Here is a 144,179-nt window from a genome sequence, read left to right as displayed (position 1 = left end):
GTCCCCAGTACTTTATTGATAATGAAAAGAACATTAATAACGGGGAGGATGTTGTCAATAATTTTAATAGATTTTTTGTAAATGTTGGACCAGATTTAGCTGAAAAAATTCCTATTACACAGATAAATGATAATAAATTTAATGAAATTATTGAAAGAAATCAATGTTCAATGTTTCTTAAAGAAGTTGAAGAAAAAGAATTAATAGATATTGTTAAAAAATACAAAACTAAAGCATCCACTGATTGTAATGAAATAGATATGAAGATAGTAAAGAATGTAATTGTGGGGATTTCAAAACCATTAACTTACATCTTTAATTTGTCATTTCAAACAGGTCAATTTCCTACAAAAATGAAAATAGCAAAAGTAATACCTCTATACAAATCTGGAGACAAACACCACTTCACAAATTATAGGCCAGTTTCTTTATTACCACAATTCTCAAAAATTTTAGAAAAACTATTCAACAACAGATTAGATAATTTCATTGATAAATACCAATTACTCTCGGACAGTCAATATGGTTTCAGAAAAAGTAGGTCAACATCACTAGCATTAACTGAACTTATTGAAGAAATTACTAATTCTACAGACAAAAAGAAATATGGAGTTGGGGTATTCATTGATTTGAAAAAAGCATTTGATACAATTAATCATGTAATATTAATCAATAAACTGGAAAGGCTAGGGATTAGGGGGATAGTGTTGAACTGGTTAAGCAGTTATTTAAAAGATAGGAAACAATTTGTGAAGTTGGGAGAGTATGCATCTGATTGTTTGGACATTAAATGTGGTGTCCCCCAGGGGTCAGTACTAGGACCAAAATTATTCATTCTCTACATAAATGATATATGTAAGGTATCTGATCTACTGAAATTTGTACTATTCGCAGATGACACAAATATCTTTGGTTCTGGTCATAATTTGGAACAACTCCTGGACACAATCACTTTAGAATTAAACAAAATAAAACAGTGGTTTGATATAAATAAGTTATCACTAAACTTGAGCAAAACTAAATTTATGTTATTTGGAAATAGTAATTCAATCAAGCAATGTCAGCTAAAGATCGATAATGTGAACATCGAAAGGGTCCATGAAACAAAATTTCTTGGAGTGATTATTGATGACAAGGTTTGCTGGAAATCTCACATAAAATATATCCAAACTAAACTGTCTAGAAGTATTTCAATCTTGGCTAAAGCTAAGTACATTCTAAATTACAGATCACGCTACATTTTGTATTGTTCACTGGTGTTACCGTATTTAATGTATTGTGTAGAGGTTTGGGGAAACACATACCAAAATTCATTGCATAAATTATTTATACTACAAAAAAGAGCAATAAGAATAATTCATAACACAGGATATTTGGAGCATACCAACTCATTATTTTTACAGTCTAAAGCATTAAAACTAATTGATCTGGTTGAATTTCAAACAGCTGTATTTATGTTCAAGGCTAGAAAAAAGTTATTGCCGGGCAATATACAGATAAGGTTTTTTGAAAAAGAGGGGGGTTATGGGTTAAGGGGATTGTCACATTTTAAGACTCCTAGTTTTCGAACTACAAGGAAAAGTTTTTGTTTATCTGTCAGTGGTGTCAAACTGTGGAATAAATTAAATAATGAATTAAAACAATGTACAAACATATTACATTTTAAAAAGATGTGTAAAGAAATTATATTTCAGAGGTATAAAGACACAGGGTGTTAATAATAATTTGAGTGTATTTGTAATAACTAATATGTGTATAAATAATATTGTGTATGTGTAATATTTGTATGTGCACATAAAGATTTACAGATTATATATATTTAAAAAAAAGTAAAGTAGGGATTTAAAGGGGTAGGAGTATATAAGTTTTACTTCTTCCTACTCCCTTTTGGACATGTGAATTGAGTTGTTTTATATCTATAAGTTTTTATTTTTTTGTTACCATGTGTTTTGTTTTCTCTTTTTTTTCTTTTCTTTCAATTTTCTATTTTGTAATTGCATTTACATGTTCAAAAAAAAAAAAATAATAAAAAAAAAAATAAAAAAAAATAGGGAGCCAGTGTAACTTGACAAAGAGAGGAGTGATGTGTGCCCTCTTTGGCTCATTGCAGCCAATCAATCAATCAATCAAATTTTGTTTGTATAGCATTTTCAACATCATACCAATGGACTAAAGTGCTGTAAAATTACATAAAATTTTACAGAAATTACATAAAAAACAATAAAATAAAAACACAATTTATAACACAAAATCAGAAAGGCTTTAAGGTATATAATTCAATTACATTTGTGGACAAAAATATAGTCTCAACGTATACATTTATTTCAATTGAGAACTAAAATTTAATTTAAAACTTTTTTCAAATTACTTGGACAAAGTGATAAAATAAACAAGTAATTCAAGCCCATAATACATGCAAATTTCTTTAAAAAAAATCTCAGTGGTGAGATCTCAAAAAATTACTGAAAAAACCCAAGGGTATATATTTCAAATTCTAGGCAAAGGGTGGCTGCATTTGAAATGCTAAAATATAACAGTTTGGATTTCAGAAGCCGCAGCGCCGCACCGTTCTAAATCAACTGAACACATTGTTTTCTATGAGTATACACACACCGGCACCGGCAGGTGGCGCCTGTCCGCGCCGCCCAGCTGTGACTCAGGAAGTTGCTCAAATCCCTGTCGCGCCACACAGCGCCACTCACATAGTTTAACATTAAATAACATCATATTTGTCCCAAATCATTAACGATTAACATTGGCTGCTAACGTATATTTTGCATTTTGAAGTAGACGCTATCTGACGAAGCTCGCGCTATTTAATGTGCACTTCCGGTTTACAATACCTCCGAGTTGTCCTAGACGCGACGCGGTGCGACGCTGAGCTGCGCGGCCGGTGTGCGATCCCCTTTAGTCTCAAGATAATTCACATATGGGGCCCTATCTTGCACCCAGCGCAATTGACTTTGTCAGTGATGCATGTATCATTCGTATTTTGCACCGGCGCACAGCGGGTTTTTCCCTCCACAGCTGCACGTCGGCAAACTAGGCAGGGGCGGATCTAGAAAATTATTTTTGGGGTGGCAAGGGGGGGGCATGAGAACTAGGAAGGGTTGCAATGATGTAAGCATCCTTGCATGGTTGTCGTGGATACAAGAAATTATATACTGTATATACTATATTCTGTGTATACGCTGGACCTCAAATTTTTATAACATAAAAAAATGCAACAACAAATGTTCCTATAAGTACCCAAGCAGCTACCTTTAGCATCTCTACTGTAGCACCCTTTGTCTTAATACTAAGTTAATACATACATCTTACCATTATCTAAAAACACTGACTGTAACCATGATGAGCAAGGTTGAACATAATGGTATAAAGACTGTTATATAAATAAAATAGGTTTGCCTTGTTTATATTAATGTAAAACATATTTAAAAGGCACACATCTCTTTCTCTTATAACCCTCTTCTTTAATCCTTTCACTCACTTCATGGTGGATTGTTTCTGTTTTTTCACTTCTTTTAGCTCTTCACCATCCATTTCTATGTTTCTGACTTCATCTACTCCTCTCCCTTCCACAACATATTTTCTGTTTTATTTGTACCTTTCACTCCCATACCATTTGATTTTTCTATTCTTTTTGGTTAAAAAATGGATATCAGCCTTTCTTTTCATAGTATCCTGGAAAATGCAACATTAAGTTCTTTTAAGCTTTCTAAACATACACAACACTGAATAGTTTTGTCTCCTTAATGAAGACAAACAAAAACATTAGGCAATATCATAACAAGCGATTTCATATGCACGTATGGAATATTTTGATTGCTGCACAAGCTAACAAGACATGACGGGCTAACTCTAGAAAGAACTGCTTAAAAGATATTTACTGCTTACACAAACCTGCAGTTCAGTTATAAGTCAGGCAATATTAAACAATCAGTTTAATTTTTGTATTTTATCCTGAAGCAACATTTATCTTGAAAATATGACCGTATTCAGTACTCTGATTTGCTGATGTGATGCTCAACTTAATCACTTTAAGACACTAAAGGGGAACCACTAATGTTTTGGCAGCATGTGATGATGTGAGGTGCTTTATTAGATCAGAATTACTCGCTACAGACGTGAAGAGACTCTTTCTTCATGGGCATAAGTTGCACGTTCATAAACATTCTTGCCTTTCACCGCAACGATGGAAAAGTAACGTTTCTGCTTTTTATACTTTGTGCTTGCGTCCGCTACCTTTGTTTTGAGATCGTTGTACTTGTCATTTATTGTGTGGCTGCGTTAAAAAATTCTCTTGCAAATAAAGATTAAAATATTTTCATAAGAAACCTTAATGTATATGAACTTGATTTGTAAGTGTTCTTTGTGGTTGGACCTTGCTTGCGTTTTTTGGGTCCGATTTCAAAGCCCCCAAACCCTTTCAGTGGTGAGGGTGGACGCAGCGATGTCCTCTGCTGGCGTCAGGTCCTGAGGCAGATCCACCTCCCGTTACACGGCATGCCCGACTTATGCTGGCAAGTTTGGGATTATGGGGGTAATTTGATGCCAATATTATTGAAAATGGACAGATTAAAAGTCACAAATAGATATTACAACTTGTAAACACAAAACGCAATCTACAAATAGATTAAAAATCTACAAACACAGTCCTCGTGATCCGCAAATGTAAAACAAGATCTACGAATCGTCTTTGTGATCCACAAATATAAAGCATGATTTACAAAAAGAAATCAGTGACTTGTACTTGAAAACCAGAATTTGAATGAATGTAAAGAGACTTCTTTGCAGATGAATATCATTTTCTATTTGTAGATTGTGTCACATTTGTTTTCAGAATTCTGACACTATTGTTTCGCTTTGGTGACAAAATAATGCCATAATCGTTGAAAATGAAGAGACTACAATTTGAAAACACGAAACAAATCTGCAAATAGGTTCCAAATCTGCAAACAAACTCCTCATGATCCGCAAATGTAAAACGAGATCTACAAATATATAAAAATCCACGAACAGACTCTTCATGACATACAAATATAAAATGCGATTTACAAATAGATTTAAAATCCGCAAACCAACTCTTTATGATTCACAAATAGAAATCATCGACTTGTACTTGACAAACAGAATTTAAATGAATGCAAAGTGATTTGTCTGCGCATGAGGGTCATTATTTGTTTGTAGATTGTGTTGCATTTGTTTTCAGAATTTTGGCACAACTGTTTCGCTGTTTTCCATTAAAAAAATCTACAAATGCCCTCCTCACAATTTGCAAACAAACAGTCTAACTTGTATTTTCCAACCATTGTAAAAAGACATTCTTACACATTCTGTGCAAAGTTCAGCATGCAAGTGTTGAATCTGTGTTTGCAAATCACAGGGCATTCACGAATCCTTCTGCACAAGTCTACAGATCTTTTTGGCACTATCTTTCCGCAGAGTTTGTCACTACGATCCACGCGTGTAGTCAGCCAATCAGGGGTATTGCTTCAAAGTAATGCCACGCCCCCTCAATAAGCTCTTTTCAAAATAAAAGCTGGGCTCACTGCCATTTACCGTAGTCACCTTTTGAATGCGGTTGTGCGCGGTGAACGCAAACGCGCGCGGCCATGGATACGTCCGTGCACGCGTCAATGCGACTACTTCGTCGCTTTTAGAAGCCTAAATTGGGTAACTACTTTGCATAAAGATCCGTTATTGCTGCGATTGTCTTTGTAAAGGAATACACTAGTTAACTGCTAAAATTTAAACTTGAGATTTACACCGGGGCACAAAAGATTTACACTGGGGCACGTGCCCCAGTAAAAGGGGTCTAGCGACGCCCCTGATACCGTATATATATATACCGGAATGCACTTACAAATCGCGCTGTTATTAGAAACATTTAACTGTTTCCAGACTGAGCATGGAGACAAACAAGCACAAGCCGTTTATAGAAGCAGCTGCCTGTCAGCGTGTACGGAATGAAGTCAAAACGGTCTCGGTTTTTAGACCGGCAGTCTGCCTGTGCCATTCCACCCTAATCCGGACTGCAAATTACATGTTAATATTATATCCACCATTTACAATCCTTCCTTTAAGGTCTGTTCTGCTTTTAACAGCTCAAAGCTATTACTCTCTGTAGCTTTCGAGTCCGTTGTAGGCTACAGGTAAATTTTGCAGTTGTTTTAGTTGACTTTGCAGAGCATTTTATTGTCGGAAATGGTCCTGGGCTGGGTTTTCCTATAACGATTGAACTTAGCACTCAAGAGCGCTTTCTACAAGGTAAAACGATCGCTCGCAGCTGGGTTTTAAGTGCTACTAACGAGTCGCTATCCCTTTGTCAAGTGCTGAAATGTCACTTACTGAATGACTCGTAATTGTAGCAGAAGCTTGTTTAGGCTAATGATCTTCAGCCGATGTGCACTAATATTTTTTAAAATATTATTAATTATTTTTCAATGACTTATTAAATGTTTTAATAATTTGTGCATCATGAAATATTCTTTTTTCATATTTAGTTAGGACTCGTCCCACTGCGCAATGCCTTCTGCATTTTATAATATAGTTTAGATTTTTCTTTTTATTTGTTGTTTATTATCTATGTTTATTTATTATTAAGGATTATTGCATTGTACCATAAATATTTATTTGGTTTCTTTAATCAGATGCCATACCCTTCAAAAAAATATTTTTTTACTGTAGCCTAGATGAATTATAGCAGCAATTGGTAGGAACCATTTATCAATTTGCTAGTACCAACTTTTACCAAAATTGTACCAAATACGTTTTCCTTCTTAATTAATTTATGTTTAGTTATTTAAATTTCATTTCTCGTTTGAATTTTAAATATATTATATTAAAGTAATTTAAACAAATAAACAAAGAAAAAAAACCCAATAAATAAAGATAGCCTACATTTAAAACATTACATTATCGTTGTTGCAGGAGTGCAATTTGCTGGTTGTCCTGCAGGTGACCTTGTAACACTGCTGTCTTACGATGCACTTATAAATTAACGATTACTCCAGAGCACGCGTAGATCTACGATGATTTTCGAGTGCTACTTAAGCTACAAAGCTTTTGGGAAACGGCCCATAATTCTAAGATGAATTTTAAGATTGTTTTTACGATCTACTTAGCGATGCTTTTGGGAAACCCGGCCCTGCTCGTTTGGAATTTGCCTGGCGCACAGCTCTAGTCAGAAAGATTAAAAGGCGGGCTTTGTTTTTAAAAAATGTAATGCATTTCTTTATATTACAATAATGAACAAGTCACCCATTTATCAAGTATCGATTCATTATTTTCACTTAATCCTTTTTGCTTTTTACAAAAAGTAGAATAGGCACGCATATTCTGCATTTAGCCAAAATTATGACTGTGGCATGAAGAAACTTTCCTATTTTAGTGAAAAATAAATAAGTTATTTTGCTATTATTACGTAGCATATATTGATGATTTTTAATAACAAATATGACCGTTTTAAACAAACTAAGTACACTGATAAAAATAATATGAAAAAAATTATACGCTGGATTTACTAAAAAAAAAATACAGTGCATCATTTTTACATACACTTTTTTAAAGTAAGTTTTACATTGAATTTAAGCCTTTGCAATTTAAGCAATTGCAATGTTTAAGTAAGTTTTACATGGAGAAGCAATTAGGCCTACTAAAAATTCCATGTAAAATTTACTTTAAAAAGTGGATGCAAAAATGATGCACTATATTTTTAAGTTAATACAGCCTATTATTTTTTATAATTATTTAATTTCCTTCTTACAAATTTTACATGATAAAATTTAGGAATTAACTTAATAATGTGTTAATCTAGAATTACTCACATTTTTGCATTATTTGTACTCAAAAATAGTTTTTGTTTTAACCTATTTTTTATATAATTGACTAATTTTATTTAGTTAAATTTACTAAGCCACAAAACATTTTTTACAGTGTAAAATAAGAAAAACGAAGTAGGTAAAACCGCATACCCAGCTAGACACTCAAATCGAGCTAGGCACTCAAATCGAGTCAAAACAGTCTTGGCTTTTAGACCCGCAGTCTGCAATCCACCCTAACCCGGACTGCAGGTGACATGTTAAAATTATTCCACCCGTTACATCAAATCTGTAGTGGTTCAAGCATATGTGCCGAACCCCCCCCTCCCCTTCATTGTCCCCCAACCCTACCACCAGTGAATAAATAAATACATTAAATAAAAACAAGCACTTTAAACAAAAAGCACACAGAATTCTTTTTTTGGTTTTTAACTGAATTCTAAACACTAAAGTTAATTCCTTAAAGTTAATTAAGGGTTAATCCCTAGTCCTCCCCTCGCGAGTTGTTTTTTGTTCAGGGCCTAAATGTGCATTGAAATATAGTTGAATGTATTTCATAAAATTAATAAAAGATATACAATTATAAATTATTGTTGAATTATCCCTTTTTCCAAGTATGTCATTACGCACAATGTATCAAACTTTGAAAATGAAACAAAAACAATAACTTAAAAGTCCTTTTAAAAGCAGTAGTTATTAATGACATAACTGTATATACTGTACATTGTATATTTTGCACGTTTCTCATCCTCTTTTTAATCCTGCTTGACTGAAGGCTTCCGTTAGAACGTTTCTCGTTTGTCGTAAGGTTTTTGTACATTAAAGCTGTTGAGTTTCTCCCGCGGACTTTTCCCCCTCGCGCTCGGGCACGCTGTCTGCACGCTGTATATGAACTTGAACGCACCGCCTAAAGTCGAGGTGGCAGGGCGCACACTTCTAATTCTAAACAGGTTAACTGAAAGCACAATGACATTAAATGAGCTGACGCCTATTTCGTTTTTTTTTTTTTTCGCAGACGCGCACAGCTCCAGTCAGGACATATTAGCCAGTTTTGTATATCAGTAGGTTCCAAACTATTGCAACCGCATACGTATTTACAAGACCTACATTTTTTTATAGAAATATAGGGGAAAACACATTTGTTCCCTTTTAGTAGTTTTTTAACAAGTTTACTTAAATAATATTAAAATATAGGGCTGCACAATTATGGCAAAATCATAATTGTTTAGGCTACTGTATTTGCACTGAATTGGAAATGATATATTAGAAAAATACAATGAATTTTCAAGGCTGCAGAGAACAGTATAGCAGATATGGCTACTGAGGATTTAATTATATTATTTTAATAGTCAGCGAGTCCATATACACAAATACATATATCAAATACTGTCTGACGAAATTTTGTGACCGAGCCAGCATAAATTTGACAAGCATAAACAGTCCGCTTTCGGTTTAAATTTGTTTTTAAATTAAATACATTTTAAAATTACATTTAGCTTATGTTCCCCATGATTAATCTTTTCATCGCAAGGTAGAGGCGTGTCGCCTATGTTCTACATGTTCCTTGTTGTTCTGCATTTGCCAATAAATAAATAAATAGGCTACTTAGTTTGTTTAAAACAGTCATATTTGCTAGATAATAATAGCAAAAGAACTTATTTATTTATCACTAAAGGAAGGTTCCTTCAACGCCACAGTCATAATTTTGATTAAATTCAGAATATGCCTGCCTATTCTACTTTTTGTAAAATGCAAAAGGGATTAAGTGAAAATAATTAATCAATACTTGATAAATGGATAGCCTAATCAGTCCTGACTAGAGCTTTGTGCCAGTCACATTCCAAACGAACAGGGCTGGGTTTCCCGATAACGATTAAACTTAGCACTTAAGAGCGCTTTCTACGAGCTTAACGAACATTCGTTGTTCATTTACGTGCGTTTCCCAAAGATGCACGTATAACGATCGCTCGCAACTGGGTAATGCAATAATCCTTAATAATAAATAAACATAGATAATAAACAACAAATAAAAAGAAAAATCTAAACTATATTATAAAATGCAGAAGGCATTGCGCAGTGGGACGAGTCCTAACTAAATATGAAAAAAGAATATTTCATGATGCACAAATTATTAAAACATTTAATAAGTCATTGAAAAATAATTAATAATATTTTAAAAAATATTAGTGCACATCGGCTGAAGATCATTAGCCTAAACAAGCTTCTGCTACAATTACGAGTCATTCAGTAAGTGACATTTCAGCACTCGACAAAGGGATAGCGACTCGTTAGTAGCACTTAAAACCCAGCTGCGAGCGATCGTTTTACCTTGTAGAAAGCGCTCTTGAGTGCTAAGTTCAATTGTTATAGGAAAACCCAGCCCAGGACCATTTCCGACAATAAAATGCTCTGCAAAGTTAACTAAAACAACTGCAAAATTTACCTGTAGCCTACAACGGACTCGAAAGCTACAGAGAGTAATAGCTTTGAGCTGTTAAAAGCAGAACAGACCTTTAAGGAAGGATTGTAAATGGTGGATATAATATTAACATGTAATTTGCAGTCCGGATTAGGGTGGAATGGCACAGGCAGACTGCCGGTCTAAAAACGAGACCGTTTTGAGTTCATTCCGTACACGCTGACAGGCAGCTGCTTCTATAAACGGCTTGTGCTTGTTTGTCTCCATGCTCAGTCTGGAAACAGTTAAATGTTTCTAATAACAGCGCGATTTGTAAGTGCATTCCGGTCACGGTATGTATATCAAATGCATATGGTCAAATAGTTCAATTAGTGCTGCTGTCAAAAAAGGCTCATGTTTTTGTTAATTACGGCAAGTTACATCCAATATTATCGTTGCACCCGCTTGCTTTATTTTAGCTGCGTCACCTTAGCAGCTCCACTCCATCCAGCTGGCTCGCTGACGCTCGGCAAATGTTCGTTGAAGAGACACTGATGTTTTAATGATAAAACCGCTTCATGCAGTGTTTTTAACGATTTAACGACCTCGGCTGAATTGTCAGGCACTGATAATAACTTAAACGAGGGGTTGTTCTAGTTCACGTTAATGCTACATATTTGCCATGCTATACATAAATGCTTTAATATCATTAATATAATATCGATAACGCGGTCTGGCCGCCTTTCAGCGCTGTAACACCGGCAACGTAAATGGCAGTGAGCCCAGCTTTTATTTTGAAAAGAGCTTATTGAGGGGGTGTGGCATTACTTTGAAGCAATACCCCTGATTGGCTGACTACACGCGTGGATCGTATTGACAAACTCTGCGGAAAGATAGTGCCAAAAAGATCTGTAGACTTGTGCAGAAGGATTCGTGAATGCCCTGTGATTTGCAAACACAGATTCAACACTTGCATGCTGAACTTTGCACAGAATGTGTAAGAATGTCTTTTTACAATGGTTGGAAAATACAAGTTAGACTGTGTTTGTTTGCAAATTGTGAGGAGGGCATTTGTAGATTTTTTTAATGGAAAACAGCGAAACAGTTGTGCCAAAATTCTGAAAACAAATGCAACACAATCTACAAACAAATAATGACCCTCATGCGCAGACAAATCACTTTGCATTCATTTAAATTCTGTTTGTCAAGTACAAGTCGATGATTTCTATTTGTGAATCATAAAGAGTTGGTTTGCGGATTTTAAATCTATTTGTAAATCGCATTTTATATTTGTATGTCATGAAGAGTCTGTTCGTGGATTTTTATATATTTGTAGATCTCGTTTTACATTTGCGGATCATGAGGAGTTTGTTTGCAGATTTGGAACCTATTTGCAGATTTGTTTCGTGTTTACAAATTGTAGTCTCTTCATTTTCAACGATTATGGCATTATTTTGTCACAAAAGCGAAACAATAGTGTCAGAATTCTGAAAACAAATGTGACACAATCTACAAATAGAAAATGATATTCATCTGCAAAGAAGTCACTTTACATTCATTCAAATTCTGGTTTTCAAGTACAAGTCACTGATTTCTTTTTGTAAATCATGCTTTATATTTGTGGATCACAAAGACGATTCGTAGATTTTGTTTTACATTTGCGGATCACGAGGACTGTGTTTGTGGATTTTTAATCTATTTGTAGATTGCGTTTTGTGTTTACAGGTTGTAATATCCATTTGTGACTTTTAGTCTGTCCATTTTCAATAATATTGGCATCATATTACCCCCATATGGGATTCCCCGTCTCCTGACATCATTGTAGCGCTTGGCGCAATGATGGGGATGCCAGCTGATGAGACAATTGTGGCTAGTTCCTCTCACGCCTGTTTAACCTAGGATTTCATATACAAGGTCACATATTTATGTATCTTAGAAATATATTGTAAATAATAATGTGCATGTACATAACAAAAACATTTAATCATAAAACATTCTCGTCAGGTCTTCTGTCTTTGTTTCCTACACTTGTCTCTGCAAGCAGTGGCTTTAAACCTTAGAGGTTCCTCTTTGTTGCCTTTGTTTCCTGTCCCGAACACCGCCTTTTAACATCTGGACACCACTTCTTCCTCTCCATGGTTCCTCTTTGTTGCTTTAGGATCACCTAAATGGAAACATCCAAAAAAATTTATTAATCATACGATCACATTTTTATATTTAAATTTAGGTGCCTATGGCAAACATGAACAATCGTGTATATTGGATAGATAATCAAAAAGTGGACCCACAAAGCATACAGTACTTTACGTAAGCATATAAAACATCTGGTCTACTGTGTTGTTGCATTCCTGAGTGTCTGGCTGTGCATTATAAACAGTGTTAATTCTTCTTTGCATCCTCAGCTATACTTAAAATGAGTGCTATAGGAGGAATTAATGCAAATGTCTTGAAAATTATAAATTTTATTGTTAGAGATATCTAAAGATAACAGTCACCCACTTGCTTACCACCAAATTGTGTTGAACAAGTGCTTGCATCAGTGTTCGTGTAATCGAGTAAAGTATAACCTTATTCACACAGCACTGTGGTCCCAGAAAATATCCGTAAAATTGGCAGACAGGCATTTGTGTGAACGCAAACATGTGCTGTAGATGTTCTGGGATTGTTCCAGGAAAGAGGACCTAGTAACATTACCGTAAGATACCTGGAAAGCCCTCTTTGTGAATGAGACGCAGAAACAATGGCGAAGTTTTGAAGTTATGGTTCAGCTCTTTAAAACAAGGGTTTTACAAAGGTCGGCAAACTGGACTGAAGCAGAGATTAGGGAGCTTGTCACTATCCACGCTGAAGCAGAGATCATTTAGCAGCACAACAGTTCTAGCGCATCAGGCGCTCACATGAGCTTATATTAAACAAAATACATGTGCGTCATCGCAACAAGATATACCGTTCAGCTCTTTAAAACGGGGGTTTAAATGAACATTTACATTCACGATGAGAAATGTCTGCAAACTGGACTAGGACAGAGTTCAGGGAGTTTCAAATATCCACTTTGAAATTGGGTTAATTCATGTGCATACTAGAACAGCGCATCACGCATTCGCAGTCTTATCATAAACATAAATCCAGTCTTCTGCAGGGAGAAATAACCAATAATAACAAACCTTCAGACACTGTGGATAAAACCTATCAAGTGCAGGACTTTAAACCCATCATGTGTCTTTACGGCATAAACACAGATTCTGGAAAATCATTGGCAGTATGAATGAACCAAAAATCAAATGGTCCTGGACCAAGTTTAATATGAATGGGCCCTTCTTCAATGTATCGTGTCTAACAGATACCAAGTTGCAAAGTTTGTCTCACCTGTGGGCCACAACACTTAGTTATGTCCTAGTATACGCCTTAGTCCTCGGTCTAGATCTCACCCAAACGCTGTAAACGGAGCAGAACAGAAATGTTAATTTGTAAGTAGAAATGATAAGTGGACCCAGATTTGTTCCAGAATGTATTAAATGAAATTAACATGGTCTGCTTTGTCTAAGATAAAGGATAAAATGCACTGTTAAATAAAAGACATTTTAAAAGGGTTGAGTTGTCTGAACCAAGTCATCTTGTTGCTTTGACGTCTTTGTTTTAGTTTATCTTTACCCTTCTGCTTGTTAACAGCACACATCATCAGTAATGTTCAATTATCACTTTATGAATTACTTTATTATTTTATTAATGTTAAACAAACCTTCAGGATCGTCAGTGTACTCAAATAGATAAGACTGAGCAGTGTTGATTTACCACCAGGGATTTTGATCTGTAAATGAATTCAGTTAAAGCAACAAGATGACTGTCTGATGACTCGAATGAGTTAAAGGATTACTCCTCCCACCAAAATGAAAATTGACTGATTATTTACCATCATGTCATCTGTTACGAGAATGTATATTGGTTGTGTTGTCTTGTTTTTTTTTGTTGCGCTCTTTTTTTCTCTCTCTCTCCCTTTCTTACACTCGCAGATTGGGACTGACAGGCGAGTTGCCGCCCCGTCATCAAGTTTAGCTCCACCCCGCGACTGTGATTGGTGGTTGCTAATATGTTTCTTTTCAAAAGAGACGAGCTACGGTGAAATGGCAGCTTTCCACGACTACGGGCCGGTCGTGGTGCTCAGAGCTCCGTCAGCCGCCAGACCGAATATTTTGATAACGATTGTAATGGAATCACATTTGTAAACTATGTCATGGTAGGGGTGACCTGTCCTGTATTTATTTTTTCCTAACTATTTCTTTATATTTTGGGTAGCGTAGGAAGGTAAGATGTCTTGTAATTTCCTTTGTCCCATCTGCAAGGTTAGTTAGTTTCCCGTTTTCCTTTTTAGTATTGTTTTGTTTGTTATTTTGGGCATATTGTTCACTCTTAAGCTGTATTCGTTACTAAACAGTGACTGCTCGACCTTTTTATATAATAAATTAACCCACATATTTATAATTTTTTTTGGTGTTTTTCTTGTATTTTGGTCTGACGGCTGGGGGGAGCTTTAACTCCTATTTTATTTGTTGCAATTTTCCCCTAGAGGTTGTAACACATCCAAGAAGTTATCTATTACTTTTTTAACAGAACACAATCAGAGTTATATAAAAAAATTTCCTGGTTCTTTACATTTATATATTGTATTTATATTTTTGCTTTATAATGGCATTGACTGGGATCAATGTTTTTCAAAGCTCAAAAGTATATCCATCCCACATTAAAGTAATCCATATATAACCCAGTGGATTAATAAATGTCTTCCGAAGCGAAACAATACGTTTGTGAGAAGATAGAAACAAGACATTTACAAAGTTAAAAAGACAATTTAAATATGGCGGCACGTGTTATCTCATGACTAGTCGTAATATGAATTGTGATCATGGGCGTCGGAACCATTATACATGGGTGGGACAGGACCCACCCACTTTTTAAGACTAATGATAATGGAACCACCCACTTTTTCTCTAATTTAGCGCATTTGTCTGTTCACTTATCAAAGCGCTGTTTGTCCAAATCCATTCCACTAGAGCAGGGATCCCTAACCTTTGCTTTTTTTACACCGCGGACCCGTTTCAGCTTTTAAACATAATTCGCGGAGGTGAGTGGACGCCGAGTTGCTGTTCGAACAAAGTGCTGAAAAACCTCCTTTGCCAAATGTAACGTTTTAAACAGAAGTAAATCTCAAACAACCATACATTAGGAAAATTAATAACTGCTTTATTTATAGTATATTTTCTATAGACGTATAAAACCATATTAAAGCGGATTATTTTACTTTCATTGTTTCACGAGTTTGCCTGCCCATTTAGTCTTAATAATTAACGGTAAACGAACTTAGCTTGCTGTTCTTAAAGGCAGCTCAAACCTTAGGACTCGAGCCCCAAGTTCAAGACACAGAAGAAAAAAGGAGGAGATGATGAGGAGAGATGCCAGAAGAAGTGCATCTGTCGCGGAGGCACAGAGACTCCCATTTTGCTTTTAATGATAATTAACACAGCACTAAATGTGGTTCCTTTCAAACGTTAAAAGTGTAGGCTACTCGTTAAAATATTATTACTGCTGTAAAATAGTTTATTTTGATTATGGTGCCACGATCGCTGGATAATTTTCAAGTTTTTTTACAGAAGCCTGCAATTACTTTTCATTTGCGATATCACAGAGTTGAACGTCTTCACGTATTGGTATTATTTGCGGGGTACATTTGCAGATAATTCATAAAGTCATACCTCTGTTTAATCGATTGTGTTTTAGAAGTACACATGCTCAAACTCTTATGACAGCATTGTTTCCCGACGGATACCATAAAATAACGTGATCTCATTTCCAGAATCTCACATTTATATTTCTCTAAGAGAGAGAAAGAGAGATTGGGTATAACAAATAAAAAAGGTATACAAAAGTTGTATCAGTTTACCTTCATTCGTTTTTCTTACCTTTTATTTCCTTAAAATAAAAAATAAACATTGTAGCCTACTGTCAGCAGAGTAGAGAAAAAAAATGACACAGAGAAAGATAAATGAAACATGACATCTGTCATTATTTGCAAAATATTTAAAGGGCTATAACCAGAATTTCGACCGCAATAGGCTACTCTCTTTAATTTAATAAACGCAAATGTTCAGGCTAATTAAAAGGAAACATGAAAATGTCATCTATTGCAGTAAATGTATTTTTCGGGGGGGGGGGGGTGGGGGGTATGTGGGGACCCACCCACTTTTCATTTGCTTCCGACGCCCATGATTGTGATGAAACACAGTAGAGACACGTGAGAAACAATGCGATTGAGTTGTTGTAGTCTTTTTACATTACATATGCATCGTAACTCGCTTAAAGCTTAAAATATAAAGTTTTTCTCACAAACCTATCATTTTGCATCAGAAGACCCACTGGGTTATATATGGATCACTTTAATGATGGATGGATGGATGCACTTTTGGAACTTCAAAACATTGATGCCCAGTCAATGCCATTATTAAGCATTGAAGAACCAGGACCAGTGGCGGACAATGACTTATTTTTCGAGGGCGCACAATGCAATGCGAAGCTCATCCCAACATGTATGTAGCCCGTCATGTGTGTGGTTCATCATTTTAAAATATGTGTTAGGCGTATCGCATAAACCCATGTGAATTACATGTCATGTCAAAATAAGTGCCTGCTGCACACACGTCTGAAGGGTTTATGATAAAAGATACCTGCATTATCTCATGCGTAATCAGAGTTTAATGTTAAGTGAATGTGTTGCGTGTATTTTGTGAACGTGAGCATCTCTTTTATCATAAACGGGTTTGATGCGTGTGCAGCAGGCACTTCTTTTGACAAGACAAGTGATACACATGGTTTACATGACGCAACAAACACATATTTTTGAAAACACGAGCAACACACATGACACTCTGAACACTTATTTTGAATTCGCACCCCTCAGAAGAGTAGTCATGAGCCGCCACTGGCCAGGACAGTATTTAATATAACTCTAATTGTGTTTGGCTAAAGAAAGAAAGACAAACATCTTGGATGACATGGGGTTGAGTAATTAATCCTTCAAAGCTAAAAGTTTACCTAAAAATTATAATTGTATCATTTACTCACCTTCATGTTGTTATAAACTTGTCAAAAATTCTTTAATCTGATAAATGATGTCAATCATACAGTTGATGGTACCCATTGACTTCCATAATAGGAAAAATACATTTTATTGAAGTAAATGAGCAGCTGTGTACTTAACATCATTTATCAAAATATCTTGTTTTGTGTATCACAATAAATAAACTCATGCCGGTTAAGAACATAAACAGGACCTGTGTGATCACTAAAGCACAATGAAAGACATGTAAACCTATCTTACCTTGAAATAAAATTTGACACAGACTACTGAAATTCTAATGAATGAAAAAGACAAAAAATAATACATTACGCACAAATGTTAAAAACAACAATGCAGTATAGTGCTTAGTATAATGTGTTTTAAATAAGTAAATTCAACTTACATTATTTGTATAGTATATATCAGTACAGTGGCATGCAAAAGTTTGGGCACCCCTGGTAAAAAAAATACTGTTAATGTAAACATTTAAGCGAGGGGAAGATGAAATGATCTCCAAAAGGCATAAAGTTAAACATGGAACGCACATGATTACCACTGTATGTAGTCCAGTGCTGGCATCGTCTGAAGTCCTTGCAAGGGTCGATGTCATCTTTCCATTTGTGTTAGGTGATCTGACAGAGGCAGGATCCAGACTGCAGCTCACATAATTGCTAGTAGAAATAGAAAAACAAATTGAGAAAATTTGCATGACTGCTGTTCATAGCTTTTTAGGTAGTGGATAGTTGTGATTATTAAGTTATTTATAACCTGAGGCAAAGGTTAGTGAATGCAATTATGTATTTGCTAGACTTAGAGCTGCTGCGCTTGGTCGATAGAATCGGCGGTGTCAATTTCAACGTCGATAATTAGTCAACATAAATATTGTGTCATCATGAAAAAAATATAGCCTTTTCCCCTTTGACATGGCAGATTTAAATGCAGATTAACATTCACAATGAGAAATATCTGCAAACTGGACTGAAGAAGAAATCAGGTGGCTCGTCACTATCAGCTATGAACATTCACCAGCATAACAAAACAGCGTGTAACACAGTGCTTCCCAATCCTGGTCCTCGAGCACCCCCTCCCAAAAACTTATTTAAAACACCTGATTCAAGTTATCAGCCTCCTTCCAAAATGGTAAACATGTCTCCCTAACAAGCTGATGAGTTAAATAAGGAGACATCTAAAACTTTTTGGGAGGGGGTGCTCGAGGACCAGGATTGGGAAGCACTGGTGTAACGCACTCCTTTATGATCTTATCATAAACAAAAAAATACAAGTGTGGTTTCTCAAGAGAGAAATCACGGACAAGCAAAGTACAGATGCTACAAAAAAACCTACCAAGTGCAAGACTTTAAATATGTCATGTCTTTATGGCATGTGTGTGAAAGCACAAACAAATCCAGAAACCTATTGGCAGCGTGAATTAACCAAAATCAAATAATCCCGAACAACTCCCGGATGTGTACTCTGTATTTTTTCCATAATATGTGTGTGAAAAGGGCTACAGACATTAACCATTCATTGAAAGCAAGTTGTTCATTGAACCTTAAATGTCCTTGTCAGTATCGGGAAAGCGGTCCTGAAACAAATATCCTCGTCGTAAGAGATGTACGGCGTACTGTCCCGACTAAACATATGGAGTCCTTCTTTAGGATCTCTGACTGCCGCACTCTGATGTTGTTCACCTGGCGTGTAACATGACAACACAAATTGTCTTCATTATCCCAGGCACCTGCACAGAAACAATGAGAACACAAGCACCAGGGAAGCAGTGAGTGTGCGTCTTACCTACACCTAATGTAGCGTGTACATGCCGGGCGATGGAGGCCCCGGTGATCCCAACATAGGGGGGAGAAGCAGTTATAAGTGGGTATCTCAAAAGCCTGAGGCAATGTGGGGGGAGAAGTGCTAGCTCGTGTCTTCCACTGTCGGTTTGCTGGCATTGGAGAGAATCTCATCTGGATTGATCGCATCCTAGATGTACATGCCCTGCACAGAGAAACAGATGGCTTAGTACCTCTATGTCCTATCTCCGATAAAACTAATATGACAGTATGGTTAAGATCAAAAACACTTAGGGTTAAAGTCAAATAATAAAAATGTTTGTAACCGCTGGTTAAAAACAACTTACAGCAAATGATGTTGTGATCTGTTTTGCAAAGACATAAAACATAATAATTGAATATTACAGATTTACATAAATGATGTCCAGTTACACCCACTAAAATGTCTTGAGGTGTCTGTCAGTGAAATACTTACACAGCAGTGCCAATGACCTGTTAACACACAAGAAGAGAGGAAACATATTGAGGGAAATATTAGCTAAGGAAAAATGCAAGAAATATATTCAGTCATTTCCAGCCCTTGATGTGCTTAAAATCCACAGTATGGAAAATGACTACGATATGAAACACCTGTTCATTAAATCACTGTACATTTCATACATCTGATATACAATAACGTAAATCAGATTGCACTGTGCATAACAAAATGGTTGTCAAAGAATCTGAACTAACTTACATAATGTCAATGTAAACATCTTGTAATGTCAATGTAAATCTCTTTTTTTATGTTTTTTAAATTTGCTGCAATTGTAAGCACTCAAACTATCATACAGATCATAATAATACACTTTATACAGTAACTAAAACTGCCAGAGCATCATAAATATATATAGAGACAAAAATCATATTATTCACACTCACTAAATGTGTTAAAAATGACAATTTACCTCAGACAAGATATTTGCAAAACCTTTTCTAACAAACGGGACAGAACAATTAACCATAATATTATGTTGATCATTTAAACATCAAACAAACACTCAAAATGAAATGAAACAACCAAAATTACTATGTTATTGAACTCAATTATATAATCATCCTCATATTTTTCCTAAAATTTAAATGACCTCAGAAAACTTCCAACTGCTGTTCAGAAAAGTAATGGCCATCTGCCTATATTAAGTTCATTGTTTATACAGCAAAAAAACACAATACTGAACAAGTGAAAGGTATTTGGATTGATTTCAAGTACTATGTTTTTGTCATAGCATAAAAAAACTAGACAAGAAATGACCTTTCTGTCCTCAACTTTAACATTACCTCTAGTCGGTCAGACTATACATAACAACAAGCTGACACGTATTGTTTTACAAAAACATTTTAGAACAACAAAAAATAATGGAAATTATAATCTCTATTAAATAATACACAAACATTTTAGCAAAAATGCCTCAAATCTGAATAGCGCTGCTAGTACTACAAACGTTACTATGACTTTATTTGCTGTGCTGTAGTAGACGGAGTACCTTATACTAACTTTTAAGACTTTTAATACAAGATTTTTGTCGAAAACTTACTTGAACCACGTATGTCTGCAAAGTCAGCTCCCGCACTTTTTTCCTTGTTCATGGCAAGACGAGACTGGAGTGGCTTCTCTGGGTTAAGGAATATATCGCCATCTGTTGGTTTGGCATGCTCATGACAATGCTTCATACCGGGGTTTTGCGTGTTCGAGTTGACGTGGAATTGTCTGTTTTTTTACGAAGGAGGGGAAGACAAAACAATGATACTTGTAAAACAAGCCAATAATCCCTTATTTTTCCACACTTTTCCGAGTTGCCTTTTCTCTAACTTACTTGAGTATTAATGGCGGCTGGCAACCAGCGTATGTACATTACTGCCCCCTCCTGCTTCGGAATAATGGAACTTAGCAGCTGTGTGTCATTAAAAGCAAAGAAAGTGCTGCTATTTTATTTATTTTTACTTGTATATTATATTTTTAGCAAAAACCACGCAGTAGCCGAAATATACCCTTACTGTGGTAAAGCATGGTAAATGCGACGCCTATAGCGTTACCTTTATCCTAATATGACTATTATAAACTGATCGAATCTCCATCACGTCACATAAAAGCTGAAGATGGCATTTAATCGCTTAAGTTACGATGTGCTGATTTAAAATCATTTTAATATACAATACGCCTAAGCAGAACTGACAGATATAAAACGGCGATTGAATTGAACACTATTAACCTGATTTATAAAGAGTAATAAACTTTATATCAAATTAAAGACACTTAACTTACCAACATGCGTTGTTAAATCTCGCGATGTAATCGTAGTTCTTCTCTTTAGCGACCCCAGTGGACGTTTGCTTTTCAAAACTGTAGCAATACGTACCTAGTGGTACATATTTGTGGCGCTGCAGAGGTACGTATTTCCCATGAGACCAGGTTGGAAACACCTGATGTGACTTCTCCTTGTGACTCCTTTTCTCCAGCAAATTAAACATAGCATGGCTTGGCAAACAATATTTTTGAAAAATATGTTCCTCTGGCATTCCAAATAAACTGTGATACGTGTGGGAAAAAAACCCTTCTACCACGAGCTCTCTCATCCCTGTTATGCATCAACTGCCTCAGCAACAACTGCATACATTTCAAATGCCAAGTTGTTTAAGACATGGGTAACACTTTATTTCGATAGTCCACTTTAGACATTTTACTAATTATAAGTAACTTTGCAACTACTTATCAACTACCAATCTTTAAAGAATTAGTAGACTTTCTGCTTAATATCTACTAACACTATTGTGATGATATCTCAACAGATATTCAACTGACTATAAGTATCTTTGCAGGTGCATGTCAACTTATTCCACTAACCCAAACCTCTTCCCTAACCCCAACCCTTACAGTCTACTTATACTCTAATGAAAGTTAGTTGACATATAGTTGCAAATTATTGAAAGTTAGTTGACATGTAGTTGCAAAGTTGTTTATAGTAAGTAGAATGTCTAAAGTGGACTATCAAAATAAAGTGTAACCAAGACATGCTTTTTTGGTGTAAAAAAAATGGCACAAATACCAATAATTTCAAACTAAATTGTAACTCTTTCCCCACCATTGACGAGTTAACTTGTCAATTAAGAGAAAACGCTTCCCTGCCAATGACAAGTTTTTCCAAAAATCTGCTAAACCAGGGGTATTCAACGTTTATTGCGTCGGGGACCCCTTAGATGAGAGAGGCATGGAGCAGGGACCCCCTAATACTAAATGTGTAAAACAGAGATATTTAAGTAAGCAGTAAGGTACGAGAGGCTGCCTTTTTGTATTAGGCACAACGCAAAGTGGAGTAAAGTACAACTGATGTCCAATCAGAATCAAGAACTGTTTTATAAATAGAAACAAACCATATTGTCCCACACTATATATATATATATATGTATATAAAGTTAAAGTAGATTTTGTTTTTATATGAATATAATAATAATACATTTTATTTATTATTTTATTAAAATTAATAATAATAATAATAATATTTTAAGGTATTTGGAGTGTAATATATTTTCATTTTACTGTGAATTGGACAAGGGCTTTCAGTTTATAAAGATGACTGATCATGGTGAATGGCACAAAGACTTTCTATTCTGCTGGGGATACAGGTTGTGGTACTTTATAATTTTGAGGTCTGTTGCCTTGCTCGTGTATAATCATTGTCACGAGTTTAAGTAACGCAGGTTTATTTTCTGTATAGCTTCATATCAGACTCAGGAGAACAACATGCAACGAGTCCGAGCGCATCTCTTTGAGGAAACTATTTGAGAGGCGGATTTCAACCTGACTATGAATCTTGCTCAAAGCACCATCACGGCGCGCGTTTTATTCATTTTGTAAAATCGAGCGATAGTTTTGTCACAATTTAAAATGCAGACGCGGTGTGGTGTCATTTGCCTGTTGAATTAGCGCTTTAAATCTGAACCGCGTGAAACAGCCGTCCAAGTTCAGAAATTTAGATGAGACAACATGTCACAATGATTCTAAAATAACATTCTGAAAGAAAGACACACATAAGAGTTACCTGTATTATGATGACTTTTCTGTCGCTACTGCTGCTTCCTGAGTGGACAATTATAATTTTTAGATATTTTATTTTGGTCCGCTGGCTAAACTGAACGCGTCAAGCCCATTGCACTGAACGAGCAAAGCAATGTAAAGTCTGTCACCGGGACAGCAAGTAGACTTTTAAATCTGAAATACTGAGTGGATTAAGCTTTTTAAATCGGCAAGAGAGAAATAGAAAGATAGGCACTTTTACTGCTTCTGCTCTATCTAATAGAAATTATTACCATTATAACATCAGTCATAACATCAGTCACATTTATAATCTATAGACCTGCACTGTCTATTAATATACTATACATAGTATTGTATTATATTGAGTTTGATAAAAGGGGTCTAATTGCTTCATATATCAGTGCAAAAACAGTAAGTGTTTTCGTGGTGCTTTGACAAACAGTGTCAGCTTTGTTAATGGCAAAGAAAGTTTGGGGTGGTTAGATTAATGAAATATAATGTGAAATTAATATTCATTTTCAATAAATCAAAGTATTGTGTTGTGTCACACATTATTAGTTCTACGTCACATGTATAGTAGACCATTATTTGTCAGTGGGTAATGATTGCCCTTTTCACCGGCTACCACCACCAAGTAAATTTCAGATCTGTGGAAAACACTGCAACGTTTAAGAAAACAAGAAGGCATGTGGTTTAAAAGATGGCAAGTAAAATAAAAAGCATATCTGTATGCAATACAGTTTCATTATTGTTCATTATTATCCAGAGCGCCTTAATATAACTTGAAAAAAATATGTGCGACCAAATCATATTTTGCGCCAGTAACTGAAAAAGTTGGTAGCGCAAGTGCCACCAGTGGAAAAGGTTAGTGTAGTTCCCCTGCATGTGCACTAGTCCGACAGCAATAAATACAGTTTTAAGGTGAATTGAACTTCATGCGGCGCCGCAGCCGTAAGAACCGCAGGTGTTTGACATCAAAGTAACGTGAGAACGATTGATAAGCAAACTCCTTTGTAAGATTTATCGATTTACTCTCGCGGTGCTTTGATATCATCCACCTGTCGGTTCTTGCAGAACCTCATGAAGTTAAAGAAGCCTAGATGAACAGCATTCAAATCTCTGCAGCTGACCCACTTTGAGTGACGCTGAAAGCGCCTATCATGTCCTTTTCCTGCTTAGCAAAAGCGGCATGCAAAGACAGTTCAGCACATAATGCAGGTATTTTAAAATAATGCATTTAAAAAATAATCTTAGCTTTGTTTTGTTTATCAACATCATTTCAGGACAGACCAAACTTGAGCGCTGCTGACTCTGTTTAGACACTTTGAATGGGTGTGCACGATAGCATCACGTGGGGAGCTGACTATCAAAAAAGTAAAGTTAAAAAAGTTTGTATTTAAAGTCAAACAGCAAAAAAACCCTGGTGTTATTGTGGATATTTAAGGTATAAAAAGGTATTGAAATACATATGAATATATCCATAGTCTAATAGATAACTTTATACTGTATATTGGTTCAGCAAGGGGCTGATCACACCAAACGCGTTTATGACAGTTGTAGACGCCTTTTTTGAATGATATTCTATGGGCAGGGAGCGTTTGCACGCTGTTTATGCGAGCCGAATGCCTTGCGGTTTTTGCCGCCGGCCGCAGCACGTGCTTTTGAAGGAGCGCTGAGCGGAAAAGCGCCCAACGTCATTTGCGTCTTTCCATTGTCCAATCGAATGAGGGGAGAGGCGGGCCTTTCGTTGTGGTGACGGAGGTTTACAGTTGCTTTGATTTCTTACAGGGTAGGAAAACACTTTCTCAGATTATTCTGAAAATTAGAGGGGTGTGAGGGGCCTCCAACATAAATTTTGCCTAGGGCCTCCAAATATCTAGAACCGGCACTGACACTGCGTGTCTTAAGTAAGTCCCGTCAGTCGTTATTTTTAACGCCAAAATAATGATAAGTAAATTGGGCCCCTAATGTTTTTAAAGTGTGACAAGTTTAAGTGATAAAAGGTTTGCTTACAGTATTTGCAGATGTATATTATATTATACATTGTATATTAAAGGAAAACACAACCATTTTTCAATATTTTACTATGTTCTTACCTCAATTTAGACAAATTAATACTTCCCTATCTTTTTTAATGCATGCACTTAATCTTTGTACAGTGTGTCGTTAATGTGTTAGCATTTAGCCTAGCACCATTCTTTCCTTACGGTGCATTCACACGGGGCGTCAGCGTTGACGCTTCCCATTCACTTTTAATGGGTGACGTCAAGCTTTGCCGAACTGAATTGTGGATCCGTCGGTGCCGCGTCAGTGCTGTTGCTCGCGGAAGAAGTTGAACATTTCTCAACTTTTCAAGCGGCAAAGCGTGCGTCAGCCAATCATATCGCCTTATGCAAATAACCTAGGCAGAGCCAGCCAATTACGTTTATGGAAGACCGGAGCTTGTGTTGCGGCCACAGTGATTGGCTGTTGGCCACGCTTCAGACAAGCCTTCCGTTAAGCGTTAACACTTACGCCCCGTGTGAATGTAGCATTAGGATCCAAACAGGGATAAATTTAGAAGCCACAAAACACTTCCATGTTTTTCCTATTTAAAGACTGTTACACGAGTAAGTATGGTGGCACAAAATAAAACGATTTTTTAGCGGATAAAAATGAGAACTATATTGTATGGTGGAAGAGCACTTAGTTTGCAGAACTTCGACCTTGGACTTCAAGGTCGAAGTGCTGCAAACTAAGTGCTCTTCCGCATCTCCATCCTTCCGCAACATCGGAAGTTTCTGAAGTTGCTTTTATGGGCAAAGTGTACCAATATCAGATGCTTCCATACGGGCTAATTCTTTCCCTACGCACATTCACAAAATGCATGGATTCAGCCCTTGCTCCATTGAGACTTGAGACAGAGGATCTGTATATTAAATTACATAGACGACGGGCATGCCATATGAATATAATTTCATGGGTTTTATTTTTTTTAAATGCCAAAAGATCGCATAGCTCACGTTTACAAGCCAGTTGTAATGGTGGTCGCTTGGTTAAAGTTTATATAAAAAAATATTGCCTTAAAGGTGAATTGAACTCAGAACACCCGTGTTGTTGGTCCATGACGCCACCATGGCGCCACAATGTCATATGATATAAGTCTCTCTCTACACTCTCCAAGTAGCTTTCATTAAAATTTACATGAAAAAAAGAGTGTTCGGGCGCCAGACAGGACTTATATATGCAAGCAATATAACATTACTGTTACAAAAGCATGACGGTCAAGTCAGCATCGGCCAGGAACCCCTCCTTTAGTTCACACCAGCGAGCAAACGCTGGCCCAATATTTATCCGCGTCCTCCTTTTTATTCTGTCACTCTCCCCATTTCTCTTCCTGGTCTCCTCTGACAAAACCTTGGGTTTATTTTTCTTAGTTGCTGCTTCGGCTATGACAAAAACATAAGGAAAATAAATAGTTGCACTCTCATGTCCGAATTTGAGGAATCAGGGGAAGTGACGTATGCCGTAAAGTTCTTTTTGTGCTTGGGTTACTACCCGAAACCCCAAGTTTAAAAGTACAAGTAAAAGCAATACAGACCCCGTCAGGCTACGGTAGACATGTCATAAGAAGCAGGGGCGTCATGCACCAATTTTTTTTAAGGGGGCAGAGTGTGCACAGTTCACAGAAATTTGTGACTACACATACATCAAACGAATTATATTATATAGCTTTCAGTTTTTTCCATGGAACTTACATATCTAACAATATTTTTTTTTTTTTTTTCATATCTAACAATATGAGCGCCCCTGCCTTCATGCAAAAAACTCCAAAATAAAAGTGTTGACTCACTTTCATATCAAATACTATTCAATTGGAATAATGACATGATATTGGTATCATATTTAAAACAGAAACGACATGTTTTATTAATTTAAGTTTTGTTTAATGACTTGTTTAATTGTGTCATTAATGCATTTTGCACAACAACTGCATTATGAAATTAATGTCATTTTAAATCCATAAAGTATATAAACAACGAAAATGACATAAGCTATAGCAACGTGATTGATTTTAATGTTCAATAATGATTTATAAAATTTGTTTAGATAAAATGATTGGAGGAACGAATTTTTGCATAAAATTTTACCTCATATGTGAGCATGTGTGATCCCGCGCCCACGTGAACTCTGGCGAACTTTGGCGATGTGCCAAGAAGATGAATCTAGAAATTTCTACTAATATAACGTCGAGACGTTCACATTTTAAACCATACATTTTCTACACAGAGGAGGTTAACTGCACTTTACCGTACTGGGGTTTGAAAATGTTGTGAGTGTTTCTTGCACGTTTTAATTCCTGAGATAGCCAAATGCAGCAGCAACATGAAAGCTTGTGAGTGCGCTCACGCTGATGACGTCTGTGGCTGCTCTGACTGCAGCGCCTGCCGCCAGAAAGTAATGTAACATGTTCAAAACACTATCATAACGGCAAAAATCTCTGAAAAGTGACAAGGATGCAGCACAGAATTAATAATATTGTGCATATTAAACAGATTAAAAGACAAGTTACCGATTGATGGACGCTTGTTTGATTTTCAGGTTGCATGCAAAATCCATTTGGCTCAAAAAACCAAGGGGGCACATGCCCCCTCAGTTTGAATGGGCATGACGCCTCTGATAAGAAGTGTCACTTTAAGTGAAAATCCAGGTGCAAAGCAGAAATAAAAAATATAAAACAAGCCCATATGCATTTCATTATAAGTTTTTTCACAGTTTCAACAAAAAGCTATTCTTTATAAACTCAGACTGTCTTAGTAGGGAAGTCATTATTTTCATTCAGATAGAAGTGAAACCAATCTTAATAGAGCCATGGGGCAAAATACTTTGTTATCTCTGCACAGATCTGATAAACACATTCAGAAATAGTTTGAGGTTGAGATGATCAGAAAATGAGGTTTCAGTAGTCACTTCAATATAGTTTTATCTCTATGCTTACATTGTTCAACAGCACAATCAAAAGATTGCCCTGTTTAGAGTTGTGGTACATTGCAATACCATTTAAACCACAAACAATACCTTAAAATAGCTGACAAAACAAAAGCAGATGGCTCTGTTGAAAACGTAAACAGACATACATTTGCCTAAAGCAGGGGTCCCCAACCACCGGGTCGCGACCCAGTACTGGGTCGTGGACAAGTTGCCACCGGTTCGAAAGAATGTCCCGAAAAAATTTGTATAATAGCCACGTAATAGCTTAATCGGGTATTTTGTACTGTAAGAGCCGACTTCAAATAACATCAATCATTTCCACTTTTTAACAGAGCCGCGCTCTCTCTCTTTTTCTCCGCCTCTCTCTGTCTACCAGCGCATCAGCGATCACATTGCTGTCATTAGAGTTTGAGCATACAGTACTTCTAAAACACAATCGATCAAAGAATTGCGGAGGTATGACTTTATGAATCATTTGCAAATGTACGTCGCAATGATGTACATATGCGGAGACGTTCAAATGTGTGACAGCGCAAATGACTGAAAAGTAATAATTTTATTCTTCTTTAAAACAACTTCAGAATTATCCATCGATCGTAGCACCATGATCAAAATAAACTATTAGGCTAATAATATTTTAAGGGCTACACTTTTAACGTAGGTTTGAAAGGAACCTAAACTTGTCAATCATCATTAATCATGGTAAACGTGAGTCTCCGTGCCTCTGCGCCAGCCGCAATTCTTCTGGCATCTCTCCTCCTTCAATGCATTTTTCTTCTCTTCTGTTACTTGGAATTGGGTCTCGAGCCCCAACCAAGATTCGAGCTGCCTTCGAGAACAGCAAGCCAAGTTCGTTTAAGTTCCATTAATTATTAACTCTTTCACCGCCAGCATTTTTAAAGGGCCATTTCAACGATAGGAACATTAATCTTTATGGAAAGTGAGTCATATTTGTAGTCAAAATGTAACATAAATGTAGAATTGTGTGCCTATTTGACAGAGAAAAGACAAAAATGTGACTTTAGAGCACATTTGTATGAAAAACTACAACTCCCACTATGCACCACAATGCACAGCACTGCAAGCCACTCCCATTAATCGGAACACGCCTCAGATATGATATTGTGTACATAAATGCCACGTTAGTAAAACAAAGAAAATAGCCATCACCACTGTGTCTCACAGACACCAATCATGATTTACTTTAAAATGTGATGTTACATTGTGATACACACAATAACACTCTGGCCTGGTGTGTAGCAAAGTCTTATTCAAACAGTAACGTGCGGTTTCAGATCCGCAGTACAAATGTCTTTTCAAGTAGTTAAAAAAGGGTATGCATTTTAAATGTTTATTTAGTTTTACCAATTTTCTTTTTGTCTCTTGTTTACTGTAATTACATCTGTGTAATATCAGCCTCACTGCTCTCACAATATAGACATATAAAACACCGTTCAAATATGCTATTGTGTATATAAATGCCACCTTAGTATAACAAAGAAAATAGAAGCACTCACTTTAGTTAGACGTCCGTTTATCCCTGCATCCTGCACACAAACGCGTCCCCTGCATAATATCTCCACATACGCGCTGCCTCAGCTCTTGGAGCTTGTGCTCGTAAACCGAAACACGTCTTTGAAATAAGCACGCGCCCAGAAACATTAACAAAACAAACGTTCATATCCTTATCTGATCCAGAAATCTTAAACCGAAAGCACACAGCGCGAGTCTGTCCAAGCTCATATACTCCGCAGCGCGTTTGCTCGTCGAAGCAAATGCGTATGTGAAATAAACATGTCTCAACGCGCGCAAAGTTGCTCTCTTGCCTCAAAACCTTCACCAAACGAACGTCCATATCCTTATCTGATGCAGAAATGTTATAAAGAAGCCACACAGCGAGAGAACAGGCAAGCTTCTCTACGCAGCAGAGGCAGATGGTTGCGGTGTCTTCCCCCGGCTCCTCTACCCAGCGGACGCCCAGGCTCCGGCTTCTCCTCGGGCTTCTGTTCCTCCATCTGCCTGAGCGCTTTGCTGTATTGTGGCTCATAAAGGTGCAATGAACAGCGGATTAGAGCATCACGCTTGCGAAATCACCCTCTTCTATATTATATTGATTAACTTCCACTGTTATTGTAACATGAATTCTGGCTCGCTCTACAACTTCTGTTTAGCTTAGCTTAGCATAAAGATGGCGGCTGATCGTTTTTTCCCGTCTGTGTTCGTATATTTTCGTAAGTCCCACCCACTGATCTGTAATTGGTCTGAAGCGTGAGTGGGTCCCACCCATAGCCCCCACCTTGGAAAAATTAGGAATGAGTGTCTGTAGTCTTTCACACTCAATAGAGATACAGGATTTCCTTCTTTCAATGACGCAAAATGACGATTTTTACATCATTGAAAGAAGGAAGTTCCTCACTGAAATCAGTATTTCTCCCCTCTCAGGGGAAACTGAGGGAATGATGCACAACCATTCATAAACATGACTGGGGCTCTAACGGTACAAAGCTTAATGCAAATGGGTGAAGTTTCCCTTTAAAAAAAGTTGCCAGCCAGCGCCAGCGTTTTTCATGATTTTCACCAAAGTTTAATGCCTTCCAGAAAATTTTCTTCTTAAAATATATAAACATACAATATACCAAATGAAAGAACAGATCCTCTGCTTTCAAACAAAAAAAAACGTTTCATCCTACCTTTAGTGGTTCTTTTGTAATCAGCTTTTGAATATGGGTAGGTTTCTGCAAAAACACCACATTTTGAGCAAAAAGCAGAGATAATTCCATTTTTGTGACAGACTTTTTATACAGATCCCATTCAGAGCGATCTTTAAAACAGACACGGACATGCAGCAGCTTGCCATAGGGCAATACTTCCGGGTTTAAAAAGTTGCGGAAGGGCGCCACCTGGTGGATAATAGCGGTATTGCGGAAAGACGGAAAATCTTGTCATTGGCGGGGAAGCGGGGAAAGTCTCCACAGCAAATTTGGAGTCTATCTCAAACTCGCTGGCGCCAGCAACAGTCCAAAGTTGCACTTATGTTTTTGCTTATAACTTCTGACCCGTAAATCGTAGAAACGAAATTCTTGTTTCCTTTGATTCCTTGGCTTAAGACGATTCGATTGGACCCCATGACGACTTTTGCGAACTTGTCCTAGAGCTTTTGCCCAATTGCCACGAAAAACGGTATGTAGCATCTAGAGACACTCAGGGCAAAAAGTTATTAAAAGAACTTTGATAAACCATTCCATTTTCGTATAGCGCGTCAACAAATTTTACGTAGAGCGCAAAAAAACTGGTTTTAGTGTGTATCTTCGCCAATCTTATGTCTATTGACGCCACACTTGGTAGTTGTGATGCCAGTGAGGATCTGAGGGGGCATGCAGAGTTTCGTCACAGCGCCACCTAGTGGTCATACGAATGTTGTACATGCTTATAACTTTGGCTCTGATCTGTGTTTTTTCACGGGACTTATTTTGCTGAAGTCCAGAATAGTTGCCGAGTCCAACGTTACCAAACATGCCAGATTTCGCCTTACGGTTAGCCCTGCGCAGCAAAACAGCACTGTTTTTTACACATAAATGGTTATAACTTTGTAAAGCAAAGAGATTTTTTCACCATATTTGATACGCTGATGTACGACCACAGTCTGAGGCTACACAAAAAAAATTGTATGCTTGCACCACTAGTTGGCCTTATAATTGAACAAATCCTTTGAAATCAAGCCACCCTATGGTCATACAACTGTTTCTTCACTAAACTAAAGTGTATAGTCATAAAACCAGCTAGATGTAACACAGTTATGACCTGAGGTTGCATGCACAACTTTGTCATTGCGCCACCTAGTGGTTTTGAGATAGAAATATGGTATTTTTGCCTAAAACTTCTCCAACAATACATCTAAAGTCATCATGTATTATTCCTTTCATGGCTTGGAGATCATTGGTGCATGCCAATTAACTTCTTAGCAACCAATTAGGATACCTTATCAACCATTTTTGCAAGAGCTATATCTCTGCGTCAGAACATTGTAGAGACATGGGGGTGGTCTCTTTTGACTCATTAACACCACTGTAACATTTTGTGAGCTGAGTATTGCCACTGCAAGCACCACTCACATTTTCTTCAGTGTTCTAGTTGTCAATGCTCCTCGAGAAGAGAGGGAGAGATTACACTGAATGAAAACACAGTTTTTTTTGCTGATAACTGTTATATTATTTAGTCTGAAATCAAGAGATTTTCCTAGGTTCTTTAAACTGCTCATCCGAATTCAACTTTACTTTCTGCTGTGCCCTTTTTGGCTTGACCCCGGCATTGCTGCTTGCAGCTATATTTAAATTTCCTAATGCATGGTTGTTATCTTTACTTCTGTTTAAAACGTAAATTTTGAAAAGGAGGATTTTACGCACACACACACACACAGACAGACGCACGCACGTTCTGGTTTCCATGTTTTTTGGGGACATTCCATAGACATAATGCATTTTATTCTGTACAAACTGTATATTCTATTCCCCTTACCTGCCCCATTCCCTAACCCCAACCATCACAGGAAACTGTCTGATACCTTAGATTTTCAAGAAACATCATTCTGTTTGATTTATTAGCTTGTTTCCTCATGGGGACATCAAAATGTCCCCACAAGGTCACAAAAATACTGGTATTCCTATCTTTGTGGGGACAATTGGTCCCCCCAACGTGATAATTACCCGGCCGCACACACACACACACACACACACACGCATAGTTGTTTTAGGTGCAACTTTTATTTAGTTTGCCTGCAGTGCTCTATAATACAGCACAAGCTGAAATAAATGTGAACCAATATTTACTCCTTAGACTAAACATTGGAGAATGTTCAAAAGAAAGACAGTAGACACTTTGCATGATTTATGTTAAACCTCCTAAGACCCAAGCTTTGGTTTGTCTTTTTTCCAGATTTCTACCAGCTATTTTAGGGTTACACAGAAATTGGGGTATTTTCAGTTACGCAGAATTAAATATTATGGTGCACACGCATGTGGACATCCAGGTCTTAGGATGTTAAATGTCACAGATTTAAACTGGTAGTTTTAATGTTTTTCAATGTAGACATTTTTGTCCTTCAGCACCCGCGTTTAACAGATTTGTGTAACATTTATGAAAGCAAAAATGTAGGGAAATATACACCTTCAGCTAATTTTATTCAGTTTGTATTATCACAGCCAAAATTACCAAAAAAAGGAAAAATAAAAAAATGGGTTAAATGTGTTTATCAATGCGTACAGTAAAGTCTAACTACTCAGAGCTCAATTTACACCATAACCTGTCCCAGAATTCCTCCTGCTTCTCAGTGTCCATTGGCCAGTCCAGATAGGTCCTAGTTTTTACCTGCCGGGCCAACCTGTGATGGTAGGATAGCAAGCGAGAGGGGATTTTTTCTAAGAAGACCAGGATAAGAATGTCCCTCTGTTCTACCTGGAGCCGGTAGGTGCCCAGCTGCATCTCCAAAGTACACCAGGTGCTACGGAGGAAGTTACGGCTGACAAGACAAAGAGTTCGGCGGCTTGCATAGATGCTGTCTGTGATGTTTTCCACAATGTCTTGCCCCAACTGAAAGTCCCGACTGTGTAAACAGAGACTTAAGAACGGAGGGCCACGCTGTTCCAAGTTGGGAAGAAGTTTTTCCATGACCCAGCGCTCATCCTTACTGCTGTAGGAAATAAAAACATCGTAGCGGTACTGCCGTTTGGCATCCATACGCAACGCCTCTCTGAACCATCCGCTGGCAATGTAATAGAACGACATTATGTATTTCCCTGCAAACTGATATGACAACGTTATAAACATAAACAAATATAAAAAAGCAGAAGTTGAGGCGAAGAGCACAAATTCGATATCAAATGAACAGTTCTCCTGTGTGTAATGAACAAAGTTCAGATGGTCAACTTCATTATTAGTTAAACACTGAAGTTTATTCATGGTGGGGGCAACCACAGATACCTGAACCTGCCTGTTGTTCATCCATGAGATCAGCCAAGCATTATCACAACTGCAGTGCAATCGCAAACCCACAAGTTTGAGATATTTTAAACTAATAAGATGTTCAACAAAGGTTTGAAGAATTTTTACATCATTCCATGGACTAAACACCAGAGATGTCAGCGACTTTAGGTCCTTTGTCAAACTTCCATCCAAAAAGAAAATTCTACAGGTACCCAAGATCAGGGTTCGTAATTTTGTCAAGTTGTGAAACATTATTGGCACATTTGGTTGCTTTGACAAATCAATGTTTTCCAGCTTTAGGGTTTTTAAATGAACAAGCTGATTTATTACTGCTAAGTCACCAATGTTGTCTGAAAACATTGATGTGAATTCCAGATTAACAACTGATTTAACATATTTCCCAATAAACTCCTTTCCACAGATGACGTATTCTGCATTTATTTGAAGTTTGACTACAGATGTCAAGAGTGGACTGTCACAATCCTCAACTGTCACATATTGACCTTTGATTTGGAGGTCAAGACTCTGATTCAGTGTAATATTACCAATGATCAAGCGCATTGGTCTCAAGCCTGAACTAATAGACACCTGACTCAGATTATACGGGACGCTTCCGAATATATCAGATAAATGCAGCTTGACCTGTGACATGTTAGGTGAAAACTTTAAATCTCCCAGAAGAAATGTGCGAAGGTTAATAAGATGTCCAAATGAATTTGATTTAATTTGAATGATAGGGTTTTCTTGAAGATTTAGGACCATCAGTTCATACAGACCAATGAATGTGTCTTGATAAATGTAAGATAACTTGTTCTTAAAGAGGTCTAACTCTTTTAGTTTGTCTAATCCACTGAAAGCAAAATCTTCTATGCTGGAAATATTACATGAAGTTAATTCCAAATGCTCAAGATTTGTGAAACACATGAACTGGTGAGAAATGATCTTACCTATGTTATTTGCGTTTAGATTCATAATAGACAGCTGTTCGACTAACTGTGGATTGGATAAACAAAGAGATTTAAAATCATTTGATCTGAGAACATGTTCACTTAGATCAAATGTTGAGAGATTGCCGAAAAACTGAAAGATCAAATTTACATCTAAAGGTACAATTTTTAAAAAGCTGTTCACATTGAGAGTAATGTCTACAATTTCCTTACAGTCTTGAGTGATATTTGTTAACATTACTGGCAAGTTAATGGTCTGGTAATAAACATCTATAAATTTAATAGAATATAACTTTGCTGCGTAACACAACTCATCAATGTTAAGTACATCCACAGAAAAATGCAAGCCATAGATTTGATTTACTCCAGTCATAGAAAGATCTCTGAGAAAATCTGATCTGAAACCACACTGCAGTTCAAATACATTTCCAAAAACATTCAAAGCCCCTTCATCTATGTGCTCTATTGATCCTAAACTCAAACGGACGTTTTCAATATTGTGTACAGTAGATATGTAACTGTTAGAGATGTTGTAAATGGAGCAGTTTGGAAACCGAAGACTAGTTAAATGCTCTTGGAGATAAAACACTTTTAGTGATTTTAAATTTCCCATTCGACACAGAATCTCAGACAGATCTTTCAAACACACATTGACTATGCTTAATATCTCTAACTGAGGAATTGTATCAAAAACATTTGGTGCCATTAATGGCAAATTATATTGAGTAAGAGACAATATTTTAAGTGAAGGAAGACCACTGAAATCAACAGCTGCTAAACACATTTCTCCAGATGTGGACAACTTCAATGACTTTAAATTAAACAATCCTGTGAACATTTCTGGAGAGATCTTTGAATAACATCCAGAAATGGCAAGGTATTCCAAAGAAGAGTAGCGTGAAAATGAGCCTGGAGCCAAGACACCAACATACTTAATATCACGATCCATATAAATGCAGAGGTTCTGTAAATTTGATGGAAGTCCGCGGAGATCCTCTTTAATATCCGTGACCTTAGTGCAGGATGCAGTGTTTTTTCCAGTACATAATCTGTGAACAGGAAATTCTTCCACATCACCGTAAAATATACATTTCCCAGTAAGCCAAGAAAATACACATGAAGTCCTTAGAAACAATAGGAAGATTGTGAACAGATAAATCATCTTCAATTCCTGGGTGATTTCTATCCAGCTCAAGTTTAATCTTCTATTGTGATTCTGTTGTCTCGTCTCAGTGTCACTTCTTTGTTTCTGGAGTTGATTGTAAGAACATTTACATTGCCATAAAAAAGTAACTTCCTTTATTTGTGACAAGACAGCACAGATGTGAGATTTTTCTCAGTTGCCTTATTTGGCTTGGAAAATGTTAACCCTCTGCAGTCTCAAGGGGTTTTGGGGCCCAGGGGAAGTTTTGACCTGCCCTGACATTTGTGCTTTTTTCAGTTGCTTAAAAACATCATAATAGAAAAAGTCTCATTACACTGTATTCAGCACAAACTGGGCTACCTTAATATGTGAGCAACATTTATGTACATGTTTGTATTTTAAAAGAGCACCTATTATGCTAATAATTAGCACATATAGTAATATATTGGTCTCCGATAGTACATACATGTTATTAAAACTTGAACTTATGCATTACGATTCTTATAAATTGCTAACATACCTCAGAATTTTCCCTGTCTGTGAAACGCTCAGATTTAGTTCCTGTCTCCCGTCTCCCAAAATGTCTTGTGTACTCGGATTGGTCAGATGACCTACTCAACTGTTATTGGTCAACTGCGTTCAGCGTGTGTGTGTTTGAAAGGTTACGCCCCTGACTACGCGTGGGTTTTCCGGTCCTGAGAATCACAGGCATGAAAGTAAACAAGCAGTTACATTTCTCTATAAACAATGGTGTCTGTACTGCCTTACCACTTCGAGCTCAATCCAGAGAGTTCAGACGGCCGTTACGGTAAAAACACGATGTCCGTCAATAAAAGCGATTAGATTTAACTTCTTTAGGTGTCTTTTACTTTGCCAGAATGCTAAACAAAGACAAAAATGTGTTGCCAAGACATTCAAAAGGTAATTAAAATGTACTACATTACTATGGAAACACGAAATGTAGCACATAGAAAGTATTAATTGAAATGATGATAAAACTATTTCATTTGTTAGTTCTACATTATTTCACTATGGTAAACTTTATTATGAAAAACTGCTTATTTATAAGTGCTATGTTTTTACTTATTAGGTTTTAAGGAGAATGCAACAGGTTCCAGGGCCTCTTAATTGCGTGATTCATCATCCAGGTTTTGCACAAATTGTCTGAATCCCTATACACAGAACATTTATAGTATTGACTACAGGCCTTTGAGGCGCAGAACACTAGAGGAGTAAGTGTTCATAAGTTGTATTACATTTTTAAACTAATAACACTAAAGTAGTATTACAGTTACAAAGTACCCAAAATAACAAAAGATGTAACTTAAAGAAAATATTACTCAGTCAAAAGTTTAATATATATTTAAATGTTAAACAATATACAAATAAATACTTTAGTAACCATATTGTGCTCTTCTTTAAAAAAAAATTCAATTCACTTCTTACAGATATCTATACAGATAAATGGCATATCAAAGCTTTGTCAGCTGGTGCTATCTAAGACGACACTATAAGGTTATCATCCTGTCGTGTGTTGTTCTCCAGATACGCTTGGAGCTTCCTGATCAGACTGGTCAGTATGTTGGCTTCCGACGACCCCTACACTGAGTATGGCATGCAATCAGGGATGGGCAGTATTTCAAATACATGTATTTAAAATACGTATTTTAAATACAAAATAGTATTTTGTATTTTAAAGCCTTTGGAAAAAATCTAATGTAATTTGTATTTAAATACATTTAAGATGAGTAATGTTGTATTTTCAAAATACTCAAAATACTTTGAGACAGTCAACCTCTTTATCAGGGTGCTGTTTTCAAGCATCAACAACTAGCTTAGGCTTCAGACCAGACACGCCCCCAACATTCATGCCCGTGAGCCAGCTTGAGCCGCAGGCAGCTGTACCCGGCAGCGTTGGATCTGCACTTTTTGGAATAAGGTGAGTGGGGATGTGCTACTTGTTGATTCAAGTAGCTTGTCAATTGTGCTTGAAGCATTAACATTACTGCATGTTATGGATGGGTGATATCATATGACAATATGCAGATTCATATAGGCTAGTGATGATACAAATTGTGAATCGATGGAACTTTTTTCTAAATCGTTTACATGTCATAGATAAGCCTATCGAGGTAATCAAATATATCTGTGCAGCTTTTAGTAATAATTGGAATGTTGGAGTGGAAATAGAAGCAAGGGCGATTGAGTTATTGGGTGTGATGTGATTTGTGTTATTATAACTGCCGCGAAAGGAAATTCAAATTCACACGTGAAGCGGCAAGCGTGTAATCAGCACACAGTTGCCGCTTTCTCTTTAGCTTTGTGAAGGTTAAGCATTGTTTATACTTTCGCAATGTACATGACTCGAATTCTACTCTACGCCGTGAACCTGTTTTAATTTTATTGTTTACCAAAAAATAGTTCCAAAAAATTAGATAAACTTTATATTTTCTATATGTGTATAGAAACAAGTAAACTTCACATTAAATAAATATAAAAGTTACTATACTACTTGCGTAAAAAAGCATCAAAAGACTTTAAAATTCAGTTTTTGCTGTGGTATCAAAACTGAGTATGATAATTGTGAAACATGACATATATTGCTACTGTGAAGTAAAATTAAGATTTTGGCCATATCACCCATCCCTATTCCTATTCTTTGCTATATAGCAGATAAGTTTTACATACAGTATGTTTTTTAGTAGTGTTCACCATAAGTAATAGACTAAATTGTAACATCGTCAGAAGTAAGTATAATGGCTGCTATTTTGCACTACATAAGTTTATTTGTAATTGCCAGCAAGGAAGCAAGCACTTAAGAAAGAGAGAGAGAGAGAAAGGTTATGGTGACAGAATGACAGAGAGAGCAGAAATGAGGTAAGGAATTAAAAGTCAGTAGGCCTATGTAGTTTCTAATTCACTTTGACTATTTATAATTAGCTTAACCAATTATATATAACATTTAGTGTCTATATGAGATATTAGTGTTTTGTTCTTGTCCCATAACTTTTCTATGAACTGTTCTATTTAAAAATCTGAATGTTTTATGTATAATTTTATGCATACTATTAATAAACAATGTCCCATCCATTTTACAGTGTTGACCTGGCAGAAAACGATGATGATTCACCAGAAATTCCATCAACTAGTTCAACTGGGCAGGTTAGGTCGGCAATATTGGATGGCAGATACTTTGAGATTGTGAAACAAACTGGGCCAAGTTCAAGCCAAATGTAAATTGTGCACAAAAAAGAAGAACATCATATCTGGCTCTTTAGCTGCAACAACAAATTTCAAAGTTCATTTAAAGAGATTACACCCTGAAGCACTTCAGGACTATGAACAACACAAGCAGGATGTCACAGCCTCAGCAGCAAAGAAAAAGACTCCAGCCAACACCAAATTCAAGCAGAGCAAGTTGTTTGCAGGGTCCTCAGTGGTGTCACAAAAAAGATTAGATGAGCTGATTGTGTCCTATGTTGTTCAAGGTATGCATTCACTCTCAACAGTTGAGCAGAAGGAATTTATCAAATTGATTCAAGGACTTAGCCCACACTCATCTGTGATGTCAAGGAGAACACTCTGCAGAAGAATTGACTGTGACTTTGAATCAAAAGTTAGTAGTGTAAAAGACTTGTTGAAAACTACCAAACATCTTTGCACCACGGCTGACATATGGTCGACTAGTGTGTCTGGCTTCAAAGGAGTCACAGCACACTGGGTTCATAATGACACATTGGAACGCTAGTCTGTCACATTGGCTTGCAGACATTTTCCAAGTCCACACACATATAACCGAATTGCTGAACTGTTGGATGAAATACACTCTGAATTTGGGCTGTCACGCGAGCGCATTGTGGCTACAGTGACTGATAATGGGTCTAATTTTGTAAAGGCCTTTAAAGAGTTCAGCGTCACTGTAGAAGAGCAAGATGAGCAAGATGGCAATGAGGATCTGTCTTTCGTATACATTGATTCATCAGTTTCAGATGAAAATGAGAGTGAAATTGTTTTGCCAACCCACTTGTGGTGTGCATGCCACACCTTGAGTTTAGTGGCCACCACAGATGCGAAGAAAGCCATGAGAGACAGTCCCAGTCTCTCTCGTCTCAACAATGCTACAATGGGCAAATGTTCTGCCTTGTGGAATGCTTCAGGCAGACCAAAGAGTGCAGAGAAGCTCTCTGAGGTGTTACAGTGCAGATTGATCACACCATGTCCAACACGATGGAACTCTCTCTACGACAGTCTCAACCAGCTAAACACTCAAAGAGAAAAACTTGGAGATATCATGATGAAATTGAACCTACCTTTATTCAGGGATGCTGAACTGGATTACCTGGAGGAGTACTCCAAAATCCTAAAGCCCATTGCAGTCGCCATTGATAGACTAAAGGGCCAGTCATCCTGCTATTATGCTGAGCTTCTTCCCACCCTGTTTGCTGTGGAATCTAAACTTGAAACTTTACATTCCAGTAATTTCAGATACTGTTCTCACCTTTTGCAAGCCATTATGGATGGTTTCAGAAGCAGATTCAATAGCTTTCTGCAACTTAAACCAGAAGTCAATGAGGCAATCCTGGCAAGTGTAACCCATCCATACTTCAAAATGCGCTGGATACCTCAACAATTGTCAGAGAGAAAAAAAAGAATTCATGAACAACTGCTCCAGTCAGCAGCAGACCTTGGGCTTGTCACTGAAAGCGAGTCAAGTTTATCTGTCATGACACGGTAGGAGAGACAGGACGCAAACGCAAAGTTCGAAAATAAATAACATTTAATTATAAACCACGAGGGATAACACGGTGAATACAGTAAACACAGGAACATCCAGTACAGGGAAAAGACGGGGTAGCAATGACAATAATCCGGCACAGGCTGACAGAACAAAGGCATATAAATACAAAGACAATTAAACATATGACAGGTGTGGTGTGTTGGCGTAATGAGTCAATGAGAGTCCAGGTGAAACGGATAAGTGCAACACACAAAACATGTCACGGACTAGCCGTGACATTAACACCTGCTGATGGTGATGTGGAAGACTTTTTTGTCTTTACCGAAGATGTTGAGGTCTCTGGTAAGTCTACACACAGCAAAGCTGAACTGGAGACATTGCACTTCCTAGAAGATCAGGGGAAGGATTTGAACATCTTGAACCAGTATCCAATTATTAAACAGCTGTTTGTGAGGTTCAACACAATCATTCCCTCTTCAGCTCCTGTAAAGCGCTTGTTTTCCTTTGCGGGTTTAATCATTAGGCCACACAGGCGACGCCTTAAACCCAATCTTTTTGTAAAGCTGGTGGTGCTAAAGGGTAATGCCTAGATGTATCTCTGAGTGGCCACTAGGGGAAAAAATCACTTGAATCCGTGCTTGTGCCTTCATACGAGAGTTAGTTAGAGCTGTTTTATACTAGATGATGGTTATTTTTATCCTTATTTTTCTTTTACGTTTTTTTATGATGTCTGAAACACACAGGTACATCACCTGGAGGAGTACACCATCAGTTATTTAAAAAGTGTTATTGAGTTCTTGTTACAGAGTTCGAAGTAATTATGGTGATAAAACATAATAAATGTTAAAAATGTTTTTTTTTTGTTGTAGTTTTTTATATTTCCTACAGGGCAGGGGAAGGGAAGAGGTACAGTATATACAATTAAAACGAAAGTTTCTAAGCAGTTGCACACATCTAAAGGCTTTTTGACATTCAGATTAGGCCCAGATATATTTCAGCCTAATAGCAATACCTGCACTGAATCACCAATTGTACCAATGTATTTTTGTGTATTTTCAAAATACAAAATACTGTATTTGTATTTAAATAAATTTTTCCACACAGTATTTTGTATTTGTATTTGAAATACATTTCCATGTATTTATGCCCATCTCTGTCTGCAGAGTGGTGAATACAGAGAGGCTGCGCGGCAGCAGTATCAGAGCCAGCAAAAGTAGCGGATTTTAAAATAAAATTGACTTTAATCAAACCACGGATCCGTGATAAGTTTTGTGATCCATCTCGCCACTAGTGTAGTAGCACTGATCACTTTGAGGGGGGGGGGTAAATTTATCCCCACCGGGGATAAAAATAATTCAGCAGAGGCAGGGATACATTGACCAGAAAGGGGGAAATCCCACGCATCCCCCCGGCAAATCGCACCCTGGGCGTACCCAAGCAAAGCAGAGAGGGCTGAACTATGATAATGTTGGTATTCTCTACGTCACCAAATCCAGGAAGTAAACTGTTGCCTACAATCCGAGTGTTTTTTGTAGTCCTAGAACGTTGGAGACGATAACTCGAGTCATCATTTTCCTTGAGGTATGTACTTTTTAAATACGTGTATATAATAGGTGCTCTTTAAACAATGTGATCAGATGTTATATGTCATTCAGTTATATTAAACCTTTACAATGTGATCAGTTGTGATCATGTTACCTGTCAGGAATTTCTTAAACCATATGTGAGCTTTGTAGATTTAAGTCTCCTGATTTGAAGGAATAAGTCTTGGCAAGTTGCTTTAAAAAATACGAAATCATCCTCACTGTGTAACAGTACACGACCCACTATGTAAATATTGGTAGGCATTAGTACTTTAATAGTTGTCAGTGCTGCTCCATCAACTCCTTCTGACACGACGAGGTAATAAAACATATCCCATAGGTTACTTGCCGTGGCTGCTTCATATCTAACCACGTGACGATTGATGGGACAATATGAGACTATCTGAGCGTCGTATGAAGTTTTCTCCATGCTCTCAATTTAAACCATTTGCAGCAGTAGCTTTATTTGTCATTTCGCTAAAGTTATAGTGAACTACAAATAATCTTCTAACTACTAAACTAGCTTCCAGATGCGCTGTGCCATGTTAGCGGAAGTCGGTTGACAAAATGCGGAAGAGTGAAGAATTAAAAAGGGGCGTGGCGGAATAAGGTGAATAGGGAGCCAGTGTAACTTGACAAAGAGAGAGTGATGTGTGCCCTCTTTGGCTCATTGCAGCCAATCAATAAATCAATCAAATTTTGTTTGTATAGCATTTTCAACATCATAACAATGGACTAAAGTGCTGTAAAATGTAAGAAGTTACATAAAAAACAATAAAAATATAAACACAATTTATAACACAAAATCAGAAAATACCAAACACATTTACATTAACATACCGATAACACAGCAAAAGCCTTAGAATAAAGGTCTGTCTACAATTGTAAAACTAACCAATGGGGAAGCAAATTTCCATAACACAGGGGCTGCCACAGAGAATGCACAATCTCCACTCCGCCTCAACCGTGCCAGCAACATATTCTGATTTACTTTTGGAGAGAGAGAGACCCCTAAATGTGGCCTAACGCGCCCCTGAGCTGAAGTCTAACATCATCAAAGCAACACATTTTCCAGAATCTCTTCCCATTAGAATATAATTTGTAACTCTTAATAATGCTGTTTCAGTAAAGATTGCCAATGTACAGTATAATGACAGATCAGCTCTGATGCACTGATCAGAGCCATAAGATTCATATGTGCAGAGTAGCACAGCGAAGCACAACGCACGCACACAACATTACTCTGCAAATACATTTTTTTATATTTTATTCCGAGATGGCTATAGAGGGGTCAGAGTTAAAGACTGCAGCTTTAATTGTTGTATTGTATTTATATATATATATATATATATGTGTGTGTGTGTGTGTGTGTGTGTGTATGTGTGTGTATGTATGTATGTATGTATGATGTAAGAGCACTTAGTTTGCAGCACTTCGACCTTGGGCGCAATAACATTGACGGAGGTTTGAGCGAGAGGGGGAGTAGTCAGAAGTGTATCAATATCAGGTCCTTCCATACATGCTAGTTCTTTCCCCACGCACATTCACAAAATGCATGGTTTCGGCCCTTGCTCCGTTGATACTTGAGACAGAGGATTCGTATATTAAATTACATAGACGATGGGCTTATATTAGCTCAGTCTACCCTGGGGTTAGTGTAATGTAGGAGTTGTGGAGTGGTATTGTAGGGCTGTTTTACTTGTTCCTTTTTCTGTTTTAACGTGTTTTGTGTTTGCTATTTTACAAAATGCTTCATCATTTTTAACGTATGATCGCCAAAACTGTTTGATATTAAAAACACTACTGAAGAGCTATTCCATGATATCCAGTATGGGACCCAGTTTCATTCTACTTTGGTGACTATACCTGACTATTTGCGCTGCCTCCATTGTCCTCTGCCTGGAAGGAAGCGCCGGAAAAGACGGGGAAGACGCGGAGGTGTAGCAGTCAAGTTCAAGCTCCTCCTGATGTCTGAATTGGTTTCCCTGCGCATCACGGGCCTCCGCGCTTATGCGACAGCCTGTGGCCGCTCTGTGGTAAGGAGATCGCTGGAACGACTGCATGTTTGGAATACACCGATTGTAGGTGATCTTTTCGATCTACGTTCAAAGAGCCGATCACCCCGTTTGCGCCGCAGCTCAGGATGTCTTGACAAGACTATTATCCTCAATTACTTTTTTACTTCACGCAGCCTAGACTTTCTTTTTATCACAAAAACTTGGCTTAGCGCAGGGGATAGGAGCCCACTCTCTGAACTTGTACCAACTGACTGTACATGTTTTAATTACCCTCATTCTGTGGGCCGAGGGGGAGGACTGGCCTCTGTTTTTAAACAGAATTGTTGTCTGATGTTAGCGACTGATGTTTATTCGAGTTTTGAATCGCAAACATTTGTTTTGGAACTGGACAGTCCAGTGATGATTTTAGTTATTTATCGTCCACCTAAGCTTCATAAAGATTTTATCAATGACTTTTCAGACTTTTTAGGGGGAATTATCCCCAATTTTGATAGACTGTTAATTATTGGGGATTTTAATATACATGTGTGTTGTTCAGCTAATTTATTAGCAAAGGAATCTTTGAGTCTTGTCGAGTCCTTTTATTTGGTACAGTATGTTAATGCTCCTACTCATATTCAGGGTCACACTGTTGATCTGGTGCTTTCACACGGTCTGACATTGTGTGATGTGTTAATAGAAGATCATGCTATTTCTGATCATAAGCCTGTTACTTTTAGAATGCCTATTAGTGTTAATATCATAAAACCTACTAATGCTGTTCGACTGTCTCGTAAGATTACATCAACTACTTGTACAGAGTTCACAACTGTTTTTAAGGAAGTGTCTCAATCAGCGGACTTATTTTGTGATAATTGGAGTGGTGCAGATTTTCTTAATTACTTTAAAATCTTTGAGGTATTTTAATCAGGCTTTAAGAAAAATCACTCTACAGTTTTAAATTACATTTTATTGACTCTTGATTCTGGCCGGTCTGCTGTGTTGGTGCTGTTAGATTTGAGTGCGGCGTTTGACACCATTGACCACTCTGTTCTAATTTCGCATCTGGAGCACTGGGTGGACATTCAGGGAAATGCTCTTAAATTGTTTCAATCATATTTGAGTAACAGAAAGTTCTCTGTTAAAATTGGTGAGTTTACTTCAAATGCAGCACCTCTTACATGTGGGGTCCCTTAAGGCTCCATCCTTGCGCCGATTTTCTTTTCTTTTTATATGCTTCACTCTGGGTTCAATTTTTAGGAAATATGGAATCTCCTTTCATAGCTATGCAGATGATACCCAAGACTACTTACCCCTGGGATCTAACAACACGGGCTTAGATACTCTGTTGGCTTGTCTAGCAGAGAAAAAAAAGGCTTGAATGTCCCTAAATTTTCTCCACCTTAATGAAAGTAAAACTGAGATTATTGTTTTTTGTTCATTTTGCATCAATTTGGCATCTATTGGATTTTGATACTTCAGTGTTGGTTAAATTTACTTTATATATTTTCAAAACTTAAGCACAAAACCTGAGCAAAAAATATATAAAAATTTACATTGAAAACATATATTGAAATGTAGCGAAGCAATATTACTTCTTATATGAGACTACTTTCATTTTTTTATTGCATTTCATATTTTTTATTTCTTATTTAAGTGAAAATCCAAGTGCAAATCAGAAATAAAAAATACAAGCCCATATGCATTTAATTCTAAGTTTTTTCACAGTTTAAAAAAAGCTATTCTTTATAAACTGAGACTGTCACAATAGGGAAGTCGTTCTTTTCATCTAGATAGAAGTGAAACCAATCTTTATAGAGCCATGGGGCAAAACACCTTATCTCTGCACAGATCTGATAAACACATTTTAAAAATAGTTTGAGGTTGAGATGATCAGAAAATGTGGTTTCAGTAGTCACTTTATTATAGTTTTTTTCTCTGCTCGCATGTTAAAATATTAAGCACAAGGCTCTATGCTTGCAGACCACAGTCAAAAAAATGCCCTGTTTAGAGTTGTTGTACATTGCAATACCATATTAAAACTGCAAGCAGTGATGGAAGGGCCCTCGCACACCTGACACCGCCACGCCGTGGCATGAGAAGAATTAAAGGGAACAGTAGTAAATAGGCATTTAAGCATGTAAACATAGGTGAACCATTTAAAAGTGTAGTATAATGTGTCACATTTCCTGTTGCTAATTACAAATGACAGCGAGGTAGCATCGTGTAAGATAGCATGAGAGAGAGAGAGAGAGAGTGAGTGAGCGAGTGTGTGTGTGTGTATGAGTGACTACATGTAAATATTGGCACGTAGATGTGTTCTGTCCAGGACTCTTATCAATCATGTGAAGTTTGGGACAAATCTGACATTGCATTATCATTGTAAACATGTTACTTCCTGTTACCAACTGGTGGCGCTATGACCGTAACTGACTATTGGCATCATAAGTGACTATCAGTGATGGGAGTAACGCGTTACTGTAACTCCACTATTTTTTTAAATCAAGTAACGCAATTACAATTACTGAAATTTAAATGAGTTCGTTACGCGGGTTACTCTATTTTGTAAAAAATAGACAAGACATATCTGACGTCGCAGGACTGTAGTTGGCGGCGCAATGATTCATTACACTTCATCATAGCTGACAGTGCATATAGAATGAACATGAAAAATCTAAACGGGACAACATACCTTTGTTTAAAAATTGTACGCAAGTCATAATCCATCCGGTCTCATGTTTGTAAATTATCTTCACCAAGCAATCGCAGTATGACATCAACTTGCATTTGTAGTCCACAAAGGTAATAAATCTAAGAAATGATCATATATTCTTAGATGTTTACATCGGCTTCATGGAAGAGAACGATCCGCGATTGTTGTTTCCACTAAAATATTCACACTGCGGTGTACACCCGTGTTAAAACTCCATAGTATGTGTGAGCTCGCTTTTAGTTTTAGTTTCAGTCTCTCCGTATCCGAACAAAAAATCCACTCGCTCTGTGTCCGTCCGACAAAACAATCCACGTAGCCTACTCCGTTTTCTGAATAAATATCTTCCTTTAATCCTGTGTATCATTTAAATCCAACAGAAAACAAACAATATATGACCAAAGAGCGCAGTCCCTGTGGCAAGCTTCACAAGCTGTGTTCCAATTCAAGTGCTGCACCCTACTAAGCATGCAATAAAAGGTGAGCACTTGCCCATTCAAGGCGCTCAGAAGTTCGCGAAGAGAACTGAAATGAGACGGTCTAACCTTCGGAGGAACCATAATTTGCCTCATCTGCTGCACACGCATCGTGCCTGTCAGCAGGACACAGCGGAGACGTTTCTAACTTATTAAAATAAATATGAAATCAGAAAAATTATAATTTATTTTAGAAAATTTGACATGTTGACACAATTGTCTCCAAATTTTTAAAGAGACACTACACAATTTTAACACATTTTATATTTTTGTAAACATGCAGAATATTTGTCTAAATGGTCTAAATGATATACATAAATAAACTAAGTTTAAATATTAAGATAATTTCTAACAAAAATATTCAAAGGTTGAATCTAAAGCAAAATAGGCTCCTACAGTATGTGATATATTAGAGTCTTATGTGTAAAATAGCCCATCCATATCATTTTACTGTTTGACTGTTCAGTACTGTTCATATTTACATTTAAAAAGCAGACATAAAAGTAACTTAAAAGTTACTTTTCTAAGTAACTAATTACTTTTGATATACAGTAACCGGTAGAGTAATTCAGTTACTTTTAAAAGAAGTAATTAGTAACTGTAACTAATTACTAATTTTTTAGTAACTTGCCCAACACTGGTGACTATTGACATGTAGATGTGTTCAGTCCAGGACTCTTATTAATCATGTGAAGTTAGGGAAAGATCGGACATTGCATAATCAGTGTAAACATGTCACTTCCTGTTGTCAGCTGGTGGCGCTATAACCATAAGTGACTATTGACATGTAGATGTGTTCAGTCCAGGACTCTTATTAATCATGTGAAGTTTGGGACAGATCAGACATTGCATAATCAGTGTAAACATGTCACTTCCTGTTGTCAGCTGGTGGCGCTATAACCATAAGTGACTATTGACATGTAGATGTGTTCAGTCCAGGACTCTTATTAATCATGTGAAGTTAGGGAAAGATCGGACATTGCATAATCAGTGTAAACATGTCACTTCCTGTTGCCAGCTGGTGGCGCTATAACCATAAGTGACTATTGACATGTAGATGTGTTCACTCCAGGACTCTTATTAATCATGTGAAGTTTGGGACAGATCAGACATTGGATAATCATTGTAAACATGTCACTTCCTGTTGCCAGCTGGTGGCGCTATAACCATAAGTGACTAATGACTAGGGTTGGGTACCGAAACGCGGTGCCATTATGGCACCGAAGCCTATATGGGCGGTACCTACCGGACCGAATCAGAACACAGATTTCGGTGCCTCATTTCGGTGCCTCTTAATGCATGAACGGTTGACTGAAGTATTTTGCTCTCTGTAGCGCAAAAAGCATAAATCACACAAGCACAGCACACTCGCTAGTTAAATTATACTGCACTCATATGGTGTAAATAATTTCCTCACTTACAAAATTCACGTGAATGGGAAAGTTGGAAAGATTTGATAATACAGAGGATTCAAGTTTGATTTCTTCGCTTATGTGAGTTTGTTCATATTTTACATTATTGTAGTTTTATATTGGTTTCCATTTTTTTTAATCATTCATTTGTTTTGAAAAATCTAAGGATCTTAGATGTATTTATGTTATAGGGCGGATAAAATGTTTTCCGTCTATTCGTTTTTGTTAAACGTTTGGTTTAATATAAGCGAGTCATTTTACATTTTTATTGTTGTTCTGTTTTAATAAAAAAAAAGAACAAATAAGAATTCGTAGTAATGAAAATTATGTCAATTAAATCTTTCATTTATTTGTGTTTTAACGCAGATACCATCCCTCGAATTCGTTTTATTAATAAACAAGCAATAAAAGGAAGTTTGTCATTGGAGCTATTTTATTGGAGTTGAGTTTTTCGTTAAGAGTAATAATGAACAAACATTTTAAAAATTTATTTTATTAATAAATGGAAATATTAAATAATCTAATGTTAAAGATTAAATAGCCAACTTTTAAACTTCTTTGCCAAATATATTTTCATTTAAAATATGCGCTGTGTTTAATAAGTTTAAAATGTGAAAAAATCCTCATCTGCACATCCCTAATAAAACAAATCGAACAAATGTTGTATGAATATATGTCCAGGTTATTTTTATATTCTGACTTAAAAGAACAAAATTTTGGAAAATGAGATCCTCAGAGGAGCGCGTGAATGCCGCAATTGATCTGACGGCAGCTTATTTTATATTTTATATGGTTTATAAAAAAAGGGAATATCCCGCACATTATTAACTTGCAAAAAGCATAATTTTGCAACTTAATAGTGTGCGGGATATTCCCTTTTTTTATAAATGTTTGGTGGACTTCATTGTCTCTTCATCCAATGCACCTAACCGGAAATAACAGGTGTGCGACATTATTTTTCTATTAAATATTTTATATGGTAACATTCCTTCAGAGAATTTGCTAAAACGTATTACCTTCACTAATGTTTTTATAAGTACTTCGGCTGATATTGGCCTGAGATGGCCCGCGGCAGTCACGAGTGTCAAGTTAATCGGAGACAAGCAGAAAGCGTCAAAACGTGAATGGTTTTACAAGCCGAAAAGAAAATATTTTGGGTGAATTCCAAATGCCGTTTTGCGCCATTGAAGGGGACTTCACAAAGAGGATTTCGCATGAGCAGTCAATCCAAATAAAGAGAAAAAGACGCTGTATTTTATTGCTCTATTTGCCAAGTGTGTTTAATTAGCCACACTATGAGACACACAATTGCGCAACTTTCTCTAGAGTTCTCTAGCAGCCGCGCAGGCCTTAACCAATCATTGAACAGATTATTAACAACCAATCTTAGAACATTTTTCTGAGCTCAAAGTGGAGTGTTGAGAAGATTTTATTTAATTCACAAATCAAAAATTTCATAAAAAAGAAATCAAGAATGCAGGTCTTAAAAGATGATGGTGCTTTAGGCAAATCATTAATAAACAAATGACAAACAGAGAAGAATTTTCATTGTGTTTTATGCTGTACTTTCATCTACCATCTTTCTGTGACTCTTTTTTTAAAAGTACCGCTTTAGGCACCGTTTAGGCACCGGAACCGTTTAAAAAGTATCGATTTGGCACCGGTATCGAAAAAAACCCAAACAATACCCATCCCTACTAATGACATGTAGATGTGTTCACTCCAGGACTCTTATTAATCATGTGAAGTTTGGGACAGATCAGACATTGGATAATCATTGTAAACATGTCACTTCCTGTTGCCAGCTGGTGGCGCTATAACCATAAGTGACTATTGACATGTAGATGTGTTCAGTCCAGGACTCTTATTAATCATGTGAAGTTTGGGACAGATCAGACATTGGATAATCATTGTAAACATGTCACTTCCTGTTGCCAGCTGGTGGCGCTATAACCATAAGTGACTATTGACATGTAGATGTGTTCAGGTCATGACTCTTAGCAATCATGTGAAGTTTGGGACAGATCGGACATTGCATAATCAGTGTAAACATGTCACTTCCTGTTGCCAGCTGGTGGCGCTATAACCATAAGTGACTATTGACATGTAGATGTGTTCAGGTCATGACTCTTAGCAATCATGTGAAGTTTGGGACAGATCGGACATTGCATAATCAGTGTAAACATGTCACTTCCTGTTGCCAGCTGGTGGCGCTATAACCATAAGTGACTATTGACATGTAGATGTGTTCAGGTCATGACTCTTAGCAATCATGTGAAGTTTGGGACAGATCGGACACTGTATGCCTGAGTTCCAGCAACCTGTTTCATAGCGAAACATCAAACTTTGGCTGGCCGAAACAGACACAAATTTTAATATAGAATCAAATCCTTTGCAATTTAGCATCACAAAGGCCTTAAGATGACACTCGCCAAATATGATGATGATCCGACGAAAACTGTAGGAGGAGTTAGTTAAAGTATGACTGCTGGAAATGAGAAAAACTGAGCCAAAATCTGAGAAATAATTCAAAATAGCTGACTTCCTGTTTGGTTTAGGGTGTTGCTCCAAGAGACTTTTTTGTAGGGCTTGTAATAATACATGAGCATACCGAAATTCGTACATGTAAGTTAAACACAGTCCAAGGGCTGCTTCATTCAATATTTGAAAGTGGCGCTAAAACATTATCCTTCAGGTTGCCAGCTGGTGGCGCTATGGCTATAAATGAAAATTGTTATGTAGATGTGTTCAGGTCAGGACTCTTAGCAATCATGTGAAATTTGGGACAGATCGGACACTGTATGCATGAGTTCCAGCAACTTCCTGTTTCATTGGAAAACATCAAACTTTGTCGGGCCAGAACCGACACAAATTTTTACGTAGAGTCAAATCCTTCGCAATTTAGCATCACAAAGGCCTTAAGATGACACTCACCAAATATGAAGATGATCCGACGAAAACTGTAGGAGGAGTTAGTTAAAGTATGACGCCTGGAAATGACAAAAACTGCGCCCAAATCACAAAAATAACTCAGAATAGCTGACTTCCTGTTTGGTTTACGGCTTCGCTCCAAGAGACTTTTTTGTAGGTCTTGTCATGCTACAGACGCGTACCGAATTTCGTAATTGTACGTCAAACACAGTCCGAGGGCTGCTTCGTTGAAATTTGTAGATGGCGCTATAGAGCCATTTTCTCACGCCTAATTCTAAAGCATACACCACATGTAAATTTTCATCACTCTTGACATCTGTGCAAAATTTCATGAGTTTTCGAGTATGTTTAGGCCCTCTAAAGTCCCGCTGAAGTCGGAGAAAAAGAAAAAAAATAATAATAACTCCTTGAAGAACAATAGGGTCCTCACACCCCGGTGTGCTCGGGCCCTAATAAACCACATACAATACCATACAATAGATGACAAAACACAGCATTCTGACACAGCAGCGCACAGCCTCTGCATGGGTTGTACCCTGTGAGGGAGTTCTCCCCTCCCATAGAGCTGGTTGGGTCCATAGCCCATCTTTTCCAAAACTTTTCTCAGTTAGGCTACTGTGCTGGGCCTACCGATAGCTGGGCCGGCCCTACCGTAACAGTACGCGTTAGGGAGGATGGGTGGGAGGAAGAGGCCCGGAGGGGCTAAAAAGGCATTGGAGGAGGATGCTGCCAAATGTTCCAAGCTTAAAGATTTATTTTCAAGAGGACAAACACAAGTGGCAACAGGTAAAGAGAGATAGGCCTATGATTAGCATTAGCAACGTAATTATTCGGCTAATACTATTGTCAACCTATTCAAAAGCAAAATATAAATTTAATTAAAAGCATTTTGTGTATCAACCAATACATGACGATTCACAGCCTTTGCAAATATTATGTAATTTAATATTGATAACAAAATTTAAAGGAGCATTTCAGCCGTAGAAGTGCGTCATATTTGAAGTCGAAATGTAACATACATTTCGAATTTGGTGCCTATTTGACCGAGAAAAGGGGTGTTTGTAGTCTCACTCCCTCAACAAAGATATTAGACTTCCTGCTTTAAATGATGCAAAATGATGATTTTTACATCATTGAAAGAAGGAAGTGCAACACTGAAATCTGTATTTCTCCTGTCTCAGCGGCAACTGAGGAAATTATGCATGACCATTCAAAAACATGACTGGGGTTCTAACTATACAAAGCTTAATGCAAATGGGTGAAGTGTCCCTTAAAGCTTGATCTGTGTATGCAGTAAAATTACTTTGTATTATTATTACATTTTTATTACTAATTTTTTAATTAAGTATGGTCTCAAAAACCTCAATTTAAAGACCTTGATTCATAAACTGATCCCCTTCAAGGTGATTGGGGGAAACTTGCACAGACATCGCCTAGGCCAAAATGGAAGATAAATATGTTGCTGAAGTATCTTAGACATGTGCCATTGTCCCATAGCTATTCTAGAATATTTACAGAATATTACAGTCCTTACAGCAATGTTAATTTTGACACCCGATTTTGTATCAGTTTAGTCTAAATCCAATTTAGTTTTAGTCATATTTTAGTCATCTGAACTATTTTTATTCTAGTTTTAGTCAACTAAATATCATGAAGCACACTGCACACTGAATGTCAGTATCAGTTTTTTCAAATTTTCATTAAAGCTCTCATGGCCAATGAGGAACAAAATTCAATGAACGAGAAATATGAGGTAATGCATATTAAAAGCAAAAGTTGTTCACTTGAAAGATGAATAAAAACACATGTAGTATGTAAAACCACTAATGCATTCCTCTTTATGGTACATGCATAATTTATTTAATGTAAGGAGAGTGAACTTGTACACTTATTATCTGTATGTCAATCAATCTTAAAATGTACCATCTTACTCAGCGTACAGGTGTAATGTGGTCCCGTTTGCGACTGCCCGTGAGCACATGGGCATCTGCATTTTGGACTGGTTGAAGTCTATGAACAGACGAGGCGGGCAACCCGTGATACAGCGAAATGAAGTATTCAAGCCGTGAGGAAATAAAAACATGAATTACTATCTCAAAACTCTTCCTACTTGGGAAGGGTAAACTTTCGCTAATCTACGGAGGTGGTAGAGGCTGGAACTGATGACAGTTTTAATTTGTTTGTTCAATTTTAAACCACTGTCCAAAATAAAACCCAGATCTTTTGCAAAAAAAAAGATAAGGGGTGAGAGTTTTTATGGTTGGCCCAAACATGACAGAGTCAATAATTAAAAATAAATTTCTAGAACAAAACAAATTTTTGGCAATAATTTCAGAGAGATATTTAGTCTTCTTGACAGCCTTTTGAACATTGTGCAAGGTTTTTTTTTAGCATTCCATGAAATACTTGTAGTCCATCCTTCTTCCACTTATGCTCACATTGGCGACATTGCTGTCTAAGCACCAGGATCTCACCGCTCATCCAAGGTTCGGATTTGCGTTTTATTTTAAGAAGTTTATGGGGTGCAATAACATCTTAGATATTACAACATCTGTTACTGAAAGAGTGCATCTGATCTTCAGCATTCAAATTGTGAAAATTAGCATCTTATGTAAGTGGTTGGTATTCCTCCAGATACAATTAAGAAAATTTGATAGAACAATAAGCTGTTAGGGTACAAGGCCAACATGCTATAGTACAGCACAGGTTTATAATCAGAAAAAAATATTGCTGAAGGCAACATCCAGAGTTGATAAGCCATAAGTCAATATCAAATTTAATGTATGACCAAGAGTGAGTGGGCTTAAATCCCCCAGTTTTATCCAGGAGTCAGTCACAAAGAAATCCAAGTAATTTGAAACAATAAAAATAATTGTTTCAGAGATTCCAGTTGAACTTGACCTGATCTGCGAAATGAACGCTGATTACCAGGGTCCGCCTTCCTTCGATTTGATGGCTCTAGTGAATGCTACGAAACCTTTATCTGCAATGATTTTATTGTTTCAAATGACTTGGATTTCTTCTTTGAATTATGTTGGAAATAGCAGGCTGGTAATTTTTGCAAGTCTGGCTGACTACACATACTAGAATCCCACGATCGCTGTACCATCCATAATCTCCATTCCAGTTCTGGTGTGTAATAGTGGCAGAACGGGAAGGGCAGCGCTAAAGCCAACTCGTGGCGACACCTGCCCTTTTACCGCACCACCTTCTGCATCGTCTTCCTGAGACATTGAAGATTTACCAGCGCAGGTATCCAGAGAGGGATCATATCATGAACATCTGACTTTTTCCATGTTTAAGTGCTTTAATTGGGTCTCAAGTGCTTGTATCAACCTATCAAATGTGAAAAAGAACAACCCAGTAACTTTGTTTTGGTAAACCATTCTCTGCAAGCAAATATATCTCCCCTTGTGATGTCAGAAGGGGATAATACCGCCCCTTAATCTGCACTATCCAACCACGGCACTGTCATTTAGTGCAGAGATCAGCTCATTTGCATTTTAAAGGACACTCCCAAAACAGCACATTTTTGCTTACACCTCCAAAGTGGCTATTTTAACATGTTATAATAAATTATCTATATGGGATTTTGAGCTAAAACTTTACATGCATACTCTGGGAACACCAAAGATTTATTTGACATCTTAGAAAGTCTTGGACTGACATTTTTACACTTGCTAAGTGTGTCCCATTAGGTAAATAATTCTACATGCACGCATGGGATCCTCAAGTGATCAAGTGCAAAGACTGCAAGTGTGGGTATTTGGATGCAGCCTGGGGCTGTAACAGGTACAGTAAATTAAAAAATATATTAGGAGCACATAAAGCATGAAGGTCTGTGCCCCATAGTGGCTTGTATTCATGAAGTGGGATTTGTGATTTGCAGTACAGTATAATGTCTTTTTTTTTCAAAGTGTGTACACACTCAAAAACATAAATTTTTCAGTACACACATGTAAATCAAACTGACATCCATACAAACACACACACACATGCGCACGCACACACACACGCGCACGCACACACACACATGCACACACACACACACACACACACACACACACACACACACACACACACACACACACACACACACACACACACACACACACACACACACACACACACACACACACACACACACACACACACACATGCACACACCTTGCAAAGACACGGGCTCATAAACACGCCCACACATAAACAGACTGGATGCACACACACAGACACAAGCGCGATTTGTTGCTGCTCATGTGACCTTAGATATAAACTTACTCATACACACCTAGATGTTTAATTATGGATTGTGTATAAAAACGTTTGGATGTTAAAACAAAAAAAATTAAGATCGAATAGGTTTTGTCATAAAAGTCACATGACCGTTTCATTTTAAAACCCGCATGTTTAAATCAGAGGCGTTCTAAAACTAGAAATGCTGACAGAATTGCATTTGTTGTATAATAAACACATAGAGGTTGGGATCCACAACGGACACAAAACCAGGAAATGGGGTCAAAATGTCTTAAACATAAAAAGGTTCTTAACGCCATAAGAGCGCATCAGCGTACGTTCTCTGGCAACGGTGACTCGCGCATTCATGTGTTTTAATCAGAGACTTGATTAAAGAATTCCCTAAATCTAAAAATAACCCTTATTTTGTCAGAGCGGCCAGAATTACATTTTATTGTGTAATAAACACATATTCCCAGTTGGTTTTAAGATGTCATTAATTTAAAACAAACCCCAGAAGATGATTTGATAATGTCTTTAATCGTTTAAAAAAAGTTTCTTAACGGTGTATATGAACACGCATCCGCGTATGTTCTTTATTGTAAACGCTGGAACACAATCTAATGGCGTGATCAGTATTGTGCATGAAAAGATTAAGATTTTATTTATATTAAAATAAATACCCTTTAGTCTAAAGACTATGGTATTGATGGGACCCCGGTGATTTTGACACCGTTCATCGCTATACACATACTGAATATTTCATTAAATAATTTGTTACAACCAAATGCTTTATTTTTGTCAGTGTGCTATTACATTTTTACCACTACAGTTTTAAAAAGACCCTAGTTTACAACCCGCCACCTGCTGTGAACAGCCATCATCATCTCCCACACACTGTTATAAGACCAGCATCAGAAACAGAAAAATATCTGATCAGAAAAATATAGCTTATAGTTAAATAGATAATAACAGATTTAAGTTTAACCAGTTACAACTAAAATATTTTATTCTTGCGTGACTTTAAAGAAGTCTATTGACAAAACAAACGTATATATCATACTATATTTGTCATACACGCAGTCAATTGACCTAAATCTAAAATAATACTTTATTTTTGTCAGAGCAGACAATATAAGACTCTTTGTATAATATACACATATTCACACATGTTTTAAGAAGCGTTTAATTAAAAATAAACCCCTAAAATGAGTTGAAGACGTCTTAAAAACATTTTAAAAAGTTTATTAACGTCAGATATAAGTTCTCTGTCACCATCGGTGCATGTCTTAATAAAAGCCTTGGTTAAAGAATCCCCTAAATCTAAAATAAACCCCCTATTTTGCCATAGTGGACAGAATTACATTTATTAAGGTTATTTTAAAACGGCATATATGAACACTCACCCGGCGCTTTGTCAGGCACCGCCGAATCTTTAATACGCGTGAAACTATAGAGTATGTTATGAAAAGATTCACGGAATTCCTGAACCGTTTAAAAATTTATTTAGTTTATACTATCGTCTAAAGATTGTAGTAATGGCTCAGGTCATTGCTTAAACTATACCCGTATACGGAATATTTAATTAAATAACTTGTGATGTTACAAACAAAAGTTTTAGTCATAGCATTGTTTACTTTTTTGACCCCCGTAATGGGGAATTATTTTACCCACGTTGGGTTTTAGAAATCTTTACTCGCTTTACAACACGCACCCCTGTGAAAGAATGCATGGCTTGTGAGACAGTAGGGAGGAAGGGTGAGAGCTGACATCGAATGCCAAAACAGGAGCTGTCACACACGAGCCGTCATTAAACATAACAGCATACGCTTGACATAAAACACACGCAGTCAATTGACCAAAAATCTAAAATAATAATTTATTTTTGTCAGAGCAGACAATATAAGACTCATTGTATAATATACACATTTTCATACATGTTTTAAGAAGCCTTTAATTAAAAATAAACCCTAAAATGAGGTGAAAACGTCTTAAACAAGCTCTGTGGACAAATCAAACACATGTATCCAGTATCCGAAATGTTTTAAATCCAATTTGCCACAAAATGTTTAAAATGTCCCCAGACAAATCCAAAAAGTCTCTGATTTTTCTCTTTTTTAAAGATACGTACAAAGCATTGTGGTCTGTATCCTAACCTGTAAACAGATAAAAACAAGTTATTAGGACAAATATCTAAATAAAACAATTAAAACTTTTTTCTTATACAATATAAACATACCGTGGAGATCCTCTATATATTTTGCAACAGTACACACAACGTTCGCTTTGCCGCTGATATCCAAACCTTTAAAACAGATAACACATGTTATTAGAAAATATTAAAACAAACCAGGTTGTTTAAATCTATTGTAACAGGATTAAATAAATACACACCGGACAACACGATCCAATCGACGTCTCTTTGTTCCAAGATTTCCTTGTTACGCTGCTGGTGGTTCTAGTCACGGTCTGACTTTTTTGTTCATTCCACTCTTCTCCGCGATTTACCAGGAATAGTTAATACCAGTTTAGACAATTTCGCTGCAATACCAGAGATCGAATTTTTAGTTTTTAAATAAATCAGACAAAATACTGGAACGAACACAGCGAAACACATACATACCAATAGACTTGAGTATAACAGCTCTGCTCCATCCAAACTGATGCCGGAGATCTCTTGTCGCTCCCCAATAAAAGTTCGGTCATAAACTTTCAAAGATTACATCACCCGACCCCCACACAAACACACACTGACATAATATCCACATCAGAAAACTTTGTGTCTGAACAGAAAATAGACTAGTTCGATAGAACATATTGGCTTTAAGTTTAACCAGCTACATCTAATTATGTGTATACTGTATATATATATATATATACACGCCCGCCGACAGGGGGGGACAAACGGGTCTGTTGTCCCGGGCCCAGGGTGGGGGGGGGCCCAGAGTGGGGGCCCAGAACTGGAACCTATGGAATAATTGATAAAAAATAAAGAAAATATTTGATTTGAAGTTCAGTACGCTCAAAATGTCCGGTCAGAATCAGGACAAGTCCGGTGCTCAGAAAATAAAAGAAAAGAAGAAAATATAGGCCTTATAGAGGAAAATTGAATTCCTAATTATCCCCATTAGGAATCTGTGACCGCAGATATAGTCACTGCATCGCGTGTGTTTAGAAGTCTGTGCTGTTTGCTGTGAGGTTTTTATGAGAGAAAGCACAAACTATTTAATATTTAATATGTAAAACTTGAATTTGAAATAAAACTTTCCGCGGAGAAGATAATGAATTCGCTATCGTCTCTATTGCTAAGTGACGCGACAATTATTTATTATTTCAAATCCGTTTACAAGATAAATATACATGGTGTTGTTAAACAGATGAAATTATCTTGATATAGGCTACATTCATTATGAGAAGCCTTTTCTTTTTACTGTTACACTGTAGACAGTAATATATGTAATTTATATAAAACTCTATGGTCGTGACAGCACATTGTTCATTATCTGTTGGTTCATGTTGGTCCAGTTTAATTCAGGTTTAATAAAATGTAATTATAAAATATTTTATTGTTTTATAATATTCACAGCGCACATTCTCTCAGATAGTTTTAAAACATTTTTAATTATTCTGCAAAATTCCGCATAGATTTTGCAAAAGAAATCCGCAGAAATAGCAAAAAATAACTCCTTACACAGATTCCTTACACAGCTGTACTACTCTTGCAGCAATTAAAGCAGTTCAGATTTATTTTAAATGGCAAAATAGTTATATTTCTTTTTTTATTTACATTTTAGAGTATTTTTGTTTGTTCCAACAAGCGGTTCGCAGCCGACAGCAAGTTGACGACATGTTTGATGCATTGAACTCTCAAATCAACACTTCACTTGTCTATAATAACAACTATATAAAATATATTTTTTTCAGCATATCACAATGTTAGTTTAAACATTTATTATCAACACACACTATTTTTAAAAAGCGGAGGCAGATTGCTCTGCTGCTCGCAGCTGCAACGGGTGCAGAAATAAAAAAATGAAAAGGGCTATAGCTACAAAACGAAACGAAATAAACATGATACGAATAAACATGCAACCTGCCTTATCTTACAACTTCGCTATGCATTAATATATGTGTTATAGATTATGTCTTGGATGCTGTTTGCATAGATTATGCGCAGTATCCAAGGTTTTAATCTAGTCCTCCATTAATATTTTTTCCCGGTACGGTGAAGGTCCTGCTGTATACGCAACAGCTGCATTGTAAATGTGTGGCTGGCTGTGCTTATAGCGGACTCGTGCTATAGGTTAAAAGTCTTACTACGTTTGTTTTGCAATCATCGTCTGTCAAAATGTTATTTTAATTAAATTGAAAAATATAAAAAGATGGAGAAGCCTAAATAAGCCCGAGGTCCGCCCGCGTATCAGCAGCTGTGACGTTAAAATTGGCCGAAACCCGACCTGAGGGGTGTAAAAAGGTCGGGTCGGGCTTGGGCTGAAATGCAGGGCTCTACTCTCAGTTGCATTCATTGAGAAAAATGTAATGCATGCTCATCATGAAAGCTCTTTACAAAATAATATCCCTCTGGGCTTTTGGTTCAAAGGCGTGCATGTTTGGAGAAATATTGATTGAGTTATATGTTTACTTCAAATTTCTAAAAAGAGGAGTAATATTTATTCAATTTTTAGTCCAAACACGGCATAATATTAGCTGAAGTTGTTTTACTGATATTTCCAATAGTCTGTTCATAATTTACGTGATTATGATATTTTGTGTTAGTATACAGCGTCAGTACACTGAAAAAAATGATTCATTGAATTTAATCCGTTTTTTTAAGGTAAGTGGTTGCAATCAATTTATTTAAGCTACATTTAAACAAAAGTTTTATATTTTATTTTACTTTACTAATCTTTTTGTTTAAATGTAGCTTAAATAAATTGATTGCAACCACTTACCTTAAAAAAATTATTAAATTCAATGAATCATTTTTTTCAGTGTACTACATTTAAAGGTGCAGTGTGTACATTTTAGAAGCATCTAGTGGTGAGGTTGCAAATTGCAACCAACGGCTCAATCCACTGCTCACCCCTCGCTTTTGAAACGCATAGAGAAGCTACAGTAAAACATGTCATCGTCAGAGACAACTTAATTAAAAAAGTTTGTCCGTTAAAGGTTTCTGTAGAAACATGGCGGCACAAAATGGCGACCTCCACGTAAGGGGACCCTCTGTGTATGTAGATAAAAACGTCTCATTCTAATGTAATAAAAACATAACGGTTCATTATAAAAAGGTCTTTATACACCCCTGATAATATAGTTTTGTATATTATTTTGCATTTCTGTCAAGAGATCCTTTTAAAAATTACGAATGGCACCTTTAACTAAATGTTTTATACAATCTATAATATGCAATATTCGTGGGTCCTGAATCTGATAACGCCAAATGTCTTGTTACCTGTAAAAAGTAAGGGGTGGGGGGCCCTCTAAGATTATCTTGTCCCGGGCCCAGGCAAGACTGTCAGCTGGCCTGTATATATATATATATATATATATATATATATATATATATATATATATATATATATATATATATATATATATATATATATATGATTTGTGATTGACTTTAAATAAACTTTTGATGTTGCAAAACTTTAGATTCAACAACACACACCCGCAGTGTGACAGGCAGTATTGAGACGCGCACGGGTCGAAAAGGGAGGGGTGTTAGATAGAGACAGCAAATGTCACAAACACAACCTGTCATTAAACATGACAGCATAGGCTTGACATAAAACACACTCAGGAATAAACAAACCCGCTAAATGACCGGTCATAAAACCATTAAATACTCTCTGTCTAAAGTTGACAACTTGTACAGATTTTGATTGATGGTCCCGCCCCCTGTCAAATACGAGCTGTCAGACAGCAACTGTCACCGGGTGGGGGAGGGGGTCATAAAAGTTTGACGAATGCTGGTCCGTTACAACTACTCACATGACTCCAGTGGGGTTCAGCATAATTCTGTTCATCAAAAAATACCCCTAAAATTTAACTGGTACAAAATTGTTCCTTAAGGTACACAATTGGTCCTTAGGGTATAATATTGTACCCCATAAGGTACAACATTTCAATGTGTTTTATACCCATAAAGATTCAAAAAGGTACCTTTTAGGGTACTACCCCAGCGACAGAAAAAATAACACTTTGTAACTTTTTTCTGACAGTGTAGACCAACACGTTCTCACTCTCAACACGTCACATATTGGGGTGGTTTCCCGCACAGGGATTAGTTTAAGCCAATACTAGGCCTTAGTTTAATTATGAAATTTAACTAGTTTTAACAAACATGCCTTACATTAAACATTGCTTGTGTGCATTTTGAGGCAAAACAAAGGGCAATGATGTATTTTAACATATGTCATTGCAAGTTGTTTTCAGTTTGGACAGCTTTTACATTTATTTTAGTTTAGGACTAGTCTAATCCCTGTCCGGGAAACTGCCCCATTGACTTTTAGTCATTGCCCATCAGCATAATTTTAATGCTAAGGATAAGGGAGAGCAGGGGCGAAAGTAAAATTTTTCAGAAAACGTAATTTAAAAACTACACAGACATGGGCACTATTTCAATTCAGCAGCGTGATTCTACTATGGAAAAGGCAGTACTAAGGTCAGGGCAGTAGAGTCTTGTGTGTAAAACAAACCCAAACATATTATGATTAATATAATTAATCATATATATTATGATTAAAATGGAATTTTGATTTTGTGACAAATTCTCGGTCTGTTATTTTTCCCCTTGAATTAGCCTATCTCCAACATTTTCTGCAGTAACGTTATAAAAAAGATTTAAGATTATTGTGGGAGTATTTTTGTATTTTCAAAATACTTATTACTTGTATTTTATTTAAATACAGTTTTCACATCAGTATTTTGTATTTTATTTTGTTACATTTCATGAGCCAGTATTTGTAGTTTGTAACAAAATAGTTTTTGATGAATTTGTACCCACCTCTGTACTACATACAAAATATGGTTACTACAATAAATCACACTCTTAATATTTATATTTTAAGTAGTGAAAACTGACTTCTTTATTTCAAAAATCCATATCATGTGAATGTATAAAATCTAAAATGGCTTGCCATACCGTATAACTGTTTATAGTATGCATAAGAGCAATACTTGATCCCTGATGGTTATTATTTACTGAGGGATGTGCATTCATTTTGACCTTATCATTGGTATTATACTCATTTCAATGTAAATCCATTGGTTTCCATATTGCATTAACGTTGTCATTTAGGAGTGTTATCACACTATTTTTGTTATGGTCTCCACACAGATGTTACTGCTGGAAAGCGCGCATATCATTTCGTGCACGATTGCACGCGCATATGAACGCAAATTCACGCGTGGCGGGTTTATCGCGCTGTCGTTTATAAACACAGTTGCCCTTTGGCATTTATTCACGCGAATATTCACGCAATAAATTGTTGTGTAACAGACAGGCTAAGAGATGCACTGGCAACACTACAAAGCTAATTTAGCAAGTCAGATAGAGAGAGACAGAATCACATCAACTTAACTTTACTGTTTGCTCTTGCTGACATGACATCAAACTTGAAGAGAACACAAGTTTACCTGATTGCCGTTCTCGCGTTTAACTCTCATTTTATTTCCTTTTTCTTTTTTAATGGCCAGATGGATAGCTCCGGTTCATATTGTCATCTCAGTAAACATTAACACGCGCTGTAAAACAGGAGGAGGCGGGGCCTTACGTAATTTGCGGGGCCCTATGCAGTCTGCGTAGTACGCTTATAGGGCCGATCGGCTCTGAGTGCAAGAACAATACCCCCACTGTTACAATTAGCCTTGTTTAGGTAACATTTACTTTACTTTTTGGTTTGTTTTACTTAGGCATAAAACACTAGCATTCGAACACGTATATTACCATAACTTATAAGTCTAGCTTCTTTGGAGCAGCACTCTGTGGATATCTACGAACTGCCTTAGCAGAGGGTGTTTCAAAGGCTCTGGGTTTTCAGATATCTCAGGCTCATTGATTTGCATAGAACTGTCTCTGACTATAGGAAAGTTCATAGGTACCCTATTGTCATCAGTGACACTTGGATTTGGGTTCTCTGGCTTCTCATGCACAGGAAATCCTTCTGCAAAGTTTCTTGGCAACATCTGGTCCACATGTACAATACGCCTTCTCTCACCCTCCTGCACACAATAACCCACAGGGCCCTTCCGCTCAATCACCGTTGCACTGTTACATTTTTCCTGTCCTCGTACCAGTTCTTCCTCCACAAAAGATCTTAAAACCTTTTTTCCTCCGTCATGCTGTTTCTTTTGTTTCTGTTGTTTTTGTTTCTCTTGAACATGCTTAGCAAGATCAGGCTTCAAAAGTGAAAACCGTGTTCTTTTTCTAAGTGATTGTTTCAGTATTTGAACAGACCATTCCACAGCACCGTTTGAGGCTGGATGATAGGCAGGCACTCTGGTATGCTTTATACCATTTCTCTTTAGGAACTCAGTGAACTCAAAATAAATGATTTGTGGTCCATTATCAGACACCACCTCCTCAGGTAACCCGTAAGCTGCGAAGAACCCTCGGAGTGCATCAGTGGTCAGTGAAGAGGTGATTGATGACATTGGAACCACCTCAAACCATTTAGAATCCCTGTCAATCAAAACTAAGCAAAAACTGCTTATCTTTCTCGGCAAAATCAATGTGGATCCTTTGCCATGGGCGTTCCGGCCATCGCAATGGATAAAGAGGGGTCACGGCAGGTGATTTCTGAACTGCCAGACAGCAACGACAGCTCTGCACCTTCTCTTCAATGCAGCCATCTAATCCTCCTGGCCACCACAGGAAGCTACGAGCCAGGGCTTTCATACGACAGATTCCCGTGTGCTCATTATGAAGTTTGTCCAATAGTCTTAATCTGTATTTGGGTGGAATTACGACACGCATTCCTCACAGGACACAGCCCTGTTCCTCCGACAGTTCATGCCTGCGTATGAAGTATGGTTTTAAACACTCCTCTGACACATAATTGGGCCATCCATTTACTGTATAGTTCCACACTTTACACAATGTTGAATCTTTTCGAGTTGCTTGTGCTATGTCATGTGCAGACACAGGGAGCTCATCTAACTGGGAAAAGTAGAAAACATTCCCTTCCTCTCCTATACAGTCTTTGCCCACGGTTGGTAGTCTGGACATTGCATCTGCATTCATATGGTCAGCCAACTTGCGGTACTCAATGTCATAATTATAAGCCATTAGCACCAAAGCCCAACGCTGCATTCGAAGGGCTGCCAGAGTTGGTATCGCTACCTTTGGACCCATTATTGCCAGTGGAGGCTTGTGGTCAGTAATGAGAGTGAGTTTACGCCCATAGATATACTTATGAAACTTTTTTACTCCATATATGATGGACAGGGCTTCCCGTTCTATCTGAGTATATTTCTTTTCTGTCTCGGTCAATGTCCGGGATGCAAAACCTATGGGGCGCTTTTCCTCATTTTCCATAATGTGGGAAATTACAGCACTGACCCCTTAAGGTGAGGCGTCACATGCTAGCTTCAAAGGTCGGCTGCCATCATAATGCACCAGTAGTGTATTACTGAGCAGAAGCTGTTTAGCTCCCTCAAAAGAGTTCTCACAAGCAGCTGTCCATTTCCATGGTAATGTAATAAGCCCAGAAAAGAACGAAGCTCCGTCATATTGTTTGGTTTTGGGGCATTAACAATTGCTGCCACTTTTTCCTCAGTTGGATGCAGACCCTCTTTGTCAATGCAGTGCCCCAAATACTCAAGGCTGCTTTGCATGAACCGACACTTTGAAAGTTTTACTCTGATTCCATATCTCTCCAGTCTAGAAAGAACTTCGTCCAGTATTTTTATATGCTCGTCTTTTGAGCTGGCAGTGATAAGAATGTCATCAAGGAAACAGGTGATCTGATCTAGCCCTTGTATAATTTGGTCCATGACAACCTGAAAGATTGAAGGAGCACTGGCCACTCCGTAAGTCCGAGACGATGATATCTGTACAGGCCTCGGATGGGTATTAATGGTCAGGTATTTTTCTGAGTGCGGAATCCTCTGTGTTCGGGAGTGGATATGTTTCCTCTTCCAGGTTCTGGTTTATTGTGACTTTATAGTCACTGCAGATTCAGATGGACTTATCACTCTTAGGCACGACCACAATAGGCGCTCCCCACTCACTTCTTTCTGTCTTGGATATTATACCTGCTTTTTCCAGTCTTTTAAGTTCCTCTTTCACTGCTTCTCGTAATGCATAAGGGACCGGTCTGTCTCTCCGAAAAATTAAAGTTGCATCAGGACGGACTCGTATAGTAGCTTCAAAATCCTTAATTGCACTTGGCTTATCAGAAAACACCTCTGAGTGTTGTCTCAGCACTGCTTTTACTCTGGATCCGAGATCGCTTCAGCTTTCTCCACCATGAAAATGCTTTGCCAATCTAACTGAATCTTCTCCAGCCAATTTTGGCCCAGCAGGGCTGGTCTTTCTCCCTTGACAATAACCAATGGCAGAGTCTCATTTTGGCTTCCATATTGCACTGGTACATTTATGGATCCCAGTAATGGAATTTTCTCACCTGAATATGCAGTTAGCTGTATGATTGTTTTGTTTATAGGTATGTACGACAGGGACTCTTTGTATGTCAGTTCCGATATCAGTGACACTGCTGCTCCGGTGTCAACCTGCATATCCATGCCCTTTCCATCCAATTTCACATTCACCACAATTCTTTTCTGTCCAATAGAGGTTGTGTAGACTGTATATATGCCAAATAACTCAAATTCATCATCTTTTCCTTCATTACCACTTTCTGCTTCCACATATTGTGTCCGTCCAGCTGATCTCTTTTTTCTACAGTCTCTTGCAATGTGTCGTATTTTGTTACACACATGACATTTTTCATTCTTACACCCGCAGTCTCGAGCTGAATGCTTTCCAGCACATCTGTAACATTTATAACTTTCTTCTTTTCTTTGTTCTTTCTTTTGGTATTTTCCTTTGTCTGAATCATCTCTTCTCTTAAACTTCCCTTTTTCTCTTTTATGAAAAAGTTTTGCTTCATTCACTGCATTCACTGACTATAATTCCTTGGTCTTACTCGCGATTTCCAGTGTGTTCTTTGATGTCAGGTCTATGGATGACGCTATTTCGCAAGCCTGGTTGAAAGTCAGATCCTTTTGACTCAGTAATTTGCGTTGCATCGAATCTGAATTTAGTCCGCTCACAAATCTGTGAGCGCATCATTCAAATACTGCCCGAATTCGCAGTTCACTATCAGTTGTTTCAAAGCCACGATATAGTCAGCCACTGATTCCCCTTCCTTTTGGTTACATTTTTGTAACCTAAAACGCTCCGCGATCAGTAATGTTTGGGGTCTGTAATGCGCTAACAGCGCGTCTTTCAGCTCCTTGTATGTTAATTCGCTTTCTTGGCGTGACTAAGTTTTTTAACAGTTCATATGTCTCTGCCCCGATCACTGAGAGAAACACACTGACCTTTTTTATGATTCAAAATCCTCCTTTGATTCCTTATATTCATACACATGGCCAAACTGCATCGTTGCCATGGTTATTAGCACCTTTTCACTCGTGCCTTGTTCCTTCTCTTAAGATTTCTTTACGACAAGTGCAACAAAGTGTTTCTTGGCAGCTAACAGTTCTTACAAGTATCCCATCCTCGTTGCCACTGTGATATACTGTGATATTTTAAAGAAGAAAGTAGACAGACATTGCTTATTGCAATGTTACTAAGTTCTTTACTGAAAGCTTCCGGGTGTGCGGGGAAACCCCGTATAAAACAAATGGGAGTGGCTAAACGTGTCAATCACTCAGCACATCTATTACAAAAACGCTGACCACTTTAGGAATTTACTTATCATGGTCAAAAACATCTTTCACAACACAGTTGCGAAATAATGTGATATTTGTCAGTTCCGTCAAGGGTGCTAAAGATGCTGTCATAGTTTAGAATGTAAATGTAATCAGGGCCCGGAGAAAATCACTTTGTTACTTTCGTCCTGCGTTACTTTGGCCCAGTTCCCCCCTACTACTTTACTATTATTTTAGACATTCTTGGTACTGGTTTTATATATTTTTAATTAATAAACAATGTGAAAAATTATCCACTGTCACTGTGAGAAAAAAGCATTCATTCATTAATCAGTCTTGTAAGGTCATGATCAAAAATCAACATGTGAACAAAAACAATAAGTATCATTAAAACATAAAATGACGGATAGTAATTGACAATTAATAATATTCAGACAACACAGCCATTTAAAGTTTACTCCTCAGGGATGATCATATTAGCACCATTTATCAGGTAGAAATAAGCATGTTTGTTGAGTGGTGTGATAAAAATGAGTTAGTAATTAACACAAAAAAGACAAAGGGGATTGTATTTAATCCAAAATGTATTGGTGACCATCAACCAGTGGTTATACACAACCATTATATTACTCAGTCACAGACCTACAAGTATCTGGGTGTGTATATAGAGAGTTCACTTACATGGAATACACATATTAAATTGGTTTGTATTCGTCTAGAGCAACGACTGTACTTCTTACATAGATTACATCTATATGTCATAATGCTGTTTTACAAAGCTGTTTTAGAAAGTATTGTTAAGCTCTGGCCTGCCATCTCCTTTTCTGACTCAAACTGTTCCCGCTCAGGTGCGCAAACATAGAGTGTGTAATTCTACGTGACTATGTTCAGTTTAATTCAGTATACATGTATTTTTTATTGAATTAATTAAACTGAAAAGTAACTTGCATTACTTAAAAAACATATAAAAATATGAATGTGTACATTTATAAAATCATGTGTTACTTTACTTGTTATTTCAGAAAAGTATTAATATTACGTAATGCACATAACCCCATAACACTGCACAGGTCACAGCGCTTCACTTAAATCTCTCCCTCTTCGCTCACATACATTGGTCGCTTAAAGACCTAATGCATGCATGCATTATACTGTTCTACATGTGTTTTTTTCTTAGCTGTTGACATTCACTTAAGACATAACAGGGCAAATGTATGATGTTACTCATTTTGACATCATTTTATAGGAAATGCAACACGTGAACAAGAATTAAGTTAATTAATTGCGCATAGCCTGAAATACATATTTCTGAGTGTGCAATCTGGATGTGTGGCATCCAAACAATGACTGCAAACTGTCCGAGCGTCGTTTACACTGTCTATGGTCCATCAATCAGCCATTTATCAAAGTTTCTGTGATTTTTATGTTAAAAACGAGGTCAATGTGCATGTAGCAGTTGCTGTTAACTTGCTGATGAGTTGAGAGTAAGAACGTGCTGCCAGCAGTTTTCTATTTACACCTCTGGTTAAGAATCCCGTCTACACTGAAATCCTGTGGTGTTCAATGTTAATTTCAATATAAAAATCCATAAAAATTATTGCTGTTTCATGGCCTTGAATACCATTTCATGTACTTGTATTTCTATTGAGGGTTTTAGTAAATAAAACATACCTTTTTCTGGTTGCTACCAGAGCACATACAAGGAGAATGAGTAGAACAGCCAAAATTACAAGTAAAATGACCAGCCAATCTGTAATATAAAAAATGACATTATATTTTCAGATCAAGTAGTAATTAATGCAGTTGTGGAAGTAGTGAGTACAACCAAATGTTCTGTAAAATGTAAAGTAAAAGAAGTAAGCCACTAAAATAAATGTGACTTGATTCATTCCCAGCAAACAGGGGACGTCCTCCGAACGTTGCGAACGTCCTCTTAGGTCCGCATAAGGTCCGCATTGTAACGTTCGCTGGCGGACCTTCCGGGGACGTCCGCATATGGTCCGCTAAATAACGTTCGCTGGCGGACCTTCCGGGGACGTCCGCATATGGTCCGCTAAATAACGTTCGCTGGCGGACCTTCCGGGGACGTCCGCATATGGTCCGCTAAATAACGTTCGCTGGCGGATCTTCCGAGGACGTTAGCATATGGTCCGTTAGACAACGTTCGCAGGCGGACCTTCCAGGGACGTGAAACCACTCAGTTTTAATATAAACCCATACTACACATTTAACCATAAGGCAGGGTTACCCTTTCATGCAGACATCAAAGTAAAAATGCTGTTTTTGCTATTCCTTTACTAATGAAAATCGTAGTTTATAGGGAATGTGGAGTTGACGTCACGCCGTGTGGCATTATGAGTAATCCGCCATATTTGCAGGATCGCCTCCTATCCCGCTGTATTTGAGTTAGTGTGTTGGAGGTTGTTTTTCTATTTTCTGTCGAGATTTTAATAAAGTTGGATATGTTTGGTCAGTACTGCTCGATCAAGAACTGCCACAGCAGGTCACACGATCGTTCAGGGAGGAAACTGAACAACGGAATACGTTTTTTCAGCTTTTATTTGGGGGAAGCCGGTGGAGGAGCTGACGAAAAGACGCCGGATCGCGTGGTTTGCCTGCCGCAATCAGGAGAAAAAACTTTTACTTTTCAAAAAAATCCCTGCATCAGCTATAGAGTGTGTTTGCTGCATTTTCAGTCATTCAGTAATTTGTGATTAATAAAAGCAGAACCACTTAAATTGTCTTGTTTTTATGCTAACACTGTCAAACTAACTTGTAAATGTAAATTATGTAACGTTATTCATTCATTTCTGATCAACATAACCACAAGATTTATAAAAATAAATCTTTAGACAATTTTGACGATTATAACAAATATTTTTTATTAAATGCAACTGCTCAAACCCACTGCTTGTGACTCTTTGAAATAACATAACGTTAGCTGAATATTTAGCATTTTGTTTGTTTTAATAACTTGGCCAAGAACAGAAGAGCCATCTTATATACATGTGTTGATTCATTGCACCGAATAAAACGGATATTTTTTTTATAGATTCATTAAGATACGTATACATTGTAAGTAAATGGCATATATCTTTTAGCTGGTTTGCCAACCGTCATAAAACTCCGAAAGAAGAATGTCATCTTACTATGAGCTTGAAGGGATTTATAGCTCTTAAACTCCTGCAAAGTGTATGCACTCAATCCAAAAACAAGGTAATAATAACAGATATGTGAGCGGAGGTAGTGGGACCGTAATCCAGTCATGGGCTGCTAAATCATATGGATCTGTTGTTTATTTGTCCAAATAAAGTTTTTTGGCAGTAGCACTTAGTTTCTCCCGATAGGGTCCCTTCTCTTTTTCTTTCAAACTCCTAAATTTCTTCGGTTCTTCTTCAAGTTTACCTAGTTTTAGCTTAACACACCCACAATTAAATGGCATAGCGGTCGGCGGTGCCTCTAAACATGGCGCCCACGTCCCATAATGCAACACTGCGGTGACGTACATTAACAATCCCTATAGTATCTAATATTATTTTATAATTATTATTTTTTTTTCTTAATTTTTAAACTAGTATGCTAAAACATGGCCTTTATATCAACCCTTTACTGATTTTATTACATAGATCCCATTAAAGCAACTTACAATTTTACAATAATTTTACATTTAACGTGAATAAAAAGATCTGGCACAATGTCTTTTTTAGTTAATGATTTTCCATACTATTCCTAAGACATAACTATTGTCAATAAATCGAAATCACAATGCACATATTCATGTAATAGTTAAAGAATCCACCATTGTGAAGTTACACATCACCCAATTAAATATAAATGAAGTGCAAGTACTTGTTTATTCTGATTAATATGATACGGTGTTGTGTGGTTCAAGCGTTGTCTTTCTCATATATGAAGCACTGCATGATATATAATTGTCACACAGCAAAAATCTATACAAATACTTTATATCAAGGAAAAACCAACTTGAATCTACAACTACAGCTCAAATGTAAAACTTTTATTATTGCAAAGGATTCAAATGCAAGCAAAGCAATGCAAACAGAAATGCAGAATGACATTCACTCAATCTGTTGCAAGCAATGACTTTCAAACAGCAAGTGCTAAAGAGGCCAAACACGCGGAACACAAGTCCAACGCTGAAAATTCTGGAAAAGAACAATTGAAAAAAGATACAGGTAAGACATACATCCTCATATAAACTTGAACTATACCTCAAATTCTACACCCATCATTTAAATTGTCAGAAAGTGTTGATTAGACTGCAAAATAAGGTGTACTTTGTAATTTCATAATTTTCCTTTTTTTCTATTATTTTTCTTTATTCTATACGGTTTCTTACTAAAATGTCTTTAGTGTTGCCAGCTCTCGTGAGACAAAAAAGCAACCGCAGCTTCAAAAACAAGCCCAATATTATTATATTGTTTACTGTCAACAAATGAGCTCAAAACATTTTAACCTTCAACCCCTCTGAAATTACACATTTTTAAGTTTAGTATTAAATTGCAAAGATAACACTTTACAATAAGCTTGTATTTGTTAGCATTTGCCACCATGAACTAACAATAAACAATACTTCTACAATATTTATTGAAATTACACATTTTTAAGTTTAGTATTAAATTGCAAAGATAACACTTTACAATAAGCTTGTATTTGTTAGCATTTGCCACCATGAACTAACAATAAACAATACTTCTACAATATTTATTAATCTTAGTTCATGTTAATTTCAGCATTTGGTAAACCATATTTCAAAGTTATATCTGTTACAGGTGTATTATATTTTGTTGTGGCATCTAGCAGTGAAATTGCGAATAGCAATCAACCTAAATTTCGAAGCGCAATGTGATTCTATGGTAGCTGCCACAGGACAAAAATGTCATTGTCACTCTGAAGCCCATGTTATAGTTGTGCGTAAGGTCTACACCGTAGGTTATCCATAGCCTGAGCGTAGCCTGATTTTTAACAGCACGTCAGTTCTACGCGGACCACAAGCGCTGTTATTGGTTCACTAGAACCCCTCCCATCAGGTAAAAAACTGCGTCATAGCCATTTCCATTTGCGACGGTGAGAACAAAAATAGGCCAAGTTGAGGAATGACTTAACTCAAACTGCTGCAACGAGTCGCTGTTTATTTACTTCGATCACTGCTGGTCAGTGGCGCTCGTGACTCCTCATTCGAAGGGGCGCTAATTCAAAATAAGTGTTCGGAGTATCATGTGTGTGGTCCCCTTTTCCAAAATATGTGTCCTGCGTGTCGAGAGATCCTATGTGCATCACATATTTTGTCAAAATAAGTGCCTGCTGCACATGCGTCAAAACCGTTTATGATAAAAGAGACGCTCACGTTCACAAAATACACACAAGACACTCCCTTAACACTAAACTCTGATTACACATGGGATTATGCGAGTATCTGGCAAAAGCGAGCGTCTCTTTTATCATAAACCCTTTAGACGCATCTGCAGCAGGCACTTACAGGATCTCTCATAGCGCAGAACACATATTTTGAAAAAAGGAACCACACACATGACAAGCTACATACATGTTGTGATGAACTTTGCATCGAGCGCCCTCAAAAAAAGAAGTCACCGGCCGCCACTGCTGCTGGTCTTCTCAAAACATACGCAACAATCTGCTGTTTCTTCATTTGTGAGTTAAACTGACCAAGCTGCTTCTGTGGTTACATGCGTGGATACTGCCTATCAGCGGTCTACATGTATGTTTGCTATATTGAGCCCTTGAGACAACGTATGGACGAAAAACGCTCTGTAGAACAGTTTGTCCATTTAGGGCTACTGTAGAAACATGATGGTGACTTTCATGTATGCTGGCCCGCAGTGTATGGACATAAAAACGGCTCACTTAAATGTATGTCTTCATCTGTAAAAGATAAAAATCTCCATATCTCATTAAATGTGAATAAATATCAAGATCAAAATGCCGTGTTAACACTGCAAGAAAGAATTAAAACGTTTTAGGTTTTGGTGTATCAGATAAATTTGCTTACCTAAATCATTCAAGCCAGGAAGTAGGACACTTTTGGCGCTTTTCCATTGCATAGTATGACCCAGTTCAGCACAGCTCACTTTTGGGGAAGGGGTAATGGGTTTCGGATGCGAAGCCATGTGCAAAGTTACAAAAATGCAGAGCACACCACCGCACCCATGTCTGGATGGCAGTTTTGTAACTTTGCGCATGGCTCCGCATTCAAAACGCACCAAAAGTATAGGCGTAAATGTTCTGTCAGCGGAGTACAGGTACTGATGACACGGGTGTTTGTACAGAACCTGTCATGTGAGAGAGGTAGTGGAAAATCTACTTGTGGCTGTCAATTTTGATTTTGTGGCTGCATTCCATTAATATGCTCTGTTGCTCCATGTTGTGTGTGTGTGTGTGTTTGTATCACATTTACGATGATGTTACGGCAGTAGAGAGGACGCAACTTTAACAATAAGGCTATAATCAGGGGTGCACATAACTTTTTTTGTCCTGGTTCTCAAAGAAGTACCTGGAGATGTTACTTGGTACTCACACTATTCATAGCACAGACATCCTACATGCTGACATCATCACTTTTCTCCTGACTACTCTCTTCGCCATATCGCTTTTGTTTAAACATGGTAGACAATGATGTACATAAAATAACCCTGGTTATTGTTTTTTACTTATCTAATCTTTATAAATAACTACTAGCCTAACTCATATAAATGTATACTTGTACTAGCAAGCTGTCTGAAGCATTGAGATGCGGATCACTGCTAACAACACACATTAATTATCTTACCACTGATGCACGAAGAAATCTCTTATGTCAAAGTAAATTAGCTAACTATGTAACAAAATTCCAGCAACGTTGGTACGCTAGAATTTTTTCTATTTGAGCATACGCACGCACCAGTTATGTGCACCCCTGCCTATAATCTCACCCACTCTGAAGCGACACTAAACTGTACTGGAAAAGCAACGAAAGCGAGCTGAGCTGCATCGTGCCGAGCCAAGTTGTACCCTACATTGGAAAAGCGCCATATCATGACATCGGACCCTGGAACACAGAAAAGCATGAGACAGTAAAAAGCATCAGATGTTAGGTTATGTTTGAATGCTTTCTATGAACAATTTCCCCCTGAACTATGCATGTAAATGAAATTAAACTACCTATTCTTTCTTTCCCCTTCTTAAACATCCTTTAAAACCATAGCCAAAAAACTCAAGATCTTAGCTTGTTATTAACAATATCCTTATTTGTTCCAACAAATATAACTATATAACTTGCTATACAAGTTAATTATACAAATATAACTCATTAATAATCTTATTAACAAATATTACCAAATTCAATTATTTTAGCCAGGAAAACTTAAATGTCACTACATTGAAATGTCATATATGGTTATAAAAGTATATATTTTGACTCACATCTCAATATGGTGGCCTGCAGGTCTTCATTCTTGATGGGATTCAGAAACTGTGAACTCACAGACAAATAATACAAAGTCAGCCTAAGAGTGTGAAGTAAACAGCATCAAGCCTTTCTTTAATAAGGAACTCATCTACAAAAAAACAAACAAATACTTGTTATACTTTTATGAATTGTCAAGTTGTACAACACACAGCAATTAAGATTAAGACAAACAAAAAATCACTGATTTTATTAATTCCATTGTTGTGTCTAATATATAGAAACAACTTGTGTTGTAAAAGGAAAGATGACAGCCAGATGACGTCAAAGTATCGCGAGAGCGAGACGAAATTTGATTTCTTGAATCCTTCTCGCGGTACTCTGACGTCATCCGGCTGTCAGTCTTGCGGCGCCGCATGAAGTCAAAGAAGCCTCCTGACTGCGTGCGAGAACATTTTGAATTATCTGGCACGAGGCATCACACGTCAAACTTCAACTGACACAACGGTCTCGGTGAAGGGAATAAGCAAAAGCTCCTTTAAATTTCGTCATTTTTTATACACATCCCGTTTATTTTGTAGTTAATTGTTAGATAAGTAATTTCGTCAAGTTTTCGTTACAGAGTAAGATTTCGTTATCATCGTTACCATATACAGTATTTATATTGGTTCAAGAGCGCAGTTTGATAACTCATTCAAGGTTTGTAGCCATATTTAAGTTACTCGCTTACTTTGTTTAAGTGTTAGAGTAAATGTATATGGTTTTAAAGTAGTATTAATATAAGTAACTGCGCCTCAATCCGAAGGCTAACCACTGGAAGTAGCATTTGTAGGCTGTATACCTTTTACGTCATCAAGACTGTCATATTTAAGAATATTAACAATTATAAAGTTAACTATTATTCTCAGTTAATCGTAAATTGTTGTAATATGCTTATGACTTGCGAATGTAATGTTTATTTAACTGAAATAAACCAGGCTTGATGACGTATGCAGCCTGCATATTCGACCTCCGGAGGATGTAGCCTTCCGTTTGAGAAACGGCCTACAAGTTGAGCGTGCGCGAGATTCTGCCGAATTAATTCTTCAATAATAGCAAAGCAAAAAGTAACTGTCGTGATGATAACCCACATTTTAAGGTTTAAATTAAAACTCCTACCTTACCTTTCCAGGGGGTTCTGTTCCTGCAGTCTTCCAGCAATACTGGCGCGTATGACGATGCGGACACGAACTGCACAGTACAGTATACCGCCGCCTACTGTACTGTAGTAAAATAACGTGTAGGATTGAATACTGTGGCAAACGCAGTAAAAAAAAGCCATTTAATTCATTGTAAAAACAATGGGCATGCCAGTTTAAGTAACTTGTGGGCTAAATCACCAAAATAAGTTTGTAGATGTGGTTCAATTATTTTTAAAATGTGTAGCATAATGGACCAGCCTGAATGTATGTAGCCTATAAATATATTGTTTAGACTTTATTTTTAAACCTTTATTTGGTGGTATATGGTTAAACCTTTTTAATGGTAGCAATAGGCTTTATACCCAGCTGCACTACTTCCTGAACTTCAGCCAGCTCCTTGTTTCCTGTCTTCCATTATTGGACAAACTGATTAATCCAGGTGTGCCTGACCTCAGTAGTCACAACAACAATAATCAGACAGACCTGGATTTATCAGTTTGTCCAATAATGGCAGACAGGAAACAATGGGCTGGCTGAAGTTCAGGAAGTAGTGCAGCTGGGCATAAAGCCTATTAAATAAAAATCTTAAATTGAATCAAATCTCTTATAATAATACATAAAAGCTCTGGGAGGGTTGGGGGTACATCTGGGTAACATTTTAACATTTAATATATTTTGATGTGTGTGTATATATATTAACTTTCTTTATTTTGTTTTCTCAGCCTTTAAACATCTAAACATGTCCTCCAAAAAGGTAAGTTCAGCAGATCAGCTTATCTTATTCTGTAATATTGATACTGGTTTGAGAAAAACTAAGATTAAACAACGTACATGTTTCCAGGAAAAAGGGAAAAACACTGGAAAACAATTTCAGCCTCAGGTTTGAGATGGCTAACTGTGTACATTGCCTTTGTGTACTGCAAGCTGAACTTACAGATTTATATGGACTTTACTTACAGGTTTCCTGTGCTGTTTTGCTCCATTTTACAGAACAAAATAAGGCTGAGGTAGCACCATCCTTGTGGTTAGAGTGAAAGAATGTGGTAAGATTTGGTTAATGATTTATAAAATACAAATGATAAACATGAAGGTCAGCTACATATAAAAAATAATCAAACATGCTTGTTTCCATCTGAAGGGTATTGAGACCAAAATAAATAATGTGCCATTCTGGACAAACAGCTGTGGACAATATAAGCAGTCAGAGTAGCCCATTTTCTCACACAGGTAAAGTATGCAAAGTAATACCAAACTTTTTTTAACCTTAACAAATACTGGCAATCCAAATATACAATGTTTATGTGAGGTACTGTGCAAATGTCTTAGGCCACCATGCTACCATTAGATTTGTTATTTTTGCAATTGTATAGTGATCATATATAATTATTTCTCAGTCTCTTTATTAGAATACAACCAGAAAATACAGGAAATGTGTATGTAGTATTAAAAACAATATACCGGTAAACGTATAAGCTGAGGTGTCAAGTATTTAGGGTAAACTCTCCTTCCACTTGAGCAATAGCAGGCAACTGCAGGATCTCTTAAACCTAAATGAAATTAAATCCTAATTTCTAATTCTAATCGAATGACTTCAGGACTTCAGTCTCCTCAAAAAAGCTCAAGATGTGTTTAGTGCCAAGAGAGGTCACACTATACACTGACTGATGTCTGAAGAAGACATTTAGTTCTGAAAATGGATTTGTTTTTAATTTTGTGTACATTTTTCCTGTATTTACAGTTGGTATCTTAATAAAAAGAGTGAAAAATAAATATGGATTGACATTAAAACTTTGCTAAAACAACAAAGCTGGTGATAGTGTCCCAAGACTTTTGCACAGTAATGTATATTGACCAAGAGTTGTAATGATCAAAACAAATGCATGTCGTCTATTATTTTCTTTAAATGCACATTTATTCACAGTTCAGTAGGACAGTAAATTACCTGAAAGTGAAATCATTATTGAAGGTGATATCATTGTCACTGCATTCATTGTTACATGATTTTAAACAGTGGGAATCATCGTGTAAGTTTCTTAATAATATCAAATACTACTTTTTTGTCTTGTTGTTTCTAGACCTGAGGATAAGATTTCCAGTTTGAAAGTGAAGAAAATGAATCATTATTAACAGCAATTAGTAGTTTTTCAGCTGAGAAGCCAGGTGAAACTATAAGGACACCATGATTTACTTTCATATTATCATTCTTTTATAGATGAGGAGCAACCAGTAAGAAAAAGCAAAAAGATGTTTTGATGTTGCCTGAGGCACCTTATTGTGAGTACATTTTAATGCCATGTACAGTATTTGTAGTATAATGATGATTACTTGATTTATATTTATTAATTTAGCATATGCCTTGAGTGACTTACAAATGATAGAGCATTCAACATTTTACAACAGTTACTACAATACTTACATCATTAATTTTTAAATCTAATTAATTGTTTTTTATCACAAATGCAGCACATCAGTCAATTTCTTCCAATAATGAATCAAGGTACAGTATTTTGTTATTTTTTATCTTAAATTATTGATATTGATAGGCATTTTCTTCCACACAGACTTATTGTTCATTTATTTTACTGGTGTAGTTAGTAATGTTATTAATGTTTCAAAACTCATTCTTGAAAGAAATCCTGGAGTGGAGAATCATTCTGAAAGTAGACCAAATACAGGACAACACCACAGCAGTGGTTGGAAAAATGCAGCAGACAATGAGCAAATCAAGCTGACTTTCAAAAGATGGTATGTGCCATAACACATGCAACACTTCTAGTCACTGCTGACGTTTTACCCATGTTTATTACGGATTGTTTTTGTTTGTAGATTCGTTATCTGTTTCTTCAAAGGGGAGGCAGTTTGGGAGATGGGAAATAGGAGGATGCTACAGCTACACAGGGCGAATTTCAGCAGCTCAGTTTCACACTTGCAACTAACAATGAATTATAGTGAGTCTGTGTGAATCCCAAACATTTCAAAATTATTTTTGTATATATATTGTATGTAAATTGTAATGTTGTAAATAAGAATGTACATTGTAAATGTTAATAGCACATAAACATTAATAGCAATTAATAGTCTATTTTTAAAACAAAAATAATGTTTGATGCTTTGGATACATATAGTATCATATACTCTACATAGTATACTTCTAGATGCCTTTAACACAAAAACCTACAATAATATCAAAGATCAATGTATAAGACAACTTACATTATTTTATGTCATAGTAAACTATTTTTATACTCTGTGTGACCTATGCTCTCTCTGAGATGTGTATGTTCATTTTGTAGCTGGTCAGGGTAGAAGCATGCTACCATTAGATTAGTTGTTTTTGCAATTGTGTAGTGATCATATATAATTATTTCTCAGTGTCTTTATTAGAATACAACCAGCAAATACAGGAAATGTGTATGTGGTATTAAAAACAGTATAAAGTATAAGCTGAGGTGTCAAGTATTTAGGGTAAACTCCCCTTAAACTTGAGCAATAGCAGGCAACTGCAGGATCTCTTAAACCTAAATAAAATGAAATTCTAATTCTAATCATCAAATGACTTACCGGTAAGGCTTTTTTGAGGAGAATGAAGTCCTGAAGATGTGTTTCGTGCCAAGAGAGGTCACACTAAATACTGACTGATGCCTGAAAAAGACATTTACTTCTGAAAATTGTTTTGTTTTTAATTGTGTGTAAATTTTTCCTGTATTTTCTGTTTGTATCTTAAAAAAAGAGTGAAAAATAAATATGGATGGACATTAAAACTTTGCTAAAACAACAAAGCTAATGATGGTGGCCTTAGACTTTTGCACAGTAATGTTTGTTACCCATTTTATGTGTAAATGCTAATCAATATGAATATGAATTCTCCCAGTATGGTTTCCGCTGGTCAGGCTGGTGTAGCAGGATTGTTTTAGAGGGACTTTTGCACAGTAATGTATGTCCACATTTACCCACCTTTACTTTGAGTGAACTGTAACAGCAACAATAATGCCATAAGCATGAAATACTAGGTAAAAGTGAGTTGTGCATGCTTTCTAGTTTTAGCACAGAATTCTGTCTTCCTTATCTTTTAAATGTTTGCTACAGATATTTTGCAAGACATTTTAAACACATCGGGGCGGTTTCCCAGACAGGGAAATCTTAAATACATCAGTGCCCTTTGTTTAACATCATAATGCACACAAGTAATGTTTTTAGTAAGGCATGTTTGTTAAAACTAGTTATATTTCATAATTAAACTGAGGCATAGTCCTGGTTTAAGATAATCCTTGTCTGGGAAACCACCCCAATAAATAATAACTACTTATCTTTTAAATGTGTTCATTTCGTTGTTTTAGGTTTGAAGACAACGGAAATATTTGACATGGGAGTCCAGCAGACAGCCAGAGACACGCACACACACGGAGCTGAAGCGCGTTTGACTGACGCGTACGGGAGATCAGGCACGCGCACGGGAGCTCGCTCGCGCACGCACACACAAACACGGAGCACAGGAAAATTACAACTGTTCAATTAAAATAAAAGAACTTTGTGGTAAACAATGTTTAGCGTGTCTGATTTCATTGGTTGTAATGAAATTAAACGATGTGCTGAGGACTTTAGGCGAATGTCCCCTAAAAGTCCCGAAAGTCCGCTGACCGTCCTGCAAACGTCCTTGTGAAAGTCCGGAGGACGTCTTCGCGGACGTCCGCTCAACGTAACAGGGGACCCTACACGATAACGTCCAGGGGATGTTCGCAGAGGACATTTAGGGGACGTCCAGGGGACCTTTTTTTGTTAGCTGGGTTGCCTTCACCTAAGTTATTTTTGATGGGTGCCTGATGCACATTCGGCGCCCTGTAAAGTAAAGTAAAGTAAAGTAAAGTAAAGTAGTAAAGTAAAGTAAAATGTAAAGAAAAATGTAAAGTACAAGAAGTAAGCCACTAAAATAAATGTGACTTGATTCATTGCCTTCACCTGAGTTATTTTTGTTGTCCGACTGAGGCCCATTCGGTCTTGTGGCATCTGTATCAGGCTTTACAGGTGTAGACTGTGGATGTTTTGTGTAATCTGTTTCATCAGTCACATCATTCTTTGCAAAACCCTGTGAGGTGTTTACAGACGCAGAACCATTAGTGGGCCAATGGACTGCAGTAGTCGGCTCAGAAGTTGTTGCGTTCTCCAGATGTGTAACTTCAGTTGCATTTTCATGGTCTGTCCTTTCAACACTCGAATGGTCTTCTGTGAAATGAGAGGAAAAAAAGCCTTAAGTGTAACCTATTTTGCTCATAAAAATCTGTAAGGGTGCCATTAATTGTGTCCAGTGTGTTTTAGATAAAAACATTTATTTTATAGTGTAATCTCCACCTCAATGAAACATATTATTGTGTTTTTTATTCCTATTAAAGCTTAAAAGAAGAAATGTATTAATTGATTATTTAAACATTAAATATGTTTTAGCTTTCTGTCAGTAAAAAATTAGTTGCTTGTAGTTCATGGTGCTATAGCAAGGTTTAATTCCCAGTGAATGTAAGTACTGCATAATGCATAGCTTGATGGTAATATGAGTCCCTTTGTATAAATCTTTCGACCACATACGTAATCAAAAATCAAATACCAATGCTGTTATCTATTTATATACTATATTTCCAGTGGCGTGCCGTGGGGTTTCAGTCAGGGCCTTCAGTAAGCATGTAAACCACATACACTGTAAAAAATAATATGCCCCATCTACTCAATAAAATTGTGGCAACAGATTACAAGCAATATCATTAATTACATTAAACAAATCAAAATTGATTTAGATTTACTCTATAAACTCCTTAATATTTACATATTCAAAAAGCCAAACTGCAATTTGCAATTAAAATTTTTATTAAAATTTAAACAAAAATATTGGGTATACTAGACAAAGATCTAGCACTATACAATAAAAAATATTATGCCATATCTACTCAATAAAAGTGTGGCAACAGATTACAAGCAATATCATTAATTAAATTCAACAAATAAAAATTGTGTTAGAATCACTCCATAAACTCTTTAATAGTAACCCATTCAAAAAGGTAATCTGCAATTTGCAATTAGAAATTAATTTAAATTTAAACAAAATATTGGGTATACAGGACAAAGACCTAGCACTATACAATAAATTCTATTCAATTATACTATTTTTATTTAACATCATCCATTAATATTTTTATTAGTAATGCGTATTATATCTGATTTCAGAATGACAGACAAAGATGAATCAATTCTTATTTTATTGCAGTCAAAAGAACAGGAAAGCATCTCATTTTAATGATGTATTTGTAACAGTGTAAACTTCAAAAAGTATTTTACAGTCTTTAAAGAAAACCGTCCACATTTCCCGACGAAAGGTTCCATGTTTGTGTTCTGTTACATTGATTCACACCCAGAACATCAGACAGCAGTTTAGACTTACTGTACTGTAATCAGTTCATAAACTTTGAAGAATCCAGCTCCAAGAAAAGTTTCTGAAACACCTGAAAAGATGCCTGGGATACTGGAGATTCAATGCATAGATCCAAGGATAAAGCATGCCCTGTGAACACCTTTAAGGCCTCAATAACAATTCCAGCATCCTTTGGGCTTCCACTCCTAGAAGATCCATTCTTTACAATTACAGCCATCACAAGCTGCTCAAGTCCCGCCTCTTCATCTTTATCCTGCAACATTAAACAGCAAATATGTCTTAAAACCTTTATAAATGTATACAGCTTGAATATTGAAATAATCCACACATTAAACTTGTATATTAAAATGTTTTAAAGAAAACTGGAAGATATGTGCAATGGAGTTCATCTGAGTTTGTGGCTTATTAGGTATGTTTGAAATGTGCAATAATATTGAAAACTGATAAAAAAAACTTCTCATTGGAATCACAAATAATATCAAAAAATGTTTGAAAAGACATATAATCTATATTTATAATTAGGGCAAATCTTTTCCCTACATTTTTTTCTGTCACACGACAGTCACATATTTATTTGTTAACCAAGTAACTCACATGTGTATATACACACACATACACTATATACACAATATAATATGTACAATATATTTATTTAATAATATTCCTCACCTTTTGTTGTGAATAAAGTTCTCCCTCAGCAATGTTTCACGTTGCCTGCAGGAAGCTGCAGTACGTTACAGGCCTTCATGAACACACAATTTAGATAATAGGTCGCGAAATCAATAGTGAATGTTCAATTTACATTATGTAGAAAGCTTAAACATTTTAAAAAGACAACTTATACATTTAATATCTTACTCACCTTTTGTGGAATTAAATGAATAATGTTATATTTCCCCTCAGTAATGATACTGTACTCGCGGGAAAATTCAACACATGGCGTCGCAATTGAGCATAATTTACAGCGAAGATTAGTTTTACATTACCAATTTATTCGAATACTTTGTGGATATAGTTAACACAAAACTAAATAAACCGAAAAAGACCGCAGTAAAGTCACATTTATTTTTATAACACGAACCAAGCGAGAGAGCGAGCAGAATTTGTCATAATAGATACATACATGATACATATCTATGAGAGTTAGTGATAAGAGAACCCACCCATTCAGAGGAACAGTATGATTGGTCAGTTTTTCTGTCACTCAAAATGAGTTGCATCTGGACCACCAATCGCAGCATGCGAATCGACGAATGCATCCTAGATATGCGACCTCCTGGGTCCTAAAGCTGAAGTTACGTCCAAACCCAGTTCATATTAATCCTTATTGTAATTAATATTTACAAATCACAAACAAATTATACAAAGAAACCCTGCTTATAGACTTATAAGACTTAAGATTGCCCGTTAAATTTACCCGAAATGAATTTTATCCACAGTTTAAACACTACATTGACGTCACAGCCAGCGGAGATTTTCAACGACACTGGCCGAGGTGAGGCGACGTTGTCCGGTATATTTACGCGCGGAGCGCCGGCTGATTATCTGGAGCTCCCATCGCCAAAAACTCGAAGGAAATGTTTAAATAGGCGATATCTTTATGAACCTACTGCAGATTCTTGTTTAAAAAACATACATTCTCGACTGAAATGCTTTCAAAACTTTGAATTTTGGCACAATAACAGAAATATTTCCTAAATCCGTCTGCTCAGCGCTCACGACCTGCAATACAACCCGGAATGGTTTTTGATTTAAAACAGCTGATTAATATTACGTTGGATTTATTCAGTATTCGCTACATGCGCAGATACACAATAAGAATAGCTAAATCCTTCACAAAAACAATAAGTTGTTTTTATTCCAGTCATTTTTAAAGAATTTTAACACAAAAAAAATAACAAACTACATGAAATTAATTTTATTAAATAAAGTTTACATATTCAATTTCATAAAATCTACAAGCCTGCAGAATGACTTTTTACAGTGTATATACTCATCTGTTACAGCTAACACACCCATATGCAAATAATGCATATATTCGGCCGCACATACAGGCACTCAGCAACATGACAGCTGATCAACAATAAGCCTAAAACAGTATGCTAGGTAAGGGTGGGTTGAACTCAGACTACATTTCACTGCATGTATCATGTAATCCCCTGCACACTGTGTGCATAGTGTCACATCCACATGCTACAGGCTACTATCAGTGCAACACGAACCACTCAATAACAATGTGCATAAGCCCTTAATAATGCTTATTATGAGATACAAACCACAATCTGCATGATACAATACTCGACAAGTAGTAAAGCACTCACCCGTCACTTTTCAGTCACATACCCGAGGACATAAGAGCTGCGCTGTGTTACTGAACTCAGTCGTCTCATCCACCATAACTGCCACAGAATTATTTTATTTTTTTTCTTTGATGTGATAATTTAACACTTCTGACACTGCATTTATTATATGGTTTTGATTTTTCCTGACGGTCCTGTAAAAACTGTGGCCGTGGCAAGATGATCGCAAGTCAGCATCATGCTCCGCTATAGCGTTAACAATTCCAAGTAATTACCCCTGTTCAGCGAATCTTCATCGTCTCCCAAAAAGAGAACACAGTCACTCACTAAGACGCTTCAGAATGTCCCGGTTCTTTCTGACCCTCTCATTGTGGACGCTGATCTCCCGTTTTCTCTACTCGTTAAGTTCCAAATCCACAAGACTTTCACCAAAAGTTTTTAAATGCATGACTGACATTATTATGGCGCTCGGAGCCTTGGTGTTTAAGAGCTGCCTTCGTGAAGCTGTTCAGACTGTCAAAGCCAGAATCATTCCATGTACCTTTACTCGTATTAAAAAGTAAACACGGCCAACAAAATAACTTCTTGTGCTGGGGCAAAAAGATCGCGTGTATCTGCAACAGCGGATGTCATTTTCTTTAATAACTGAATTTCGCGCTCACGTTGGAAATTGACGACAGACGTCAGGGGTAGCGCTGGGCACGTCGCTAGACCCGGAGGACGTGCTGTCAATAAACGTCAAAATTTGATTGGTTGATGTTTCTGTCACTAATGATTGTAACAAATCAGATGTGTTGTCCTTCAACACAAGCCTAGCAGTATCTGTAGAGCTGGCCCCAGCTGAATAAGCTGCTTTTCATGTGAATTTTTGAGGGTACTCCGGTTCAACCTCAACAAAACTAACGAATTTTGCGGACATTACACCAATGAAAAAAATAGCATACTAAAGAAAAACATTTAACACTTTGTTGTTGGGGAAAAAATTATTTTTGATTTTATTTTAGGGCCAGCAGAGAAGGCCCTGCTGGTCCTGACGGCCCACCACTGTATATTTCTATATGCCCCTATCAACACCTGCACCTGAAGAGATAAATATTGAATTATAAATTATATTTTAAAAAACAACAACAATACACTCATAATAACAAACCATCCATGACATGGCTCGATTTTCAAAAGCTTGCTAGATGTGAACTTTAAATGTTATTGTGAAATAACCAGAGCCGGCGCCAGACCATAACTAACAGGGGGGCACTCGGCTTCCAACAGGGGGCACGCAATAGCAACAATAACTTGCAAAAACAAGACATTAAAACAACAAATACAGCAAGCACACACTCATACAACTGGTACAGACTGTCAGCTCATTTCCCGTATAAAGTGCAAAAGACCACAAACTATGCGCAAAACTATTGAACTTCGACCACGGCGTGAGCGCAAGCTGAGCTCCGCTGCGCTCACTTGACGCAACAACAAACCGCCCTCGCGCGGCGCAAGCCATTGAAATGAATGAGTTTCATAGTGCAGCGCGTCCTAGCTTTAAAAAAGCTGCTTTACCATAATCACGTCGTAATGCAGTTAACGGTCTATAGCCACACTTCACATTAAGCTTACGTAATTTAAAACAACGCTAACTTACCTTTGAAATAGCTGAAAACGGCGTGTAAGAACAATACTTCCTTAAAAAAGTGTCCTGTAGATTTGTAAATTCCACCTCAACCTCTAATCTCTGAGTTTGAGCCAGTCTGTGTTTGCATGAAGATGGAGCAGGCGGTGCTGGTTCATTCTAAATGTTCTAATATCCATATTTTACACGATCCATAAAATGCCGCGAAAAAACACGTTGCTAGTATCAAGTCACAAATATGCTACAGACAACCTGATTGGCTACAGACGTAAGATGGGTGAGACGCGGCAACACATCCAATCAGAGAAACTGGTCTATTTTAATTAAAGAAAACATATATCAACTATATTTTCCTCATTTGATTACATTACAAGTCATGAAACATTCAATGTTTAATTTATTTTAATTATTCTATATATATTTTAAAGTAATTAAAAACTTTGTAGGGGGGGCACAACAACCTGTTCGGGGGGGCACTGCCCGCGAATGCCCCCCCATGACGCCGGCCCTGGAAATAACATACCTGCAGATGCAGAGTCACCATCTAATGTATTTAAACTCGCAGATCCAGGTAAATAAATCCCAGACCTAGCTGAACAGTCTTTCACTGATGAATCTGTAAATAAAACTGGTTTCATTAATAAAATGTTAACTGAACATTTACAAGGTTCATCACATGGTTAGTAACACAAATCAGACCGTTTTTATCGTAACAGAAGGCGTCAGCACGACGAGTGTTTTCCCAAGTCACAATGCCGGTTTGGTGGCCGGCGCAGAATTTATATGGCCTGTGACGGAGGATCACCGGCTGACTGTTACTTATCCAGCCGTACCTACAGAGAAAAGTTTTCAAATATGACAATAAAATCAATGCTCACAGTATAATGTAGATGATAATACTAAATAAAAAGGCTCTAGATATGATTGGATGGACTTGTAGATGAATAACTAATGTCTAACCTGCACGTCTGCAGTCCTGCATTATAAGCTCTCTCCAGCTGGTCCTTTGGTGCTATTGTAGCTGACAGGTGTTCACACAACCTCTTGGCATCTTCATACGTCAGATTGTAGCGAGCTCTTCCCTCCACATGAAACACTCCCATATAACTGCAGCTACGTGACGTCACTACCGGCAGACAAACATATTAAAAATAATGCTTTTCTATTATATAATAATAATAATAATAATAATAATAATAATATAATTATAACCTTTGTTTTTTATAGCGCCTTTAAATGTACATCTCAAAGTGCTGTACAGAAACAATTAAAACAACAAAGATACAGCACACAAACAGATTAAAATTAAAGAGACACACTGTAAAATAAACAGAAAAAGACCATAAATCAATTAAAAGCTAACCTAAAGAAATCATTTTTAAGCTAAGATTTTAAAATACCAAGAGATATAGCTTGCCTAATGTCAATCGGTAAAGAAATCCAAAGTTTTGGAGCTTATGAAGAAAAAGCCCAGTCTCCCATCAATCTTAAACAAGTTGAGGGAACAATTAGAAGACCAGAAGATTTCAGAAGATCACCGTTTGAAGTATATGGAATTAAAAGCTTGGTTAAATATTGAGGTCCCAGCCCATGACTTGTAACAATAAACCACATATAACCATAAAACAGTGAGAGAAACTGTTGATTTGTTAACAAAGTGGGCAACACTGGCGAGTTTACTGGGACTGTCCAGCCCCTTCAGATCAGGATGAATGTGAGTAGAGATTGTAATCATAAAATATGCTATTTAGAAATTACATCTGCCAAGGTCTGGTTTCACAGTCAAGGCCTAGATAAAACCAGGACTATGCCTTAGTTACAGTACATTAAGATGTTTAAGCATTAACATACCTTAGATAAAAACATTACTAATGTGTATCTTGAGACAAATCAATGCCGCTGTCATATTTTAAGATCTGTCAGTGCAAGTTATTTTCAGTTGAGACAGCTCAAACATGTGTTTTAGTCTTTAGGCGTAAAGTGTATTATCTTACTACTGTAAAATGTTAACTATTTTATTTGTAAGAGGAGTCTGCAATGTTACATTTTGATTGCGGTTTTGTTGATAAAGCAGGTTTGTCTTTTTGTATTGTTACTGCTATATGTTTAGACTATCGCATAGCATTATTTATACCATAATATTCTGTTTTACTTATATAATATTCAAATTTTATTGGCCTTTTCTAAATACATATCGCAGGCAATTGGGACTCACAAGAACGAACCCTTAGTGTCATTACTCACCACAGTGTTTTTATCAGGGAAGGAGGTTACATATGAGGAACTCAGATGCAAAAGCTTCTAGAAGCCACAGAATATTAACCGAATGCTCTCGTCACAATTCTCTTGATGGTAGATACTATACGTTCATAAAAAACTTTTGCTGCAAAGTTCAGTTCGCTTAATCCCAGCCTTAGTCCATTCAAAAACATGTTGGCAGAATCAATCAGGTCATGTTCTTCATGATCCCATTTTTTAAACCCTAGTTAGTGTGTAATGTAGCTATAGTAGCATAAATAATACCTGTAAAATGATAAAGCTCAAAGTTCACTGCCAGGCAATATATTTTCTTTAAAAGAATTCGCCTTTCAAAGCCTACAGCGAATGGCCGGTTTGGACTACAGAACTCTACTTCCTGCATTAATGACGTCAGGCAAACAGTTTTTTGACTAAACTCCGCCCACAGAAATCCGTCAGTCACCAGCTAAGCTAACGGCACGCTAAGATGCTCACAACACACTAAACAAACTACACAATCAGAACTCGATACGTATTTCTGAAGGAGGGATTTCATCGAACAAGGAAGACATCAGCCCGTTTTGAGGACAGTGAAAACAGCGCTATACAATATAGCGTTTTTTACATGTGAACCATGAACACATGTTATATTGCGCACTGTAAACACAATCAAAGCTTCAAAAACACAAAAAGAACGGGACCTTTAAGAGTCTGATAAAAACTGCTCATTTACAAGAAAACATGTTAGACGCACTTACATGGCTTTTGGTTCTGAGCTGTTCATATGTAACTGGAACATTTTAGATAGATATTCTCATATTGATGGTTATCCACTCAATAGTTGTTTATAATAAGAATATGGCTTTCAACTGCAATTAAACTTATATTTTAGTCATGCAATGACAAAAGACAAAAAAACTATTTTCTATTAAAAGAGAACAAATGTGAATATTAACCGTATACTCTATTTTCATTTAAAAAATTCTGGTTCTTGAAAAGACTGTGACTGTAATAAAAAAGTTAATCTTAATCTGGTTCATTCTAACCACACAGCATATAATAAATGTTGTTCTCAGTGTCCTTCTCGTTTAGCTCTATAATGTATTAACTTAAATAACTATAGCAGCAAGCTAACAAATCTCTCATGATGTGGTGATGTGGAGCACGTCAAAATAACACACGAGCCAGAAAAAAATCAGACAACCCGGCAGTGTTAAAACTTCAAATACTTAAATTAGTCTGCAATCTAAATTGCCAACATTTTCATGCATATTTTACATTACACTCTGTAAAAGACGAAGTGAAAAAGCATTAATGAGCACTCTACAGAAGTACTGTATTTGTCACAGGAAGGCAAGACAAGGTGGCGAATCCAAATGCAGCTTAGAGTTTTATTTAAAATCCAAATAGGGCACAGGTACACGGGCAGGTATACGGGCAGGAACACAAGACAGGAACACAAAACAGCAAGCATTAACAACAACTGATAAACATGCAATGAATAGACAGGGTATTTACAAGAACCAATCACAAAGCAGAGACAATGAATAACTATGAAAGAAAACAAGGAGGGAGTAGAGAATCAGTGAATGGTCGTTTCTCAATGTCAAGGATACTTCCTTGGCAGGACTAGTCCTTACAGGTCACTTCCTACAGCAGCTAGGTGAGGCTCCTCTTAAGCATTAGAAGAACATGTTAAATGAAACAGGCTAGCAAGTGCACTTCATTACGTCATTGCGTCAATGATAGGTGTGCTTTCGGTGCTGCGCGCATAGGATTGTGGGTGATTTCACCCCCGGAAGAGCACGAAGGATACACATATGCATCCTTTCCTGTACATGGGATATTTCTCGAACAAAGGACTCAGTCCTTGGCTGAAATTTCAAGGATCCTCGACATTGGAACAGTCCTCCGACGGACGTCGATGATGTAGCATCCTCGAAATTCTGGCTTCCGAGGATCCTTCCTTGACATTGAGAAATGGCTAATGTCCATGGCAACAAACAAGGGGGCAGAGCAACAAAGGAACAAGGCACACTGAGGGCGGTTTCACATTTGGTGCAATTGCCTGGTCCGAACCCAAGTTCGATTGCTCCCCCCTCCCCATGCCCCCCATGGACTGTGTTTACATATTATTTTTGCATCTGAACCGCAGGACGCTTGCAAGCTGCAGACGGCGTGGACTCATGTTGCTTGGCAACCGCTGTAAACGAGAAGACGACAAGCGTGATTGATGAACTGCAAGCAGAGAGATGATTTCTTAATGCCTCCGCAAAAATTGACGTCGGCGGACAGCCCGTTGTCGTCGAAACGACTTTAGTATATTTGCAGCAGACAGACACAAGTGTGTTTCTGTATTATTTCTTTGAAAACAAAACCAAACGTTTAAAAAATAAGAACAAAAGTCAAGCAGTGGCTCAGTGGTTCATGTAGGTTGTCTACAAACCGAAAGGTTGGTGGTTCAATCCCCGGCTCCACCGGACCAAGTGTCGAGGTGTCCTTGAGCAAGACACCTAACCCCAGCTGCTCCCGACGAGCTGGATGGCGCCTTGCATGGCTGACACCGCCGTCGGTGTATGAATGTGTGCGTGAATGGGTGAATGTGAGGCAAAAACTTGTAAAGCGCTTTGGATGGCCATAGGTCTGTTAAAAGCGCTATATAAATGCAGTCCATTTACCATTTACCAAGCAAGCATTCTATGCATTTTGTTGTCAAGGTAAGTGCACGCACAAACACACGTCTGTTTTGGTATCTTGGGGACATTCCACATAATACGTAATTAACAGCGGTTCACTTCCGCAATTTGGTACGATTGCGCTCACATCAGCAGCTAAATGTTCTGGAGTTCACATGAACCGGACCCCAGACCACCCTTTTTAAGCGGACTCGAGTACGTTTCGCGGGTACGCACCCGAATTCGGAAGACAGCATTCACATCATCCAAATGTACCGAACTCTGACGTCAATCGAACCCGGGTGCGCACCAAAAGTGCTAATGTGAAAACGCCCTAAAAGGGCAGACTTAGACAGGACTTGTGACAGTATTCCTAAACCCTTCGGTGACGCATAAAAACCTGAACATTCAAATGAACAAATGAACACATCATGTCAATAGCATTTTTTCTTTTAGAATAATTATTGCAGATCGAATTTTTGAATATTTCACTATTTTTGCATATCATTAATACAGTTCTTTTATAAGATGATTTTAAAGCATTGTGATAGTCCATAGTCCTGATCTTTAGGATTTGAAAGCCTTTTTAGTGTTTCAAAATAAATTTAAATTTATTTAAATCTCAAAACTGGTAATATTGGACTTAATCTGAGACCACTTTCATTAATCAACTGGAAACTTAATATATAAAATAATATGATTTAAAAGGAAAATATGACTTTTCAGTAAGCAATTTTCTCCATAAAAGAAAAGAACATCTTTTTTTCTGTTTTCTAATTCCCTCCTACAAAATAACTTATAAATGTTCAACATCGATTCAAAAGGGCGACAGTATGTTGCTTCAGCTATTTATCTTCACATAACATAAACCCATGCTCTCATTGGCTGCCACTCAGGATGTCAAGTCAGAAAACAGCTCCAGATATTTAGCATGCTAGATATTTGTCTTGGGTCGGTGAGGCATCTGTGAGCCTCTTTGATGTATCCTGGGCTTTTTCACAACTACAGATTTGGTGAGCTCTGATCGAATGCTGATCTCACACTGGTTTGCACACGATCACACCAGGGTTGTAGATTACGCGGGGGACATGTCCCACTCACATTTATAAAAAAAGTACATTTGTCCCCCACACTTTTTTTTATTGGAAAGTTGTGTTCACGACATGTTGAGGTTTTAATGGAGCAATGTATATAAATGCAAAATGATTTAAAATTAAGATAGTCTATACATGAAGTTCAAGCACTAGGAAACATGAGAGGTGTTTCTCAATGTCAAGGAAGGATCCTCGGAAGCCAGAATTTCGAGGATGCTATGTCATCGGCATCTGAAGAAGGACTGATCCAATGTTTAGGATCCTCAGAATGTAAATCAAGGACTGAGTCCTTTGTTCGGAAAAATATCCCATATACAGGAAAGGATGCATATGTGTATCCTTCCCGCTCTTCGCACTCTCAAATCACCCACAATCCTATGCGCGCAGCACTGAAAGCAGACCTTTTCACTGACGTAATGACGCAATGACGTGCACTTGCTACCCTGTTCCTAGCCTCTGAAGGAAGTGACATGGAAAGACCAGTCCTGCCAAGAAAGTATCCTTGACATTGAGAAACACCTGAGGTTTTTCTCAATGTCATGGAGGATGCTCAGGAGCCAGAATTTTAAGGACGTTACGTCATCAACGCTCCAATTAGCAAGTAGAATTTAGTTTTTTATTTTTAAATTTATTATTATTATTATTATTATTATTCCCATCCCAATGATGGCGGTCATCTCTGTCCAGTAGATGGTGGTAATGCACATTTATTGCATGCAAACTGCCAGTAAAACTCATCGAAGAAGAAGAAGATCACATGCCATAGCTAGCATCCGTGGTCCGCACTGTATTCAACATTTATAGAGGTTGCGATGAGTTCAAAGCAGCAAAAAACTCTTCACTCCTTTTTTTACGAAAAAGTCAAGCAGCGTAAGCATGTGGTATCTGAATTGTGTTGCCCAGTGTTAAGTAACTTCCCCTTTTGCTCTTGTTTACTAATTAGCAAGTTTTGATGTAAAATATAGGGAAACAAAAGCTTCTTGGACAAACATTCACCGATTTTCTGTGTATTTTCCTTAACAGCGTTTACAGCATGTTTAACTCTGCCAATTCTACATAATATAATTCAATCAAGTATGCTGATAGGTATGATCTTAATTTATGGGGTGTTCTTTCATTATTCCACTAATTTTACGTTTTTATATGTTGTCAAGAATGAGCAAGAAACAGACACCCTAGGTTTGTCAGATGTGGCTTTTAACACCTGTCTGCTATTGCATTTTTATACCTTGTATAAAATCTACTAATACATAAGTGTTTGTAGGATTTTATAAAACGGTTAGTTCCGATCCTTGATTCTGATTGGTCAATAGCTGTGCTTTATTCACGATAAAACACTTAGACCGCTTCACCCAACGGTTCTATTTATCACTGCACCATTAGCAAAGTTTGTGAATGGTTTGTTGTTTTTATTTGAGATTTCATGCATATTACACATAAGAACGTTGTTGTTCACGGTCAGGGACTATTTCTTTCTAGTTAGTTACATTTATATAGCGCTTTTCCAGTGCTCAAAGCGCTTTACATATGAATGGGGGAATCTCCTCAACCACCACCAATGTGCAGCATCCACCTGGATGATGCGACAGCAGCCATATTGCGCCAGAACGCCCACCACACACCAGCTTATTAGTGGAGAGGAGACCGAGTGATATAGCCAATTAGTATGAGGGATGATTAGTAGGCCAATGGGCAAGTTTGGCCAGGATGCCGGGGCACACCCCTACTCTTTTTCGAAGGACATCCTGGGATTTTTAATGACCACAGAGAGTCAGGACCTCAGTTTAACGTCTCATCCGAAGGACGGTGCTTTTTTTTGACAGTATCCCCGTCACTATACTGGGGCAGCAACCTGGTTTTCCCAGGTGGTCTCCCATCCAAGTACTAACCAGGCTCAGCCCTGCTTAGCTTTAGTGGGCAAGCTGTCTTGGGCTACAGGGTGATATGGCTGCTGACAAGCAAAAGGAATGCTTTTATTGATTTAACTTCATGAAAGTTGCACTAATACATTTTTTTACTTTAATACTGTGTGGTAACCGTTTAATAAAAGCAATAAGGTACTCGAGGCAAGTGCTGTATTGTGAATAAAGCCCTTCAGCCGTTACTTGGGCCAATCATAAAAAGGTGTAATTAGTAATATATAGAAAAAATATGTAACAAATTAGTATGAAGAACAACTTCTTAGCTATCGTTTATTAGCTTGTATATTGGCTGTTTAATAGTAGGCTACTTAGAAAGCACATTATTAATTCCTTATTCTTCATGACCATATTCTGCATCCCATACTCCTACCTAATACCTAATCTTAACTACAGGGTACTGTCCCAGTGGCAAGCTGTTGTATTTTTAAAGCAAAAAAAAAAAATTAAGATTTACACAAGGGTAAAAAACAGATATAACACTAGCCATTTCATCCTCCCCAAACTTTTGAAATGATACCTACGCATCCCCAAGTAGTCTTTAGAGGACATTGCTCTTCATCGCCCCCTGTTGTTTTAAAGACAGTGGTACAATGGGGAGCACGTCAAGTATAAATGACTAAAGCTCATATGAGGATATTGTAGTAGAGTCTAAAATGGAGGTGACATCAGATTTATTCACTACTAACAATTTGACTTAATTTTCCTCAAAAAATAGACGTTTTACACTTTTTCCATTTTTAAATATTTCTCAATAGCAGGAAAATATTTATAATTATATTGATCTTCATACAGTCACTACAGCATGATAAATCTGTGGAGCAGCTTTCATTGCCATAATGCAAAAAACATCCAGTGACCACAATCTTCCCTTATTCACATTCAACTTTTCGCCAGAAAGTATTTTATTCTATTTTTATAACACTTTGACTTTTAAAATTGTTTTCTTTCTTTTCTCTCCTACTGTATGATGGAAGAATTTAATGTAAGAGTCTCTATAGAGAAACTGTTCAGTGGAGCACAACTTTCTGTGTTTCTGTGAGTCTGTAGGGATGTGTGTGAGGAAATATGAGGATGTTATGAGTAAGTTTAGTTAAAACTCATGGGCAGTAAACCAACCAAGCATTTAACATCATCCCCTCAAAACATGCATACATCTCTTACATTCACTTTCATTTTCTGGAAATTACCTCAAAATCCCCCACAGAGGTAAATCAATGTAAAAGAGAAAAGTGTTAGTGGGTTAAAAAGAAACAATTTGATACAAGTTTCATTTCATTGCTGCAATCTCTCCTATCACTTTATTTTAAAATGTAGTTTAGCCACATGTAAACCGTGATGGTGAACCTCAACTGGCGGGTTGCGACTGTGGTGCCCCTGAGCAAGGTACCATAACACCATTTTTAGTAATAGCTGCCAACTGGTCCGGGTACATAACTGTAAAATCAACCTGTACTGTATTTATACATCATACAGTGACACAGATAAGTACCACTGCAACACTCTATTAACTTCTAACACAAGTCTACACACAGTCTACACTTTATATTTTCAATCAAAATATTTTTCTTACCTGTTAGATTGTCTGAACTGGAGAGGGACAGCAACCCAAAGACGATTCCCAAAAATATCATACACATCCTGATTGTGTGTGTTTGAATGTAGAGTTCACGACAGGCTTGAAACTTCAGAGCATTAATAGAGAGAGAATGAATGTAGATCAGTGGAGATGATGGTATGTATGGTCCCACCCTTCTAAACCTCCCTTCCTTCTTCATAATCCACTTCAATTTAACCTACAGTACACTTCCCCTTTTTCACTCTCGATGTTGTGTTTATAGAGCGACTCTGTATATTATAATTACATTAATCCGTATCAGAGGTATTTTTACTCTAATCAAGTACAGTACAGTAAATAGATACTTGAAAACTTTATAATATCACACTTTTTTTATTTCGCTACATTTTTACACTACAATTTCATTTAATACTCTCTAAAAAATCTAGTGCCCTTTTACTTTATCTCAAGTAAAATAAGTAAAAGTTTTATTTCAGTAAGGAAGTACTAGATTTTTAATATATTAAACTATTAAATATAAAACAAAAAAAACTTGTATTTATAAGCTTTTTTATTATAAGCTTTTTTAGTTTATTATTATTTATTATTAGTGGAGTTAAAAGTATGATAATATGCTTTGTAGTGAAGTACACGTTTTCATAGATAAAGTACGGATATTTAAAAAATTTACTTAAGTAGAAAGTAAAAACACTTCACTGCTGTCCACCTCTGGTCAGTATATCACTGACCCTTGGATGTGATTGATAGGTACTCTTTGCTTGTACTGATAGAGTATCTCAGAATTGTTTGTATACTAAAATACAAAATCGTGTTTGAACACTTTAAACATGACTACATTAAAAAAGATGCACAGATGACTCATGATTTAAATGAGACATACTAAAGTTTGTTTTTCTCTCGCAGCGATGGGTCATCAGTTTGGGATGTATTCTGTCTACTGAGGTAAACATCAGCCCTCCCTCACCCCTGCAGAGGATAATTTGGTTTTTGGAGAATGAATAGATGTATTTGGATGAGTATTAGTCAAAACATTTTTAGACTATTATTTTCTTAAATGTCTTTATAGTTGTACTGTAATATATTGAGATTAAAGGTCACCTAATATGAGAAATTCACCTTAAGGTTTCCCCTAATATGAAACCTCAACAGTGTCATGGGACAAACTGTGGGTGTTTTCTGAGCAAACAGATTGTACAGGACCTTTGCAATAGGTAATAATTTCTTTTTTTAAATCTTTACATAATTCATTACCGCACGTTTTTAATTAACAATAAAGTAAAGTGATTACATTTGCATTTTGCATTTAAAATGACTCAGGCTGGGGGCACCTGAGATGTAATATTACATTTTGGAAAAAAATACATGTTAGGTGACCTTTGATGGTGGGGTGCATGATCTCTGAAAGCCAATGTTGATATTTGAAAACACCTAATCAAACAGCCCCCTATCCCCATGAGAATATGGACCTTCTTTTGATAGACCTGCCCCACACAAACGCAACGCAGGCAACGATGTCGGTTAGTAGACAAGCCCCTTACTGCTGATTGGCTACAAGTGGGTTTTGGTAGTCGGCCGGACTCCCTTTTCCAAAGTGTTTTTTAAAAAAATCACACATCCCGCCTTTAAGTAATATACAGTACATTAATTACCTTGATATTATTTACTTGATTTGGAATCATTCACTTGCACGCTTAATTAACTGTATATTTATATATACTGTATATTGTTCTAGCATGTTTTTTATATATTTTGTTAACATGATATTAACATAAGCTTCACTATCATTCTTCCTTTTTGGTGTTAATTAGTTTGGCAAAACACAAAATTTCAGATGTGACGTAACGCATTTCAAAATTTCACACCTTTATATCTTTACACCCCTTTCTTCCTGTTTAGTGCTCTGTTGCTATTGCGTCAGTGTTGTTTGTTATGACAACAGGACTATAAACATCAAAGACGAGTCAAGGAAAATTCTTATACTCCAACATAAACTTTTTACCCTATTTCCTCTCTTCTATGAAGTTATACTTACTGGAATAAGTCGTTATTTTTGTCTTTGCATATAAAGCATTATAATGGGTCATGACCAATACATCAGCTGAGTTTCCTGGAAATAAAATTTGGTTCAGTCTGAAGGGTTTCGTGTATAAAATAGGTTGCATAGGTTTTATCCTTATAATGTGCGAATGGAGAGGGTGTACACATATTTACAATATGTTTATTCTTATGTTTATTTTATAGTATAAGTAAAACAATACAGCAGGCCTCATGTCACTTAAATGTGTTTTTCCATTGGGCATTTCATTTTATTCTGAAGCAATTAAACAGAAACCCTTGGTAACCCCAGGTAAACCTGCAGAACCAAGGGTAAACACTTTCATAAAATCATCAAAACAAAGAAGAAAAGACACCGCTGGTTGCTGAGCCTCATACAAGACACAATGACAGAGGAGTCTGGAAAAAGCAGGACAAGAGCAATATACGATGAAACTAGGCAAGTCTGACAAAACAAACACAAACAACAAAAAATAGAGACAGAGATGTGTGGACTAAAGGGGTAAATACTGCTGAATCTGACATTATTATGTCTTAATTAATGACACTGCATGTCTTTTAATACTTTAAAACAGTTGAAGATAATTTGTATAAGTATTTTATGAAGGATTATTGTATTATTTGTACAAAATGGCACTGAACTAAAACAAAACATTTTGAAGAAGGATTGTGAATGTTGGGTAATACATGTTATATGAACACACACTGTGAGAGGAAGTGGTTAAAGGTTTCCTGCTGAACACCATGGTAACATAAAAACAACCAACTGACAAAATAATAAAGATGACTTAAAGTCAAAGGATTGTTTTTCTCCAACAATAAGAATTCAATTCAAACCATACTTAATTTGATTTTATATAGCACTTTTTTAAATATGCATTGTTGCAACAAAGTACAAAAACATTTTGCAAAATAGTTTTGTTGTGGTCCTGCCATCCTTGTAGCTGATTTTCTAGTTTATTGCGACAGGATTATGGCAGTCTCAGGGGTCTGTACTATTTAAACGGATGCAGGCGAGGCAAATACAGTGTAAGATTTATTAAACTATAAACGTGTAACCACGAATTAACAGAAAACCACAATAGAAACAAGAAACATCCACATTACATAAGCCAACGATTGACACAACACAGCTGAAACACAAAGGCTGAAAAACACAGAGAGAGAGGCGGAGAATCAATGAATTGTCATAGAACCTAACAAGGTGGGTGTGGTTACAATTAATGTCCATGGAAACTAACAACGGGATGAAGCAACACAGAGAACATTAGGGTGAACAAGGCATGCCAAAAAACAGGGGAAACACAGACAGGATCTTCTCCTTATTGCATGTTGAGCTCAAAACACACATATTACTTATTAAGAGAATATGTACGACCCTTTCAGACCATGCGCCGGGCACGCCAACCATTTTCCTGTCTTATACTAACTAGCAAAAGTGGATTTAGATATACTGTAAGTGCGCTTACGGCATACGCCTTAGGTCATGCACATGTTAAAATAGCGCCAATTGAGTTAAGAGCAGGTTTCAGTTAGTCAATGGCGCAATCATTTTTAGTCACCTCAAAATAACAACGTAACAACAATGTGCCTGAACACACCTCGGTTTCAGACCAGCACACCCATGGGCGCATAAATTTGTTATTCAAACAACGTGGCCTTAGACGTGAAAATTATAACAACGTCAGGCTGAAGCTAGCAAAAAACACTTGCGTCTCTTCTGACGTCGCATTGTACAAGGTGTATGATAGGGCCCGCCATGTGTTTTAAAACTTATTGCAACCCTTCATTTTAGTTGTGAACTGGACTTTGCATTGCTACAAATTCACATCTTTCTGGTTACTACTGTCTCACTATAATATACACTGCATTTCTTATAGTATTCGAAAAACAGTATGCTAAAAGTACCCGGATGACTTTTAGATTTTGCAGTGTGCATATGATGGACACTTCACTATCCCATGATGCCCCGGGAGAGGAGTTATCAAACAAAGAAGAAGAGGCATGGGGCTCTTTTCGCGCTGGAATGACATGAGGTGATTACGACGTATGTCACGTGATGTAGCAACTTGGCAAGTAAGTAGGTACTTCATCTTATTCAGTATCTACTGTACAGTATGCGGTTTCGGACGCAGCTTATGGGTCGAACAGTCACAGACAAATGTGCAGTTAAGAGAGCAGAGAGCGGCGACACCAATACAACTTTCGATGACTGAAAAACAACAACATTCTCATTAATTAGGAAAGTTGGTGCTCACTCACCACCCACCAACGAGCCTAAGAGTGTTCATTGAAAATACAGTTGATTTTAGGAGAGCATAACAAGCCTGTTACATATAGGGAAATGGATATTGCATGTGAAACATTTTTAGATGGAAAAGAAAGACATGAACTAAGGAAAAAAATTATTAAAGGGTTAGCTGGAAAGGACAAAGCCATTCCTCCCACTAAAGTTCTCGGTCAGATTACTGTATGCAAGGTAACATAAATCTAATGTGATTTTTTTTAACTAGGAAGATTATGCTTCCATCAAGTTAAACTCAGTTTAACCAGTTTTATTTCATTTGAGCTTATTTACATTTTTATGGACTTATGGACTTAAAGGAACAGTACAAATTAAAAGAGAAAATACATATGAAGAGACATTATTCAGTATACATAACAACATTAAATTTTGTTCAATAAAAGCAAAGATTTACATTAATTTCTTTAGTCTGGCGAAAGCCTTCAATTTATGTTTTTTACGTGCAGTACATAATTGTCCGGACCTCGGCTTGGAGGAGGGTTCATTTACTGGATCTCATGCAATTTTAATTGAAGATCCCTGTTCTACAGCAATGACAATAAATGATTATTATTATTAGTTAGCTGGGATTTTACAGTCCACATTTTCACTTGCATTGTCCCAGGGACCAAGTCACTAATAAAAATACTACATAAGCATACATATTGCCAAATTGCCTGGAAGCTCTCAAAAAAAAAATAAAAGAGGGTTTTCATGTTAAGTCTCCCAAATGTGCTTGGAGAAAAACACACACATCTAGCAGCCTTTATTTACTTGTTCGTCAGGTTACTGCTATAGACTGTAAAAATATAGATGTATTGTTCGTGACGTCACCATCTTGGCAGCGCGTCACCGCACATCACTCGTGGATAACCGAAAATGGCACGTGGGTAAGGGTGAAATGGCTGGTTGCTGGAATTATGCACGCCTAGGTCAACGGTAGTGACAGCAGTGGAAGGTCCCTTGTCATTTAAAGCGTAACTAAACCCCTGGTCAGAGCCTGACTCCACCCACTGGCAATATTTGAAAAATGCAAGAAAAGTGGGCAGATCCCAACGGAGATATAGGGGACGAACTAAGCTCATACCAAGTGTGTGGTGAGATCGTAACAAGGGCGTGGTGAGCTTGAACCTGCTTAGGTCACAAGTTATTTTTTGGACCCAACATCCAATAGGAAAATTCAACTGCAGTAGCCACCATTCAACCTGAAGAGGGCAGCACTCAGACGTTTTTACCCTATATATTGTAGTATTGAAACACTTTATATCCAAATGTCAAAAAACTTACTAAAATCAATGAACAGCACTAAAAAGGAAAATTCTTACAGATCATTAACTAAAAAAAAAGTTGGTTTAAGGTTTAGTTACTCTTTAAGTGGCCACTCCCTTATTTATGCAGAACTTTATGGCTTAATATAATTGAAACGGAGTTACAAAAAAATTTGTCATGAAGGCCAAAATTAGGCCAAAATTAGCAAAGTTGGGCATTTAACTTGGGGGGGGGGGGGTCTATGGGAATTGACTCTGACTGGCCGCTAGAGGCTGGCTCCAAATAAATTAATTACTTAAATTAATGTTTAAGTCATTTCTGTGTTGGTTTTCACGATTGAGATAGGAAGGTTGCCCCTTCCAACGCTGCTCCAGAAGCTTTAGTAGATCATCAACACCTGAGGAGCATGCAACCCTGCACTTATTTTGCGCTGCTCTTAGCAAATTGCATTGGTCATGGAAACTAACTGTTGCAGCTGTGTTATTTAATTTGTGCCATTTTAGTAAAATACCTGCAATATTTCCACTTCTATCTGTGCTTTTTTTGGAATTGCGCTCCCACACTGACTATTAAATCTGGCCTATAGTCTACTTGTTTGTTTTCAACATCTAATACTGACACATAGGAGAGGGCAGATGCGTATAAAAAGATTGTATTGTCATCACATGAAGCTTTGCACACTTCTGGCATCTAGAATGATTTTCATCACCATTTTATTGTTCATATGGCTCCCTCAACTTATAACTTATATTTTACAGTTACACATGCACGCATGGGGGCAATTCCATAGATGCATAGATGTTTTCTGCTGAGGTGAACTTAAGCCTAGATGATTTAGAAAGTGCTTTTTTAGAAACCCATGTTTTAAGATTTAGTTTTTAATGTGCATTAGCTAGGGGGTATTGCACAAAAGTAGAAATGAGAAAGCCAGGATAACAGAAAAGGTTTAATTAGTGCATCCTGGCTTAGTCCATTGCCAATTGCTGAGCCAGGATGAGAACGTACAGTTATGTCAAGCCAGGGGTGCTTCTCAATTCTTATTTGTGCATCCTCGTTTCCTTTCCTTGCTTCCTTTCCTCGCGTCTTAGCTCTACCTTCCTAGGATGCAAGCATATGAAAGGAATCCTGTCTTCTGAAATGTATTTACTTAATTTTTTTATTTCTTATCTATTAATTTTTTAATCATGGATGGGCATATAATTATATGTTTTTCTTTCTTTTTTCTTTCATTTCTATAATTGTAACATAAAAGCAATTTTCCCCTGGGATTAATAAAGTTCTTTTAATTGAATTAATCATTACGATTAATCTTAGCCTGTTAGCTGCATAGAGTAAATCTTCATAGTAACTGTAGTGATTTTGACACGGGCACAAATTAATTTAGTGATTTTCACATGGGCAACCATTGGTTAGTATGCCATACACAGGACACTAAAGGTTTCACCTCAAGTGTGTGTGTGTGTGTGTGTGTGTGTGTGTGTGTGTGTGTGTGTGTGTGTGTGTGTGTGTGTGTGTGTGTGTGTGTGTGTGTGTGTGTGTGTGTGTGTGTGTGCGTGTGTGTCAGATGACCCCTCCTCCCTCTACTTCGGGGCACCAGCTAAGGAATTTCACTTTAACAATAAGAATGATCTACATAGATCATTTAACAAATAAGAAAATATGTAAATTAGAGGGAGTTTGTCATCTAATTTATCTGAAGAATTTTGTGAGATTCGGACCAGCTTGTAGAACCCTTTAACTGTATTATCAACACAAGGAAGACACAGTGGTAATAAAATGGAATTTATTAACAAAAGATAAACAAGAAAACTAAAAACACTACTAAATGATACTAAAATACTAAAGAATAGAAAAAGATAGGAACTAAAATGGAAAGAATAGAAAATTGAAGTTACTGAGTTGTATTTATGCCAGAATGTTTTCTGTTCTTATTTCTAATAACCCAGATAATCAAAGAATTATCTGATAAACATTAAAGAAATCAGTTATGCAATATTAAAAATCATATATGGTAACAGTTCCTGATAGAATACACCAATGCCCTGGTTTCAGGAAAGATTTGGTTTATATTTTGTTATATTTACGTTCTGTGCAGTTGAATAAGCTGTCCTTTGGTGGCCCGTCGGCCAAGTGTCAGGATTTTCTCGACCTGCCCTGTTTCGGTCTCTTAGCACGCAGGCAGGAGACTCAGAACTTGAAGTTTTGGTATACTCTGTTAATGTCTCTAGCACGCAGGTGGGAGACTCAGAGCGATGGTTTTCTCTTTGTCCTGTTTCAGTCTCTAGCACACAGCCAGGAGACTCAAAACGATAGGGTTTGTACTTTGTACTCTGTGTCTCTTTTTCGGGATGAGACTCAGAGCAAGGAATGTCTGTAAAAAATGTACTTTTATAACATTTAAGATGAGGAGTTTGCATTTTGGCGCTTTCCTGATGCAGAACCATGATTGGCTGTTGATGTCAGAGGAAGCCCACAGAAGGTGGTCCACCTCTCTTCATTGTGAGGAACTAATTTGCATTGCATAAAGTACAGAGTTTAACTTTTTAAATTTATGCATTTCCACTTACCAAACCATTTCCAAAATACCATTGGCATTGTCCTTAGTGTGTAAAAAGTATAAACATGACAGCAAAATGTTACCATATCAAACATGCATTCATTCATTTGTTAATAACTGTGATTATTTAAACAGTTTCATAACATAAAGATTTAATTCAGAATGCAGTGTCTTAAAACAAGTATAAAGTCAATAGGTGATGGTTTTAAGTCCATGCAACCGAGTCAGGGCTAAATTCAGCCAGGATAACTGGAAAATCCCATTTTAATCCTTTATCTTGCTTTTGTGCAATACCCCTCTGGAAAACCCCAGCTTAATCCCTTATCTTGCTTTTGGGCAATACCCATCTGGTTGCTAGGGTGTGATAGGCACCAACAACGACTATGAGTAATAAAAGTGATGTCTTGGTTCCATCCACTACTGATCGTTTATTTTACAGGCTATGTTTCCCTTTTCTCACTTCTTCTATGTACAGTAGATGTTGCTAGTGATGTGTTTTTTTTTACTTTCTTTGCTATGACAACATAGCTTACACATGAAAACAAACAAACAAATAAAAAAACATAAGTCTTAAAAATTCACCATGAACTATAGCCATTGGGTTTAAAAAGCAGCTTCACATAAACCCACAAAGCAGGGGCGGAGCCAGACATTGTAGACATTGGGGGCTTAGCCCAAATCTAGTGGTTTCAAAGCTTGTTCCCCTGCTAATATTTTTCTCCATTTACGGCAGCTTTATAAAGTAAAATTTTTGAATCCTATTACTATTTTTGAATCCTATATTATCCTATTTTTGGATAAGAGAAGTTAAAGTGTCATTGTCAAAATTTGTTATGTAACAGTTTTAAAATGACAATACAGAGAACAAAGCAAGGTTCTCTGTAACATCATAAATTTTGACAATGACACTTTAACTTCTCTTATTCAAAAATAGGCAAAATATGTTTGATGTAGGCTAATCTAGTAACTATGAAGCTACTTAAGAAAGAAGAAAAATTTTGACTTCACTAGAAGAACAATTTCTGCTTATGGAAGCACTCTCTCTCTCCCTCTCTGCCTGTGACCTTTCTCCACCCTCATCTCTTTCCCTATTTGCACTGCAGTTATCACACATAAGGACATTTAATTGTAAGAGATTGAGGATTCACATTTTATAACTGTCTATCAATGTATTTCTAAGGTGAAATCATTGCGAATTTCAAAGAAATGCATATGGACAAAACATAAGCTGCCTAAGTAACTATTCTCGCCTTCTTACTTCTGACGTCTTAAAAAATAAAATTAATAAAATTAAATTTTATTTATATAGCACTATTCACAATTGTCCATTGTTCCAAAGCAGCACTGCATGAAATAGAAACACAGAAAAGCAGGGAACAACAACCTTTTAAATATAGTTTTGGATGGAGTACATGGAGTTATTAAAATTTATTTCCTTGTTAAATTGTTTTGCACAGTGCAGTTGCACAAATACCGGCTTATTTTCACTTCATAAAGACTCTGATGTGTTACATTGTCATTTGTATGGAGGCTCTGTAAATTTACACTAAATAACAATAATAAACTATTTTATTTATTTTCACTTGATAATTTATTTTTAACTTAAGATGGCTAGGCTTAATCCTTTTTATAAGGAGGAAAAGGCGTTTAGCCTACCTTGTGTTTTTATTGCACCTGTGCAAACAGGTGCTCGTACACTACTGAGGCACACTGAAAACCAGTCACTTCAGAACAAACATTCATCGAACATCTGAAAAAAATCACATCTTATAACGGACGAGTGAAGTGAACGAAATAAAATAATTCTGCACACTGCCCCAATGATAAAGGACTGCAATAATGTACAGCAGAAGACAAGTTTATTATCAGATAAAGCAAACAGACCAAACATGATGTGATGGCTTTGACTTTTTTGTAATCTGACAAAAGCTGTATATAATGAATTTATTTTTGCGTAAGCGACTTAATTATACCCGAAAAATAATGAAAATATCCTCCTGTTAGGGTATTATAATAACTAAACTTTATGGAGCCTGGATTTAAAAGAGACTCCTGGTGCTTCATACAACTTTACAGTACATCTTAATGAATAAATAAGCAGTAACTTTCACCGTATTTCACCCTATTTTCACTTGAAGCTCATAATGTTGCTTTTGATGACACTGTTGCTCTTTCTATGCCAGGCTCACACGCTGAGGCTGCTCAAGGTTTGAACGAAATTTCTGCAGAAAGCGTGAAGCAAGTTCATCATCTACTAGACGTCCATCACTGGATAACGTAGCAGTCAGTAGCTCTTGAGTACAGAGGACAGGAGTCAAACTGTCCTGGTTCTGTTTTGTCAACCTGACTTCAGTCCTGGTACTGCCCACAGCCAAAATACACGCTTGAGGAGGATTTATAACTGCACTAAATCCACTAATGCCAAACATTCCCAGATTAGAGATGCTGAAACCACAAACAACAAACAGCAATCAAGAAATTCATTCAATTCATGTTAAACTCAACAAACTAAACATATAGAGAAATGTCTGAATCCTGTCTGATTTAAGATTATTTTAGGATTGTAACGCAGCACAATACTCTTGAGTATGTAAGACATTTGAAAAACCATTTTTAACCCAACACATACTGTTTAATGCAGTATAAGCAATCAGGGAAGGACTTGTTAAAGCACTGTGTCAGCAGCACAAAAGGTCAAGGGTTTGATTCTCAGAAACACACATACTGCTAAAAAATACACTCGCATATATTGTGTATACTTTAATTTAGACACTAAATGCAGAAATGTAAATGCTTAGATACACATACAGATGTCGACATCAGTCACAGCATACATTTGTTAAATTTTTTTTAAATTAAATTGTATTTATATAGCAATTTTCACAATTGTTCCAAAGCGGCTTTTCATTTATAAAAACAAGACAGTGAATGTCATAACAGTAATTGTAACTGTTTTTAGATAATCTGTAGTTATAGTTTTCTAGAGTAAATAGATCATATCTATTTAATTGACTCTGGAATAATTGCCTCCGGTTCCTTATATAAGGAATAACTGATCACGGGCCATTGAATTATTTGAAAATAATGCACACCCAAGCTGCATACCAATAAAAAACTTGTGTTTTTGCATTTTTAACAAGTACAATTAACTATTGTTATTACCTTCATTAATATGCAAATACGCACACGCACGCACGCACACACACACGCACGCACGCACACACACACACGCAGAGTTTAGAATGACCCAGTGAAAATAATATAATGTGATCAGTCTAAATGTGACAGAAAAACTAAAAAGAAGATCTGTAGTACTGTACAACATATGTCACAGATCAAATATAATATTAGAAAGCTTATATAGTTTTAGTGTGAATGATGTAGAATGATATAACATAAATAAAAGAGAGATTTACCTGAATGATCCTCCCTGATACTCCTCTGGTAATAGTTTCCCATCCCGAGCTTTCTGGTCCAAAGCCTGAGAGAAAAGTTTGACAAACATTTACTCTATTCATTATTTATATTTTCCAACATCCCATACAGTCACCTGAGATCATTTTTAGATACTGAGGAAGATTTTGAAGAAGTTCACATCTATTCTGGACTATACTGACTACTTTATCTTTAATGTTTATTCTAAGTCATTTCAAAAATAGATTTTTGTTAAATTAACTTGAAATTAATTAAATGTTGGCACAATTATATTTTTGTCTATGAAAGTATTTTAAACACTTAAACATTGACCTTCAGATTAAAAGATTTTTAAGATTATGAAAAGATTTCAGTCAAGTGTTATAAAATATCTGAACAGTACTGTATGAGATTTTATTTATTTAAATTGCATCATTGTTGTTACAGTGGCTTTTCTATAAGCCGTGGCAGGGTGGTAAGATGTTCTTCAAACACAGCTTAGCTTGAAATAAACAGCAATCCAATATTTATTTAATGAAGAATTCTCAAGTTACAAATTTGTTAAAACTGGAGGATAATAAGATGGCTATGGTTCCGGTAAGAATCATATCTCATGTCACCCTTGTACACTCCAGAAAAACATCAAACTACCCTAATTTATGTTAACAGTTGTTCCCAACCAACAATTAGTCCATAACACCCTCTAGTGGTGCAATGAAAAAAAAACACACATTTTTGGCTCCACCTTCGTCTCAGCTTAAAGGTTATCCAAAGTGTTTTATTCTTGTGCAGGGTTTACATTTGTTACAAATGAGCAAATAAAATATATATTTAATTTGTCAAAATAGTTAATGTCAATGTTCACATGTGATAGCAGACCTTTGCATTGGAAGCGATCTCCTGAAGGCCTTTGTTAGCAGCATCTTTAATGATGGGTGTGATGAGACCACGCGGTGTTGCTACGGCAATAGAGATGTGAATGGAGTCAAGAGCTCGAGGTCCCTCAGGGGACCAAATCACATTCACCTCTGGCATCTCCTGAGAGAAACAGACAGCAGCAGAGAGACTCTTACCATCCACAAACTTCAATAAATCACACAACATCTGAATTTACCTCACCACATCATAGATCATATATGCACATATCACTCCATTCAACATTAGATAATAATCTCGTAAAAATACAAATATATTATTGTCGTTCATGATTAAAAGGTCACTACACATTTGACACTCAAGTTTTGTTTCCTGTTATTTATTTTTTGTTAATTTTGTGTTCATTTATTTGTGTAGAGTTGTTAACAGACTAACATTATACATACATCTGAATGTGAAATAAGGAAGATTGTGTATGAATGAATGATCATGTAAGCAGCACTTACTCTGAGTGTAGCAGCAGCAGCTTTAATGATAAAATCATTGACTGACAGCTTGATGTTTTCTAAACACACAAACACAGATGTGAACACATGGCCGGCAGGACACAGATAATAGAAAATAAAGCTAGTCTGTTTGGATTGTAATTGGTCATATCAGGAATGGATATATATGGCCCTAGCATACACCCAGCGCAATGCAGCGCAATGCGCTACTCAAGTGTCTTATGCTAGTTTCAACCCTGGTTTCATTCTGGTCTGAAAACGAGGTGTGTTCAGGCACATTGTTGGCACGTTGCTATTTTGAGGCAACTAAAATAGACTACGCAACTGACTTCGGACTTTAGACCAGGTTTTTGTTGGTCAATGGCACAGTAGTGTTTTTGTTATTTAATGAGCGCGTTAGAATTATGCGCCTATACATTGGACGACAATGCGGGTTTGCTTATCATACACTTGGATCCGCAGCAGCACAAAAACGATTTTAAAGTGACACCATGTAATTTTTCAACCTTCATAATACATTTTCAAGACCCTTGTGATAGTACATCGACTTTAAATAGGTTGAATGACATGTCTACCATAGCCTGACGGGGTCTGTATCACTTTTACTCGTATTTTAAAACTTAGGGTTTCTGGTAGTAACCAGAGCACAAAAAAAAACTACAAAATTCGACTGCTTTACGGCATACGTCACTTCCTCCACACAATTTGTTTTTAACGTGAATTTTGCTGGAGGCTACTTAAGGAGTGTAGAGAGCAGTTTCTAATATGTGACTCTGTGGCACAGTCTTTAGTGTCACGGACCTATGACACGGGCGACCCGGGTTCGATTCCCCTTTAAGGCAATTTTTTATATAAACTGTTGATTCATACATAAATGCGATGTTCTTTATAAATTACGGCGATTATATTGCATATAGTTCCCTGTATTCAGATGCTGTGTTCACGTATTTACCTTTCTTTTTACTGTGTCTATGATATTTACATTACAATCCAGGATGCTATAGCACTCAAACTTGCTCACAGTGTAAAACCAAACCCTATTCATTCACCAATCAGATCCGAGCGTTTCTCTCTTCTCTCTTCCTCATTTGCTGCGTTCCGCTGTCACTCGCGTGACGTATTACAAAGCGGCAGACCTAAACGCATCGGTTTACTTGGATTTGGAGCGATTTTCACACAAAAAAGAGGAATAACGAGCGCCATTGCGGAAAATCCTGGTGGCGAGGGAGAGAGAGAGGATGCAACAATATTTGTTTGGAAAAAGGCAAGGAAATACGTCTGGTCGTTTCTGAATTGGAAGGCTGCAGCCTCCGGAGGTCAAATATGCAGGCTGCACACGTCGTCAAGCCTGGGTTATTAAGGTAAACTGAGCATTACATTCGCAGGTCATAAGCATACTGCAACAATTTACGATTAACTAAGTATAATAGTCAACTTTGTAATTGTTAATATTGTGAAATAAGACAGTCTTGATGACGTATTAGAAATACGACATCCGGAGGCTGCAACCTTCAGATTGAGAAATGGCTTCTGCCACGACGAGTTCCTCATCAGAAAGTTGTAACATGACTGCGTTTCTCCCTGTTGTCTCAAAATGTTGATCGTTTAGCATTTTAAATGTTTAGTTTTTAGTTTAGTTTTAAGGTTGGCCAGTTCCTTTCCTTTGCGACAGTGCTGCGGCGCTTGTGGGCTCTAGGGGCGCTAGAAGTGAAAAATACGTGTCTAGCACCCCCTAGTGGCCAAAAGTTTCATGGTGTCCCTTTAAATATGAAAAATGAAAGGATTAAAATGTAATAGATTATTATTGAGTCTCTTGGACATAAAAGAGCCACAATTATGAGACGTTAGAAGGCGCTGCTTCACCTGTAGCCTGGAAAGTAAAATAAATGCTTTGCTTTATACATGCATCTATTTTTAAATGTTTTTTAAATGCTATCACACAGATTTATTGTATATGATGACTTTGTACCTGTGGATATGGTGAGATGAGAAACATTTTTAAGGAATGCTTTTTAAAAAAAACATGACGCTGTCCGAGTGCTGAAACGCTTCGGCTCTCCGCACGTTTGTGAATTCTTTATCTTCTGTTTGTTACAAATAAAGTATTTTTAGAGTACAACCTTTTCTTACATACTTGTAAATTATTTTATGAGATTACAATGATTATGTAGGACATCAATACATTTACAACAATTAAAAGCATGCTATTTTTATTTTCATGACTGAAGAAAACAGCTTTTAAAGGTTTAATAAAAAACAAAATTTTTTAACATTAATCTTAAACTGGTGGTCTTTTTCCTCCGCTTAAGTTTTTCAGTTTATAAACTCTCATTGGTTTATTGCACATTACGCCCAAAACACACCAATTATGAAATTAATATCATTATGAAAATAGAAACAACCCTTTAGGCCATGCACTTCGCGCATAAATTTTTCCCGTCGTTAAATTAGCAAAAGTGGTTTCAGACACGCCTGTTTAGACCGTGGCCGTGCGCTTTATACAATTCGCTCATAATGTTATGGTCTTACCTTTGGCCAGATCTTTTCTGAGCTTCATGACAGCACTGAGATCACATTCAACTGAAGCATATGCGTGGGGTATGGTGGTCTTCGACTGCGTTAATCTCTGAGCGATGACTCTCCTGAAATTAGAGGCTGGTATCTCGGTGAACGTGCCCTGAAAGGATAGCGCACATTTCTGTGATGCATATTCATATATACTGTATGTGCATCATATATCAAACCTAAGACACAGTTAATGCCGCTCTTTTAATTTCACATTTTTCACAAAGACTTTTATTAAAACAAAAACAAACAAACAAACAAACAAAAAACATACAGCACATTTAAGCTATACATGTGATCAGTATTATGTTTGTTCAATGGAAATCAAACCCACAATCTTTTGCTGCTAACAATTTTTTGTATGTAATATTCAATTCAATTAAAATTTATTTCTGTAGCACTATAATAAAACTTATATGACCTCTGCTATTAATTTTTTTTCATAAGGTATGTATATCAGTGATACTAACTTAGATATGCAGCCATTAATAGGTTTAATAATTTACAGTGTTAAAATGTCACGGTTAAGTAATCGTAAAGGCTCTGTTACACCACGTGTTTCTGTTTCACGCACACACACACAAACCAGATCCACAAACCACCAAGAGCCGTGTGCGTCATGATGCAGACTGGTTAGCACACTGTGTGACAAAGCTCCGTGAGAGTGTTTCAAAAGAATATTTAATTAATTAAAATAACAGTTAATCAATTGAGTTTAATTATTTTAACGTGTTAATGATAAATGAATTAATAGTAATATAAAATTACACGTTAACACTGCCAACCCTAAAATTTATATTTGATTTGTGTTGTGTGTTATATAAAGCTACACCTGTCAAAATGACTCGCACTACCCAGTCCAGGATTACCCCGTGTTATTATTCGTTTTGAGAGGTTCTTATCATTTTTTAACACTTAAAAAAAACAAAAAAACAATTAGAAGTCCACATGTAAAATTACATTTATTAAAACAAATTATAAAAATTAATACAGGTTTCAAAAGCCAGCTAGGTTATTTATTTATTTTTGATGCTGCTGACATGTTGTCTGGTGCGACCGAGCTTCGTTTACAGTCTGAGGGATTAGGACATCTGTGACATGCACAGTTACGCACCATTAAAAAAATATAGCAATACCAAAATACAAACACTGTAGAATAGGTTGAATACAGCTTGTCTCTCCCTCAGACTGTAAACAAAGTTCTGGCGCATTAGATAACACGTCAGCAGCGGTGTACGCCAGCAGCGTCACGGCAGTGTGGTGAACGCGAATTCACAACAGAATAGTCGTAATTTTTGTTATTTGGACCAAAATGTATTTTCGATGCTTCAACAAATTCTAACTGACCCACTGCTGTCATATGGACTACTTTGATGATGTTCTTATTACCTTTTTGGACATGAATAGTATACTGTACATACATTTCTAATAGAGGGTAAGAAAGCTTTCTGACTTAATCTAAAACAAACTGTGTTCCGAAGATGAACGGATGTCTTACGGGTTTTGAACGACATAAGGGAGAGTCATTAATGACATAATTTTCATTTTTGGATTAGCTAACCCTTTAAGAATCTTATTTCTAAATCTCTTATTGTTTATTTTCTAGGATATATTCATTAATAATAATTGATTAAATATGCATTATTCAGAAATAAACTATTTATATAGAAAGTTTATAAAATGTTAAAGCATGTGTGCAAGCATGAAGGCGCGCGTTTCAAAAAGCATGCAAACACAGAATCTCTCTGCCCTTGACAAGACACATACACGCAAAATTATCTCGAAAATACCACAGTATTGGCAATTATTCTCATAAAAGTAGTCAGTTATGTCTTATAGTGGACGCAAACAGTTCAGAAAGAAATCAGAAGTGTGTCAGTATACTGTATGGATCCGTGCTTATCCGATCTTAAAAAGGCAGTGCCCTCAAGAAATCTGCTTATGTTTCATTTCATTATGTTAATCAAACAACAGAAGACAAGAGGAAAGTCATTTCTGTAAGTTTAATTATATTTAAGTTATCGTATGAAGAAAACACTGTTATTATTCATTTGATTATATTTCTGTTTCAAAATACTACAAGTGTTATACTATATTTGTAACTTTTTTCTTTTCTATTTTCATATGCTTATACATTTTTGATTTATTCATTTGCCGCCTTTCAATTTCGCCTTTTATGCTGACCTGAAAATTATTTGATCCATGACTAAAAAAAACAATGTTATCCGTTTAACCACTACTATATTGTAAAATGATGTTATTTGAGAGAAGGCGTTGAGGTACACCATATTTTACCGAGGTCCACCCAGTTTAAAATTTCTGGCTTCGCCACTGGTATACATGTATGTGACCCTGCCTGTAAAAAAAGTTTAAGTTTTCTTTAATATTGACTCACGTATGATCACGTCAAAGATTTTATGTATTTCAGTCTTAGAAAGTCACATTTTACAGAAATTCCAATGAAAAGACAAGCTTACATATAAAGCCACAACAGAATTAAAACCTAATTTACTTGCCTGTGTGCTATAGACCAATTTAAAGTAGACGTCACAGTTACGTCACTGCAAGCTGTACGCGCAATGCGGTTGCAGAAAAACAGTGGAAATGAATTAGACACGAGTGAAAAGAGCAAGATAACTCACTAGAAAATGTCCTGTTGTGCTGTTAAGTGTCAGAATAAGAATGCCAAAAAAGATGGCTTTACTTTTTATAGAATACCATCGTCGAAGACATCATTTGAAGATAAACGTATGTGTTTATGGATACAATAAGCCCTTAAATGGACAGAATGGAGCGAGGAAATCATCTGGAAATCTTTTAATAATTAGAATAGAAAATAAGTAGAGAAGATGTCCGGTGTTCTGTCGAAATCTGTTCCCTCCATGTGTTTCTTATAGCGTTTTTATCACGTTACAATTATAATTTATTCAGAATAAATGTTTTTTTATACTGAAAAAGGAATAATATCACATTTTTTTTAATATTTCATAATTTTTTCATTTTCTATTATTTCTTTTTATTTCCTTATATCTTAGCTTATGTCTTCTTCCTGTTTGTTCTAAAATTATTATGTTTACATACTTAATAAATATATAAATATAGCACACACACACACACACACACACACACACACACACACACACACACACACACACACACACACACACACACACACACACACACACACACACACACACACACACACACACACACACACACACACACACACACACACACACACACACTATGTAAAGTGTTATTAATATATAAACAGGCCTTTTTAATGTATGTTTAAACATAATACTTTTATAATAGTTTTAGAACAAACACGTAAGATAAATATAAGGAAGAAATAATAGAAAACAGGAAAATTATGAGATATTTAATAAACACTATTATATATAATACATGATAGTATTGCTTTTATATGTACTTTAGCGATTCAGACTGTAAAAATAATTGATTTAGCAAAAAAGAACAATACATATACATTACATACATGCATACCAAGCCATTTAAACTTTTTATCTATCTAAAAAATAAACGTAACGTGATTAAAACGCTATAAGAAACATTGCACTAAGGGAAACATAAGGGAATCAGACTTCAACAGAACACCGGATCCATAAAAATCACGGTTTAATGCTAAAACACTTCACAACCCTACTGCGGAGCAGTCACTTTCTGCAACCAGTTTGGCTCTGTTTGCAAAAACGAAATTGGTCTATATCACATTAAAGCTGAGATTCTCCTGTTTTCAGTGATATATTAAACATTTATGAGAAAATGACAGGTAGGGTCACTTATATGCACAAGTTTACAGAACAATGAGGACCAAACTGTTCCCGGTGATGACAGACACTGTGAATGGCTGGCCATTAACACCTTTATTATGTTTTAACCATCCTTTACCTTCGTATGGGTTCTTAATTTTATGTTGTTGGCTGTGCTCCCATATTCCCCCTCACTGTTTGAGTTGTTTTGCCTTTTTGGTTACACTTTATTTTCATAGTCCACTTTAGACATTATACCAACTCATGGTAACTTTGCAACTACATTAACTCTCATTAGAGTATTAGTAGACTGTTAGGGAAGTTGTTAATGGAAGTATGAAGTGCCGTTACCAATATGCTAAATCCCTAATGTACTCATGATAAAATGACTATATTACTGTTGATAGAGTAATCACTTATGAAAAACACTGCTCGAATATCAAATATGTTGAGTGTCGTGATCAGAGCTGTGTTGTTGTTGCGTGTTAGAGGTATGTTGTGTGATTTAAAAAACAAAAAGGAAAACTAAATTAGAGAATAAATCTTTGATGATAACTTGCAGTGTTATATTTCATTAAATAAATAAAGACCATGTTTATGTCTGTTATGTAACATGTTAGTGGAAAATTCATAAACTGTATGTTTAGAAGGATTTAAAAAAAATTTAAAGTTATGCTTTAGGCCAGGAGTGGGGAACCCTGGGTCCTGGAGGGCCACTGTCCTGCAGAGTTTAGTTCCAACCATAATCAAACACACCTGAATTTAATTTCCAAGTGATCCTGAAGACTTTAATTTGATTTTTCAGGTGTGTTTAATAATGGGTTGAAACACAACTCTGCAGGACAGTGGCCCTCCAGGACCAGGGTTCCCCACCCCTGCTTTAAGCCAATAAACATACACTTACAGTATGAATAGTTTTTGTTGTGCTGGTTAGACACAACTCTGAAGTAGGAGCTAATTTAGTTGCCCAAAAAAGGCGGTGCCAGTACTAAAATTATCACCAGCTCTTGCGGTTCAAACCCGCTAAAAAGCAGCTAGTCCCACTTATAGATTAGATACCTTGAAGAGGTTTCTGTGGTGTGAATGAGGCCAATATTTAAAACTGAATGCAGCACAACATGACATCTGGGTATTGCTGTATTTAACATTTGGTTAATGGTCATAGTGGTCTGTAAGAATCAGTTTGTCACTTACCGGAGCTCCAGGTTTACCAGGAACAGAAACAGGTGGGTAAGTGGGGCGACCGGTGGTGGGGGCAGCTGGTGGAGGTGGGGTTGGGGCAGGAGAAGTAGCAGCTCTTGCAGGAGGAGCAGCTTGGCCTTTACCCCGCTGATTCAACAGATTCAGAACATCTCTGACAAAGACAGAAACATTGAGATTAGTGTCATTACTCAACCAAATAACTGAACCCCCAGTAAATCAAAAAATATTATGTACATCCACCTGCTCCGTCTCAGAATAATCCTTTTAGAAACATCTAAAGTAAAAAAAATCTTTTTTTTAAGATGTTTTTGCACATTTAATCAATATTTGTTACTGAATCTTATTGCAGCATTCTCTCAACTCAATCTTCATTCAAAGAACAAAATGATCTCCATCAACACTTTTATAATTATAAATATTTATAATCCTCTATGTATGACAATGGGGGGAAACACAGGCTGATATATCATTTGTAATGTGTGTGTGTGTGTGTGTGTGTGTGTGTGTGTGTGTGTGTGTGTGTGTGTGTGTGTGCTTGTAAGACTCACTCTTTAGTAACAAGACCTCGTGGGCCAGTAGGCATCACCAGATCAGGGTCCAGACCATGTGTGTCCAAAATGTGTCTTGCAGCTGGACTCAAACGTAACCTGTTCACACATACAAAATTACATGTTTACAAATGACCTTGATACCAAGGGCCTAATTACACAACCTGAATGTAAAAAAAAATATATGCCTATTTCTCATTCTTTTGACTAGGCATAAGATGTAGTCTGGCAAGTGCTACACCTAGATGGTGCAGCAGGTATAAATTCTGCAAATGACTTATTTAACCTTCAGCCTGGTCTTATAAGATGTAACGTCCAGCTGGTGCAACTGGACCCCTGCCACTGCAAAACATAGCTCAGAGAAGCTCTAGAAAACGGAGGGGTTACTTGACTGTAACCTTGTTCCCTGAAAAAGCGGAAAGAGATGCTGCGCTGCTAAGCGCTATGGGGAAACGTCTTTATTGTTGACCAGCTGAATATAGTGTGCAAACACGTCAATGAAATTGACCCGGAGGTATATAGATAAAATAGATGAGCAACAGCTGTGTCATCAGATCTTTTGTTTGAAGACCAGTCCTGGGACATCTACTGTACGGCAAGACAGCGCAGCATCTCGTTCCGCTTTTTCAGGGAACAAGGTTACAGTCAAGTAACCCCTCCGTTCCCTATCAAAAGCTTTACTCGATGCTGCGCTGCTAAGCGCTATGGGGAACGACAATACCCATGCTGCCGTGCTTGGAGATGTCTGGACCCCTTAAGGATGTGTAAGTGTGTGCACAAGGACCGCAAAGAAATCTCAGACATAAACAACCAAGCTAAAAATAGTGGATGTGTGCGGAAAGGATGCTCCTGCCGCCTCACAAACATCTATAAGAAGGCACCCCTTCCTAATAAATAGCAGTGGGGAATACCCCTTTATGGAAAAATGGTTTAGACAGCAGCTTGAGATGTTGACTCGAGGACATGAGACCCTGGAGTGACATGAGCATCCAAGCTATAAAATCTTATGAATGTATGCGGAGAGGACCAGCCCGCCGCATCACAAACGCTCTGTAAGGAGGCACCCCTTACTAAAAGTAGCAGTGGGGGATACCCCTTTTATGGACAAATGGCATAGACATCAGCTTGAGATGTTGACTCGAGGACAGGAGATCCTGGAGTGACATGAGCATCCAAGCTATAAAATTTTATGAATGTATGTGGAGAGGACCAGCCTGCCGCATCACAAACGCTCTGCAAGGAGGCCCCTTTTACTAAAGCAGTAGAAGAGGCTACTCCCTTGGTGGAGTGAGCTCTCAGACCTGCTGGCGAGACTTGACAGCACGCCTCAAAGGCAAGAGCAATGGCATCCCTAACCCAATGTGATATGGACTGCCTGGTGGCCACAGCACCTCTGTTGCGGCCCCCAAAACAGACAAACAATTGCTCTGACTTACGCCACTGGCTAGTGCGGTGGACATAAGTCTGAAGAGCACGGACTGGACACAATCTGTGGTATAACTCCTGCTTCGGCGTGGTGAACGGCGGAGGGCAGAAAGTCTCAAGAATGACCGGATGTGCAGTCGAAAAGGGAACTTTACGCAGGTAATCAAGATAAGGATGTAAAATCAACTTCACCATTCCTGGGGCAAAATCTAGACAGGATGGCGAGATCGCCAGAGCCTGCATATCCCCAATTCTTTTTAAAGAAGTTATCGCCATTAGAAAAACCATCTTTAGCGTCAGAAGTCTATCAGACGCTGACTCTAGAGGTTCAAAAGGAGGTCTGAACCAGACCCTCAAGGACTATAGCTAGGTCCCACGAAGGAATCTTAGTTCTTGCTGTAGGCCTCAATCGTTGGATGCCTCCCGAGCGGCGCCCCGTCCACCAAAACGTGGCAAGCCGAAAAAGCGGCCACATAAAACCTGAGAGTGGATGGGCATAAGCTGCTGACAGCTTTTCCTGCAGAAAACTCAGAACTCTAGCAAACTGGCAGTTAACAGGATCTGCATTATGTGTCATGCACCATGCTTCAAAGACACCCTATTTAAAGGCATAATTCTTTCTAGTGGAAGGAGCCCTAGCACTCAAAATAGTGTCAGTAACATCAGGCGACAAACCTGTGTCCCTCAGTTGGTACCCTTAGGAGCCAAACATGGAGATTCCACAGGTCGGGCCTGAGATGCATTATCATGAGACAGAACGCCCCTCCTCTCCGGACTTGCCCATGGCGAGCCGTTGAGGAGAGATATTATCTCTAAAAAACCATACTCTGTTCAGCCAACGCGGTGCTATCAGAAAGAGGCAAGAGCCTTGCTGGCGAACTCTGGCTAGAACCTGCGGGAGCAGCGCCACTGGAGGAAACGCATAAAGGCGTTTGTCCGGCCATGTGTGCGCCATTGCGTCCAGACCCAGGGGGGCTGGGGAACTCAGAGAGAAGTAAAGGAGACATTGCGCTATCTGAAAAGAGGCCAAGAGGTCCACTTTCTCTCTGTAAAATCAGGTCCATATCTGAGACACTATGTCTGGGTGGGGTTTCCAATCCCCAGTCGATAATGTCTGCCTGGACAGTAAATCTGCTCCTACATATAGGTTTTCTGGGATGTACACTGTTCTGAGTGACAGGAACTTGTCCTGAGCCCAGAGAAAAATCTGCCTCGCTATCTTGTTCAAATTGCGCGAGCGCCGACCTCCCTGGTGACTTAAGTATGAGACTGTCGCTGTGTTGTCCACCCGCACTAGGACATGACAGCTTCTCATTTGGCGGAGAAAATATTTCAGGGCCAGAAATACAGCCGTCAGCTCTAGGCAATTGATGTGCCAACCGAGCTGATGACCCTCCCATTCCCCTTGAGCTGGACGACCATCTAAGGTCGCACCCCAGCCCGTCAGGGAGGCGTCTGTCATTAGCAGTTTGCGATGACAAGTCGCTCATAGCGTGGGACCCAAGGCAACAAACCGGGGTCTTATCCACATAGTTAGTGTATGAAGCCCGTGGCGCATCACTTTAATCAGCCTTTGAGGGTTGGCCCTTGGATGAAACCCTCCGGCTCTGAAACGGCGTCATATGCAACAGCCCCAAAGGAATCACCGTGGATGCTGATGCCATAAACCCTAATATCCTCTGATATTATTTCACAGTGAGATCCTGGCCTAGCCTGACTCTGCTCAGGGTATGCTGAATGGCCTCGATTCGTGCGGGAGACAAATGTGCCCGCATCGTAATCGAATCCCAGACTATCCCTAAATAAGTCGTTCTCTGGGCATGAGAAAGAACGCTTTTCTTGGCGTTGAGTCTCAACCCTAGAAAAAGTAGATGTGCTAACACAATGTTTTTGTGTTGGAGCGCCACCTATCGCGATTTTGCTAGTATTAGCAAATCTTCCATGTAATTTAAAATGCGGATGCCCCGGAGTCTCAATGGAGCCAGTGCTGCATTCATACATTTTGTGTGTGTGCGGGGTCATAAAGCTAGGCAGACTGTAAGAACCAGGAAGTATCTGCTGTAAAAGCCTGACCTTCTCTCTGGAAGGGGAACATGTACGTCTTCGTACCCAAGATAGTCGTAAATTGACGCAGTGGGCATGAAGCACGCAATGAGTATGGTCTTTCCCATGATTTATTTAATTCACCATGGAGATCCTCAAAGAAAGAGAGAGGCTCATGTTTCGTCCTCTCCCTTTGTCACTATAGAAACCTATCCGCGCTAGTTTGCTTTGTTTGGGGTTCTCTGGCTCGCGAGGCCAATCAATTTGCAACCTGGCGCGTGTTACCACCTCGAGAAGCTCCTCGACCGACTTTCATCGCGCGAGAAATGCTCGGAGGCTGGTTTATGAAACTCCGCAGAACCGAGAGAGATATCATCAACGTCATTATTATAATTACCCCCACATAACCCGAAGAAACACCGGAGTGCGCTTCGGAATCACGCGAAGAAATATAACTTAATTTAAGGTTGCGGTCAGAAATAATCACGGCGAGCACGAATCATTTATATTGTGAATGATTCACAATGCTCGCACTCATCAGACTGTACAAAGCCATGACCGCATGCTCCTCCCCCAAACACACAAAACAGTTAAGTGTGTGTGTCGTCCTTCGCCATAAAGCGAAAACAAACACGACTTAGACTGCTCGTGACTCTTCTTACTCATATTTTCCTTTTAACTTAAACTCCTTTAAAATCGGAAAGAGAGAAAGTCTGCACTCTATCTTGTTGGAATCTAACTCCTAACAAAGATCTCAAGTGAAGTTCAAAAGGTAAGAGAGAGATTTGCATTTCAGTGTAGCACACACACATTCAGTAGTTGGTCTGAAAATAAAAAGACCTGATGACACAGCTGTTGCTCATCTATTTTATAGCCTCGCATCGGGTGCACTGTGATGTCGTCATCAACCGAGGCTATATACCTCCGGGTCAATTTCATTGACGTGTTTGCACACTATATTCAGCTGGTCAACGATAAAGACGTTTCCCCATAGCGCTTAGCAGCGCAGCATCGAGTAAAGCTTTTGATAGGGAACATCAGATTTTCTGTTAATAATCAGACTTCTTTTGAAACGGTTAGTCCTGCACGGTATTGGCAGAAACTGACATTGTAATATTTAGCTTTTCTATTTTGTATACTGCAATGTTAGAAACACTGGATGACTTCACCAGATGACTTCTGGCTTGCATTTCTTGGATAGCTCTGGGATGACAACTTGAGGAAAATAATTGTATGATAGGCATTACATATCTTTCTCAAGTGACCAAAAAGTGTTAATAAAACCTTTTTTGAAAACGTATTAATTGTTACCACCATGGCTTCAAACACACTGCATATAAATTTGGTTGTCACTTCACCTTTTAGTGCATAATTATGTTCTGTACACACACACACACACACACACACACACACACACACACACACACAAATACACATTGTTTTAGATGCATCTTTTATTCAGTTTGCCTGCAGTGCTCTATAATACAGCAGAAATAAATGTGAACAAAAATTTACTCCTTAGACTAAACATTAAAAAATGGCATCATCAAAAGAAAGACAGTACACATTGACATTTTTGTCCTTAAGCACCCGAGTGTTTCGTGTAACATTTATGAAAGCAAAAATTCAGGGAAATATACACGCATTCAGAAAATTTCATGCAGTTTGCATTATCACAGCCAAAATGACCCAAAAAATGAAAATGACAAAAATGTCAATGCGAGCGCATGAGGATTAAATGTGTTTATCAATGCAAACAGTGTACAGTAAAGTCTAGTTACTTTATTCAGAGCTCAATTTACACCATAACCTGTCCCAGAATTCCTCCTGCTTCTCAATGTCCATTGGCCAGTCCAGATAGGTCCTAGTTTTTATCTGCCGGGCCAACCTGTGATGGTAGGATAGCAAGCGAGAGGGGATTTTTTCTAAGAAGACCAAAATTAGAATGTCCCTCTGTTCTACCTGGAGCCGGTAGGTGCCCAGCTGCATCTCCAAAGTACACCAGGTGCTACGGAGGAAGTTACGGCTGACAAGACAAAGAGTTCGGCGGCTTGCATAGATGCTGTCTGTGATGTTTTCCACAATGTCTTGCCCCAACTGAAAGGCTTCGACCGTGTAAACAGAGACGTAAGAATGGAGGGCCACGCTGCTCCATGTTGGGAAGAAGTTTTTCCATGACCCAGTGCTCATCCTTACTGCTGTACGAAATAAAAACATCGTAGCAGTACTGCCGTTTGGCATCCATACGCAACGCCTCTCTAAACCATCCGCTAGCAATGTAATAGAGCGGCATTATGTATTTCCCTACAAACTGATATGACAACGCTACAAACATAAACAAAAATAAAAAAGCAGAAGTTGAGGCAATATCAAATGAACAGTTCTCCTGTGTGTAATGAACAAAGTTCAGATGGTCAAATTCATTATTAGTTAAACACTGAAGTTTATTCATGGTGGGCCCAACCACAGAAACCTGAACCTGCCTGTTGTTCACCCATGAGATCAGCCAAGCATTATCACAACTGCAGTACAATCGCAACTCCTCAAGTTGGTGATATTTTAAATTAGTGAGATGTTCAACAAAGGTTTGAAGAATTTTTACATCATTCCATGGACTAAACACCAGAGATCTCAGCGACTTTAGGTCCTTTGTCAAACTTCCATCCAAAAAGAAAATTCTGCAGTTCGCCAAGATGAGGGTTCGTAATTTTGTCAAGTTGTGAAACATTATTGGCACATTTGGCTGCTTTGAAAAATCAATGTTTTCCAGCTTTAGAGTTTTTAAATGAGCAAGCTGATTTATTACTGCTAAGTCACCAATGTTGTCTGAAAACATTGATGTGAATTCCAGATTAACAACTAGGGGTGCAACGGATCACAAAACTCACGGTTCGGATCACATTACGGATTTTGAGGCACGGATCGGATCATTTTTCGGATCAGCAAAAAAAAATATGGGAAAATTCTAATAACAAATCAAGAAATTACAAACATTTATAAAAAGAACAAGGTTGCACATTAAGTAAGGTCTAAAATCATTAGTTACAGAAATCAAATGAATAATAACACTGCATTTATTGTATTAATTAAATGTAATTATTATTTTTTTAAAGCTTCAGAAGTGATTTTCTCTTTGTCTTGGGTTCTTTGATTAACATTAATGACACAGACTTAAGTAGGTCAATTGAGCTTACTGTCTCTTTAACCCTCTGGGGTCTAAGGGGTTTTTAGGGCCCTTGGGAAGTTTTGACATGCACTGACATTTGTGCTTTTTTCAGTTGCTTAAAAACATATTAATGGCAAAAGTCTCATAACACTGTGTTCATCACAAACTGGGCTACAATATCATATAATCAACATGTATGTACATGTTTGTATTTTTGAGAGAAAAAATGTTTATGCGTGGTTTTTGAAAAAGCAAAATTTTTAAGTCACTGATATAACTCCACAAAACTCATTCTAAACATGTTTTCCCAAGACTTTCCAAACTGGATCTAGTAGTCTAGAGTTTTTTCTTCAAAATGATGTGAAAATCATATGGCCTACTCAATCACATAAAGCAAGATATTGATTTACAATTTCTAAGACACTTTTGCTTGGGAAAGGCTGTATGCATGGAGGCAGGAAAGCTTCTGAATAATCAGTGATTGACAGCTGAGAGACAAAAGAGTTGAATAATGAGCCACTAATGAGCCTTGTGTGGATGTTCAACAGGAATAACTTTCTCTGTAGTAAAACCATGATAAGGTTTACTTTTCAATATAATGTAAATACACACACACACACACACACATTATATATATTTATATATATTTCTATTGAAATATTTTCTATTAATTTCACAAGTATAAGTTACCTTTTAAAAACCATAGTAGCTTAATCATGGTAAAGATACTGTTTGGCCATCTTAACATGAACACACTTCAACCCAGGGTTAGTGTTTGGTTGGCCAGCGAGAGGTTTACTTTTGTGCAGTAAAAGCTCAAAAGAACAACTGCCTATCGTTGTCTGGACTCTTATTTGTGTATTTGTAATCATTATAGTAGAAACACAACAAGGGACACGCGTGGTAAACGTATCAATGTTTGTTTACAGCCGCCGCCATTACCTCACGTGTTGATCATGAAAGCAGTGAATGTGTGCACACGCGAGTGATCCTGTGTTTAATAAACTTGCTGTGCGGAGATATGCGCTTAGACGCAACTAAATAAGGATTGTACTGTTTGGAATCGCGCATTATATAAGAATACCAAAAAGCGCGTCGAGTTTCCTGACTCGCGTGTTTGTGTATGTGTGTTCCACTCGCGTGAACTGTTTGACGGAAGAACAAAGAAAACACTCGCGTCTGGAGATACTGACACACATACGCAAGGAAATAAGGATTTATGTCATGTTTGGTGCAATCGGATGGAACAACAAGGAATGGAGAGACTGGATTGTGGATTGCATATCCATTGACTGCAGGAGGCACGAGTCATGCATATGGATGTTTCTGCTCATTCACTTCAATGGCGCGGGGGTGTGGCGATCCGATCTCATTACAGATAATGAGGTAACTGGCGAAATACGGTACTTCTCCTCCTTCTCATACAGTTTACACCGAATGACAATATCTGTTTTCAATTTCACTTATATCATTTAAAAGGAGACATTCCAAGCATTATGTAGACATTTATCTTTTGTTTCTACACCAAGTATTCGTTAAGTTACAGTTTATTTTTCTGACGCGTTTCTGAAAGGACTTCACTGAGGGAGAGAGAACAGAACGTGCATCATGTTTATTTTCTTAATTTTGCGAAAAGCACAACATTCTGTTTTTATTGGGAGTGGACAGAAAAAAACTAGACACTTTAACGTTTGAAATGATGTATAAATCATATCTGTATGTCAAAAATCAGCAGAGTAATTTAAGTCTCTTTGCGGAGTAATTGAAAAATAAAGAGTTTGCGGCGCCCGCGCCACCGTCGACCCCAGAGTGTTAAGACCAAATATGCACAGACTGCATCTCTCCGTTTGTGCACTACCGAGTCCCCTTAAACGAGCGCACAGACACAGACAGAGGGCGAATTACAGACGGCGCAGCATTACAGTCGTCCCACATAAAAACGTTACGTTGTTTTTCATTGCTCTATTAGCCAAATGTATTTTAATACACTACAGTATGAGAGAGAGAGTAGCGCAACTCTCTGAAATTTAAACATCAAGAGTTCTGATCTTTGAAGGATGATGTCTGACTCGAGCTGGACCGGACGCATTCAACCGCACGCGTGCGTTTGTGCGTAAAGTAAACTGATCACTTTAGCGCCGTTTTGCAGTTAAACTGTTTAAAATCACTTGAATGTTAACATTTGCAAACCTTTATAACACTTACAAATGATAAACTTTCCCTATTTAAATTTGCGTATTAATCCGCGAATCACATGCGAGCCGAACCGTGGGTCGTGATTCGTACGGATCACGGATCAACTGCGATCCGTTGCACCACTATTAACAACTGATTTAACATATTTCCCAATAAACTCCTTTCCACAGATGAAATATTCTGCAATCATTTGAAGTGTGACTACAGATGTTAAGAGTGGACTGTCACAATCCTCAACTGTCACATATTGACCTTTGATTTGGAGGTCAAGACTTTGATTCAGTGTAATATTACCAATGATCAAGCGCATTGGTCTTAAGCCTGAACTAATGGACACCTGACTCAGATTATATGGGACGCTTCCGAATATATCAGATAAATGCAGCTTGACCTGTGACATGCAGTGTTGGGGAAGTTACTTTAAAAAAGTAGTGTTTGCTCGTTACTCGTTACTTTTTAAAAAAGTAATCCATTACTTTACTTAGTTACCGCCTTTGGAAAGTAACTTTTTACGTTACTCGTTACTTTTACGTTACTTTTATGTTGCCTGACATTGGGCAGAACCCAATATCTGTTTCTAAATGTGTAGGCCTAAATAAAGTTATACTATGGAGGACATAACAGGTATTTCTTTTGTGCTCTTTATTATAAAAAAGTATTAATAAGTTCCTTAGGAACAACATGGTAACCTCAAAATGAGTCATATGTCTCAAAATAAATTTATCTGAAAGTCTGTTTCTTCTGGGGGTAAGCACAAGACCTACCTGATCTTGACATTGTTAAAATCTTGTCTTTTTTACATGTTTTAACACTGTACATTTAACTTAAAATATTTAATTGTGTACAAGAAAACAGCTCTTATTAATGAATTATTAGTAGCATGTTGTAATGTCTCGGGAGATTGTGCTCATTGTTAAATAGCTTTGTGGCTATACTGCACTGGAGCGGCAGTTTAAAATATAAACCCAGAATTCAGCGAATGTCAAGAACAAGAAAAAAACAATAAGGCCAAGACGCGGGATTTAAATTACGTTACACGGACCATGTATAAATTTCAATGTTTCTGGACAGAAATACCAACTTTGTCTGGTATTAATAAGCTGCACATTGGAGTGCTGGCTGCTCCCCGCGATGGATAATAGCGGTATTGCGGAAAGACGGAAAATCTCGTCATTGGCGGGGAAGCGTTTTCTCTTAATTGACGAGATATCTCGTCAATGGCGGGGAAAGAGTTAAAAAAGTAATCCATTACTTTACTTAGTTACCGCCTTTGGAAAGTAACTTTTTACGTTACTCATTACTTTTACGTTACTTTTATGTTGCCTGACATTGGGAAGAACCCAATATCTGTTTCTAAATGTGTAGGCCTAAATAAAGTTATACTATGGAGGACATAACAGGTATTTCTTTTGTGCTCTTTATTATAAAAAAGTATCAATAAGTTCCTTAGGAACAATATGGTAACCTCAAAATGAGTCATATGTCTCAAAATAAATTTATCTGAAAGTCTGTTTCTTCTGGGGGTAAGCACAAGACCTACCTGATCTTGACATTGTTAAAATCTTGTCTTTTTTACATGTTTTAACACTGTACATTTAACTTAAAATATTTAATTGTGTACAAGAAAACAGCTCTTATTAATGAATTATTAGTAGCATGTTGTAGTGTCTCGGGAGATTGTGCTCATTGTTAAATAGCTTTGTGGCTATACTGCACTGGAGCGGCAGTTCAAAATATAAACCCAGAATTCAGCGAACGTCAAGAACAAGAAAAAAACAATAAGGCCAAGACGCGGGATTTAAATTACGTTACACGGACCATGTATAAATTTCAATGTTTCTGGACAGAAATACCAACTTTGTCTGGTATTAATAAGCTGCACATTGGAGTGCTGGCTGCTCCCCGCGGTGCTGAAGACGCGTGATGGCACATATACACAGATATCTACGTACAATCTATTGGAAAGTGGAGGAGTCATTAGTTGGGTTAGTAAAATAACGAAATTACAGCTTTTAAATAGAAGAAAAAAAGTTTTTTTTTGTAAAGAGATATATTTTTTTAAGTTTAAAAGTGCAGAACTCTTCTCAAGGGGAAGAAAGCTATACTTTTCCCCTTACGTGCAACATATCGGAAAGCGCAGACAGGGGCGTCAGTTTGTGTTGAAAAGTGGTGGGGACAAAAGATCAAATGAACAAATATTACAGCAGGGCGGGAAAAATATTGAATAACGGCGCATCAAAAATGGGCATAGTGTAGGCCAGTCAACAACACAAAAATACTCACTAAAAGAAAACACACCATAAGCACACAACGCAACATATGTGACCCTGGACCATAAAACCAGTCTTACACTGCAAAAAAAGATTTTCAAGAAAAAACAATTCTTAGTATTTTTGTCTTGTTTTCAGTAGAAATATCAAAAAATATTTTAAATTAAGATGCTTTGTCTTCATGAGCAAAATTACCCAAGAAAATAAGTCTAGTTTTTAGACCAAAAATATCAAATTTAAGTGATTTTGTGCATAAAACAAGCAAAAAAATCTTCCAATGGGGTAAGCAAAAAAATCTTTAAAAATTTGTCTTAAACACCAAATTCAAGAAAAATTCAGATTTTCAGATTTTTTTGCTTGTTTTATGCTCAAGATCACTTAAATTTGATATTTTTGGTCTTAAAATGACTTAATTTATTTTAATTTAAGAATGTTTTAGATATTTTTACTGAAAACAAGACAAAAGTACTAAGATTTTTTTTCTTGAACATTTTCTTTTCAGTAGAAATATAAAAAATTCTTAAATCAAGATATATTTTCTTGATGAGCAAAATGACGTAAGAAAATAAGTCTAGTTAAAACAAGCAAAATTCATCTGCCAATGGAGTGAGAAATGTTTGCTTAAATTAAGTGTTTAAGAAAAAAGAAATCTTATTTTAAGATTTTTTTTCTTATTGGCAGAAATTTTAGCTTGTTTTAATCACAAATTCACTTAAATTGTATATTTTTTTGTCTAAACTGGCTTATTTTCTTAGGTCATTTTGCTCATCAAGAAAAAGCGTCTTAATTTAAGAATTTTTGGATATTTCTACTGAAAACAAGACAAAAATAGCAGTGAAAGTCGCACAGGTATTGCTTGATTTTTCAGAACATTTTAACGAAATGCTTTTAAAAAGTGGTGGGGACAAAATCAGCCATTTCAAAAAGTGGTGGGGACATGTCCCCAGCGTCCCCAGTGTAAATGACACCTATGAGCGCAGATGAGTTAGTTGGGTTAGTAAAATAATGAAATTATAGATTTAAGTACAAAATAGTATTTATATAAAGAGAAATTTTGAAATAAAAAGTGCAGAACTCTTCTTAAGTGGAAGTAATAAAGTAAAATAATGAATAATAATTATATAATAACGAATAATAGTTTCCAATAGGTTGCACGTAAATATCTGTGCTGCCACCAGTACTCCGTCCGAGCGCGTCTTTAGCACCGCGGCCAGCACTCCAATGCGCAGCTTATTAATACCAAACAAAGTGAACAAGTTGGTATTTCTGTGCAGAAACATTGAAATTTAAACATGGTCTGTGTAACATTATGTAAATTCGGCGTCTGTCTGATTGTGTCACGCCGGGAAACAGGAGTTAGGACACATTTGCAAAGTTCAGAGGAATAAATAACATTTATTAACAAACAGAAACTAAAACACGAGAAACAACAACGGGCAGGTAAGCACAACAGAAACACTGACATGAAGCACAAGAACAGACGTGGAATGGCGACAATAATCCGGCAGTGAACATTACACAAACAAGGGCTTAAATAGACAGACAAAATGACATACAGGTGTGATGAGGTAAGTAATCAGTCAATGAATGTCCAGGTGACAACAATCGGAACAAATGCAAAACCTGTCACGGATTATCGTGACATAACTCCCCCCTTAAGGAGTGGCTCCCAGACACTCCACACGAAACAAACAAAAGTCTGGGAGGATGAATCCAAGGGAGGGAGGGAGGGACCAGAGACCCCGGCAGAAACAGCAGACCAGGTGAAAACCGTGGTGGCCACCCTGGCCCGCACCAAATGTTCCCAACCGGCCATCACAGGGGCCGACGAGGATGCGGCCGACCCGGGAACAGACTCGGACCATCCCGAGAGACAGTCTCGTGCACGGCAGCGACCACCCCGTGGAATACTCGAGCGTGGCACAGCTGTCCCGAGAGCTGAATGGAGGATGGTGACGAACTATCCTGGAACCGACCCAGAAGACTCGATCCCCACGGGAACCAACTCAGCAGATTCGACCATATGGGAACCGACTCAGGAGATTCGACCATTACAGGAACCAACCCAGAAGACTCGACCATCACAGGAATCGACCCAGAAGACTCGACCGTTTTAAGGACCAACTCAGAGGACTCAACCCTCGCAGGAACCGGCTCATGTGTCTCGGTGACCACCCCGTGGAAATGCTCGAGCGTGGCCACAACAACTCTGAGCTCAGCCTGGAGTTCCAAGTGCTTCCTCTCGGCCAGCTCCATTGGAAATCGGGACCCTGCAGACGAAGGATCCCGACTCCTAGTACTCCCCCTCAAAAAAAAAAAATTAAGGGGAGCTCCCCTCTGAGAACTTGCTGCGTCCATAATTGGCCGGATTATTCTGTCACGCCGGGAAACAGGAGTTAGGACACATTTGCAAAGTTCAGAGAAATAAATAACGTTTAATATAAAATGAACAGAAACAAAACACGAGGAGTAAAACCATAACACAGGAACACGCAGTACATGGAACACAGGAACAGACATGAACGTAAAGACAATGACAATGATCCGGCGACAGGTGAGAAACAGACAGCAGTATAAATACACAACACTTAACAGGGAACAGGTGTGATGAATCAGTCCGTGAATGTCCAGGTGACGTAATCGGAGAGACAAACAAAACATGACACGGATCACCGTGACATGACCCCTCCCTCTAAGAGTGGCTACCAGACACTCACCTAAACAAAACAAACACAAAAGTCTGGTAGCGAGAGTCCAAGGGAGGGGTGGAGGGCTTGGGGACCCTGGCGAAGCCGGCAGCCGCCGGGATGAGACCAACAGGAACGGTAGGCCGGACTGCGCCAGGAGAACCGGAGCGATCGCTCCGAGAACCGAGGCAGACGAATTACCCCCCTCCTGGGAATCGCCGACGATCAGCTGCCCCCGGAAGTCATCTCCCATCCCCTCGCGGAAACGGAGACCCTCTCACGGTAGCCACCCCGGGGAAATGATCGGGCGTGGTCCGTTCCGGATCCCCCTGCGAGCAGGATGGTGGTTCTCCGAGGGACCGTCGACGACGACTCAACCGTTGGGGGACCGCCTGGGCCGATCCTCCTCCCGCATGCTCGCAGGAGCGAGCGATCGCTCACGGTGGTCCCCAAGAGACATCGGGGCTGATGGGGAATGAACCCCGATGTCACTACTCCCCCTCGACGAAACTCCTGGGGGAGCCGCCCTCCGTGAACCCGCTGCGTCCAGTCTGGCCGGATCATTCTGTCATGACTGGGTACAGGAATCAGGACGCAAGTGCAGGGTTCACCATGAAATAAATAACATTTAATATAAAATGAACAGAAACAAAACACGAGGAGTAAAACCATAACACAGGAACACGCAGTACATGGAACACAGGAACAGACATGAACGTAAAGACAATGACAATGATCCGGCGACAGGTGAGAAACAGACAGCAGTATAAATACACAACACTTAACAGGGAACAGGTGTGATGAATCAGTCCGTGAATGTCCAGGTGACGTAATCGGAGAGACAAACAAAACATGACACGGATCACCGTGACAGATTGTTGTTTCCGTTTTCTTGTTCTTGACGTTCCCTGAACTCTGGGTTTATATTTTAATCTGCCGCTTCAGTGCAGTATAGCCACAGAGCTATTTAACAAGCACGATCTTTCGAGACACTATGCTAAGATACAATTAATACAAAACGAAATTCACTTCAAACGGAGTGGGTAGACATGATTTTGACCACTTTATTAAGTTTGTTTTTGTAGAAACCTTTCTCTAAAGTGAATTTCGTTTTGTATTAATTGTATCTTAATATCAATCAATGTTTTATCAACCAATTGCTTGAATTTAATAAATAAGAAATAAATAAAAGAAAGAAAACGATTTAGTTTTATATTTATGTTTAAAAAATGTATTTCATTTAAACATAAATATGAAGCTGAATCGTTTTCTTTAATTTATTTCTTATTTATTAAAATCAGGCAATTGGTTGATAAAACATTGATTATAATTAAGATGCCTAGTTCCATCCCTCAAAAGTTAGCGTCAGCTGCTTCGTGATTGCCATGATTTCTTTGCAGACTGATACGAGCCTCTGTCATGTGTGTGGACCTTGTGACTATTGCGCAAGCGCGCAGATAGCAGTGTCGCTGTCAAATCTAACCAAAAGCAACGTTGCGCTGAATTGTAAAAATTAACTACGTTACGTTACCAAATTTTCAGTAGTAACGCGTTACACTACTTTTTCTCAAAAAAGTAGTTACGTTACTGTAACGCATTACTTTGTAACGCGTTACACACAACACTGGTAACATGTTAGGTGAAAACTTTAAATCTCCCAGAAGAAGTGTGCGAAGGTTAATAAGATGTCCAAATGAATTGGATTTAATTTGAATGATAGGGTTTTCTAGAAGATTTAGGACCATCAGTTCATACAGACCACTGAATGTGTCTTGATAAATGTAAGATAACTTGTTGCCTAAGAGGTCTAAATCTTTCAGATTGTCTAATCCACTGAAAGCAAAATCTTCTATGCTGGAAATATTACTTGAAATTAATTCAAAATGCTCAAGATTTTTGAAACACATGAACTGGTGAGAAATGATTTTACTTATGTTATTTGAGTTTAGACGCATAAGAGACAGCTGTTCGACTAACTGTGGATTGGACAAACAAAGAGATTGAAAATCATTTGATCTGAGCACTTGTTATATCAAATTTTGAGAGATTGCTGAAAAATTGAAAGATCAAATTTACATCTAAAGGTACAATTTTTAAAAATCTGTTTAAATTGAGAGAAATTTGTACAACTTCCTTACAATCTTCAGAGATATTTGTATACATAGCTGGCAAGTTAATAGTCTGGTAATTAACATCTATAGATTTAATAGAATATAACTTTGCTGCGTAACACAACTCATCAATGTTAAGTACATCCACAGAAAAATGCAAGCCATAGATTTGATTTACTCCAGTCATAGAAAGATATCTGAGAAAATCTGATCTGAAACCACAATCCAGATAAGATAAATTTCCAAAAATGTTCAAAGCCCCTTCATCTATGTGCTCTATTGATCCTAAACTCAAACAGACGTTTTCAATATTGTGTACAGTAGATATGTAACTGTTAGAGATGTTGTAAATGGAGCAGTTTGGGAACTGAAGTTTCTTCAAATTTTCCTCATCAAGAGTAAACATTTTTAGTGATTTTAAATTTCCCAGTCAACACAGAACCTCAGACAGATCTTTTAAACACGCATTGCCTATGTGTAATATCTCTAACTGAGGTAATGTATCAAAAACATTTGGTGCCATTAATGGTAAATTATATTGAGTAAGAGACAATGTTTTAAGTGAAGGAAGACCACTGAAATCAACAGCTGCTTCACAACAGCCTTCTCTAAAGGTGGGAGACAACTTCAATGACTTTAAATTTAACAATCCGGTAAAAGCTTTTGGCGAAATCTTGGAAAAACATCCATCAATTTTAAGGTATTGCAGAAAAGAAAAGCGTGAAAATGAGCCTGGAGCCAAGACACCAACATACTTCATATCATAATCCATATAAATGCAGAGGTTCTGTAAATTTGATGGAAGTCCACGGAGATCCTCTTTAATATCCATGATCTTAGTGCAGGATGCAGTGTTTTTTCCAGTACATAATCTGTGAACAGGAAATTCTTCCACATCATTGTTAAATATACATTTCCCAGTAAGCCAAGAAAATACACATGAACTCCTTAGAAACAATATGGAGAATGTGAACAGATAAATCATCTTAAATTCCTGGTTGATTTTTATCCAGCTAAAGTTTAATCTTCTTTTGTGGTGCTGTTGTCTCGTCTCAGAGGCGCTTCTTTTTTTTAACGTAAGAATATTAATATTGACATATAAAAGGTAACTTCCTTTATTTGTGACAAGACAGCACAGATGTGAGTTTTGTCAGTTGCCTTATTTGTCTTCAACAAAATGTTAACCCTTTGTGGTCCGAGGGGGTTTGTGGGCTCTGGAGAAGTATTGTCCTGTCCTGCTCAAGTTACCTGGTTGCCTTACAATTTTGAGTTCATTCAACTTTTAAAAAAAAGTAGTTGACACAACAAATATTATAAAAAAATTTGTCAACTTAAATTTCTAAAGAGCAGATATCAGGTTAAACCACCCAGTTACTCAAAGTATAGAAAAATAATGTAGGATTTTCTTTAAAATATAAGTATAAATACGCTAGTAGGGCTTCTGGAGTCGTTTTGTAAGGAATTTTTAGTCCCGCCTCTAAATACCGCCCAACCGGAAGTGACGTCCCCAGTGGTAAATAATGGATTGTAATGGCTGAGGAAATTAAATGTAATTTAAACTCGTATGATGAACCACAGCCATACAACTGGTATGCAGCAAAGAGTGCAGGGACAGGTCAGAATTAAAGAGCCAGTAAGATGACAAATTTAAGCATCCTATCACTATTTATAAGTCCCGGACAACAGGTTTAAATGCATGCAAGGTCAAAAAACACTGTAATTTTCTCAAAATATAAATTTAAAATTACCCCATTTCTCAGAGATTCCCAAACGATTCGTGTGAAGCTGTTCAACGACTCAGTCTGCCTAAACCCCACCTTTCAGTAGCCTACTCTGCTCTGATTGGTCAACTGACACAGTGTCCTTGCACAGATCACAGATCAGTCTCACAGACCACAGATCGGTGGCACAGACCAACAACAGTGCAACATGTATTGACCTCGTGCTAACATGATTCACTGAGAAGACATTATCAACATCAATACATATCATTCATCATTAATCCAAGCAATAACAACGACGATTGAAACTAACATTTTACACTCATTTAAGCATTTATGTAAACTAACCGGGTCATAACAAAACCGTAAACGAGCATGCGTTAGCCGTTTGCTAACATGACTCTCTGACAGTAAATTAACAGTTTAAACACACAACATCATTCATCATTAATCCAAACAATACAAACGACGATTGAAACTAACAATTTTACACTCATTTAAGCATTTATGTAAACTAACCGGGTCATAGCAAAACCGCTTGCTATCGTGACTCTGACAGTATATAAGTTAGAGTTTAAACAACGATATCATTCATCATTAATCCAAGCAATAAAAACGAATATAGACATTTTACACTCTTTTAAGCATTTATGTAAACTAACCGGGTCATAACAAAACCGTAAATGAGCATGCGTTAGCCGTTTGCTAACGTGACTCCCTGACAGTAAATTAACAGTTTAAACACACAACATCATTCATCATTAATCCAAACAATACAAACGACGATTGAAACTAACAATTTTACACTCATTTAAGCATTTATGTAAACCAACCGGGTCATAGCAAAACCGCTTGCTATCGTGACTCTGACAGTGTATATGTTAGAGTTTAAACAACGATATCATTCATCATTAATCCAAGCAATAAAAACGAATATAGACATTTTACACTCTTTTAAGCAAGTATGTAGCTATAATCATACAGTTTGTGGTTAGGAGACGCATGTTGTTCCAAATAAAGTGGGTACTGAACCATCTTTCATTGCCAGACGTCTAAATCCCTCCGATAAAAATTAATTTTAACCACTGATTCTTCACAGCCAGACACGTTTAGTGTATTCCTCCTTGAAAAAGTCTCCTTTGGTAGTGAAAACAACACAAGCTGAAAACACAGCGTGAGCTGATGTTTACACTCACACACTACCTAGCTGTGGGCGGGTCATAGTTTTCGTTTCTCCCGGGCAAGGCTGTAGGCGGAGATTAGTATCTCATGTGACGTGGATAAGTTCGTGTGACGTGGATAATATCAGGAAGAAGACTCACTCCCTATAACGACTCGTTTCAGCGATTCAGAGTCGACTCCCTACTTAAGAAGCCAATAACTTTATTAATCGTGCACTTTTTGGTTCAACTACTTTACACGTTGTTTACATTGATGGACAGCTACATGACACACTGCAATAAAGGTAAGTTTCGATTTTGGATCTGTGTGGCTCTTTAAACAAAACGGTCAGAGGAGACAAACTGAGGTATAATGTGAGTAGAAAAGGAGAGATGTCTTGATGAGATATCAGTGTTTATAGTAACATACAACTAGCTAAAGCAGGGGTTCTCAAAGTTTACATTCAAAGGTCCAAATCTGAAATCTCATAATTTTCATAGGTCCGGAAAAACTTTATGTAAATCATTTGTTTATAAAACAAATCAACACAACAGGTAATTTTTTTTTTTAACATAAACACAAGAAATATGCCAAAAGTAACCAGGTGCAAAATACAGAGCAACCTAATTAGAGAAATGGCACAGTTTGTTCTCCATCAGATGCATAAACCATGAAAAAGTGTGGTTGGTAGGCAGAGACACTGACCAAAATTAGGGGTGCACCTATAAATTGGCTGATGATGCTTGCTTTGCTTCTCAATGAATTACGGTGAAATGACGCTACATCCAAGCCAGGGGCGCTCTCGGGCAGAAACTTAATATGCGCTGCAGACGAAGAACCAGACACACGCAGCTCCAGGAAATGTCTTAAGGATATATTTATATTGCTGTTCTTCAAACCTTTTCAGGTATTTTCATGATAATAAAGAATATGTTTAAAGATTAGGACCAACAGTGATTTCAGATTGATAAGGACTTACTGATCAAAAGCCGTAGTACATGAAGTAGCTGTGCATAATATCTGGGTGTGATGGCTACCGCGTCACACAGGATTTTTTTAAATAACTCGTTTTATTTTCGGACCAGAAAAAAACCCTAAACGAATGGTTTACAAGTTTAATATGCATTTGTAAAGTAGCAAATGCATACATTTAATCAATCACATAGAAATGAATGCACTTGTAATATGAAGTGGACGCGGGTCCATATCAAGTTCCCGTCGGGTCAACTGTTTGACGGAAGACAAAGAAAACACTCGTGTCTGGAAATACTGACACACATAAGCAAGTAAATAAGGATTTAGATGTCATGTTTGGTGCAATCGGATGGAACAACAAGGAATGGAGAGACTGGATTGTGGATTGCGTATCCATTGACTGCAGGAGGCACGAGTCATGCATATGGATGTTTCTGCTTATTCACTTAAATGGCGTGGGGGTGTGGCGATCTCATCTCATTACAGATAATGAGGTAATTGGAGAAATACGGTACTTCTCCTCCTTCTCATACAGTTTACACCGAATGACAATATCTGTTTTCAATCTCAATTACATCATTTAAAAGGAGACATTCCAAGCATTATGTAGAAATTTATCTTTTTATTCATTAAGTTACAGTTTACTTTTCTGACACGTTTCTGAAAGGACTTCACTGAAGGAGAGAGAACAAAACGCGCATCATGTTTATTTTCTTAATTTTGCGAAAAGCACAACATGCTGTTTTTATTGGGAGTGGACAGAAAAAAACTAGACACTTTAACATTTTAAATGATGTATAAATCATATCTGTATGTCAAAAATCAGCAGAGTAATTTAAGTCTCTTTGCGGAGTGATTGAAAAATAAAGAGTTTGCGGCGCCCGCGCAGCTGTCAACCCCAGAGTGTTAAGGACAATTTCACTTAAATTGTATATTATTTATCTTAAAACTAGACTTATTTACTTAGGTCATTTTGCTAATCAAGAAAAAGCATCTTAATTTAAGAATTTTTTGATATTTCTACTGAAAACAAGACAAAAATACAAAGTAAGAAAGTCATTTTTTGCAGTGCCACGACTGCTGGCAGATTTGAAAGCCTGTTGAAGATCAGCTATTCTTGAACACATGAAAAGGAGTCGCCAAGGAAGCGAAAAAGATAATTAAAACGACAAAGCGACAGGAAAAGCAACATGACCAAACTCAATATTGGAGTGTTTTTTTCAAGATGGAAGGAATCCTAATCTGATAATGCTGGGGTAGGCAATTCCAAGGGTGATGTCTACCACCTGAGGCCAGCCCTGTAGTCTTATTATTTTAGATGTAAAGTTTAGGGCTGGGCGATAAAGCCCCTGCGATTCTCATGCGTATCTCATCAGTAAAGTTGGTTCCTTGATTAGTAGTAAATCGCCATCACCTGCTTTTAAATGGAGCGGCAATTACTACACAGAGCCGTGTTCCACTGACAAGCTAGGCAATATCGAGTTCATAATCGTGGACGAATTGCCTTCGATAACGATCTCGATATTGCTTTGCTTGTCAGACTAATGCTGCATTTACACCAACCGCGGTAAGGGCGTGAAGCGCGAGTGATTTCAATGTTAAGTCAATGTGAAGACGCGTTGACGCGCGTCAGGAGGTCCCGCGGCGCGGAAGAGGCGTTTGGCGCGGCGCGGAAGACGCGTTTCCGCCTCTTTCGCGCGTGAAGCTCGGGCGAAAGGCGCGAATTGAGCGTTGTGCGCGGTAAGCGCGAATGGTGCTTTTTGTGCATCTTGCGGTTCACGCGAATTTGCGGCTGACGCCCGAGTTGAAAAATTTGAACTTTGGCGGAATTTCGCGCCGCGTTAACCAATCAGGAGCCTGCTTGCTGCTGTGGTGCCAGCCCCGCCCGGAGTCACTCACTCAAGCAGTCACTCGAAGCTAAATGACACAAGTTGTTATTTCTATAGTGGAGACAGGAATAAAAAGGACCTCGCTTGGAAGAGTGTCAGTAAGGACTTTGGGCAACTTGGTAAGTTGTAATACACTCTTCACTTTTGAGTCACGTGACGTTTATCTACCCGCGCCGTTTATTTTTCCCCATAGTAAGGTTACCCAATACAAAACTGGTAACTCTCTTGATAAATGCACAAGTAACATCAGTCATCTTGCAAACAGACACTCGCACAGCAGTTGCCCCTCCCACAAGAAGCGGATTTTGCTTCGGACGCGCGTCAAATGCTTGCTTTTTCCGCGCGTCTACTCCGCTCTACACGCGCGAATGCATCCAAATTGTTCAAGCGGCAAACCACGCGCGGTAGACGCGATTTTGACGCCCAAACCGCGTTTGGTGTAAACTCAGCATAAGGGTCAAAGTCATTATCATGCAGAACAATAAAATAGGGGTTTTGATTGAACTTTAGTCAATTTACATAGAGTATAGGAGGTGCATCTACCAAAATAAATTTTTCTTCAGTGTCATGAAATTAATGCACTTTGTTGTTTGTGGTTTAGCGAGACATTCTTACATGTACTTCTGATTTTTATACAACTATGAGAAGAAGAGAACCAATGAAGGGAAAGCCCTCTCAAGTATTAAATACTCCAGCAGTGTCCAGCATTTCTAGTGGGACAGATAGGTAAGTCACTGCATGAAAACAATTGTGTTGATTTTATGTGATTGTTGTTTAATTGTGTTAGATAACAACTAAAAGTAGGCTTTTTTTAATCATTTTGTTTTTACCATTTTATGTACATGTGTGTCACATGTTGTGAAACGCTCTGGTTATTCATTTCAGAGAGTATCTTCCACCAATTTCTATAAGATGTGTGCTTATCTGTTGTTACCTTGCCATACTTTCTGCGTTTTGTCATACATTTTTACATGGTGCATTTTGTTTCTTTAATTCAAAATAATAAAATCATTCACTAGATCATCTCAACATGTGTGTTGTCTTTATTTCCATTTGCAACTCTTACTCGCCTTCTGTGCCTTGCACTTATTTAACATGTAACTATGCACAGTGACATCTAGTGGTCACAATCACTTTCTATCAAACTGTACATGACCTTTCTGCTCATGAAGACCCTACTGACGAGCCCTTGCCCAGTGTTGATTTGCCTAGCTACCCAGACTCTTTGACGGTCCAATGTTTGGACGATATCATATGTGTCCGGGCGGCAGTGTAAGACAATTTCCTGAATAAAGATAGCCCCTCCCCAAAGGACACAGCATGAGTTCGCCATGTGAGGCCGGGAAAACAACTCTCCACGATTAACAGTGGACTTCGTATCGAGAGCCCATTTGGTTTTCAAAGATCACACCTTAGGGCGTCATACATTTGTATTCTCATTCTCTCAAAGCAAACTGTATATGAAATGCCACATTCTACATGCACAAAGAATCTAAAACTGATCTTATTTGTTTTCTATTGAAATATCTCATTGCAAGTGGTTACAATGGTCTCACTCATATAACAACAGAATTCAATGTTAACCCTCTGGGGTCTAAGGGGTTTTTAGGGCCCTTGGGAAGTTTTGACATGCACTGACATTTGTGCTTTTTTCAGTTGCTTAAAAACATATTAATGGCAAAAGTCTCATAACACTGTGTTCATCACAAACTGGGCTACAATATCATATAATCAACATGTATGTACATGTTTGTATTTTTGAGAGAAAAATGTTTATGCGTGGTTTTTGAAAAAGCAAAATTTTTAAGTCACTGATATAACTCCACAAAACTCATTCTAAACATGTTTTCCCAAGACTTTCCAAACTGGATCTAGTAGTCTAGAGTTTTTTCTTCAAAATGATGTGAAAATCATATGGCCTACTCAATCACATAAAGCAAGATATTGATTTACAATTTCTAAGACACTTTTGCTTGGGAAAGTCTGTATGCATGGAGGCAGGAAAGCTCCTGAATAATCAGTGATTGACAGCTGAGAGACAAAAGAGTTGAATAATGAGCCACTAATGAGCCTTGTGTGGATGTTCAACAGGAATAACTTTCTCTGTAGTAAAACCATGATAAGGTTTACTTTTCAATATAATGTAAATACACACACACACACACACACACACACACACACACACATTATATATATTTATATATATTTCTATTGAAATATTTTCTATTAATTTCACAAGTATAAGTTACCTTTTAAAAACCATAGTAGTTTAATCATGGTAAAGATACTGTTTGGCCATCTTAACATGAACACACTTCAACCCAGGGTTAGTGTTTGGTTGGCCAGCGAGAGGTTTACCTTTGTGCAGTAAAAAGCTCAAAAGAACAACTGCCTATCGTTGTCTGGACTCTTCTTTGTGTATTTGTAATCATTATAGTAGAAACACAACAAGGGACACGCGTGGTAAACGTATCAATGTTTGTTTACAACCGCCGCCATTACCTCACGTGTTGATCATGAAAGCAGTGAATGTGTGCACACGCGAGTGATCCTGTGTTTAATAAACTTGCTGTGCGGAGATATGCGCTTAGACGCAACTAAATAATGATTGTACTGTTTGGAATCGCGCATTATATAAGAATACCAAAAAGCGCGTCGAGTTTCCTGACTCACGTGTTTGTGTATGTGTGTTCCAATCGCGTGAACTGTTTCACGGAAGAACAAAGAAAACACTCGCGTCTGGAGATACTGACACACATACGCAAGGAAATAAGGATTTATGTCATGTTTGGTGCAATCGGATGGAAAAACAAGGAATGGAGAGACTGGATTGTGGATTGCATATCCATTGACTGCAGGAGGCACGAGTCATGCATATGGATGTTTCTGCTCATTCACTTCAATGGCGCGGGGGTGTGGCGATCCGATCTCTTTACAGATAATGAGGTAACTGGCGAAATACGGTACTTCTCCTCCTTCTCATACAGTTTACACCGAATGAAAATATCTGTTTTCAATTTCACTTATATAATTTAAAAGGAGACATTCCAAGCATTATGTAGACATTTATCTTTTGTTTCTACACCAAGTATTCGTTAAGTTACAGTTTATTTTTCTGACGCGTTTCTGAAAGGACTTCACTGAGGGAGAGAGAACAGAACGTGCATCATGTTTATTTTCTTAATTTTGCGAAAAGCACAACATTCTGTTTTTATTGGGAGTGGACAGAAAAAAACTAGACACTTTAACGTTTGAAATGATGTATAAATCATATCTGTATGTCAAAAATCAGCAGAGTAATTTAAGTCTCTTTGCGGAGTGATTGAAAAATAAAGAGTTTGCGGCGCCCGCGCCACCGTCGACCCCAGAGTGTTAAAGTATAGGTGAAACTTCATTCAATGTTGATAGACACCTCCCATTCTAAGCATAAACCAATCACCCACTGTATACAAATTAAGGACAGCTCTTAGTTTTACAACAACCAATCAGTACCAAATTCCTATATGCTTTGTTCTCAGATTCAGACGGGACTTTCTATATCTAGAAATGGACCCCCATGATTCTGTATCTTTGATATAGCATCATGTATTTCATTTACTTTGAGGAATCTGTAAACAGATCTTCATCAGTGGCCAGGTATGCAATATTCTCATGTGATTCTTCGTGTTTTAACTGGATTGTGAATTGACTTTGAATTGTGACCTTTCTACCTGGCTAATAAATTGTGTTTGTATTTATTCTGTGGCTACGAAAGTTATTGACATGATTAGTAAATTACGATGTATCCTTGTTTCAGCAATGTCTGAAATCAGGCTAGTATAACGGACTAAAATCCCAGATTAGATGGCATAGTAGTACATCAGCGGAGGATTTTGGAGATCCGACTAGCACTTGGCGTTAGTTTAAGTTAAATTAGATGCGTGGAGGCTAATTTCCTGTTTAGAGTAACATGTAAATGTTGTCTGACCACTCTAAATCAGATGAGTCTCAACTTGATTATTTCAATATTAATCTATCTAAGTTGCATATTAAATTGTGGCACGATTATACAAAGCTATCATTGGAGAAGATGGTCAGTTTTGTTTATGATAGTGGTCGTGAACCTCTGGTGAGAAATAAATATTGTAATAGTTAAGTTGCTCCTCTATGGGGACTAAATAAAGTATGTTCAGAGATGAGCACTCATAAAAGACGACCTTCTGAACATATGGTCTTACCTCTAGCAGCGACCAAGGCTGGTTTGGTTGTGATCGTGGGCCTGCATGATTATTACATATTAATAAACGGCCGGTGCGTGAGTCCAAAGCAACATGAGTAGCCGAATTAACGGATGCAATAACAAGTAGGGCTAAACCAGAATAACCAAACATCCACCCAAATTCTGCAACTGTTAAAAGTAATTATCAATCCGATTTATATTAACTTTATCTTGGAGTCAGATAATAATGCCAAATTGCGTAATGCCAAAACGTCATCTGCAGGCACCGGAAAAGACTGAACGCGCTAGAATCCTTCGGCCATGCCGTTGGTTGCCGTCATTGGGCCAACAGATGGATGGGTCATATTTGTACCCTCTTACAGCAGTGTTGTATGAGACCTTCTCACACTGATGAAGCTGCCAGTGGACAGATGTACAGGTGTTCTCAAACTGGTCTGGTGTGTGATAGTGTTGCCCCCTTTTACATCAACATCACTTATAAGAGGACGGCAATGATTGCGGAATGGGTAAGTCTAGGTAGTAACAACATAATACAGCTGGTAGCAATACCATGCACATTTCTGGTGTTGCATAATTCAAATCCATTTATCAATCTTCTCTGACTTTTAGAATTGTCC

General features: G+C 37.4%; 3 protein-coding genes, 3 long non-coding RNA genes and 1 pseudogene across 16 annotated transcripts; 1 reads left to right on the top strand and 6 right to left on the bottom strand.

The window, feature by feature from the left end:
• Nucleotides 1-12,143: 12,143 nt before the first annotated feature.
• Nucleotides 12,144-19,629, bottom strand: LOC135730096 (uncharacterized). 2 transcript variants are annotated; one of them, XR_010525869.2, is made up of 6 exons: nucleotides 19,595-19,629; nucleotides 19,467-19,484; nucleotides 19,128-19,324; nucleotides 17,883-18,000; nucleotides 13,588-13,656; nucleotides 12,144-12,385 (listed from the first exon to the last, which is right to left on the bottom strand). It is a non-coding gene; the product is annotated as an uncharacterized lncRNA (long non-coding RNA). The 2 variants fall into 2 exon arrangements; XR_010525870.2 differs by lacking the exons at nucleotides 19,128-19,324; nucleotides 19,467-19,484; nucleotides 19,595-19,629 and adding an exon at nucleotides 18,881-18,997.
• Nucleotides 19,630-32,980: 13,351 nt separating this feature from the next.
• Nucleotides 32,981-36,391, bottom strand: LOC135729752 (uncharacterized). The gene has a single exon (XM_065247582.2). It carries the CDS (start codon nucleotides 36,251-36,253, stop codon nucleotides 33,437-33,439), a length of 2,817 nt encoding a protein of 938 aa, XP_065103654.1. The 5' UTR covers nucleotides 36,254-36,391; the 3' UTR covers nucleotides 32,981-33,436.
• A 21,368-nt stretch (nucleotides 36,392-57,759) lies between these two features.
• LOC135729749 (uncharacterized) lies at nucleotides 57,760-96,825 on the bottom strand. 9 transcript variants are annotated; one of them, XR_010525745.2, is made up of 10 exons: nucleotides 96,644-96,825; nucleotides 88,105-88,270; nucleotides 87,844-87,977; nucleotides 87,668-87,760; nucleotides 81,759-82,022; nucleotides 69,870-69,948; nucleotides 58,939-59,065; nucleotides 58,710-58,856; nucleotides 58,555-58,620; nucleotides 57,761-58,471 (listed from the first exon to the last, which is right to left on the bottom strand). XR_010525745.2 is itself a non-coding variant. In XM_065247580.1 (8 exons), exons 4-8 carry the CDS (start codon nucleotides 88,245-88,247, stop codon nucleotides 69,824-69,826), a joined length of 759 nt encoding a protein of 252 aa, XP_065103652.1. In that variant the 5' UTR covers nucleotides 88,248-88,270; nucleotides 88,357-88,397; nucleotides 88,562-88,630; nucleotides 96,644-96,781; the 3' UTR covers nucleotides 61,924-69,823. The 9 variants fall into 9 exon arrangements, 7 of the variants coding, with proteins under 7 accessions (XP_065103652.1, XP_065103648.1, XP_065103651.1 ...); XR_010525744.2 differs by having other exon boundaries at nucleotides 57,760-58,471; nucleotides 58,710-59,065; XM_065247580.1 differs by lacking the exons at nucleotides 57,761-58,471; nucleotides 58,555-58,620; nucleotides 58,710-58,856; nucleotides 58,939-59,065 and adding exons at nucleotides 88,357-88,397; nucleotides 88,562-88,630 and having other exon boundaries at nucleotides 61,924-69,948; nucleotides 96,644-96,781.
• On the bottom strand, nucleotides 71,753-75,775 carry LOC141283005 (uncharacterized). Its single transcript, XR_012337957.1, has 3 exons — nucleotides 75,639-75,775; nucleotides 74,230-75,264; nucleotides 71,753-72,364 (listed from the first exon to the last, which is right to left on the bottom strand). It is a non-coding gene; the product is annotated as an uncharacterized lncRNA (long non-coding RNA).
• Nucleotides 76,221-81,267, top strand: LOC135729750 (uncharacterized). 2 transcript variants are annotated; one of them, XR_010525746.2, is made up of 6 exons: nucleotides 76,221-76,320; nucleotides 77,525-77,845; nucleotides 77,941-78,029; nucleotides 79,015-79,076; nucleotides 79,266-79,299; nucleotides 79,434-79,535. It is a non-coding gene; the product is annotated as an uncharacterized lncRNA (long non-coding RNA). The 2 variants fall into 2 exon arrangements; XR_012337956.1 differs by lacking the exon at nucleotides 76,221-76,320 and adding an exon at nucleotides 81,140-81,267 and having other exon boundaries at nucleotides 77,431-77,845; nucleotides 79,434-79,750.
• Nucleotides 96,826-106,143: 9,318 nt separating the features above from the next.
• Nucleotides 106,144-119,367, bottom strand: LOC135730176 (pyruvate dehydrogenase protein X component, mitochondrial-like). The gene is made up of 8 exons (XM_073816273.1): nucleotides 118,910-119,367; nucleotides 117,700-117,798; nucleotides 117,143-117,302; nucleotides 112,140-112,287; nucleotides 109,611-109,669; nucleotides 109,108-109,266; nucleotides 108,231-108,295; nucleotides 106,144-107,259 (listed from the first exon to the last, which is right to left on the bottom strand). Exons 1-8 carry the CDS (start codon nucleotides 119,365-119,367, stop codon nucleotides 106,989-106,991), a joined length of 1,419 nt encoding a protein of 472 aa, XP_073672374.1. The 3' UTR covers nucleotides 106,144-106,988.
• A 3,582-nt stretch (nucleotides 119,368-122,949) lies between these two features.
• LOC135729747 (uncharacterized) lies at nucleotides 122,950-134,582 on the bottom strand (annotated as a pseudogene).
• Between the last annotated feature and the right edge of the window lie 9,597 nt (nucleotides 134,583-144,179).

Source organism: Paramisgurnus dabryanus, chromosome 11 (genome assembly GCF_030506205.2).
Source record: "Paramisgurnus dabryanus chromosome 11, PD_genome_1.1, whole genome shotgun sequence".
Classification (NCBI taxonomy): domain Eukaryota; kingdom Metazoa; phylum Chordata; class Actinopteri; order Cypriniformes; family Cobitidae; genus Paramisgurnus; species Paramisgurnus dabryanus.
Note: the sequence above shows the minus strand (reverse complement) of the source record. Positions and strands in the feature narration are given on the sequence as shown.

Excerpts from the sequence above, each read along its gene's own strand:
- LOC135729752 (XM_065247582.2), bottom strand. The coding sequence starts at position 36,253 with ATGATTTATCTGTTCACAATCTTCCTATTGTTTCTAAGGACTTCATGT.
- LOC135729749 (XM_065247575.1), bottom strand. The coding sequence starts at position 96,710 with ATGTGTATGATATTTTTGGGAATCGTCTTTGGGTTGCTGTCCCTCTCC. Across the intron at positions 87,761-87,843 it reads CTTCTGTTACGATAAAAACG|ATTCATCAGTGAAAGACTGT; the intron begins GTCTGATTTGTG and ends TTTTATTTACAG. Across the intron at positions 69,949-81,758 it reads GGACAACAAAAATAACTCAG|ATTGGCTGGTCATTTTACTT; the intron begins GTGAAGGCAATG and ends TTTATATTACAG.
- LOC135730176 (XM_073816273.1), bottom strand. The coding sequence starts at position 119,367 with ATGCAGGCTCTGGCGATCTCGCCATCCTGTCTAGATTTTGCCCCAGGA. Across the intron at positions 117,303-117,699 it reads CGAGGTCTTGTTACTAAAGA|AGATGTTCTGAATCTGTTGA; the intron begins GTGAGTCTTACA and ends TGTCTTTGTCAG. Across the intron at positions 108,296-109,107 it reads AGATCGCTTCCAATGCAAAG|GCTTTGGACCAGAAAGCTCG; the intron begins GTCTGCTATCAC and ends CTTTTCTCTCAG.